At 44.6% G+C, this 144,179-nt stretch overlaps 1 protein-coding gene across 1 annotated transcript; it reads right to left on the bottom strand.

Annotated features, from left to right (window-relative positions):
- Positions 1-50,152: 50,152 nt before the first annotated feature.
- IRF7 (interferon regulatory factor 7) lies at positions 50,153-112,196 on the bottom strand. Its single transcript, XM_088471055.1, has 12 exons — positions 112,152-112,196; positions 97,428-97,486; positions 93,450-93,612; positions 85,563-85,809; positions 83,916-84,016; positions 82,432-82,483; positions 80,611-80,802; positions 79,865-80,050; positions 78,438-78,635; positions 74,978-75,370; positions 71,414-71,523; positions 50,153-53,969 (listed from the first exon to the last, which is right to left on the bottom strand). The coding sequence occupies exons 2-12, from the start codon at positions 97,442-97,444 to the stop codon at positions 53,802-53,804; spliced, it is 1,827 nt and encodes a 608-aa protein (XP_088327181.1). The 5' UTR covers positions 97,445-97,486; positions 112,152-112,196; the 3' UTR covers positions 50,153-53,801.
- Between the last annotated feature and the right edge of the window lie 31,983 nt (positions 112,197-144,179).

The raw sequence follows: 144,179 nt of genomic DNA, 5'->3' as shown, positions 1-144,179 counted from the left end.
TGATGCTGCTGCTGTTGCTGCGTAAGGTGATACATCTACCCAGTGGGCTGTCACAGTCATATAGTCCTTAGTCTGCCCTGTTCCACTTGTCCACATGTCCGTGGTTAAGTGGACATTGTGTACAACGGCATTTTTCAGGACACTGAGGACACTTTTTCTGACGTTTCTGTACAGTCTCGGTATCGCCTGCCTAGTGAAGTGGAATCTAGACGGGATTTGGAACCGGGGACACACTACCTCCATCAATTGTCTAAATCCCACTGCACTAATGGCGGATACCGGACGCACGTCTAACACCAACATAGCAGTCAAGGCCTCAGTTATACGTTTTGCTTCAGGATGACTGCTGTCGTACTTCATCCTCCTCGCTAAGGACTGTTGGAGGGTCAATTGTTTAGTAAAAGTAGTGGTGTTCCTACTTCCTCTCTGGGATGATGAACGACTCCCAGCAGCAGCAACAGCAGCAGCGGCAGCAGTAGGCGTAGCAATGCAGGATCCTCCAGAGGAATCCCGGATAGGAGAGTCAGTCATGCCAGTGACATGGCCTGCAGGACTACTTCCGATCCTGACTAAGGAGGAAATTGACGAGGAGGGAGTTGACGGTGTGGTTTGCAGGCGCTTGGATACAACAGGACAACGGGATTTAGGTGTCCCTGGACTGCTTACGGTCTGAGCCAAAGTTTCTGAACTTGACAGTAACTTTTTATGAACGCGCTGCAGGTGCCGTATAAGGGAGGATGTTCCTAGGTGGTTGACGTCCCTACCCCTACTTATTTCACCTTTACATATGGTACATATGGCAAGACAGTTGTTGTCCGGATTTGGATAGAAATATTGCCAGACCAAAGAGGTGGAATGTTTGGTCTTCTGCCCAGGCATGACCGTGATGGGCTTTTTCATCCCACGGACAACAACTGTCTCCCCCGGAGCCTGATTTAAACAAACCACATCACCATCAGAATCCTCCTCGCCAACTTCCTCCTCAGCGCCAGCTACACCAGTATCCTCATCCTGTTGTACTTCAACAGTGACATCTTCAATTTGCATATCAGCAAGTGGACTGTGGGTGCTCCTTTCAGCACTTGCAGGGGGCGTGCAAATGGTGGAAAGAGCCACCTCTTCCCGTCCAGTGCTGGGAAGGTCAGGCATCGCAACCACCACCACACTTGGACTCTCCTTGGGGATTTGTGATATCTTCTTAGAAAGCACAGTTCTTCGCTGTGCTTTTGCCAGCTTAACTCTTTTGATTTTTTTAGTGGGAGGAGGGCTTCCATCGTCATGTGAAGCTGAACCACTAGTCATGAACATACTAGGGATCGACCTTAGCCGTTCCTTGCCACTCCGTGTCGTAAATGGCATATTGGCAAGTTTACGTTTCTCTTCAGCTGATTTAAATGTCTTTTTCAAGGTCATTTTCCTGAACTTTGCCATTTGGGATTGTATGTGCCCTCTACTATGACATTGGGCATCGGCCTTGGCAGACGACGTTGATGGCATGTTATCGTCTATGTCATGACTAGTGGCAGCAGCTTCAGCACTAGGAGGAAGTGGTTCTTGATCTTTCTCTATTTTATTTTTATCGGAGAAAGTTTGGTCCTCCATTTATGTTATATCGATTTGATATATACGTGCGGCTAAACACAGAAAATAATTTTTTTTTTGGTTTGAACTGGAGTGTACTTTGTGGGTTACAGCACCCTTTAACGGTCAAGCCAGCCGGCCCTTTACTTATGACACAGGCGCACGCTTGGCACTACTTTGTTGATGCACGTGCGGCTACTGCGCACACAATTCACAAACACAGAAAATAATTTTTTTTTTGGTTTGGACTGGAGTGTACTTTGGGGGTTACAGCACCCTTTAACGGTCAAGCCAGCCGGCCCTTTACTTATGACACAGGCGCACGCTTGGCACTACTTTGTTGATGCACGTGCGGCTACTGCGCACACAATTCACAAACACAGAAAATAATTTTTTTTTTGGTTTGGACTGGAGTGTACTTTCGGGGGTTACAGCACCCTTAACGGTCAAGCCAGCCGGCCCTTTACTTATGACACAGGTGCACGCTTGGCACTACTTTGTTGATGCACGTGCGGCTACTGCGCACACAATTCACAAACACAGAAAATAATTTTTTTTTTGGTTTGGACTGGAGTGTACTTTCGGGGGTTACAGCACCCTTAACGGTCAAGCCAGCCGGCCCTTTACTTATGACACAGGCGCACGCTTGGCACTACTTTGTTGATGCACGTGCGGCTACTGCGCACACAATTCACAAACACAGAAAATAATTTTTTTTTTGGTTTGGACTGGAGTGTACTTTCGGGGGTTACAGCACCCTTTAACGGTCAAGCCAGCCGGCCCTTTACTTATGACACGGGCGCACGCTTGGCACTACTTTGTTGATGCACGTGCGGCTACTGCGCACACAATTCACAAACACAGAAAATAATTTTTTTTTTGGTGTGGACTGGAGTGTACTTTCGGGGGTTACAGCACCCTTAACGGTCAAGCCAGCCGGCCCTTTACTTATGACACAGGTGCACGCTTGGCACTACTTTGTTGATGCACGTGCGGCTACTGCGCACACAATTCACAAACACAGAAAATAATTTTTTTTTGGTTTGGACTGGAGTGTACTTTCGGGGGTTACAGCACCATTTAACGGTCAAGCCAGCCGGCCCTTTACTTATGACACAGGCGCACGCTTGGCACTACTTTGTTGATGCACGTGCGGCTACTGCGCACACAATTCACAAACACAGAAAATAATTTTTTTTTTGGTTTGGACTGGAGTGTACTTTGGGGGTTACAGCACCCTTTAACGGTCAAGCCAGCCGGCCCTTTACTTATGACACAGGCGCACGCTTGGCACTACTTTGTTGATGCACGTGCGGCTACTGCGCACACAATTCACAAACACAGAAAATAATTTTTTTTTGGTTTGGACTGGAGTGTACTTTCGGGGGTTACAGCACCCTTTAACGGTCAAGCCAGCCGGCCCTTTACTTATGACACAGGCGCACGCTTGGCACTACTTTGTTGATGCACGTGCGGCTACTGCGCACACAATTCACAAACACAGAAAATAATTTTTTTTTTGGTTTGGACTGGAGTGTACTTTGGGGGTTACAGCACCCTTTAACGGTCAAGCCAGCCGGCCCTTTACTTATGACACAGGCGCACGCTTGGCACTACTTTGTTGATGCACGTGCGGCTACTGCGCACACAATTCACAAACACAGAAAATAATTTTTTTTTTGGTTTGGACTGGAGTGTACTTTCGGGGGTTACAGCACCCTTAACGGTCAAGCCAGCCGGCCCTTTACTTATGACACAGGTGCACGCTTGGCACTACTTTGTTGATGCACGTGCGGCTACTGCGCACACAATTCACAAACACAGAAAATAATTTTTTTTGGTTTGGACTGGAGTGTACTTTCGGGGGTTACAGCACCCTTTAACGGTCAAGCCAGCCGGCCCTTTACTTATGACACAGGCGCACGCTTGGCACTACTTTGTTGATGCACGTGCGGCTACTGCGCACACAATTCACAAACACAGAAAATAATTTTTTTTTTGGTTTGGACTGGAGTGTACTTTGGGGGTTACAGCACCCTTTAACGGTCAAGCCAGCCGGCCCTTTACTTATGACACAGGCGCACGCTTGGCACTACTTTGTTGATGCACGTGCGGCTACTGCGCATACAATTCACAAACACAGAAAATAATTTTTTTTTGGTTTGGACTGGAGTGTACTTTCGGGGGTTACAGCACCCTTAACGGTCAAGCCAGCCGGCCCTTTTCTTATGACACAGGCGCACGCTTGGCACTACTTTGTTGATGCACGTGCGGCTACTGCGCACACAATTCACAAACACAGAAAATAATTTTTTTTTTGGTTTGGACTGGAGTGTACTTTCGGGGGTTACAGCACCCTTAACGGTCAAGCCAGCCGGCCCTTTACTTATGACACAGGCGCACGCTTGGCACTACTTTGTTGATGCACGTGCGGCTACTGCGCACACAATTCACAAACACAGAAAATAATTTTTTTTTTGGTTTGGACTGGAGTGTACTTTCGGGGGTTACAGCACCCTTTAACGGTCAAGCCAGCCGGCCCTTTACTTATGACACAGGCGCACGCTTGGCACTACTTTGTTGATGCATGTGCGGCTACTGCGCACACAATTCACAAACACAGAAAATAATTTTTTTTTTGGTTTGGACTGGAGTGTACTTTGGGGGTTACAGCACCCTTTAACGGTCAAGCCAGCCGGCCCTTTACTTATGACACAGGCGCACGCTTGGCACTACTTTGTTGATGCACGTGCGGCTACTGCGCACACAATTCACAAACACAGAAAATAATTTTTTTTTTGGTTTGGACTGGAGTGTACTTTCGGGGGTTACAGCACCCTTAACGGTCAAGCCAGCCGGCCCTTTACTTATGACACAGGTGCACGCTTGGCACTACTTTGTTGATGCACGTGCGGCTACTGCGCACACAATTCACAAACACAGAAAATAATTTTTTTTTGGTTTGGACTGGAGTGTACTTTCGGGGGTTACAGCACCCTTTAACGGTCAAGCCAGCCAGCCCTTTACTTATGACACAGGCGCACGTTTGGCACTACTTTGTTGATGCACGTGCGGCTACTGCGCACACAATTCACAAACACAGAAAATAATTTTTTTTTTGGTTTGGACTGGAGTGTACTTTGGGGGTTACAGCACCCTTTAATGGTCAAGCCAGCCGGCCCTTTACTTATGACACAGGCGCACGCTTGGCACTACTTTGTTGATGCACGTGCGGCTACTGCGCACACAATTCACAAACACAGAAAATAATTTTTTTTTGGTTTGGACTGGAGTGTACTTTCGGGGGTTACAGCACCCTTTAACGGTCAAGCCAGCCGGCCCTTTACTTATGACACAGGCGCACGCTTGGCACTACTTTGTTGATGCACGTGCGGCTACTGCGCACACAATTCACAAACACAGAAAATAATTTTTTTTTGGTTTGGACTGGAGTGTACTTTCGGGGGTTACAGCACCCTTTAACGGTCAAGCCAGCCGGCCCTTTACTTATGACACAGGCGCACGTTTGGCACTACTTTGTTGATGCACGTGCGGCTACTGCGCACACAATTCACAAACACAGAAAATAAATTTTTTTTTGGTTTGGACTGGAGTGTACTTTGGGGGTTACAGCACCCTTTAACGGTCAAGCCAGCCGGCCCTTTACTTATGACACAGGCGCACGCTTGGCACTACTTTGTTGATGCACGTGCGGCTACTGCGCACACAATTCACAAACACAGAAAATAATTTTTTTTTGGTTTGGACTGGAGTGTACTTTCGGGGGTTACAGCACCCTTTAACGGTCAAGCCAGCCGGCCCTTTACTTATGACACAGGCGCACGCTTGGCACTACTTTGTTGATGCACGTGCGGCTACTGCGCACACAATTCACAAACACAGAAAATAATTTTTTTTTTGGTTTGGACTGGAGTGTACTTTGGGGGTTACAGCACCCTTTAACGGTCAAGCCAGCCGGCCCTTTACTTATGACACAGGCGCACGCTTGGCACTACTTTGTTGATGCACGTGCGGCTACTGCGCACACAATTCACAAACACAGAAAATAATTTTTTTTTTGGTTTGGACTGGAGTGTACTTTCGGGGGTTACAGCACCCTTAACGGTCAAGCCAGCCGGCCCTTTACTTATGACACAGGTGCACGCTTGGCACTACTTTGTTGATGCACGTGCGGCTACTGCGCACACAATTCACAAACACAGAAAATAATTTTTTTTTGGTTTGGACTGGAGTGTACTTTCGGGGGTTACAGCACCCTTTAACGGTCAAGCCAGCCGGCCCTTTACTTATGACACAGGCGCACGCTTGGCACTACTTTGTTGATGCACGTGCGGCTACTGCGCACACAATTCACAAACACAGAAAATAATTTTTTTTTTGGTTTGGACTGGAGTGTACTTTGGGGGTTACAGCACCCTTTAACGGTCAAGCCAGCCGGCCCTTTACTTATGACACAGGCACACGCTTGGCACTACTTTGTTGATGCACGTGCGGCTACTGCGCACACAATTCACAAACACAGAAAATATTTTTTTTTTTGGTTTGGACTGGAGTGTACTTTCGGGGGTTACAGCACCCTTAACGGTCAAGCCAGCCGGCCCTTTACTTATGACACAGGTGCACGCTTGGCACTACTTTGTTGATGCACGTGCGGCTACTGCGCACACAATTCACAAACACAGAAAATAATTTTTTTTTTGGTTTGGACTGGAGTGTACTTTCGGGGGTTACAGCACCCTTAATGGTCAAGCCAGCCGGCCCTTTACTTATGACACAGGCGCACGCTTGGCACTACTTTGTTGATGCACGTGCGGCTACTGCGCACACAATTCACAAACACAGAAAATAATTTTTTTTTTGGTTTGGACTGGAGTGTACTTTCGGGGGTTACAGCACCCTTTAACGGTCAAGCCAGCCGGCCCTTTACTTATGACACAGGCGCACGCTTGGCACTACTTTGTTGATGCACGTGCGGCTACTGCGCACACAATTCACAAACACAGAAAATAATTTTTTTTTTGGTTTGGACTGGAGTGTACTTTGGGGGTTACAGCACCCTTTAACGGTCAAGCCAGCCGGCCCTTTACTTATGACACAGGCGCACGCTTGGCACTACTTTGTTGATGCACGTGCGGCTACTGCGCACACAATTCACAAACACAGAAAATAATTTTTTTTTTGGTTTGGACTGGAGTGTACTTTCGGGGGTTACAGCACCCTTAACGGTCAAGCCAGCCGGCCCTTTACTTATGACACAGGTGCACGCTTGGCACTACTTTGTTGATGCACGTGCGGCTACTGCGCACACAATTCACAAACAGAAAATAATTTTTTTTTGGTTTGGACTGGAGTGTACTTTCGGGGGTTACAGCACCCTTAACGGTCAAGCCAGCCGGCCCTTTACTTATGACACAGGCGCACGCTTGGCACTACTTTGTTGATGCACGTGCGGCTACTGCGCACACAATTCACAAACACAGAAAATAATTTTTTTTTTGGTTTGGACTGGAGTGTACTTTCGGGGGTTACAGCACCCTTAACGGTCAAGCCAGCCGGCCCTTTACTTATGACACAGGCGCACGCTTGGCACTACTTTGTTGATGCACGTGCGGCTACTGCGCACACAATTCACAAACACAGAAAATAATTTTTTTTTGGTTTGGACTGGAGTGTACTTTCGAGGGTTACAGCACCCTTTAACGGTCAAGCCAGCCGGCCCTTTACTTATGACACAGGCGCACGCTTGGCACTACTTTGTTGATGCACGTGCGGCTACTGTGCACACAATTCACAAACACAGAAAATATATTATTTTTTTAGCACTTGGGGGGAGCACCCCTGATGGACAGAGCACCCCCTGGACAACACTACAGCACTCCTTTAGGACTGGGACACTGCACAGGACTTTGGAGTGGACACAGCCCCTATGGAGAACTGACTGCACAACACAGTCCAGCCAGCCCCTATGGACTTTGAAGTAGTGGACACAGCCCCTATTAACAACAGCAGCACAGCACAACACAGCCAGCCCCTATGGACTTTGAAGTAGTGGACAACAGCAGCACTACACTACACTACACTACACAGCCCTAACTCCCACCCTCCCTCTTCACTGTCCACAGCCGAGTGAGAAAATGGCGCCGACGTGGGTACCTTATATAGGATCCAAAACCCGCGAGACTCGGAAGGCGGGATGATGACGTTTTGCCTCGATTTCAGATCCGAGTCAGGCGGGAAAAGTCGAGCCTGATTCGGATCGGACTCGGATCGGGGGGGCTCGGGGGGGTTCGGATTTCAGAAATCCGAACCCGCTCACCCCTAATATATATATATATATATATACACACAGGGACACTTTTCATCTGGAACGCACCAGAACATCCCATTCCTGAAATTTTTTTTAAAAAATGACGTAATCAGGAACAGTGTTTCGGAGCCTCCTGTCAGCAGGGTCACCAGCAGAGGTTATATCTTTTAGCAACTAATGTATAGCCTCCACCGGCAGGGACTTCACACAAGCTGCAAGCTCCTATTGGTGGGCTTCTGATGCTCCCCCGACTCTTCCCTCAGTTCTCTGTCAGCAAGTAGTTGCTCTCCTCACTTCAATGTATTCATCCTTATGTTTGACTCTGCCTTCCCCACAGCTTCAGGAAGTTCCCCAGCCACCGCTGCCCCCGCTCTACCAAACACAGTAACCAGTTCCGACACTTGCGGTCACCCACACAGGCTTCACCTGCCCAGTCTCCTCAGCCAAGTTTAGCACTTTTGCTATGGTAGCACAAGCAGGCACAGAGGTGTTAATACTGTGAGGGGTAGAGAAAGACTGTTGCAGCTAATGCCACTCTGTTCTCTTCGAGGTGGTGACCATCTAAGGCATGTGATATTCAAACAGTGCTATGAACTCCTGTACCTTGGTTATGTATTACACATAGGGGTCTATTTACCAACAGGTGTTAAGGGTACAAAGAAGTCAGATGTATAGAAAATCCAAGTACATACCGCTTCTCGATATGTACTAATGGATTTTCTGTTATGTTGTGCTGCTGGCACTAGTTATGAGAGTACTTATCGTGCTGGCCTATGGCAGCGATAAGAGCCTCAGATGTTATAAAACTTTTTTTTCCTCTTACCGTATGCTGTGATTTCCAGCATCGCATTCCCCAGCTGCTGGTGACTCCTTTCTTCTGTATCACTACTAATGCTTTCCGGAAGTCCTTGGTGTCTGTTTTGTTGTCTGTGAATAAAGTTGGTTTTGAAAGTACGAAAAAAAACAGTGCTGCTGTGCTTTGTGACGTCTCCCTGCTCTCTCAGGATGTTCAGTGCCACAGAAAAGATGTCAGCTGCTGGAGGTCACGAGCCACCACACATTAAGCGCATGCGCAGACACGATGCAGCCGGCGGTAAGGAGGGGGGCAGAAATGGCTGGCTGGTGAACTTAACGTTCACTCTTACCGTTCACCTTTTTCGTCAGTAGGTTTCTTAGTACAAAAGTGCGGCAGCCGCCTTCTGCTTCGCAACGCTTGCAGGTGAAGCAGGAGTGGCATTGACTCCACGGTATGTGGAGTGTTAGTAAATAGAGCCCATAGTCCTTAATAAATGTGCTTGTTCCAGTCCTAGATACATGCGTTTCAAATGTATCCCATCATTATGGTACACCCTGTATATATATATTTATATTTAATCTTGCTCCCCTCCAGTCTGTTCTCAATGCAGCAGCTAGACTTATCTTCCTCTCCCGCCATTCCACTTCTGCTGCTCCCCTCTGCCAAAACTTGCACTGGCTCCCATTCCCCTACAGAATCCTCTTCAAACTCCTCACCTTCACATGCAAGGCACTCTCTAACTCTACTGCTCCCTACATCTCCAACCTCATCTCCTTACTTACTCCCTCCCGCTCACACTGGTCTGCCAATGACTGTTACCTCTCCTCCACCCTGGTTACTTCATCTCATGCACGTATCCAAAATTTTTCTCGTGCAGCCCCCATTCACTGGAATGAGCTCCCTCGCTCGATTAGGCGCTCCCCGACCTGGCAGAGCTTCAAACGTGCACTGAAAACCCACCTGTTCCTCAAAGCATACCCTTCCACCACATAACCGTCACCAAGTCTCTGTCCCTCCTGCCTCAGCCATCTCTACCTTGCCTACTTCTTGCACTCAGGTCCCCCTCTACACACTCTTGCCTCATGTCATCTGTCCGTCTCCCCTCTCCCCTAGATTGTAAGCTCCTAGGAGCATGGTCTTCCTCCCCACTGTCTCACAGCCTTCTTCTCTAGCACTTCTATGACAGTCTTCACCTTCCCAGCTGTATTGTGTATGGAGAATTGTGTTGCTAATTGATACTTGTGCTCTGTTTATAAGTTGGTTACTGTATTGTCATGTAATGTTCTGTGTATCCTGTGCTGTATGTATGGCGCTGCGGACCACTTGTGGCGCCCTATAAATAAAATGTAATAAGAATATTTAGAAAGAGAGAGAGATTCAAAGGATTTTTGAAATAGTGCTGCCACCAAAAGATTGTCTGTATTTGTACACATCGTTTTGCAGCAAAAGTTCTTTAAATACATTCCCTGAATTTCAGGTGACTGCTGTATGGTTCTTGGAGACAGTCGTAATATCCCAAAGGAAGTATACTAAAAAATAATGAGACACAAGCGCCCTCTAGTTAAGTAAATTAGTAACAAACAGAATAAATTGGTCAATATGCATACGAATATTGACCAATTTATACTGTTGGTTACTAAATTACTACACTGGAGGGTGCTTGTGTCTCATTCTTTTTTTAGTATGTATGTATATATATATATATATATATATATATAACACTGATGGCCCGGGACTCTGTTAACCCCAATCAGGGTAAATACCTTGCTCCAGGTGCCCTCAAAGGTGGAGCTCACTCCCCTTGATATATACAGCAATAGAATAGCGGCACTCAGGAGATTCCTTAATGCGGTGAAAAAGTGTCTTTAATTCGACGTTTCGGGGTTCGGTGACCCCGTCTTCAGGAACACACACAGAACAAAAGATACATAAACAGTGACTTAAATACCTTGGCAGGTGCTCAACATGGTGTCAACCCCCGATATCCGCCAGCATCAGACATCTCACTTCCGGGCGCGGCATCAGAAAACCGGAAGTGACGTCATCCGGAATTTGGCTGGCTGCCCGGGGGAGACTGTGGGCAAAACAGTGAAAAGTGCATATACATTAAAATTAGGGGTGAGCGGATTCGGTTCTACTTGGTTCCGTTCGGATTTAAAAAACTAATCTTATTGGGTGTCAGCTGTCACGAGTTTTGGATAGCCAATAAGATTCGGTTTTTAAATCCGAACGTTACTGAGTAGAACCGAATCCGCTCACCCCTAATTAAAATCAATTTCAAACAGTGCACAAGCACTGACAATTCATGTCTGTGCTGGCCTGTAACAAATACATATATATATATACACAGGGGCGAAGAGAGCCACGCCGGGCCCCGGTAAAGATTGGCATGGCCTAATCGCGTGAGGTGGAACCGCAGAAGTGGAGTGGCAGGAGAGGAAGATAAGTCTAGCTGTTGCATTGAGAACAGACTGGAGGGGAGCAAGATTAAATATAAATATATTAGGGGTGAGCGGGTTCGGATTTCTGAAATCCGAACCCCCCCGAGCCCCCCCGATTCGAGGACGATCCGAGTCAGGCTCGACTTTTCCCGCCTGACTCGGATCTGAAATCGAGGCAAAACATCATCATCCCGCCTTCCGGTCTCGCAGGTTTTGGATCCTATATAAGGTACCCGCGTCGGCGCCATTTTCTCACTCGGCTGTGGACAGTGAAGAGGAGGGTGGGAGTTAGGGCTGGCTGGGCTGTGTAGTGTAGTGTAGTGTAGTGCAGTGTAGTGTTGTGCTGCGCTGTGCTGCTGTTGTCCATAGGGGCTGTGTCCACTACTTCAAAGTCCATAGGGGCTGGCTGGACTGTGTTGTGCAGTCAGTTGTTCATAGGGGCTGTGTTCACTCCAAAGTCCTGTGCAGTGTCCCAGTCCTAAAGGGGTGCTGTAGTGTTGTCCAGGGGGTGCTCTGTCCGTCAGGGGTGCTCCCCCCAAGTGTGAAAAAAAAAAAAAAAATTCTGTGTTTGTGAATTGTGTGCACTGTGGCTGCACGTGCATCAACAAAGGAGCAGCGCCAAGCATGCGCCTGTGTCCCATAAGTAAAAGGCCGGCTGGCTTGTCAGTTAAAGGGTGCTGTAACCCCCAAAGGGCACTCCAAACAAAATAAAAAAATATATTTTTTTGTGTTTGTGAATTGTGTGCGCAGTAGCTGTACGTGCATCAACAAAGTAGTGCCACGCGTGCGCCTGTGTCCCATAAATAAAGGGCCAGCTGGATTGACCGCTAAAGGGTGCTGTAACCCCCAAAGGGCACTCCAAACAAAATAAAAATATATTTTTTTGTGTTTGTGAATTGTGCGCGCAGTAGCCGCACATGCATCAACAAAGTAGTGCCAAGCGTGCGCCTGTGTCCCATAAATAAAGGGCCGGCGGGATTGACCGCTAAAGGGTGCTGTAACCCCCAAAGGGCACTCCAAACAAAATAAAAAAATATATTTCTTTGGGTTTGTGAATTGTGTGCGCAGTAGCCGCACGTGCATCAACAAAGTAGTGCCAAGCGTGCGCCTGTGTCCCATAAATAAAGGGCCGGCTGGATTGACCGCTAAAGGGTTCTGTAACCCCCAAAGGGCACTCCAAACAAGATAAAAAAATATATTTTTTTGTGTTTGTGAATTGTGTGCGCAGTAGCCACACGTGCATCAACAAAGTAGTGCCAAGCGTGCGCCTGTGTAACATAAATAAAAGGCCGGCTGGATTGACCACTAAAGGGTTCTGTAACCCCCAAAGGGCACTCCAAACAAGATAAAAAAATATATTTTTTTGTGTTTGTGAATTGTGTGCGCAGTAGCCGCACGTGCATCAACAAAGTAGTGCCAAGCGTGCGCCTGTGTCCCATAAATAAAGGGCCGGCTGGATTGACCGCTAAAGGGTGCTGTAACCCCCAAAGGGCACTCCAAACAAAACAAAAAAATATTTTTTTTGTGTTTGTGAATTGTGTGCGCAGTAGCTGCACATGCATCAACAAAGTAGTGCCAAGCGTGCGCCTGTGTAACATAAATAAAGGGCCGGCTGGATTGACCGCTAAAGGGTGCTGTAACCCACAAAGGGCACGCCAAACAAAATAAAAAAATATATTTTTTTGTGTTTGTGAATTGTGTGCGCAGTAGCCGCACGTGTATCAACAAAGTAGTGCCAAGCGTGCGCCTGTGTCCCATAAATAAAGGGCCGGCTGGATTGACCGCTAAAGGGTGCTGTAACCCCCAAAGGGCACTCCAAACAAAACAAAAAAATATTTTTTTTGTGTTTGTGAATTGTGTGCGCAGTAGCTGCACGTGCATCAACAAAGTAGTGCCAAGCGTGCACCTGTGTAACATAAATAAAGGGCCGGCTGGATTGACCGCTAAAGGGTGCTGTAACCCCCAAAGGGCACTCCAAACAAAATAAAAAAATATATTTTTTTGTGTTTGTGAATTGTGTGCGCAGTAGCCGCACGTGCATCAACAAAGTAGTGCCACGCGTGCGCCTGTGTCCCATAAATAAAGGGCCGGCTGGATTGACCGCTAAAGGGTGCTGTAACCCCCAAAGGGCACTCCAAACAAAATAAAAAAATATATTTTTTTGTGTTTGTGAATTGTGTGCGCAGTAGCCGCACGTGCATCAACAAAGTAGTGCCAAGCGTGCGCCTGTGTCCCATAAATAAAGGGCCGGCTGGATTGACCGCTAAAGGGTGCTGTAACCCCCAAAGGGCACTCCAAACAAAACCAAAAAATATTTTTTTGTGTGTTTGTGAATTGTGTGCGCAGTAGCCGCACGTGCATCAACAAAGTAGTGCCACGCGTGCGCCTGTGTCCCATAAATAAAGGGCCGGCTGGATTGACCGCTAAAGGGTGCTGTAACCCCCAAAGGGCACTCCAAACAAAATAAAAATATTTTTTTTTTGTGTTTGTGAATTGTGTGCGCAGTTGCTGCACGTGCATCAACAAAGTAGTGCCAAGCGTGCGCCTGTGTCCCATAAATAAAGGGCCGGCTGGATTGACCGCTAAAGGGTGCTGTAACCCCCAAAGGGCACTCCAAACAAAACAAAAATATATTTTTTTTGTGTTTGTGAATTGTGTGCGCAGTAGCTGCACATGCATCAACAAAGTAGTGCCAAGCGTGCGCCTGTGTAACATAAATAAAGGGCTGGCTGGATTGACCGCTAAAGGGTGCTGTAACCCCCAAAGGGCACGCCAAACAAAATAAAAAAATATATTTTTTTGTGTTTGTGAATTGTGTGCGCAGTAGCCGCATGTGTATCAACAAAGTAGTGCCAAGCGTGCGCCTGTGTCCCATAAATAAAGGGCCGGCTGGATTGACCGCTAAAGGGTGCTGTAACCCCCAAAGGGCACTCCAAACAAAACAAAAAAATATTTTTTTTGTGTTTGTGAATTGTGTGCGCAGTAGCTGCACGTGCATCAACAAAGTAGTGCCAAGCGTGCGCCTGTGTAACATAAATAAAGGGCCGGCTGGATTGACCGCTAAAGGGTGCTGTAACCCCCAAAGGGCACTCCAAACAAAATAAAAAAATATATTTTTTTGTGTTTGTGAATTGTGTGCGCAGTAGCCGCACGTGCATCAACAAAGTAGTGCCACGCGTGCGCCTGTGTCCCATAAATAAAGGGCAGGCTGGATTGACCGCTAAAGGGTGCTGTAACCCCCAAAGGGCACTCCAAACAAAATAAAAAAATATATTTTTTTGTGTTTGTGAATTGTGTGCGCAGTAGCCGCACGTGCATCAACAAAGTAGTGCCACGCGTGCGCCTGTGTCCCATAAATAAAGGGCAGGCTGGATTGACCGCTAAAGGGTGCTGTAACCCCCAAAGGGCACTCCAAACAAAATAAAAAAATATTTTCTGTGTTTGTGAATTGTGTGGGCTGTAGCTGCACCTGCATCAACAAAGGAGCAGCGCCAAGTGTGCGCCTGTGTCCCATAAGTAAAGAGCTGACTGGCTCATTTCTTAAAGGGTGGTGTAACCCACAAAGTGCACTAGTCTCCAACAAAAATAAAAAATTATTTTCTGTGTTTGTGTGCGCCTTAGCCGCACGTATATATCAATATAACATAAATGGAGGACCAAACTTTCTCTGATAAAAATAAAATAGGGAAAGATCAAGAACCACTTCCTCCTAGTGCTGAAGCTGCTGCCACTAGTCATGACATAGACGATAACATGCCATCAACGTCGTCTGCCAATGCCGATGCTCAATGTCATAGTAGAGGGCACATACAATCCCAAATGACAAAGTTCAGGAAAATGACCTTGAAAAAAAAAATTTAAATCATCGGAAGAGAAACGTAAACTTGCCAATATGCCATTTACGACATGGAGTGGCAAGGAATGGCTAAGGTCTTTCCCTATGTTCATGACTAGTGGTTCAGCTTCACATGACGATGGAAGCCCTCCTCCCACTAAAAAAATCAAACGAGTTAAGCTGGCAAAAGCACAGCGAAGAACTGTGCGTTATAAGAAGATATCACAAATCCCCAAGGAGAGTCCAATTGTGGTGGTGGTTGTGATGCCTGACCTTCCCAGCACTGGACATGAAGAGGTGGCTCTTTCCACCATTTGCACGCCCCCTGCAAGTGCTGAAAGGAGCTGATATGCAAATTGAAGATGTCACTGTTGAAGTAAACAGGATGAGGATACTGGTGTAGCTGGCGCTGAGGAGGAAGTTGGCGAGGATAATAGGTCAATAGGACAATAGGTCTACCAGGGGGCCTCTGTGCGTCCTTGAGAATCTTAGGTATTATGTAGAAGACAGGGACAACAGGAAATTCTACCAGCAATTTATCAACCATTTCTATGGATAAAATGCCCACCAACAAAGCTGTTTCCAAAATAGAATCCAAAGATTTTTTATACCCAAATGTAGGATCTACATCTAATGGGTGGTATGTGGCTATATCAGACAAAAGGAGGAGACATTCTGCTTTGTAATCAACAGTGTCCCAAACCACAATAGAACCGCCCTTATCCGCGGCGCGCATAACAATGTCTTCCCGTTTGCTCAATGCTACTAGGGCTGCTTTTTCTTCACTAGTAAGATTGTGGTGAAACTGACCCTGCTTTTCATCCATAGAAGAGTCTAGCATTCTGCAATATGTCTTAATTGAGGAGTTGTATGAAGTAGGGTCAAATTTTGATTTTTGTCCTAATATTTGTACTTGCATAGGCATTGATGGCCTAGCCATCACTGATGGATTTTTTCCAAAAAATTCTTTAAGTTTTAGGGACCAATGCAATTTAAAGTTATCTACCTTCCATTGGAATTTATCTGGGGGACATGTAGGTATAAACGTGAGTCCCTTACTTAACACAGATAATTCTGCCATAGTCAATTCCTTGGTAGATAGATTCAAAATTAGTCCTGATTGTTCTTTCTGGGTCTGCCTCCTCGCCTGCCTCGCAGATTGGCCGCCCCTCCTCATTGGCCTTGAGCCCGGGCAATATTTCCTACCCAGGTGCTGACCCCCAAAGGGGTTTCCCTGGTTGTAGAGATAGGAATATGGCTAACATATTCCTCAGCCTCACTAGCTGATGTGCTGGATTGGCCACCCTGTTCCTTTCGCCTCCTATATACAGGATTTTGTCCCTGGTTTCTATTTATACCAGCAGTACTATTAAGCCAGGGATATACACGATGGAAGGTGTAATCCTGCTATAGTTTTTTAAGCTTCTCCTTTTTGTATTTCAATAAGTCACTTTTATATGATTCAACCTGGGTACCCAGCTTCTCAAGCCAATTAACTGTAGTATCTTCTCTTAATTTACTTAAATAATCCTCCCCAAATTTATCCAATTTGATCTTAGTCTCACTTAATTCACGCATAGACTCCTCTATTATGAGGAGGATTAGATCCATCAAACATTTGTTAAGAACACCAATCCACTTTTTACAGAAGGGAATGCTGTAATGACCTATGGTGGGGACATTATGGACCCTAAATCCATGGGGAATTTGCTTATTTCTAAAATAATCTGAAAGGGTCCTTCCATGAAAAAGAAAATACACTTGTCTTTTAAACAATTCCCTGAACAACTCATCATTAGATGTCCTCAAACTAGTGTCAAACATAGGCTCCTTATACAGTATGTTGTCAGCCTCAATATCGGAAAAACTGAATGTCTCATAATGATCACACTGCAGCATGCCAGCAACATCTTCTAGATCCTCCAGTACCTTGGCAGCCATATTGATATATAAAGTGCAATGGTGCTTGTGCAAAAAATCCAAGTGATATTGCTGCTTGTGCAAAAAGCAATCAAAAAAGTGCAAAGTGCCAAAAAGAAACAAAATATTTTAAAAAATGTATATGAGCTCCAGTTGATAAGCAGCAAAATGTAGTTAAGGTATAACAGTCACAGGTGCCTTGACACGGAACCACAGTCAAATAAACAACTCCAGTCACCAACACAGAACACTGATGGCCCGGCACTCTGTTAACTCCAATCAGGGTAAATACCTTGCTCCAGGTGCCCTCAAAAGTGGAGCTCACTCCCCTTGATATATACAGCAATAGAAAAGCGGCACTCAGGGGACTCCGTAATGCGGTGAAAAAGTGTCTTTAATTTGACGTTTCGGGGTTCGGTGCCCCCATCTTCAGGAACACACAGAACAAAAGATACATAAACAGTGACTTAAGTACCTTAGCAGGTGCTCAACGTGGTGTCAAGCCCCGCCATCCGCCGGCATCAGACTATTCACTTCCGAGTGCGGCATCAGAAAACCGTATATACTGTATTATAACACATTTAGCACATCTATGCACTATTTATATTTTGTATTGTGCATTGAATTCACAAACAGTCAGGTCTATAAATATTGGGACATTGACAGAATTTTCAGATTTTGGCCTCTATTCACCACCACAATGGTTTTGAAATGAAACAAACAAGATGTGCTTTAACTGCAGACTTTCAGATTTAATTTGAGGGCAATTACATCCAAATTGGGTGAACGGTGTAGGAATTACAACAGTTTCAATATGTGCCTCCCACTTTTTAAGGGACCAAAAGTAATGGGACTATCAACTCAAAAGCTATTTCATGGACAGGTGTGAGCTATTCCCTCATTATTTCATTATCAATTAAGCAGGTAAAAGGTCTGGAGTTGATTCTAGGTGTGACATTTGCATTTGGAATCAGTTGCTATCAACTCTCAATATGAGATCCAAAGAGCTGTCACTATCAGTGAAGCAAGCCATCATTAGGCTGAAAAATCAAAACAAACCCATCAGAGAGATAGCAAAAACATTAGGTGTGGCCAAATCAACTGTTTGGAACATTCTTAAAAAGAAAGAACGCACCGGAGAGCTCAGCAAAACCAAAAGACCCGGAAGACCACGGAAAACAACTGTGGTGGATGACAATAGAATTATTTCCCTGGTGAAGAAAAACCCTTCACAACAGCTGGCCAAATCAAGAACATTCTCCAGGAGGTAGATGTATATGTGTCAAAGTCAACAATCAAGAAACGACTTCACAAGAGAGAATATAGAGGGTTCACCACAAGATGCAAACCATTGGTGAGCCACAAAAACAGGAAGACCAGTTTAGAATTTGCCAAACAACATCTAAAAAAGCCATTACAGTTCTGGAACAACATCCTATGGACAGAAGAGACAAAGATCAACTTGTACCAGAGTGATGGGAAGAGAAGAGAAGGAAAGGAACTGCTCATGATCCAAAACATACCACCTCATCAGTGAAGCATGGTGGTGGTAGTGTCATGGCGTGGGCATGTATGGCTGCCAATGGAACTGGTATCCTTGTATTTATTGATGATGTGACTGTTGACAAAAGCAGCAGAATGAATTCTGAAGTGTTTCGGGCAATATTATATGCTCATATTCAGTCAAATGCTTCAGAACTCACAGTGCAGATGGACAATGACCCGAAGCATACTGCATAAGCAACCAAGGAGTTTTTTAAGGCTAAAAAGTGGAATGTTATGCAAAGGCCAAGACAATCCCCTGACCTGAATCCGATTGAGCATGCATTTCACTTGATGAAGACAAAACTGAAGGGAAAATGCCCCAAGAACAAGCAGGAACTGAAGACATTTGCAGTAGAGGCCTGGCAGAGCATCACCAGGGATGAAACCCAGCGTCTGGTGATGTCTATGCGTTCCAGACTTCAGGCTGTAATTGCCTGCAAAGGATTTGCAACAAAGTATTAAAAAGTAAAAGTTAGATTTAGGATTGTGTAGTTTGTCCCATTACTTTTGACCCCTTAAAAAGTGGTAGGCAAATATAGAAACCGTTGAAATTTCTACACTGTTCACCTGATTTGGATGTAATTACCCTCAAATTAAATCTGAAAGTCTGCAGTTAAAGTACATCTTGTCTGTTTCATTTCAAAGTCATTGTGGTGGTGAATAGAGGCCAAAATATGAAAATTCTGTCAATGTCCCAATATTTATGGACCTGACTGTATATAGATGTCCATTATCCTGGGCTGTTCCCAGGTCTTAATGCATTCTTTTTTTCTTCCACCAGATGGCGATATTTGGTGTTTGTAATATATTGCACTTTGGGCCTGATTCAGAGCCGCTCGCTCTGAATCAGGGCGTGTGCTTTTTTTTGTTGCAGCCTCTTGGCCACCCACAGCTTATGCGAGCGGCCATGATGATGGTCGCGATGGTCAAGACCATCGCGACCATCGGGCTTGCGACGAGACCCTTGCAGTAGGGTCTCATTGCCGCAAGCCCCAGTGGACTTCCTGCACTATTAGAGCAGGAAGTCCACCTACTGACATCGCTAGTGATGTCAGTAGGGCCGCCCACAAACGGCAGGCGTTCGCATGGGAACGCCTCCATTTGTGAAGCCACCCCTCCGCCTCCCCTTTTGTAGTGAGTCCCGGAGCGAGTGCTTTTTGCGTTGTAAGAAATGCACTGCGCGTGCGCACTGGGCCACCATCGACCTGCTTGCGAGCGCATAGCGCTTGCGAGTGACTCTGAATCAGGTCCTTTGTCTGTATATATATGTATTTGTTAGAGGCCAGCACAGACATGAATTTTCAGTGCTTGTGCACTGTTTGAAATAGATTTTAATGTATATGCACTTTTCACTGTTTTGCCCACAGTCTCCCCCGGGCAGCCAGCCGAGTTCCGGATGATGTCACTTCCGGTTTTCTGATGCCGCAACCGGAATGAGTAGTCTGATGCCGGCGGATGGCGGGATTTGACACCACGTTGAGCACCTGCTAAGTATTTAAGTCGCTGTTTATGTATCTTTTGTTCTGTGTGTGTTCCTGAAGACGGAGTCACCGAACCCCGAAACGTCGAATTAAAGACACTTTTTCACTGCATTAAAGAGTCTCCTGAGTTCCGCTATTCTATTGCTGTGTATATATATATATATAAAACTGAACGTATGTTCAAAGAACGTATGGCAGCCCACAGATCATCTATCAGAGCATCTCTTCTTAGTGGCAATAGCGACCAGCCTGTTGCACGTCATTTTTGCCAGGCTCATCACCCCCATGCTACCTTGAAATATAGGATGATTGACCAGGTTCCATTATCTGTCCGCGGCGGCAATAGGTCACTTAAGTTACTTCAACTAGAAACTCGCTGGATCTTTTGCCTGGGAACCCTTGTTCCCAAGGGACTTAATGAGCAATTAGGACTCAGTAATTTTCTATAATATTTTGTACCTATTGCTTTTGTGTAAGTTATTACTATGCTAAATCCAATTGGTCTTTGCATTTTAGTCGCTCTTTATATTGTTGCTTATTCCATAATTATTGGCTATATATACTATTACTTTGCGGTTTTGTGTCCCTGACATGATCATTGATTCTATCTATATATATGCGCTTTGTTCTCAATGTTAGTATTCTTTGTTGTGGTTGTTTGTTTTTGTTATGTGCAACTATGGTGATGGTAGCACTTTGATGACGCATCTGTTGATGACGTCATCCTCTGTGCACTGATTGAACGGGCGCGTGGTCCCGCTTCCGGCGTTCACTTCACGGTGATGTATTTAAGGTAAGATGTAATTGTTTGTCTTTAGCCTGACGAAAATGCCACAATAAACGGCATTGAAACGTTGCCTTTTTCATACATGCTGCATAAGAGTCTTTTATTTTCAAGACGTCTGGAGTGCTGCACCACCCTCTCTATACTTTGTGTATCCTACCTTGTGCGGGCACCCGACGCTGTTGTATGCCATAAGGGAGAGCCGGACCTTCCGCTGTACATCTATGTGAGTTACATACATAGCATTTATATGTTAACTCTGTCAAGGCTCCATGCTATGTATCATTTGGATCCTCAATGAAGTGGACTTATATCGTCACTCTATTTATGCAGGAGGGTTTATATTGAATCCCCTGCTTACCAAGTATATGCATTGAATTTCATTCTAATTTACATATTTTTTGCATTTCATTTTTTGGGACTATGTGCAATAATAGAGATTTTGACTTATTTAAATCATATGTTGATCATGTGATTGGGACTTTATGAGTTTTTCTCTTTCTCGTTGGTATACACCTATTTGGCATTTTCTGGATATAATATCGATCAATTTTGATACCATCTATTGACATCATTCAATATATTTACTTTCTCTCTTGGTCTACCATGTACATTTATAAAACCAAGACATGACAGAGGAAACTGGTCTGAATGAGGCTAGTGGTTATTCATTTATGACGTATACCATAGGAGATATACACAGTTACTCCGAAGCTGAGGCAGATGATAGACTATATAAAGAGATTCTGGCTGAACAAAATGAATCAACATCGGTAGATGATCTATATAGGACATTGTTAAAATTTAAACGTAAGTAAATTGATTACTATTACCATTGTATATCCCTGAGCGATTACCATAGCGCTAAGAAGATCCCCCGAGGGCTCCGAGTAAGAAACTCACCCACGATTGGGCTCAATGATCCCACCTTTTGTAAAAAATGGGTGGGAATCCTTAACAAATGTTCCATGGATCTCATGTTGTTAATTATTGAACAATCTACCAAAGAAATGAACTGCCTTAAAACAAAAATTGCTGATTTTGAATCTATACATAAATCCATTATTGAGGCTGATACAACTCAAAATTGGTATGAAAAATTGAATGGGCAATTAAATATCTATAAGCGTGATCTGATCAAATTCAAATCTGATAAAAGAACAAAGGTAGATCTCGATTATGAGAATCACAATGTCTATCGGTGGACCGATAGACCAGGTAATTTTGGTGTTAAAAAACCATTTTTTCGTAGAAAACATCGTATAGAGAGATATCCTGATTCCTCAAACATCTACAGCGAGTGAACCAGACAGTATGCATATTAATCCTGTCGATAATCGCCCTTTAGGGGTTACTACCAGGACAGGTGGTGCAGGGGGAGGCGGAGGCGCCCGTATACCAGACGGGGGCGGCAATGGCAGAGGCAGAAATTGAGTGGGCAGACTGCCCAGGGGTCGGAGACCTTAATAGTCAATTTATCGGACTATAAATTAAACACTCATGAGGAACAGTTACTATCTAAAGGATTGTCATTTGTACCCACCTATCGGCAAGATCCTTTGCAGTGGGAAATTGAAAAATTACGATTACATCGACAGCTGAAATTAAAGGAATATTTTTTCAAAAATCCTTCTATGCCATCAGCTTTACATGAGGTGCCCGCACAAGTCTCTAAACTCCTCCCTAAATCTACCTTTGAGCCACAGTCACATAATGCCTCTATTCGTACCTTTATGAGATTGCTCGAAAACCAGACTAATATCTATGCCTCACAACAACCAACATTAAGGAGTAATTTATCTATTCACGAGAAAAAAGCTTTACAGTCTCTAGCGTCCAATAAAGACTTGTTTTCAGACCTGCGGATAAAGGGGGTGCCCTGGTTATCCTTAATTTCCAAGATTATAAGGATGAGATTGATCGTCAGCTGTTGGATCTTGACACTTATAGTCAATTACCGCGGGATCCGACTTTTTCCTTTAAAAAAGAACTGTTTGATCTCTTGGATGGTGCAGTACAAGGTGGTTTGATATCAAGTAAAATTAGAGATGCCCTGATTCCGATAGGTCCTGTTGTACCATTGTTGTACATAATTCCTAAAGTACACAAGTCACTTGTGAAACCTCCGGGCCGTCCGATTATATCGGCAAAAAATTCTCTATTTCAACCTGTGGCTCTCTTTTTGGATTCTATCTTACAACCTTGTATTCAGTCACATCCTAGATTTCTACTTGATACCACGAGCTTATTGACTAAACTTAATAATTTGCCTACATTTAATGATGATATTCTGATGTGTTGTATTGATGTTCAAAGTCTTTACACGGTGATCCCTCATGATATGGGCGTGGCGGCTGCCGGCAAATATCTTGCGGGTCATCCAGATTACCATGGTCCAGATCTGAAACTTGTTCTAGAATTACTGCGGATGGTGTTAACAAAATACTTTTTTATTATGATGGACGTTTTTTTCTCCAGGGCAGGGGATGTGCCAAGGGTTCCAGTGTGGCCCCTGCCTATTCTAATATATTCATGTTCGAAGTTGAACAGGATATTTTTTTCACAGATGCCCACATTGCCGCTAATATCGCCTTTTACTATCGGTATATTGACGATATTTTGTTATTCTGGAGAGGTTCTAAAGATAGCTTTATTGAGATCATTGATCAACATAACATCAAATCTCATCCTATCAAATTAACATATACCATGAGTAATATTTCAATTAACTTTCTGGATGTTGAGATTTCACTAACTGAGGGTAGAATTAATACAGCACTTTATTCTAAACCCACTGACAGGAACAACCTATTGCAATATAATAGCTTTCATCCTAAACCATTAAAACGTGGCCTTCCCTATTCCCAACTACTAAGGATTAAGAGAATTACATCTGACCCTATTGTAGCAGAAAGACAAATGGATATTATGATAGACAAATTTAAGCAAAGAGGATATCATTCTAATTTGTTGCATCCAGGATCCCCTGGGTATGTCAATTTAATCCTGCTAGTTCAGTAATTAATAGTATATCCAAGAACCTATGGCCGATTATAAAAACCGATCCTGAGTTGGGACTAAGTGATTCAACTTTGATGCCCTGTTATATTAGAGGTAGGAATCTTCGTGATATACTAGTTAAATCTGATATTACACGCATACCTAGTAATAAAACAACTTTTTTAACTTCAAAGAAAGGATGCATCAAATGCACTTGTACCACCTGTCAATACATGAATCCGGGTGACACTTTTCAACATCCCCATTCGGGACGTACATTATTCATACGTCAGCGATTGACTTGTTGTTGTAAATTTGTTATCTATCAATTGCTTTGTCCCTGTGGGCTGTCATTTATTGATAAAACTGAACGTATGTTCAAAGAACGTATGGCAGCCCACAGATCATCTATCAGAGCATCTCTCCTTAGTGGCAATAGCGACCAGCCTGTTGCACGTCATTTTTGCCAGGCTCATCACCCCCTTACTACCTTGAAATATAGGATGATTGACCAGGTTCCATTATCTGTCCGCGGCGGCAATAGGTCACTTAAGTTACTTCAACTAGAAACTCGCTGGATCTTTTGCCTGGGAACCCTTGTTCCCAAGGGACTTAATGAGCAATTAGGACTCAGTAATTTTCTATAATCTTTTGTACCTATTGCTTTTGTGTAAGTTATTACTATGCTAAATCCAATTGGTCTTTGCATTTTAGTCGCTCTTTATATTGTTGCTTATTCCATAATTATTGGCTATATATACTATTACTTTGTGGTTTTGTGTCCCTGACATGATCATTGATTCTATCTATATATATGCGCTTTGTTCTCAATGTTAGTATTCTTTGTTGTGGTTGTTTGTTTTTGTTATGTGTAACTATGGTGATGGTAGCACTTTGATGACGCATCTGTTGATGACGTCATCCTCTGTGCACCGATTGAACAGGCGCGTGGTCCCGCTTCCGGCGTTCACTTCACGGTGATGTATTTAAGGTAAGATGTAATTGTTTGTCTTTAGCCTGACGAAAATGCCACAATAAACGGCATTGAAACGTTGCCTTTTTCATACATGCTGCATAAGAGTCTTTTATTTCCAAGACGTCTGGAGTGCTGCACCACCCTCTCTATACTTTGTGTATCCTACCTTGTGCGGGCACCCGACACTGTTGTATGCCATAAGGGAGAGCCGGACCTTCCGCTATATATATATATATATATATATATATATATATATATATATATATAAATAGCAAAAAATTAGGTCACACTCAAAACCTGTGCAGGAGTGCACGGATCACAAAATTTGTAGCAATAAGCCCAATGTAGGACAAAAATCCAGCACACCTTTTGTAAATAGCAATATGAAAAAATATTTAATATTTAAAAAATCACCATCAGGGTATATTAGCAAGCCATAAAGCAATAGAATATATGGTAATACTCAGCACATTTTGGTCATGTAAAGCCTCCATAGGCCCGGGGAGACGCACTCTGAACCCGGATGGCTCCAACAGCTGTTTCGGGTTACCATCCTCAGGGAACCACAAAACAATCCTGAGCCCATGGCCAGTTAAATACCCACCACCTTAATTGTGAGACAACTCACTAGTGGAGCGTCATCACCAGCGTCACACCACCGTCGGAACCCCGCCGTCTCCATGCCACATGCTGTCAGCGAGCTCCGTCCGTCACACCGGAAGTGATGTCAGACGGAACTAACCTGCACTAGCCAGGCAACGGGGAAGGCATCGGGGTTCCTAGGTCGCCGGAAGTGACGACCTCTCTAAATCTGAGAACTTAGCTATTAAACAATTATGTGAGAATTCTTCAATTGTCATTCGCCCCGCCGATAAAGGTGGGGGAATTGTGGCTATGAATTATGAGGATTATGTTAAAGAGGTTATGCATCAAGTGGCAGACATTGATTGCTATAAACGCCTCATATATGATCCTACAGACAAATTTAAAAGAGAGATAGATTCTATTATCCAAATGGGCCATATTAATGGCTGGATTGATGATCATACTGTTCGCTTTCTGAAACAAGACTTTCCCAGAACACCATTACTCTACATCTTACCAAAAGTGCACAAGTCGCTTGTACAACCTCCTGGTAGACCCATAATTAGTTCCCGCAGATCACTATGCCAGAGTTTATCGCAGTATGTAGACTACTATTTACAGCCTATTGTGCAGAGTACACCATATTTCCTAAAGGATACCTCTGACTTTCTTTGTAAGGTGTCCTCCATTGGCCAGCTACCACGAGATTGTCTGTTGGTGACGTTAGACGTCACCAGTCTATACACAAACATAGGACATACCGAGGGAATGCAGGCTGTCAGGGAGGTTCTGACCTCCAGTCCACAGTATGTGGGTCCTTCTATTGAGTTTCTGCTGTTATTGATGGAAGTTATTTTACATAAGAATTACTTTTTGTTTAATAACGCTTTTTATTTACAGTTGAAAGGAACGGCAATGGGGTCTAATATGGCCCCGGCGTACGCCAATTTGTTCATGTATTGTTTTGAAAAATTACACATTTTGGCTAACCCACACTTTTCATGTTTTATTTTGTTTTACGTGAGATTTATTTATGATCTTTTCATGCTGTGGACTGGGGATGAGAAGGCTCTCAGGGATTTTATGGAGGGCTTGAACCAGTTACCTGGATCTATTAGATTCACTTACGCTTTTAGTACTGAACAAATTGACTATCTAGATGTTTGTATTATGGTCTCGAATGGGCAGATCTCAACAAAATTTTTTAGGAAGCCTACCGACAAGAATATGCTATTGGAGGCTTCCAGTTTCCATCCGGCACCGCTCAAGAAGGGTTTACCGTACTCTCAACTACTTAGAGTAGTACGTATAACTTCTGATGAATGTGACCTTCTGGACGCCCTGGAAAATATGGGCAATAAATTCATTGAAAGAGGTTATTCACCGAGAGAAGTTAAAAAAGCCATTGACAGATGCAAACTACTTAAAAGAGAGGATTTGCTAAAACCGTCCCTTAGGGAAGAGGACAAAGATTCGAGATTAATTTTTTCCAGCACATTTTCAATCACCTCAGGGGTAATCAAAAAAGCCATATTGCGCCACTGGCACATTATTTAAACGGATCCAGTCTTAAAGGACATTTGTAAAAATAAACCGTTGTTCTGCTACAAAAGGAGTAATAACCTGAAAGAAAGGGTCTCATGCTCCGATGTTGCGTCCACTGGAGATGCAGCCAATAAGTGGCTAAAATTGCAGAAAGGTTCCTTCAGATGCACTGGTTGTGTGAATTGCAGCAATATGAAAACTGGTAATACGTTTGTCCATCCCACTAAAGGAACAATATATCCTCTTAGACATTGCATGAGCTGTGATACTAAATATGTCACCTACATAATTATATGCCCTTGTCAGAAAATCTATGTGGGCAAAACAATTCGTATGTTGAAAGAAAGAACAGCAATGCACAGATCCTCGATTAGGAAAGCTTATGTCAAACTGGAATCAGCAAATCCACTGGTGGCGAGACACTTTGTTAAAGAGGGTCATTCACTAAAGGACTTTCTTGTTATGCCCATTGACCATGTGCCCCCATTACGTAGGGGTGGTAATAGAGATAAATTGCTCTTGAAACAAGAATGCAGATGGATCTACAAGCTTGGAACCATGGTTCCCCATGGACTAAATGAAGAATTTACATTTGCACCTTATCTAGGCCAATAATTAATACATGGTATTTGTTCATGAGTATAGAATACTGGTTCAGTCCGTCCATTATCTATTATATTATATGTACTTAATGCAGGTCCTGTTATATTGGTATGATTATATACTATACAGTATGCCAGTGCTGTCTGCTATATGTTAAATGTATTTTGTCTGTTTTTATGTATTTTCATGTATGTGCATTGTAGATGTCATTTGCTTGGTCTTCTAGGCCTAATAGATGTTTGTTTTGATAATTTTGATGTATTATTGGACATGTATCTGTGTTCAAAGCCACGTGTTTGTGTTTTGTTTACATTTTGTTTGGCTGTGTGAGGTCCGCGAGCGTCACTTCCGGGGATCTAGGAACCCCGATGCCTTCCCCGTTGCCTGGCTAGTGCAGGTTAGTTCCATCTGACGTCACTTCTGGTGTGACGGACGGAGCTCGCTGACAGCATGTGGCATGGAGACGGCGGGGTTCCAATGGTGGTGTGACGCTGGTGATGACGCTCCACAGGTGAGTTGTCTCACAAATAAGGTGGTGGGTATTTAACTGGCCATGTTTTGTTTTGTGGTTCCCTGAGGATGGTAACCCGAAACAGCTGTTGGAGCCATCCGGGTTCAGAGTGCATCTCCCCGGGCCCTATGGAGGCTTTACATGACCAAAATGTGCTGAGTATTACCATATATTCTATTGCTTTATGGCTTGCTAATATACCCTGATGGTGATTTTTTAAATATTAAATATTTTTTCATATTGCTATTTACAAAAGGTGTGCTGGATTTTTGTCCTACATTGGGCTCATTGCTATATATATATATATATATATATATATATATATATATTATATATATATATACATGCATATATAATTTAAATTAAAAAGTCCGCACTCACATCCTCATAAAAGTCAGCAATCGGGGTGCTTCCCAGCTCTATCCAGGCAGGTTCCAGAGAGATATAAAAATGTATTTAAAAGGGGCACTCACCAGTGCAACATGAGACAAATAATTTTTTATTGCTTACATATCTTCATAATGTTGTCGTTTTGGTCATTCTAGACCTTTATCAAGACAGACAGTCAGAGCATCTTATTCAAACTAGGAAATATCTGAAAAAGTAATGTACAATCTCCTTACCTGGTGCTTCCTTTAAGTAATCATTCTCCCCATGTGCCAAACACCCTCGGAGTGTCAGTACCGGAAGTGCCATGCGTTCCACAGCACTGGAACGAATACTCGCATAGTCCATGACCGGAAGTGCATTATAGAGCTATCTACATTCCTAGAACAAAGTGGATACACCAAAAGTTTCTCACAGAGGGGCCTATTCTTTATCACTTAATTTTTAAAAAAGTATGTGAAAATGAACACTTTCACATACTTTTGTAAAAATTAAGTGTCGGGGTTATTCATCAAGTTCCAAAAATGCATTTTTTTGGAACATGATTGTGTTTCTGAACGCCACCCTGACATGGCATTCAGCCCCCGATAATCTTCACAGGCTGCATGTGAAGATTTACAAGGCAGCTGCTGCAGCAGAGGGATCTTTTCAGATTCCTCCAGCTGCTTCTCCCCTGACTGAGCGGTTGGAGGGGGTGGGATGGGACATAGGACAGGAGGGGGTTATATAGGTTATACAGAATGGATGTGCCAGCCACAGAACAGATGGGGGCGCTTGGGACAGAAACTGAATGTTTAAATACATGGCGGCCGCAAGGGGGGGGCACCAGCTGTGGGGGATAACATACAGAGCAGCTGTGACTGCCACAGGGGGACAGATGTCGGCAGGGAAGAGCAGCAGCAGCTGTGGGTGACAGGGGACAGGCTCTGGTTGGAGAAAGTGAGGCAAGGGGGCGATTGGCCAGGGATAGACACTGGCATGCACGAGGGGGGGGGTCTGGAAGAGAAGAAAAATGGAGCAGGGGCTGCGGGCCGGAGAGAGGGGAGACATGGAGCAGGAGCTGCCGGCTGGGAGCATAGAGGCAATAGATAAAGGAGAAAAGTATCACAATTCCAAAAAGCTGACACCGCAAAAAGAGCAGTTTTTCAGAAGTGATACTTATATTAGTGAGGCATGATGAATCCAACCTAACGGTACTTTGAACTCACAGCGATTTCAAAACATAATTATCACTAGTGATAATTATGTCTCGATGAATAGGCCCCAAAGGCTATCAAGATTATGTAGTGCCACCAAAGAAGCCAAAACAGAGCATAGAGGAAACATCATCTCATAGGTACCCGAAGGTCCGTGATGTCATATCTAAGTGTTGTCAGTTCAGTCACCAAACTTTATTATACAAAACATAGAAAGCACTGCAAAACTGGGGGTAGTTTGGCCACTAGACGGAGCACCAAGCCAGGAAACAAATACACAAAGCCTATCTCAAGAAATAACATTTTTTAAAAGGAGCATAGTAAATAAAGTGATTTATATATAAAGAAAGGGGAACATACTTAAAGAAAAATTATTACAATAAAACAGAAAACTAAAATCAAAATAAGAATAAGGAACAATAAGACAAAAATCTCTCAGACCAAGGCCATATCAAGAAAATATTTAAAAAATATATTAAGGGGATTGTACTCATTAAGACCTCATGGGACCACTGTGTCCAGAAGGTAAATCCATATTGCTTCCTTTTTACGTAACATCAATGTCCTGTCACCCCCTTTCACAGGTGTAGGGACCAAATCAATGATTCGGCAATGGAGTGAACAGACTTGGTGTCCAGCCTGAATAAAATGGGTAGCCACCGGTTTGTCTGATCCTGTTTGAAGAGATGATGAATAGAGCTATGATGGTTTGCCAGTCTGTCACGGAAGGCGCATGTGGCGAGTCCAACGTACGCCAAACCACAAGGACATGTTAGAAGGTAGATCACATGGTCCATTGCCTGATATTCCAGGAGGCCGGGAGCGCCACACGATTTTCAGGAGACTCCTGGCCGTTTCAGGAGAGTAGGCAAGTATGATACAAGGAACTAAGACAGTTTAGCTCAGCGGTTCCCAAACTCAGGGCTCGATTCAAACTCGTTCGCTAGGCTGCGTTCGCTTGCAGACGGGCGATTGTTGCAAACTGCGCATGCGTATAAGCCGCAGTGCGCGAACCAGTCACTGCGATCGAGAGACGATCGCCCTCTGCATATTGCCACAGCGTTAGTTTGAATGACAGAACGGGGCATCTGTGGGTGGTGACTGGGTCGGGTCTGTGTAAACGGGGTGTGCTTGCACTAGCACAGGCGTGGCTGGGCGTTTTTACACCAACTTAAGGGTGTGAATAATTAATGCGTAGCGTCAGCATACACGTCATACAAGAGAAATAAAGGCAGCGAAGATTGCAGTGCTTGCAGTAGCCTAGAGTCTACCTTAAGCACTGCGTGGTGGTTTGATGTCACCCGATGGTACCAATGTTTTCATACACTTCCTGGAGATGACATCTGAAAGTGGGCGTCTTTACTCCAGGCTGCTGGGTATCTACCTTCACCTGGCGGTCACACGTTCAGACATAGGCGGTATCCTCATACCTTAGTGTGCAATCGCATCATTTGCATATTTTCTTTCCTTAAGGCAGCGAGCAAATGCAGCTTAGCAAGCAGATCTGAATGAGCTCCTCAGTCCTCAAGGCACACTTCAGCTGGCCACACATCTAAAGATTATCTGTCCAACCAGGCAACTGGTTGATTGGTTGGAATGAAAATCTGGTAAAGTATGAAAGCAAATGACAATCAGCAATTTGCTCCTAAATGCCAGAAAACAGATGAAAATGGTAGTCAGACAAGTTTGTTAAATGTTTGATGTAAACAATTTGTTCTAACAACAGTTTTTGTCCATTTTCTGGCAATTGGGAGCAAATTGCTGATTGTCATTTGCTTTCATACCTTAAGATTTTCATTCCAACCAATCAACTAGTTGGATGGCTGGATGTAAGTTGGTCTAGTGTGTGGCCAGCTTAACAGTCCAGGTCATGCTTGACCAAGCAAATCAATTGATGATGAAAGTGACACAGAAGTGGCAACATGCAGGACTGAATTAGCCTTGCAGTCATTAAATGAAAGTTTAAGCAGTGTGGGAGCATCACCTATCACATGGAAAAGAATGAAAAGAAAACTATTGCAAAAGGAAAGCTGTAAAAATTGCAAAAGTTATAAAAAGGGATAAATTCAATATTGCAGCTGAGGAACCTGTGCCTGATAATTGTTTTCTACGGCTGCTGTGTACTTTAATATCAAATGGGTTGCAGCACTGAGTCTTAATGTACAGCACTTCTTATCCATTTGTCACACTCTTGATCAAACTACCACTATTCACTGAGAAACTGTGGCCCTCATTCAGACCCACTCGCAAGTGGGCGTACGCACGTTCGCCGTACGTAAAAAAATATTTAAATTCAAGCACTCGCTCGTTTTTTCCTACGCAGCTAAAAATCCGCCCCAAACTCAGGCGACCCCTCCTCTGACTAACGAGCGTGCCAAATAGCGAGCGTACATCCCCGAAATGGCTTGAAGGGAACGCACGCACAAGTACAAACCGGAAGTGGGACTGTCAGATTCCGATTACCTGCTCGTTTTTTCGGCCTATCTCCCTCAATCGTATCATGCCAATCAATATATCAATTAGCTTAATTTTTTTTTTTTTTTCAACACAATGCAATAAACTTTAATCTTGTCCGTGTTTGTATTTGCTCGCAGAATACGTACGGCTGAAACCTTCGCTTTTATTGTTCCAAAGACATGTTAGCCCCAATTAAACAATTGTTCTATTTGTTTGTCTCCCCACAATTTTTCTGTGGTTCATTTCTTTATTTAAATTAGCTTACGCATGTCACTGCATCAAGCCTATCATAACTCTCAAGAGATTTCTGGCCCTGTCGAACACATGACTCATACACTAACCAATAGAATTGGTCCTGTTAATTTCACAAATACATTAGCCAATCAAATTTTTTTTTGGTGCTTTATTAAAAATATTTTGTCCAAAAAACACCATTGCCATCATGAGATCCGCCGCATTCACCAGGCGCGAAATGCTGGTGCTGACGGAGGTGATGGACAGAAGGATCACCAGTCAGCCTCCACCCATCTCCAATAGGCGCAAGCGTTCCGCATATGCGGAGGTACGTTGACGCCTGCGCTCCTTCGGCTCACGCCGACATATTGGCCAGCTGGAGCGCAGGTGCTCGGACCTGCACCGGCGGACGCCCCGCTTGCTGGCATGCTTTCGCATGCAGATTGCGGAAAGTAAGTGTTCTGGACTGTGGTTTTCAGGTTTTTCTTGTGGGCCCTAACTGCGTGTGCATGTTTTCATGTCTGTCCTATTGAGTCATTGTAGTCATATCTGCATGTGCATGTTTTCATGTCTGTCCTATTGAGTCATTGTAGTCATATCTGCATGTGCATGTTTTCATGTCTGTCCTATTGAGTCACTGTAGTCATATCTGCATGTGCATGTTTTCATGTCTGTCCTATTGAGTCATTGTAGTCATATCTGCATGTGCATGTTTTCATGTCTGTCCTATTTTTTTTTTTTTTTTTGGTTTCCTGTTGAAACTAACAACAATTTTTTGGTCATTTTTTAGGGGCACAGCAAACACTACGGCGGCATCGCCACACAAGACGCCGGTCCCGGCCCCTCTCTCCAACCCCCAATTCCTCTATTCCCCCCTCCTCCCCAGACCCTGTGGCCGATATTTCTGAACTACTTCCCCTCCAGCCCAATTCCCCCTCTCCTCCATCCGTCCCTCCTCCAAATACCCCCTCCCAGGATCAAGAAAACACCCTGCCCCTCGGGTTGGGGAATTTAGCCACCTCCGAGGTGGTCCAGGGAGTGGCTTCTGGCTCTCTCGTTTTGGAGAACGGTATGTTTTTAAAGTTTATTTTGGACACCACAAACTGTTTGTATGTAATCATGTGTCGTCCCCATTTTTTAAAACTTTTTTTCGCCTTAGGGTATTTTTGGGGGTTGTCTGTACCTGTTCCTGCTGATGTAACCATACACATATCACACCTGTGTGCCTTTTTTTAGGGCCCTTGTATTTTTGGCATACGACATTTTGTGGTTCGGGGTTTTATCCGTGTAATTTTTTTTTGGCCCACAAGCTTGTAAGTTTGTGTTTGCTTGTTTTTTGTTTTTTTACAATGTTGCTTCATTATCGATTTATTTATCCCCAAACTTTTGTCACCCACAGAGGAACAGAGGCGTCGAGAAGAGATTCTGAATTGTGTGGGCCGTATGCTGGAGCAGGTCACCGGGCTAATGCAGGGCCTTGAGCATCTGTTGGTCCTCCTTAGGAATTAGTTTTTTTTTTTTTTTTTTTTACAAATTGTTTCTTAATAAATCTGTTTAAAATCAAGCTCTGTCTCATGCGTTTGGAGTAAATCCAAGATTCCTTACACTGACATAAGTAGACTCTTAAAGAAAGGTTTGCCCCAGAAACTCACTGCAGATTGTGTGTTGTATTTCGAATGCAAACAGGCACAAGAAACACCTCCCAGTACCAATGTCATTTTCCTTTTTTGTGGTGGTCAACATGATAGTTTACACCATTTTTCAGGTTCCTATTTGGTGGCCAAACTGCTCAGGACAATCTTACGAAGGCAACTGATTGTACACGATTCCTTGTTGTGTTGGTTAGTACCCCGAAAACATATTACATTTTAGCTCCACTTGCTTCATTACTGGGTTACCCCTTAGGTAAAATTAACGTTTGGGAGTTTGTTTACACTTGCTTCTAACGTGCCCAAAAAGGAAACAAATTACACTCTCCAAATATTTATTCACAACAGAAATCAAAATACAAAGTGGTCACTCACAAACAAAACACACAGTGATAATCAGAAAAACTCCACATACCAAAAAAACGAAACAAACACACAACAAATCAAGAACTGGTTGACAAAGGTCCATGTCCACATGATTTCAAAAATATGGCGTTGCAATATTGGTGTCAGAATATATTCGAAAAGTTTCCACAGAAAGGTTTTGGAAGGGTAGCAGGAATTAGTCATCGTGGGAGTGCCAAAGATTATGCAAACAAACAGAAGACGGTGCAAGAATTAATATAAAAAAAGATGAACGTTAAAAAAACGGAACACATTGGGTATACACACTGTTGTTTGATCAATAATTACCTAAAATATCGGGCCACCACATCATCGCGTATGGCCCCCCCACATACTGACCTCCGACCAACCTCGGGGGGGCCATCCTCAGGTAAGGCATCCTCTGGCTGCATTGGAACACCACTCCTTATGGCGATGTTGTGAAATATCCCACACAGGACCACAATTTTCTAAACCATATCCGGCAAATACATGAGCTCGCCACCAGAGCGGTGGAGGCATCTGAATCGGCCTTTTAAAAGGCCGATACAGCACTCCACCACTTGCCTGGTGGCTGTAAGTGCGGTATTAAACTCACTTTGTGGACCTGGTGTGGGAGCCAAGTAAGGAGTGAGCAGCCAGGGCATGCAAGGGTATCCACTGTCTCCTGTGAAAAAGAATAGACAACATCAGGATCACTGTGTATCAAGCTTAACATTGTTATGTACTAAAGGTCTCCACTTACCCAGAAGCCACGCATCACCAGCTTGTAGGTTGTTTATTTTGTGCCATATCCCTGATTGCCGGATGACGAAGGAGTCATGTGCACTTCCTGGTAATTTTGCATTCAGGGACAGGATCTGGAGGGAGGCATCACATACCACCATTACATTCAGGGAGTGATAGTGTTTCCTGTTTCGAAATATGGCCTCCAGCCGTGCTGGAGGCTGAAGTGGTATGTGAGTACCATCCACAACCCCTATGATGTGTGGGAAGCCAGCTATTTGGTAAAAATTGGCCTTGGCCACACTAAGGGCACCCATATCCAAAGGCATTTGAATAAAATGATGGAGGTGCTTGAAAAGTGCCTCCATCACTGCCCTCAGGATCCGGGAAAAGGAGGATTGTAAGATGCCCGCCACTATTCCCACCGTTGTTTGAAACGATCCGGAGGCACAGAAATGTAACACCGCCATAAATTGCGTAAGTGGTGGTATTGCTGTAGGACTGTCAATTTGCCGCTCAAGATCACTCTCTATTAATGAGAGAGTGTCTATGATGATTTTGGGAGGAAGACGGTAGCGTCTTAAAACCTCATCATCGGGCATTCCAAAAAGGGTGACACGTGTTCGAAATATCTGGGGCCTTGCACGCCTACGATGCCTACGCCTGGGACGAGATTGAGGTTGGTCGGCTTCCGGGAGCATGGCCAGAACAATCCGCCCTAGATCAACCTGAAATGGCAAGATTGGAATGTAAGGCTTTGGACCCACCCCAAAAGAAAATTCAAAACAACTTAGCTTGATGATACCATCCATTTGCTGCTTACATGCCGGGGTATTGTCATGATACGTCCAAACTGAAATTAATCACAAAAATTATTTTACAAATTTCACTCTGTGCATTTTTGTTTCTAAATTTTGTGCTAGACCGAACTTAAAATATGCGAAACACACATTTGGCAAAAGTGCAAAACGACATTGCACACAGTACATCAAAATGGGTTGAAATGTTTGCACAAAAAGCGAAAGGGCAACCTCAAAAATATAAAAATGATTAATAAGCATTTTAAAATGCGCTAATTAGTTCGCAAATACAAGTCACAATAGTAAGTAGTAAAAATGCGCTAATTAGTTCGCAAATACAAGTCACAATAGTAAGTAGTAAAAATGCGCTAATTAGTTCGCAAATACAAGTCACAATAGTAAGTAGTAAAAATGCGCTAATTAGTTCGCAAATACAAGTCACAATAGTAAGTAGTAAAAATGCGCTAATTAGTTCGCAAATACAAGTCACAATAGTAAGTAGTAAAAATGCGCTAATTAGTTCGCAAATACAAGATAAAAAATGGACTTACCAAGAGCAAATATATAAGAGTCCAAATCAAAAGGTCTTTGGGTCCGAAATTAATCAAAAGCTAAAATAGATGAAAATAGGGATCCAAAATTTTAAAAAACGAAGAAACACAATGAAACAACAATTGATCAAAAGTTAGACTTCACAAAACTTACCAAATCAAGAAACGAGGTCCAAAAAATAAAAAGCAAAAAAGAGAACGCAAAATAAAATCGCAAATCTACCACAAAAAATAATCTCCAACCGCCAACTCCTTTATACGCAAACAATACACTCCAGCCTAGGTAACCTCCAACAATCCAAAAACGCCACCTCGACTCGAGACACACCAAGCCATAAATAGTGTTTAGTTTCCTGCACAAATTAAGGAGGGATCATAGGAACGCACAATCAATGATGCGGCCGCAAAATAAGGACGCATGCATAAATACGTCACGAAAACACTTTAAAATTCTGGTGTATTTCTTGTTTGGATCTCAGACATGGCGACAGACCAGGGAAACAATGCCCAAGAGTCAGGCGGTAAGTCTTTCATGCATTTTGTATCAATGATTAATTTGAAACATAAGATTGGGCAAGTTGTGATTTTGTGAAATCTGAATATTTACACAAATAGGTGAGGAGGATGACATGGAAGAGGCTGCTGGGCCCAGTATTCCGGCCAAAGCTGCCAAAAAAAAAAGGCAGCCACATTTCACAAGAAAGGAGATGGAGGTTTTGATACAGAAGTGTGTGGACATCCTGCCACAGGCAGACAGGAATATGAGTCTAAGCCAGAAGGGGAGAATGTGGGAAGAGGTAGCCGTTGCTGTCAATAGGGTGGGTGATTATGTCCGTCTAGCCCGGGATGTCAAACGGCGGTAAGTAAACACTTGCCCCCCCTAAAAACAAACACCATTTTAAACAAAAGGATAATGGCTTCCATTTTTTCTAGGGGTGTGCAGGCTCGGATAGGTTCGAGTTTGCACGTGGAGTTCGGATTTTTCCCTCCAAAAAAACGGAACTCAGAAAGAGGCAAAACGTCATCTTGCATGGACGAACATCATCATTCCTGGACTTTTGTCCAGGAATGATGATGTTCGTCCATGCAAGATGACGTTTTGCCTCTTTCTGAGTTCCGTTTTTTTGGAGGGAAAAATCCGAACTCCACGTGCAAACTCGAACCTATCCGAGCCTGCACATCCCTAATTTTTTCCCACAGATGGGGCGACTTCAAATATCGCCTAAAGCAAAAACTCGCGGACAGGGCTAGGCATGCAAGGGGGACAGGTGGGGGTCCCACCCCTGTGTCATTGGAGTTGACGGATTTAGAAGAGCTGGCACAGGGGTGTGTGCAGCCTGTGGAGGTGTTTGGCGTGTCCAACATGGATACGGACATGCCAGACTTTGCGGCTCCTCATGTTGTCCCAGGTAAATCTTTTGATGTCATCAACTCTGAAATGTTATTGTGCCAATATGTAGATTCTAATGTGAGGCTTTTCTCTTTTTTCCTAACAGAGACACAGGCGGATGAGTCTGCTCCAGAGGGGAGCCTTGGCCGCCGAATTTCTGCTGGCTCGGCAGGGGAGGAACCAGTACATCCGGCTGAGGACCCTGCAGAAGCCAGTCCAGGGCAATCCCCCTCGCAGGCAGTGTCCCTCCTCACAGAACTCAATTTCAAATCGGATTTCCATACGGAGATTCTGCAGAGGATGGACGCCAGTCTGGTACGGGTGGCTGAGGCCCTGGAGCAAAATGCTGTGGCCAACGTGACCATTGGTCAGGCCCTGGCGGAAAATACCAGGGCCAACATCCGCATCGCCAATGCCCTGGAGCAGCTCGTTCGCCAGCACATGGTGGAGCCAACCTCCCATCCTGCCGGAACATCAGGATCCTCCACCTCTGGCACAACATCAGCCAATCCTCCAAATGTGCCTAGCCCTGTGCCTAGTCCAGAGGCCACAACATCTGTCTCTGGACAGGCCAGCCCGATGACATCCCGGACCCGGTCTGGCGCCCTCCCTCCCCCATTCAAACGGGTGAAAAAACGGTGACAGCAATGGTGACTTTTCCCACAATCCTTCTGTGCTTGGCTCATATTCCTTTCTGGTCAAAACTTCCCTCTCCTTTCTTGTGAAATGTTTTTAAATTTTGGATGTATGTTTATGTCAACAGTTATGTTGGGCCAATTTGTTAGATTTTGGGACATATCTTTGGCAAAAAAAGATGTCCCCAATATTTTAATTTTTTCTTTTTTTGTTTGAGCAATAAATTGAAACAAAAAATCTGACATTGGATTGTGAAATTATTGTACAAATGGGTTACATTTAATCCTGGACCAAAAGGCAAAAACTGGCAAAAAACAAGAAAAATTTTAAAAAAAGAAATGGGCTCTTTAAGGAACGTTTAAAAAATCATATAACGAGGCAAATTCAAGAGGTAAAAATAAAATGGTGCGAAAATTAAAACATGATGACATTATTGTTACAATAGGCCCTAACCACCAAATTGAGGGCAAAATAAACCCCCACAAATGTACGCAAATTGATTGTGTCATCCTGACATTAGCAGCTCTGAGTTCCACCTGCGTACGGTTTTGTGCTATCCCAAAAAACTGATTTACAAACACATACCAAGCCGGTTTTCAATCCAACACTAATTGCTTTTCAGCCCTCCCGCGATTAATCGCAACAACATTGTGGAGTCCCGGGACGGAGGAGAAGGCCATCGCCAATGTGGTCGAGCAATCCAGACCCTAAGCTGTGCGAGCATTTTGAAGGGAAAGAGGATCATCCAGTGACGTATGAGTCGGTCCGAACACATTTTACGCTCGCATTTGCTAATGTATGTACGCCCCAAAAACACCTCGCCACGCCTGCGTTTTTCCATCTCCACCCCTGTCAACACCCAAAAACGCCCTGTTCTGTCAATCACATTTGACATGTCACTTCCTGTACGCTATTTGACGAACGAGACCCAAAAAACTCGCAATCTGCCGTACGCACATGCGCAGTGTTACACCGACGCATGCGCGGTTATTCAACATCGGAACGCAACGAGCGTACTGCTGTTTGCGAGTGGCTCTGAATGAGGGCCTGTATTAGGTAAACTGTCTTAGGGCCTGATTCACTACGTAACGCAACTGTGAATGCAATAGCTATTACGCATGTAGTTCAACTGTGATAGTATGCTAATTCAATGCAATAGCAATGCCCCTGATGCACTACATAAGGACGCCCACTTTACCTTACATACTTCTGTAATGTTAAGCAGGGACCCCCTTCCCAACAATCCCCGGCTTGGGCTGACTACTTTGGTCTTTTAATGTTTAGGTCGGGGTGACCCGGTGAAAGGGTCCCCTGGCTGTGGCATTACACTCCGGCTAGTTTGCGTCCGGTGCTGATTTATATAGAGGAAGCCCCATGCCATTTTTTCCTCGTATTTTTAAAACCAAGATTGGCTCAAAGAGCCCAGTGCTGGTTCATAAAATACGGGAGACCCCTACACATTTTTTCCAGGGCTGGTTATGCATTGGGGGGGAACCCCACATTGTTATTTTTTTTTTTTTAATTAACCCTGTGTTTTATTCCAGTGGTATTCAGAACCCTACACAGGTCACATTTTCCAGGTCTCCTGGCAGGTGAACAGGTGTATTCATTACTCATTCTAACACATATTAAAAGATCCACAGTTGGAGCTAATTATTTCACTTGTGGTTCTGTGAGGAGACCTGGAAAACATGCACTGTTTGGGGTCCTGAGGACCGAGTTTGGGAACCTATGTTTTATTCATAGCAGGCAGAAACATACATGGATCACACTGATCTGTGTATATTTCTGTAAGACATGCTGCTCAGAAGGGGATCTATTTCAAACTTCTATTTTTAACGGTGTTTGCTTAAATGACACCGGTGATTATAATCACAATTCTTGGTCACGAGGGTGTGTCAGAAAAACATACGCATTCCTGTACGTTTAAACACTGTAACATGAGCGTGCATAAATTCACCACTGCGAGTGCATACGCAGCATGAGAGCCCTCTCTGAGAGGAGAGCTCCCGATTCTGCAGCTGTCAGACCTGTCACAAGGGCAAGATGGCCACCAATGTGCGTCATACCGATATTCATGCGGGTATGCGTCGTCGCACAATGGTAAGAACGTAGCAGTGGGTGTATTTATACACAGATGATCTTTGCAGACATTGGCATATTTTTGCACTTGTGTTGTATATGAAAATGTAGCTGCGATCACATTAGCATCCATCTCTGAATCAGGCCCTAAATCCCTAATTACATATTACATTTGACCTTACACATATTACATAATATTGGCAGGAATATTGAAGAGGTGCCAAATATTGTAGTGAGTCTTACCTAGTTCTAGCATAGCACACTGCACCTGTCACAAGCCATGCAGTTCCTCTTTCCTGCCTGAGGTGTTGCTCTCTGCTCTGGTGCCTCTAGCACACTCAGCTGATGCAACAAACCTCTGATATACAGAGCAGAGTGTGCTAGAAGCACCAGAGCAGAAAGCGACACCCCAGGTAGGAAAGAGGAACTGCACCATTACATGATAATAAGATGAGTCTGAAAACAATAGGATTGAATCAATGAACATTGTTACTAGCTAGAGATGGTGACCCATAACCAGAGGCGTAACTAGGGTTTTTGGCTCCTAGGGCAAAATTAAACCACAAAAAAAAAAAACTAGCAACCTGTGCTGGAGCAGATCTGCATAAATCACTGCCCAGATTTTCAGTTTTATCATCATGAATGTAGCGAAAACGGATTTTGGCATCCGCATGGGCATAACTGCACAGGCTATTTTATTGGTATAAACATGTAACTTGCCCCTTTTTTTTACTTAATATTTAATGTTATTAGTGTGTGAATGGTGACAAGCCTTTGAAGATGAACAAGCAAAGGTTTAACCAGCGGTTATAGAAAGTTTGTTTCCCTGCCAGCCATAATTATGTCATCTTGTATATAGCCCATAAGAAGGATGTCCAGGGAAATTACCTGACAGCTGGCCATATCCTTGCTAAAACCAGTCATAAAAAGCCCTGTGTCCTGTTTAGGGACGGAGATCAAAAGAATTGTTGTTTATACCAACAGACAGTCAGTTTACAGAGGTGTATGTGTATCTACGTAATCCGTGTGCACATTTATTGACCTAAGCCCACTTCTCAAACTTCAGAAAGGCTGAAATGTACTTAAGAACCCCTGCTCACCTGATCGAGAAACCTGTAGCTTCAGCCAGCTGGATAATACCCTCTGAGCTGACAAGGGTTAAAATCACCCATGGGGAGGGGGGTTTGGGGAAATGCTGGAGAGCAGGATAAAAATGTAACACACTAGTAGTTCAGTGGTCGTTCTGGTAGAAGCTATCGACAAGGTACAGATGATCCGAAGCTCGTCAGTGGGACTGCCTCATCCCCGGACCACTTTAGTCAACAGTGTGGTTTGTTTCTCCAAATTTGTTATTTTCTTTTATTTCTTGGAAATTGTGAGTAATTTGTGTGAACCCTTTTATTTTAATATTATTATAATCTTGAAACTTTTTGTAACTAAGCTTTGAAGATATTCTTGAATTAAAACATTAATTCTAGTTCTGGAACTGTGTTTTTATGACCCAAGGCCTCAATTGGCCCATGTTACATATTTTTACTAAGTGTGCATAATCGTATAGAAAGTAAGTCCAAAGGCTTACCCTGTATTCATTATTAAAGTTCTCCTTTGCTGGTGGCAGCTATCAGGTTTATTTAACCACACGTGCTGAGTTAACTTGTAAAAGTCACGAGTGGCGATTCTCAGATTGGCGTATCTGGAGGGATCGGCCGGCAGACCATGACAATGAACACATCACCTGTATTATAATTATTTTCCAGCTATTTCAATTTTGCTTTATCTAACTGTACCAGCCTATGGGAGAATTCAATTAAGGGTGAATCCAATCCCCCAGCCAAATCTGCGCGACAGGTGCCATGCTTTACGGCAGCGGGATCTTGCACAAAAGTGTTTGCTACCCCCTATTTATACCCTTCAGTCAAATGACAGTCAGTTTCCAACTACCACATGCGCTGCTGAATCTGACAGTTGCCCTCTACCTCACAGTGCAGGAAGGACTCCCCCGCTTAGTCAGAGAAAGAAAGCCCCTTTATCCAGTCCCAACACAGCACCTTGTTGCCCAGCTAGCAGGGTCGCACCACTTTCCCTCTGTGAGGGGCTTTACATAAATACAGTATATTTATTATATATACAGCTCCACTTAAGGGGATAATATCCCAAATTTAAGGGTCACAACCATAATATATATATATGCCATTGACAGTATTTCCATACATTGGAAGATTGTTTAAAACATTTTGCATAGATACATGTGGGCACTTCTGGGTGTACCACACAGTCACTTTGTAGCCACACTAAAATGCCCCACTGACAAAGGAGGGCCATCAGCTTGGCCAGTACAATGAATGACAAGGTCAGTTTGGCTACCATGTACAGTATGGTGGCATATTGGACACAGAATCGGTATACCAACAGTGGCAGCCCGACGGGTCGGAATTCCGACTGCAGCAGATAAGTACTCTCCCCTCCCCCTATCCTCCCTTAGTGGTGCCTAACCCTAACCTCCCTCCATTAGTGCCTAAACATAACCCCCCTAACCGCTACCTATACCTAATTCTCCCGTGAGGTACCTAACCCCCCCTTTCCCTACCCTAACCCTCCCGGGTTCGGTAAGCCCGGTGTCGGGATTTAGTAGTTGGGCTCAGGCCCGAACTTGGACTAAAAATAGGCCCTGGCATTTGAAGCACACAGGCCCATCTCGCATCAGGATTGTCACGAGCAGGGATTCTCGGCATGGTGGTCAGCGGGTGATACCTGTGAGGACACTATGACAAGGGGCGTCTGGCAGTGGTGCTGGTGTCTGGTGGGGAGCACTGGCTGTGCATGGCCCTGTGCGGGCTTGTTGTCATTCTGGGCTGGTTAGGCCTGGCGGTGCTTCCATTCCGCTCTGGCATCTTGCCTCTGGCCATGTGACTTAGTCGCCCTATCCTGATGTGTCACGTGCTCTATCTCTGGCCTTTCACGGTAGAGCACTGGGTATTAAGGGAGTTCAGAGCTCCATTTCATTGCCAGTACAACGTGTTTCTCAGCTAAGCTGAGAGAGAGTTCATTTGGATGGAAAATAATAAACAGAATTAATCACGCTTTTTCTACTACACTTATGTATTATCTGATCAGTGGCATGTGGGAAGAAGCCGAACTCGCACTCCTTCTCCTCACCTGGGCAGCAATTGGAATCCCTGTCTAGCCTGCTCACCTTGCCTGTTCCAAACCCGCTAGATTCCCCTGCCTCCTCCATTTACCTCTCCCTTGCCTGAGTACCTGAGTCTCCTGAACCCTGCACCTTGCCTCCACTTGCATTCCACTGGATCTTGTTTTCTTCATCCTGCACTTCACTACAACTACACAAAACCTGGAATACTGGACTGTCTCCTGTCTGTCACTGCATGGACTTTTTCCCATTGTCTCACTGCAGTTCCAAGTGCACCTTAATATTACCTGGACTGTTTTGTTGCCATATTCATGTCTACCAAACCACTCATTAAAAGTTCCACATTCTCTTTTAACTCTGCTTCAGTGTCTGCTCCTAATACCACCCCGGATCCACAACAAAACCAGAACCTCACAAGGATCTGGTATGGACCCCTCCCGTTACAGTCCCTGACTCCTCCCACTTCTTAGTCTATGCTCTTACAGATATAATTAATATGACAACATACAAGTATACATCATTCTCTGTATTAAGCTCAACCTGAAGGGGTTTCAAACAGTCAGAAACCCGGCGTCAGCATCCCAACCGCCGGGATATGGAAGGTAAGTAACAGGGTCAGGGGGAGAGTTAGGGTTAGGCTCTAGGGGGAGGTTTAGGGTTAGGCACTAAGGGGGGAGGGTTAGGTTTAGGGTGCAGGGAGGAGGTTAGGTTTAGGCATTAGGGGGGAATTTAGGGTTAGGCACCAAAGAGGGAGGGTTAGGGAGAGGGGGATGATTAGGATACCAACCGACAAGTGTCTGTATGTTAACTAGGGATGTGCGCCGGACATTTTTGCCGGATTTGGATTTGGATTTGGTTCTAATTCGTCGTCCGGCTTTGGATTTGGATTTGGATTTGCCAAACTGCGGTGACTGGCTTTGGATTTGGATTTGGATTTGGATTTTTTTACAAAAATTGACAAAAAAAGCTAAAATCACATAAATTGGTCTTTTTTTTCTTCCTAGAGTATTATTAACCTCAATAACATTAATTTCCAGTCAATTTAGACCATATCACAGCTTATAATATTGTTTTCAACATTATTGGCCAAAGGTTGCAGTGAGCTGACTGGTTACTAAGCGACAAAGCAGCGGCACAACGACACAGACACCACAGTATAAAGCACATCTATGACACATTGCCACACAGCAGTGGCAGAAATTAAAAGTAGTGCACCCACCCAGTGGGGTACGGCCAGCAGAGTCACAGTACTTGTTTACAAAGTGGGCTACGGCCCTAGGAGTCACAGTGCACAATCTTATTAGCATTACACCGCACATAGGGCCTGATTCACATTACACCATAAAGTAGTGTCTCTTATTTATGTTACGACACACAGTAGTGCCCCTTTTACACAATGCCCACAGTAGTGACCCTTTTACACAATGCCCACAGTAGCGGTGTCCCTTACACAATGTCCCCCAGCAGTGGTGCCCCCTATGCAGTCCCCTTAGTAGTACGGTCCACTATGCAGTGCCCCCAGTTGAATGCTCCCCAGTAGTATGCCCCCCATTAGCAGGCCCCCCCCGTAGTATGTCCCCCATTAGCAGGCCCCCCCAGTAGTATGCCCCCCATTAGCATGCCACCCAGTAGTATGCCCCCCCAGTAGTATGGCTCCCCCAGTAGTATGGCTCCCCCAGTAGCAGGCCCCCCCAGTAGTAGGCTGCTCCAGTAGTAGCCCCCCCTGTAGTATGGGCCCCCCCTGTAGTATGGCCCCCCCTGTAGTAGGCCCCCCCAGTAGTATGGCCCCCCCCAGTAGCAGGCCCCTCAGTAGTATGGCCCCCCCAGTAGCAGACCCCCCCAGTAGTATAGCCCCCCCCAGTAGCAGGCCCCTCTGTAGTATGGCCCCCCAGTAGTATAGCCCTGCCCAGTAGCAGACCCCCCCAGTAGTGCAGACCCCCCCAGTAGTATAGCCCCCCCCAGTAGCAGGCCCCTCTGTAGTATGGCCCCCCAATAGTGCAGATCCCCCCCAGTAGTATGGCCCCCCCAGTAGCAGACCCCCCCCCAGTAGTATAGCCCCCCCAGTAGCAGGCCCCTCTGTAGTATGGCCCCCCCAGTAGTATTGCCTCCCCCAGTAGCAGACCCCCCCCAGTAGTGCAGACCCCCCCCCAGTAGTATAGCCCCCCCAGTAGCAGGCCCCTCTGTAGTATGGCCCCCCCAGTAGTATAGCCCCCCCCCAGTAGCAGACCCCCCCAGTAGTGCAGACCCCCCCCCCAGTAGCGCCCCCGGACCTTTGACAAGTAAAAAAATAAAAAAAATAAAAACTTACCTGTATCCCCGCTCCCGCGCCGTCCGCTCTGTCACACGCTGAGGAGGGAGCCGGAAGACGGAGCTCATGTGTGAGCTCCAGCCGGCTCCCTCCGTGCAGCAGCCAATGAGAGTCTGTGTGACTCTCATTGGCTGCTGTAACAAACACACAGCTGCCGCTGGCGGCTGTGTGTCTGTGTCTGTGTAGGGCAGAGCGCTGTCACTGCGCTCTGCCCTACACGCGAGGAGACCTGATGTCGGATTCTCTAGTGAGAATCCGACATCAGGCGGCCGCCGTTCGGCCCCGAACGGGGATCCGAGTCAGGCGGTGAACACCCGAACAGGGTTCGGGTGGACTCGGATCCCCAATGTTCGGAGCGGTTCGGATTCCACAGAATCCGAACCGCTCATCTCTAATGTTAACCCTGTCTGGATCCCGGCATCGGGTTTCTGGCCGCCAGGATCCCGAATGTCAGTATTTCATACCGAATACAATTCAAACATGTGCCATAGTCAGACATTAGTATTTGATTGGTTCTGTTAGGTAAAGCAGGCACTTCATTGGTGTAGGTCACCCACAAAGAAAAAGAAAGGCATTTTCCCAATAACCAAGCCCTAGCTTAGCAGTTGTAGAGGATTAAGATAGTGTTCACACATATTGGTTTCCTGTGTAGTGTTCACTCTAGAATTTTGTTAAAGCATTAGTGATCACCGAGGCTGGCACACCAGCACGTGCCTCTCTGTGAGAGGCATGGTCTCATGGCACCCCCCCCCTTTCCATCCTCCGCCATTCAAGAGAAACGGAAACGCATGATGATTGAATGAATAAAAACATGAGCCATAAACACCCAAACCACAGCATAATGTTGGCCCAGTGTGACATCACTAAAGATACACAAGGAGAACACATGTAACAAACATTTGGATGGAAAATAATAAACAGAATTAATCACGCTTTTTCTACTACACTTATGTATTATCTGATCAGTGGCATGTGGGAAGAAGCCGCACTCGCACTCCTTCTCCTCACCTGGGCAGCAGACATGACACAGTCACACCTGCACTTATGTGAGGGGGCTGCGGAGTGCGACACTGAGCCCGCATTCACATGACAGCAGGCATGCTGCCAGAGCCTGCAATGATATCACTGCCATCCCCCCCAAACATGTCTATACTGCATGCCAGGGCCCACGATTCAAAACATGGCACACAGAAGGGCCCCCAATTCATAGTATGATGCACAGTAGTAATACCCTTTATAAGACATTATGCCACACACAGTAATGCGCCTTATAACACATTATTAGACACAGTAGTAATGCGCCTTATGAGACATTATGCCACATGGTAATGCCACTTGTAAGACATTATGCCACACAGTACTGCCCTTTATAAAGTCACAAACTTAGTTCCGTCCCACCAGTGACTGTGCTGCGCAACGTGGAATACAAACGGAGATGGACAGGACTCAGCAAATAAAATTGCCCTTTCTGATATTCAAGCAGTGATACTTGTAAGTTCCTTTAAAAGCTCAAAGCCTTTTTAATCTTAAAGGAACAGCAAATTGTACTGATGTACAGCTGACATAACAAAGGTGAAAAAGGGTACAGTCTCAGCCTTGTGATAAAGGCTGTTAGCTAGTGTGCACAATTGAAAGGCATTCCAGGGGTTAACACCAGTCACTCAAGTATGTGAACTGCTGGTACCTCAGGTCCTGGGGTTACCACTTATGTGTAACACGTGGGTAGAAAACCACAGCTTCTCTATTATATAAAGTTAGGTACATGCTTTGTATTTGCGTTGGTGATACAGTTAATATATGTATTGGACTGTGCCCCTAGCCAGGAATCATTCCCCCTTGATTACTCTGCTCCTCCATTAAGGAGCATAATGGTTTCCCCTAGCAACCTGGACTGTCACTCTGGCCGGGGCTCTTTCCCTAGACTTAAAGTGGAAAAATTCTGCCTGTCTCGTGGGGACCAGGGAGCTGCCATTGGAGAACATTACTGTAGCACTTGTCATCAGTGGGAGGGAGTCGGCGCATGGAAGAGGACCCGGGAAAACACTTTATAAGGGACTGCAGAGCTCTGTTAGGAGCCCTGCGGTGGATACAATGAGGAGCGGACCTTTGCTGAGCGGCTTACTTACCTGGCATCCAACAGTGACCGGAGACTTGAACGGGGAGAGGACAGCGCTGTCTGGTGGCACGACGACCCGGAGGTGTTGTGCGGAGCAGTGGGGACCCTGTGACTGGCAGCCAATCAGGAGGTGGACTAAGGGGGCGAAGCCCATCGGCCCGAAGGCCGAAAAGTGTGCCAAAGCACTAGGCAGTGCCTGGTACAGACAGCTAGTGAAAAGGTCTGCTTACATCACAGAAGGGGCGTGACTTGCTTTCTCGGCTCCTACGTTGTATCTCAAAAGAAAACTGCTGCTGCTCAGCTTGACCGGCCCATCTGGCCATCGGCCCTTCTGGCATTTGTCCTGGTTGAGCTACTGATAGGCGTCGGGATTGCGACGCCTATCTTTAGCCCCATGTCAGGATACAGGTGTCGGCGGCCAGGATAGCGACCGCCGGTATCCTGACCGCAGATTCTTTCACTTAGGGTAACAAACAGAAACAAAAGTGAGAGCCATTATTGTTAATGACAAGTTTATAATTTCAATCAGTCAGTGGACTATCCTATTAGCTGCACTTATGGTTCCTCCGTACTCACTGATTTTTTTCTACAGCCCCGTAAGTCTGCGTACAAAAATCTGTAAGATCAGGCTGCAAGGGAGGTGAGTTGTGGAGCCGTAGTTTCTATGGTGTTGCAACGGCAAGTTGCCCCCTTCTCACCTCATAGGATCGAGCTCTGTGACTTTGCAAGCTACAGAGGGGTCTATTCATGTAGCAGCGAAGAGCACTTTATCACTGATAACAGGGATTTTCACTGCTTCTCCTTATTCATAGAAGGGGTCACCATGGAGAAATATCAGATGTCTCCAGCGGTTCCCCTGATTAGTTAAGATATCGCTTCCCCATACATTAGTATGGGGAGAGTCATTTATAGATGCACGAAAAGCTTAGCTCTTCATTTCGCCTCTAAAAAATGTTTCTCTATCTCAGGATGGCGTAATGAGCCTCCTGAGGGGAGAAGAGCAGGGAAGACAGCTATCTCCCTGCCTTCTCCCTGCTCTCCACACCTCCTTCAGCTGCAGCAGCCAAAGAGAGAAGCCCTGGTATATGCCGGGTCACCTCCTCCATGCTGCCCTGCTCTGCCCAGTGCCCTCTCTATAGTAAGGTGAACCGACATATGCATATGCCGGGCAACCTTCTCCGTGCTGCCTGCTGCCCAAGTGTGTGCTCTCACTCTGCCTCTACCCCCGCTATATAAGGTGACCCAACAAACGCATATGTCGGATCACCTCCTCCTAACTGCCCCAGTGTGCCCCTACCCCTGCCGTCATCAGTAAGGTGACCCGACATATGCATTTTCCGGGTCACCACCCATATGCTGAGTCACTTCACAATGCTGCCCCCTCTCCCCCACGGCCGGCCCCCACCCCCGCTGCTGCGCTGTGTATAGATTAAGTGACCCTGTATATGCTGGGTTACTTCACACTGCTACCCGCCCGGTGCCCTCCTGCCTGCACGGCCATCCACTTTGCCCCCGACATTATTATTATTAAGGTGACCTGGCAGGTCACTTCCCCGACTGCTGGGCGCCTGCTACCCCAGTGCCTCCTCCTACAGCACCAGTTGCCGCTAGGTGACCCAGTGCCCCCTCCTACAGCACCAGTAGCCACTAGGTGACCCCATCATATGCATATGCCGGGTCACCTCCTCCTGGTTGCCCCAGCCAGTGCTCCCCCTCCCTGCCCCTATCTACCCCCCCACACACACACCGCAAAGATGAACCTGCGCATGAGCAGGAGAAGGGAAAAGAAACGAACAGTCACTGAAAAAAAGGAGAACACCGGACCGCTGCTCTGGGATTTACCGCATCACTTCTCCAAGCAGGTAAGTATACATGAATTGCTACTTATCTAAGCTATAGATCGCAATAGAACTGATGCGATCTATAGTGGTAAGTAACAATTCACCACCCCACATCTACATGAATAGCCCCCAGAATGCTTTACAGTTCATCAATGCCTGATCAGCCACAGCTACCTATGACATACCTTCAACATAGCTTGTGCAACACTGGCCAATATTATGTATGGCACACTATATTTGAAGACTTAAGAAACCAGGATTTCAAAACAAAAAGCACTGTTTTCTATAATCATTATATTTTATTAAATGTGACTTCATTAATTGCATACAAACAAACTATACAGAAATCTGTCCTTCAAATGATTATTACAGATACAGAAATATACATATAAATATGTAACAGATTACCTTACGATTCTAAGCAACAAATTAAACATTTTCTATTTGTTCTATACGGAGGGTCATATTTGAGACAGACAATACATTTTTTTTTTTTTATTTAGTTAGTTTTAGCAATTTCAGTGTTTTATTTACAGTACATCAATTGGACATGGAAAAGAAATGTTATATTTTGAGCTCTGTAGTATTGCAAATTTAACTTTTCAACCATTCCATTTAATAATATGCAAATGGATATCTAAGTAAGGGGGCCTATCCATTAGCAGATCTTTCTCTACGATGAAAGATAAAAGATTTATCCCTTCAAAATTCCTGGGGCTGTGGTGACAGATATCTGTCAACGACGAACAATATTGCATGACATCATTCAGGGAGTGGATTTTTTTGTATGTTTCTATTAATTTTCATTAAAAATATTGTTTGTCGTTCACCGCTTATAAACTGACAGATATTTCTTTCAGATATTTCTAATATCTGTCAGCGATAAGCGATAATTGTCCAACATGTTGGAGAGACGAAAGACACAATTTGTCGGCCGCGAGAGTGCGCATCTGTCATCGTTCAGGGCCTAGCTATGACAGATAAATTAAACGACTGAACGATATATCGTTCATCGTTCAAATTTATCTGCTAATGGATAGGCCCCTTAACACTCTACCTATTAAGAAAAAATTAATTGGTAAATGATACATTAGTAAAAAGCACATGATATATAAATTGCTTAATAAGTGCTATGAAAAACAAAATTTGTTTAAGAAGAAAAGTTTTCATATAGGCATAATTTGGCCCACATACATTGTATCAGCCCACCCACTCAATGACATCACACAAGGAGATCATCATTCCCCAACCATGTGATGTCACACAAGTGAGTGTGCCTGTCCGATCTACCCACTAAATGGCTGCCTCCATTATCATTTCTCATGCAAGTGATATATGCCTGATCGATAGGTCCTTGAGACCATGCTATATGTAATATGTATAGTAAATTAATGCGAAGCCAAGGAGCAATGAAATCATCCATATGCTCTAAAAGGGTAATACCACAAACAAATTAACAGATTGAAAGTAAGTTTATAACTAATACAACTACATTTGGACAATTAAATAAAGCAATTTCATTGCCTAGCTGGTATTAAATTGTAATTTAAAAACTAGAATCAATGTTGTGTCTTGCTTTGCATCCTAATTATTAGTTTTATGATCTTATTTAAAAGTTGTTTGTGTTTAATTTGCCAAAAATATAAACTATTTTTACAAATTCTCTGTAGCTATCTGGATCTGCATGGTTCAGGTGCCACCTCTTCTGGAATAATACACTGGCTCTGTCTCTGCGCCCTAATAACTACATCAAAGTCCCATTTTCACCAGCCATGTGGTGTCCCTAGGACTGTGACATTACAACGTCATGTCAATTCAAATCTGTGGATATAGGGCCTGATTCAGCTTGGTCTGTGTTCGCATGCACACGGTCAATGTTTGTGTTCCGCGCATGCGTATTCACCGCAGTGCGCGGACCAGCCACTGTGAGCGTAAATGCGAATGCAGTGGATACGCAGAGACACAAGGAAATGATCAACAGCAAGTGCCGTTTGGGGGTGGAGAGGGGGGTGGTCAAATGAATGCAGGCGTGCCTGTCCGTTTGAAAGCCGTTACAGGGGCGTACATAATTAAGCCCCAGCGACGGCATACGCAGCCAGAGCTCTACATGGCGACAGGAAGCTTTGCAGCTTGCGAGGCATGTCAAGCTCAACCACAACTCTGCGTATGGGTCCAATCTTACTCGATGTTACAGATGTTTTCTCTGACTTGCAGATGTATGTAATGGGAAGTGGGCGGCTTTATAAGCTAGGGGCGTCTTGGTATAGAGCTGCAGTCGCATTCATTTGCATACTTTCGCAGCGAGCGGGTGCATGCGATTGTAGACCTACGATCTGTGCTGAATCAGACCCCTAATACAATAAATTATAGCTCAGGCTATAAGGGACATAGGGAGAAATGTATCAAGCTTCCTAAAGAGCGGAGAAGTGAGCAAGTGCTGAAATTTCCCAGAGCAAACAACCAGCTTCTAGATAGCCTAAGTGCAGTCTATAAAATGATAGGTAGAAGCTGACTGGACGAGTGGAGAAGTCGCCCATAGCAGCCATTCCTTAAAATGTTTGCCATTTTTCTCCCATAGTCTGTAAAAGCATTATTTTGTCATTAATGACATAAAGGTACTTGTCTGTGGTTTTGTACTGCTCCAGATGATGAATTCTGCATACGGAATTAGAAAGGACTTGACCTTTGTGTGATGGAATAAGAAAACCAAAATTCTCACATCGCAACATGACATCATCATACAAACTACATGTATAAATGCCATGTAAATGCTAATTATTTTTTAAGTTATTGCTTGTACTTAAGTACTACTTACTTTGGTCCAGTAGACAATAGCTAAAGACTACACGATTTTAGTGAAGAACAGATTGAACTAAAATGATAAATAGAACATGTGTGTATATTTTTCAAAGTGGGATTCCACATCTTCATCCATGTTTCATAGGCAACTCAGAGAATGCCAAAGGCTGTAATGGCAAGCTGGGACTTGCAGTTCCACTGTAGCTGGTGAGCCTTCTGTAGGTACTGACTGCCTGGCCCATTGTATTCTATAACTTACTCATCCACTTGTATGGGAGAGTCAGAAAATGAGCACTTACTATAAATACATCCTGGATTTATTCTGACCTAGAACAAAAGCCTGGATATACATTTTCTTTTCTAGTGTCCAGTGAAATAACAAACACTGGACATGTGCAAACTCAGCAAGTTGTCTATATTTACAATATGTAAACACTACTTTGCAAAAGACAGTTCCTTTGCTTAAAGGTACATGTATGATTTAAGTGAAAACCATTCATACACCATGAGTTCATTGAGCATTGTACAAAAGAGTAGTCTTGCATGTAACACAGATGGCAGCTGAATATAGCTGATGATTTCTGAATTATGGAAACAAATGGACATTAATATTTTCCATGGTTATTCAGTTTTAAAAGCAGCTGGGTTATCGGTATAATTATTTATCATGATCCAAAGTTTTCATTCAAATACCTGGTAAACCCTCAAGTGGTAAACTTTAACATGAACCAGTCCTGAGATACAATGGGCCATAGAATCCATAACATTCTGAGCCCACCATACCTAGGGTTATATATATATATATATATAGTATATATGTGAAGTAGTACGATCAAAGATGCAACAGAACTATACAGAATGAGTTTATCAGTAGTCCCTGCCATATATTTTACATAAACTGTATCTCCCAAAGTAATGAAATATAGGAATTTCACAAAATAAAAACCACAATTCTGTTTTCTAAATTGTGATTTATGATGTGAAAACCTACATGATCTATGTGTACAAGTTACTGATCATTACTAAGAAGCCAATAACATCTACTATGTACTTCATAGTTAGTAGTCAGAATATATGCATATGTTTTATATCCATTATCAGCTCTTTGCTATCTAGTTAAACCAGGATTTTCCAAATATGACCACATAAATCTACTTCTTTGTGACTTAATACAAGCAGCTAAAGTCAAGATCCATGAGGCATGGTCCATCGAGGTCATAACTGTTGAAGGAGCTCCCATTAGAGATCTGTAGGCTGACCAGCTCTGTGTGTAATGATGAAGCTCCCTCCCGCTGTGCAGTCTGGTGCCAGAATGTGCAGAAATTAGGAACAAGCTAGAAAAAAAAGGAAAAGAAAATTGTTACTAAGGATAAAATACAAAGGAAGCTATTACGTGCTATAGTATGTAAAATAAAAATGGTCGTGCTGTAATTTAACAGTACTTATATACAGTAGTGACAGTAAGTCACAACAAGAGCAGTTTTGAAATTACAATGAATAAGAAGGTCTGAGCCTCCTGTAGCTCCTTTATCAGGTCACAGTTGTTTGGTGATAACATTGACCATCTGACGACAGTGACCATATGACGACAGTGACCACATGACGACAGTGACCATATGACGACAGTGACCATATGACGACAGTGACCATATGACAACTGAATCAACATATCTTATCGATTTCCAGCAGTTTTTAGGGGGATTTTGTTTATGACAATACATTAGTGGCTGCACAAACAGGAATTCTGAGCCAACGGCCAGATAGCAATGCTCGTGTGCCCAATGTCATCATTTCAGTCCAAAAACACAGTGGCTACAATTAGTCTCACCAGTGGCTTCACTAAGGGGGTGCGGGCCGCACCGAGTGTTAACCTTCGAGGGGGTGACACCAAAATAGCAGAGCTGCTCTGCTATTTTGGTGTCACCCCTATGAATAGTGTCAACGAGTGGAGGAGAGGTGGCAAGCCCCCAGTGTGACGACAACGGGGGTGTGACATGCAGACACTCCCCAAAAACAGGACTAATCAGGGAGCGTGGCCTTCCTGTGCCCACCCTATTCCTGTGCGAAGAAATATGCAATTGAAATATGTTTCTTGAGGTCCTTATAAAAAGAAGCCATTCATGCTGGTTGGTTCTACTTGCTATAGTTACTACCCTGCACACACCTAATGGTTCTGAGTGGAAATATTGGACCTGTATTGGATAGAATCGTGTTAATTGATTGATTTAAGCATGATTTATTTAATTAATTATGTAAAGCAGTTTATCCAACAATCTGTTAGTACAAAACACACATTCTGGCTTGTGCTGCATTGATGATCTAACCGTACTGTATGAACCTATTCTCAAATCACGCCAAATGGATCCCCTTTGGCGTGCCACAGATTAAGCATTGAAACCGCGTCTGCTGCACAGTTTTGATCCAAATATATGTCTTAGTTGCATCACTAACGCCACAAAAGTACAATGTACAAGTATCCTGGACAGTGCTGTTGGCACCGCATGCAGCAGAGATGTGCGACCTGGACGTTAGCCTGGGATAAAAGCCAAAAGAGCTAGGATTGATACGAGTGATCAGTGTCATGCCTCTTTGTGCTCAATCTGCGACTTTATACCAACTCCATTACAACAGAAATACTAATCCTAAGCATCCAATATACTATAAAACACTTTGGATGCTGCTACGATGTGACACAGACACTAACATAAGACATATCGGCGAAGGATGAAGAATTACTACCCACGAGCAACTAAATTGTGCCAGGTGTCTCACGCCATATAGAGCAAAAAGGATGGGAGGACACAGCTGTATTAATAAAGGTGGATTATATAAATGGCAGGATTGTATTGAGCGCTGAATATACTGTAAGGGTGTTTACCAGCCAATCAGTAAAATATTTGTGGTCACTAAGATATTCTGTCATACACAAAAGGTGAAAAGGATAATAAAAAACATATGTGTAACAGAATTAAAAACATAACCTAATGCATGAGTCAGAAAAATAGACATTAGAGACTGTCCCTACAGGATTGGTGCAATGTTGGTATATATAAAAAACAATCATACACGCAATATATTTCAATACGTCCCTTATTAAGTGAGCAAAGTCCTTAGGTTGTACTTTGCTTGTATTATTGATGATTCACTCCGTTCCAGTGGGGATAATATGAAAAAGATAACAGAAAGTCCAACGTGTTGTAATTTCTTAATGAAATAAAGTAAAATTCCATATGCAGTGATTTGGAATATGGCATTTTACTTTATTTCATTAATGGCGGTGGCCATTTTCCCAGTGATCTGCGCATGCGCAGAAAAGATGTCCCTGGGAAAATAGGCACGGGCACCATTTTCCCGAAGACCCACACATCCGAAGTAGATTCTGGCATGAAGCCACAATCTACAGTGCTCAATGCACTGACAGAGAGAAGAGGGCTCAAACTGAGGCTGCACTCGGGCCCCCTCCTCTCTTAAAAACACCCCTGGTTGTGCGTACTGCCATCATTTGGCAATGGCTATCCCTGGAGCAGTGTTAAGGTCGGGAACCATGCCATATTACACATACCTTGTGAGGCAATATTATTATTATTATTATCCTTTATTTATATGGCGCCACAAGTGTTCTGCAGCACCTTACATAGTACATAGAACTAACAAGTGAACAAGAAACAAGTAACTTGCAGTACATTACAGTGCAGGACAAGGACACAATTTATATACTTTGCTGCAATAGCAGTTAGACACTCACAATAAGCAGCAGGGAGTTGCCAGTCATGTGTTAGGTGCCCTAATTGTGAGAAAAGAGTCAAAGAAAATTTAAAGAGAAGCACATGAGGGAAGAGGTCCCTGCTCAGGAGAGCTTATATTCTAAAGGGGAGGGCAGACAGACAGGCGTGACACACAAGGGGAAGATATTGAGGAAAGAGCATGAGGTGGGTTAGGATGAGAGCTGGAAGGTCTTGATGAAGTAGTGGGTCTTGAGAGCCCGTTTGAAGATTTGTAGAGAGGTAGAGAGTCTGATAGAGAGAGGGAGAACATTCCAAAGGTAGGGAGCAGCACGGGCAAAATCTTGGATGAGGGAGTGGGAGGAAGTAATCAGTTGGCAAGAGAGGCGTTAGATGAGCATTAGATGAGTGAAGTTGATGGGCGGGAGTGTGAGGGGAGAGAAGGTCAGAAATGTATGTGGGAAAGGATTTGGTGAGGGCTTTGTAGGTGAGTGTAAGAACCTTGAATTGGCATCTGAAGGGGAAGGGGAGCCAGTGTAGGGCTTGAAGGAGAGGGGAAGCAGATGTAGAAAGTCTGGAGATTAATATGAGCCGAGCAGCAGCATTGAGAACTGATTGTAGTGGAGAGAGGTGAGAGACTGGGAGGCCAGCTAGGAGAAGGTTGCAGTAGTCCAATCTGGAGATGACCAGTGAGTGGATGAGGGTTTTAGTGGCTTCCTGGGTGAGGAAGAGTCTAATCCTGGAGATATTATTTAGGTGGAGACGGCAGGATTGCGAGAGGTGCTGAATGTGTGGTTTAAATGGAGGGAGGAGTCTAGGATAACTACAAGGCAGCGCACTTTGGGGCTAGAGGAGATAGTTGTGCCTTCAATAGATAATGAAATTGTGGGAAGTGAGGTAGTGGAAGAGGGTGGGAAGATGATCAGCTTAGTCTTAGACATGTAATGTTTAAGAAAGCGCTGGGACATCCATGAAGAGACATCAGAGAGACAATTGGAGATACGGGTAAGGAGCGAGGGGGAGAGCTCAGGGGTGGAAAGGTAAATTTGAGTATCATCAGCATAGAGATGATATTGAAGGTCAAAGGAGTTAATGAGTTCACCTAAAGAGGATGTGTATAGGGAGAAAAGGAGAGGTCCAAGAACAGAACCTTGGGGAACTCCTACTGTTAGTGGAAGTGGGGGGGGAAGAGGAGTCATGAGAGGAAACAGAAAAGGAACGATCAAGGAACTAGAAGGAAAGCCAGGAGAGGGCAGTGCCACGTAAACCAAAAGAGTGAAGGATTTGCAGGAAGAGAGGGTGGTCTACAGTGTCAAATGCAGCAGAGAGGTCAAGGTGAATGAGCAGAGAGTAGTGGCCCTTGGATTTGGCAGCAAGGAGGTCATTGCTGACTTTCGTGAGGGAAGTTTCAGTGGAGTGGAAAGAACGGAAGCCAGATTGAAATGAGTCAAGGAGGGAGTGGGAGGAAAGGAAGGTGGTAAGGCGGTTGTAAACAATACGCTCATGTAGTTTGGAAGCAAAAGGGAGAAGAGAGATGGGTCGGTAGTTGGAAAGTATGTTAGGATCAAGGGTAGGTTTTTTAAGAATGTGGGAGACAAGGGCATGTTTGAATGCAGAAGGGACAGTGACAGATGATAGGGAGAGATTAAGTAGGTGAGCAAGATGGGAACAGACAGAAGGAGACAGGTAACAGAGGAGACGGGAAGGGATAGGTTCAAGAGGGGAGGTGGAAGGAGGGGAGGACCTGTTTAGGGCCATGACTTCCTCTCCAGAAACAGGGGAGAAGGATGTCAGGGTTGGTGAGGCAGAATTGGAGGGGTGGTTAGGGAAAGGAGGGGGAGGAGTGCTGAGGGTCTGATGGGATATGATGTCCTTACGTATGGAGTCAATTTTAGATGTAAAGTAGGTGGCAAAGGCAAGAGCTGAGAGTGAGGAGGGAAGGCGAGGAGGGGAAGGGCAGAGGAGGGAGTTGAAAGTGGCAAAGAGATGCCAGGGGTTTGAGGACTGGGGAGAAGATGCGGTTCTTGAAATATGTTTGTTTAGAGAGGGACAGGGCAGCACTGTAGGATGAGAGAATAAATTTGAAATGGAGGAAGTCAGCCTTAGAGCGTGATTTTCTCCACTGACGCTCGGCAATTCTTGAACACTTTTGCATGTACCTGGTGCATTTGGAATGCCAGGGTTGTGGTGTGGAACTGCGAGGGTGAGTAGTTGTTGCCGGAGCAACAGAGTCAAGAGCAGAAGTAAGGGAGGAATTGTACAGGGAAGTAGCTTGTTCAGGACAGGAGAGAGAAAGGATAGGGGAGAGAAGAAAGTCTAGCAGGGAGAAAAAAGCAACAGTGTCAATAGCCTCAATGTTCCGCTTAGTAATGGTGGCCAGAACAGGTGGTAGAACAGGAAGAAAGTGGAGTAGTGGGAGAGGAGGGAAGAGTAGGCAGACAGAGGAGGGGGGAGAAGGGGAGGAGGAGGTGGAAGAGATAAGGGGGAAAGGATAAAGGTGGAAGCAGGGGGCAGAACAGAGGATAATGTAGAAACTGATTGAAGGAGAGAGTTAAAGAAAACTTTGCCATGGTGTTTTAGAATTAAACAAGAGGAATGATTTTTAGAAATGTAAATGAAATATGAGTCCAAGAGATTTGTAGAAATGCAAGTGAAAGAACAGTGATGGTAAATATGTATGTTGATAAACAAGTTTGTTATTGAGAGGATTATAAGTGTGAATGTAATGTGTGCAGTATTTGAATAATAACGCAGATTTTAAGCAGATAGAGGATGTGAGGCTAGGCAAGAGAGTTAAGATAAAGGACAGTGTTTCAAAGAGGAAAGATGTAAACTGACATGGGGACAAGGACAATAAGCCTTGAGATGTATGAGAGTATCAGAAAGCCAGCATTATTAATAGCAATAGAGCTGTAGTTTTTAGAGCTGTAGTTTTTGTCTTGATTGAACAGGGAATCCTGGTTTAACAGTCCTAATTTTTTAGACTATTGAGGTTTGTTGTTTGTTGGGTCTTAGATTTTCTTCCTTCTGTTTTCCTTCGGTTTAACGCTGGTCTAACGCTACAGTTAATGCACTTAAAAAATTCTGCACTTTGAAAATCTGCACCATCCAGCTAGCTATCCAGCTAGAAACGCACACTTATATTGAGAAGCATGGACACTAATTAATGAAAACCACCCATTGGCCCTCCACAAAAAAGTTACAAATAAAAATGGCTAAAGTCAACAAGGAACACATACCAAACTTCTAGGACTAGTAATAAATCAGACCTTCACTACAGTCAATACACTGAGAGAATCCTTATAACAATTTAACTAGTACAAATCATAAGGCATTAGAAACAATAGCATAAGGATTCAGTAAAGAATAAGCTAGTTACATATAAGTATAATTAATAAAGCAGGCACAGGAGATGGAATACTCTGCAGTCAGATTCAAATTACCTAGTACAGCTGAGGCTGGGACATACAAATACAATATATAAAACTAATAACATATCTCTTGATTAGGAAGCCCCAGAGAGAAGCCATGGAGAGTTGAATCAGTTCTCCCTTGCCAGGCAGCACTCGACCTAGCTAGAATGACCCAAGAGATGCTAACTTCAACAAAGCAGAACTGTTTGGCCAGTCATTAAACTATGTTGAAGCCTGTTGACCTTAAACTCAATACACTTTTGCTCTCCATTAAAACCTACTAGATTCAAACACTGTGTTCACTCTTTGAACTGAAAAAGGTGTCTTTATATTATTTGAAAAGTAGTTAAAAATAAATCTTTAGAAATACTTCAGCACAAAACATTAAATGTGAGATTTCTAACCACACATAAGAATCAAGGTCTATTGATGATTATACCACAGACTTGTGGCCTTCAAGCCAGTGTAATGTCATAAAATTATAGACCAGTTAGTAACTTCAAGCATCACATCATGTTCTATTAAATCAATGACAGGCAACCCAATACACTTCTGGGGAAGCATTGGAAGGCCATCTAACTCTTAAGCTCAGTAGCATGTTTAATTAATACATTTAGTCAATGAAAGAGATGTCTCTCTGAAATAACATATCATTAAAGAAGGGACAAGGTCGACATAGGTCAAGACTGTGAGAGCCACATATAGCCCATGGGCCACCTGTTGTCCATCACTTTATTAGCTCTAACTTACAAAAATTAATATAATTAATTATGAAATTATTAGTAATGGTAGGAAGTGTGGGAATTCCTTTGCATGTGTACGATTGTGGTATCCGGTCAGAAAGTCGACAGTAACCTTGTTAATGTTAATATTAATAATAATGATAATAATAATGGCAACACTACATTGTCAACATGGTTCAAACTGTTGACAGGCAACATGTCAATATCCCCAGAATGTTGATATGTCCACAGTTTTGACATATGAAGAACTGTCGCCATGTGAAATGTTGACATGATGAGGATGCTGATGGTTAGGCACCGTAGGGTTTTTGAGTTAGGGTGCGGTGGAAGGTTACGGTTAGGCTGCGTTGAGGGTGGGGGTTAGGCACTAGGGGGAGGGTTAGGGATAACTTTCCAGAACTCTGGAGTATCACAGGTCCGTGCTGTAAGGGACTGTCACATGGACACCAGGCCCGAAAGATGACACTGGAGCCGCTGCTGCCGCTGGGAGAAGGTAAATGGCAACTGTGCCACCAGGGACAGTTTGTCGACAGTTCTTTGTGCCGACATATCATCTGTGTAGATATGAATGTCGACATGGTCACTGTCAACAGTTTGACCATGTCAAAATGTCGACAGTTTCACGATGTCGACATCCTCGTGTCAATCTGATAACTGTTGGCAAATCATACCACACCCATATACACCAGGGGACAAGGTGTAAAAGTCATCAACCATAATGTATATTTATAATGATATTGAGGCAGTTTAATAAATACATTGAGGGAGCTTTCTAAACAATTATATCATGCATATAGAAGCAGTTGAAGTATTATTCAGCAATTGTAGTACTATTTTTGGCAAGCACCCAGCACCCACCCACCCGGCCTCCAACTCAGGCAGCATTCAGTAAGTGGAATATTATTCAGAAATTGGAGTATTGCAACTTAACGACTGTCCACTTCTATGTGCTCTGTGCTGTGAGATCCTGGCAGCTCTTTCCAGTTGCTCTACTGTGACAACCTCGCAGCATCTTTATCAGTTGATGACCGTGACCCTGAAGTGCAGGAAGCGGGGCACATGATCTGGCTTAATTATTGTGCCCCAATGGCTGGCGTCCTCCAAGTTATTTTGATATGTGTGGGGGCAGCCATGTGCGGGTGCTTTGGGACACACAGCCCGGCCACCCTGCCTTTAATCCTGCACTGAGCTCTGCATCTTGTACCTCATTATAGGTGAATAAAAAAGGCAACACAACGCAAAATGCGTAAAACAACTCCCCTTATTAAGTGATAAGGAACTTGTGCGTTTCACTTCCCCTTTGCCTGCGCTGTTAGCCAGAGGGAACTTTTAGTGAGTCAGGAAACAAGAATACAATATATATGGCTGCTAAAAGTTAAGGTTCAGCAGTCATTTTGTAAAGTGCATTGGCTACCTAACTATGGGGATTTGTCCAGACATGATATGCATTGTACGTGGAAAATATAGGGAATATAAATATTTCATAATATATTTTGATAAAAGGCAAAAGAAGTGGAAACTTGGCATTTGCCTATCACATATTCCGTTTTACAGATGTAAAAGAGATCATTTGAGAAGAAAGTCAGTATGTATATATTCTTAGTAATTAGCAAATAGTTCCAGTTTAATGCAACTGAGAAATATATCCTTTCCTGTAAATAAACAGCCAATTAGCACACGCTTTCTGAATTCAGTCCACTTACCATATTACACAGCTACTTTTTCTAAACTACTGACACATAATGCAAATATACTAGAAGTGAGCATAAATAGCAATATAATGTGACAGAATGTTATATATAAACTACAAATAGCTGTTTAATCATTTGCAAAGATAGACTCGAAACAAAACATTAGCTGGGACATTTGGGGGATGGACCATGGAGGTAAATTCTAACTGATCTGGGGAATAGGAAAGTGAAACTTAAGCAGCCTGAGATAGTATAAAAGGGCCTGACCGAACTGAGAAGAATACCTCACTGACACCACAAGACATGGACCGCACTCTCTGTAATACTCTCCTGTACTGTCGCCTGGACATTTACAAAAAGAACTAAATTGTTGTCCTTTCCTTGAACACAGGACATACAAAGTGCATGCATCTGGTAAGTAAACATTTATAACTCATATCATCACAGCTGGACGAATAACAGTTCAAATAATAGCAACCATGGTAGAACATAGCAAATGACATTCCATAAAGTCTGATCAAATATACAAGAGTCAATATCAATGTGGACTTTTTGGGGTGTCATAAGATTCAACAATTTGTTTCATATAGCAGACCACAAATGTTATACAATGGGAATTGCTTCTTCGGTTTTGTACTTCTGGGCAGAATGTGATTTTATTGTACATGATCTACAACTAAGTAGTTAAATGTTAAAATGGGAATAAAGAACAGAAAAGGATAAAAATTCAACAGACAGGTAACGAGCTATAATTAGTTCATTGTAAACCTACTCCTAATAATAACAATCATTGTTTTCTCTATTTATATGCACATATTATCTATCTATCTGTCTAATTACTGCACATGGTATAATTGCATTACATTTTCAAAAGCAAACAAAAAGGGTACACTCCTAAAAATAAAATAAAAAAATTAAAATTGAGGTTCAAGAATCATATTCATAGATTTGGCGTATGAAGTTCCCTTACCAGACAAATTTAAAAATAATTTAATTCAATAACCAAAACAGTCTGAAGAACAATTCCCACTGTTATGCAGACATGACAATTTTTTGCAGATATACTGTAATACTAGTAGTGTAGACCAGTCATTCACCGGGTCGGTCGTCCATTGTCTCTCTGTCTTCTGCCCTTTGGGCTGCCGCAAGCCCTGGAGTGATTTTGGCTCTATCAGAGCCAAAATCACTCCCACTGACATCACTAGTGATGTCAGTGGGGCCGGCTTCAGACGGTAGGCGTTCCCATGGGAACGCCTCCGTCTGGCAGTCACGCCCCCGGCACACCCACCAAAGGGGGCGTGCTGTCAATCAACATCGACAGCACGCCCCCTTTGGTGCGAGACCCGGAGCGACCGAGAGCCCGTCGCTATCCGGGTCTCGCGCATGCATACGACGGAGCTCCCTCCGTCGTGCGCATGTGCAGTGGGGCAACATCGACCCGCTTGCGAGCGTCCTGCGCTCGCGAGCGGGTCTGAATGACCCCCTTTGTTATCTCTATTCTAGCCCCAGTTCTAAAAAAAGAAAAATAGAAATATAGGAAGCGCTGCCAAATTGAAACTGTTCACAACAATCGTTTTCAATACAGTTTAATACATAATATGGCCATATCATAAACACAGTAAAATACAATAAAATACACAAATGACCAAAAAATTATAAAAAGTACAAAATAGATCAGGCTTAATCTGAGCGTTTTGTTTATAGCAGCAAAAACACAGTCAGAACCTTCACAAAGGTTTCAATATATATTGTAATACTCCATACTCCTTTAAACATGTATCTCAATATGCACACTTTCCTTAATTTCCTTTTCTTCTAGGTTGCAAAAATGAAGAAAAATAACCTCTCTATTAATTAGGTGGACAGTTCTCTGTATTGTATCCAATCCACACTTCGAGAATCTCAATCAGCTTTTATCCATAACCACTTTGTTTGGTTAGAAAAAATATATATAACAATGCTTTTGGTTCCTTAATATTTGGAGGGAACTGATCATGGGCATATGTAAAGGTGCCCACACACATAGCGACATTTTACACGATTTGGCCGATTTCGATGAATCGTGACGACGAATCGGGTAAAAAAAAAGTACAAATCGTGAGTTTATACTCACGAGCACGTTGCCGATGCGCGTCCCCGATCGTCGTACATCACATCTTCTGATCTGCCGTGCTGTAGGGCAGATTAGCCAATCTGGGATACAATGCATTGGCTGCAAGATAGATCTTTAGTCAGATTGGACATTTTTAACTCCAAAACGTGAACACGACGGCAAGGGAGCTCCCGTGAAAGTTCATGAGGAAATTGGCCATAAAATCGTATCGTGAGGACATCGGTATGTGTGTGGGCACCTTAAGTTTGCAAGATCTTATATATATTAGTCCACTTCAATAGGGGAATCTCTCATGTATAGGTACATATTCACCCACGCTGTTTAAATGGGATATAGATGCCCAGCCAGATGGCAATATCGCTGTTGCCCTCTGTAGTATATGGTACTTAGCAAAGGTATTGTCGCCAATCAAGTGATGATATTCACAAAAAGTTCTTAATGTGATTTCTCACAGTGAGGCAATTCAGCAGAGCGTCTTAATTGCATGGAAGTGTGGAGAAAAAGGAGCCAGTAACGCGTTTCCCCTCCTTGTGATATGGTTCAGCAGCTTCCTCAGACAGAATGACTCCATGTCCATTGGTGAGGTTATTTAAACCTCAATTGACTGTTTTATTAGCTCATATGGAGACATATCACAAGGCGGGGAAACGTGTTACAGGCTCCTTTTCCTCCACACTTCCAAGCAATTAAGACGCTCTGCTGAACTGCCTCACTGTGAGAAATCATATTAAGAACTTTTTGTGAGTATCATCACTTGATTGGCTACAAGACCTCTGCTAAGTACCATATACTACAGAGGCTGGTGTAAGGGCAACAGCGATATTACCATCTGGCTGGACATCTATATCCCATTTAAACAGCATGAGAGGATATGTACCTATACTGTACATGAGAGATTCCCCTATTGACTGATATAAATAAGATCTTGCAAACGTACATATACCCATGATCAGTTCCCTCCACCTATTAAGGAACCAAAAGCATTGTTATATATATTTCTTCTAACCAAACAAAGTAGTTATGGATAAAAGCTGATTGAGATTCTCCAAGTGTGGATTGGATACAATACAGAGAACTGTCCACCTAATTAATAGAGAGGTTATTTTTCTTCATTTTTGCATCCTAGAAGAAAAGGAAATTAAGGAAAGTGTGCATATTGAGATACATTTTTAAAGGAGTGTAGAGTATTACAATATATATTGAAACCTTTGTGAAGATTCTGACTGTGTTTTTGATGCTATAAACAAAACGCTCATATTAAGCCTGATCTATTTTGTATTTTTTATATTTTTTTTTCTCATTTGTGTATTTTATTGTATTTTACTGTGTTTATGATATGGCCATATTATTATGTATTAAACTGTATTGAAAATGATTGATGTGAACAGTTTCCATTTGGCAGTGCTTCCTATATTTCTATTTTTCTTTTTTTTTTAGCCTAAGAGGTGTGGCAATTACCTCTATTAGGAAGCTGCAGCAATAATTAATTACAGATAAATCCTTGTCTATACTTGATTAGGCGCCAGGTTGTGTATATTTGCTTCTTTCTTTCTTACTAGCCCCAGTTCTACCTGTCTAACCCCTTTCTCTCTGTAAACCCTTCCACCCCCACCCAGTTTTCCTATCCCCTATTACGTCCTGTTTAAGGCCATTATATAATAGATATGGTGTTTTGTTTAATGTGGTTACATGTTTCTATAAAAGCTATTAGTTCCAGTGCACTAAACCTGTAAAAAAAGAGTATATCAGGATATGTATTTCCCAGTTAGGATTAAACTTTTTTTTGTCTTTTAACAGTGCGACACAAATATGGTCGACACATTATATTTTTTGTTATTTAGCCCTCATCGTCACCCTAAATCCTAACCGTCCACTTGGTGCCTAACCCTAACCCTCCCTCCTGGTGCCTAACCCTAACCGTCGGGGTAGGTGCCTGACCCTAACCGGCCCTTCTAATGCCTAACCCTCCCTCCTGGTGCCTAACCCTAACCCTCTGGTAAATGCCTAACAATAAAAAAGAATAAATAATAATATGTCGCCCGTTTTTTTGTCGACTATTTTCATGTCCACCTTTTGGCCATGTCGACCTATTGACTGTCTAATATCTGGTGTCTATCTCTAGACATTGTCGACCTTTATACTTTCTATCTATAGTCCGGAATGCAGTCCAGACACCCTGCTAAGCCCCCCCCCCCCCAGTCCAGGCACCTCTGCCTGCTGCACCCCCCCAGTCCAGACACCTCTGTCTGCTGCTCCCCCCCAAGGGTCCAAACACCTCTACCTGCTGCATCCGCCCAGTCTAAACACTCTGAAGTCCCCCCTGGCAGCAGGCTCTCATATTGATGGTGCTGATACCTCCGGGGAAGTTCTTCAAGGTAAGCATGCGTTCGTGTTGCGCATTATATAAATAGATAATTTAGCCTTAAATATAATGGACACCACTACAGAACCAGATAAGATGCACAAAATAGAACTCTGACCAAATCCTCTGACAATTTCTAAACCCTTCATGACTGCTGTGCTCATAGTTAATGCAAGTACTGTGATCTCTAAATGTCAAGGTAAAAATGGAAACAAACAGGTAAGATAATGACTGTTACAGGTAAGAAAAGTTACTCTGTAGGTAGAAGCTAGTAAAGAATAGAGGGCCCGATTCAGACCTGCTCGCTAGATGCGTTCGCACGCAGCCGTCATGTGCCAAAGTATGCAAATCTGGCGACATTAGTACGCCCACTATGTCTTGGCGTACGATCGCAGTGTGTATATAGACGACCACCAGCCTGTTATTAGATGCTCAATTTCCCTTCGTAATACACGTCATTTCCAGGAAGTGTATGCAACAATCGGTAACATCGGACCCATACACAGCACTTGTGGCTGACCATACCCTAACGCAAGCACTGCGAGTGCTTCAGTGTGTATTTCAGCCATGCCAGGTGTATTATGACACTGCGTCTTAATTATGCACACCTCTGAAACGATGTTAAGACGCACACACGCACCTGCGTTTGCACCACCACACTCCCATTTCCATCAATCATCCCCTGCCACCACCCACAAACGGCTCGTCCTGCCACTCATTCTAGCGAGGCGACTATGTACAGCGTGCGAACGCTTCCCGATCGCATGAACTAGTTTGCGCACGCGCACTGCATCTTATACACATGCTCACTTTTCAAACATCGACAGGCTACGTGCGAACGCAGCCTAGCGAGCGGGTCTGAATTGGGCCCAGAGAACGTCACACTGTTCCCTTTCCCCAACTTAATACACTGTACTCCAGCTCCATACAAATAAATGACCAATAAGCATGGAAACGATCTTCTATAAAATAAACCGTTTCATGCTTCTGCAAGCAGTCAGCTGTTCAACTATTTCAAGTTGAAAAAATACCTCATGCTTTAATGATGTCACAAGATCCTGGTGCATTTATAAGCTGCAGTTTCATGAAGCCATAATGGTTGTCATCACTACAGTATGTTAGTTTAACACTAATAAATCTAAAGAATAAGGGGGATGTATGTGGCCTGCTTTTATATGCTTTTATACCACTCCCAGAACTGAAGTTATTTATGTAGTGCAATTTGTATGGGGTATTGGTTTTGTTTCGATTTGTGCAAGGGTACATATATTTCCAACAAATGCCATGTGATGTATCATCTAGGTGCTACACAGAGTTTATGGTGCGCAACAGAGTTTATGGTGCGCAACCTGTGCACTTTGTAATTGAAATCCTGTGCATTTTGCTGAATTAGTATCTTTCAAAAACACAAGCTAACTTTTGGGTTAAGCTCAGCAGAAGAACCTGCCTCATCCAAGATGGTGTCTGAAGAAATGTCTGGAAGCAGTGTCACCAGAAAAGTCATCCTGTGCTTCTCTCTCCCACCCAACAATGTCCAGAGGCCTTCAGGAAGGAGATTTGGATTGACTTGATAGAGATATTTACAAATAAAGGTGGACTTTGAGGCATCTTTTGCAATAAACACTTTAGCAAATTAAACAGACGTAGATGGTATATGGGGTAATACAAAACAAGCGAGAGAGTCTTTGAAGCGAAGCATACTGATGACGACATTGAAAGCCACTGAGGGATCTTTGTCTCAGTGCATGGTTTCTTGTAATCAGTGACAGTCTTGATTGCAAAATATAAGTCTCTCTCAGGTAATCCTAACTTTAGAGCATATATTAGCTTTAATTTTGAGCACTGATAAAGCAAATTAAATATGGCTTAAAAGACAATGACAAACACTTAGGCCCTGATTCAGAGATGGTCACTTTTTCACAAAATTATGCAATTTTTTATGTATTTAGGGAGACAGTGGGGCTGATAGTTTATGGGGTGTGTACACATGTCACTGGCCACTCCCACACAGCAATGATCACAGCTCCTATCCTTCTCAGTATAGTTCCTTCAACAATTTCAGCCCCAAGCCCATTTGGGCCTTAATCCGGCCCTGTGAACAACCATCACTGCCATCTGGCTGGGGGTCCCACTGTCCGGGGATCACGTCGCGGCGGCCTCTGCAGCAAGTGTACGAGCGGTCAGATAACTGCCCGTACACACAGCACGATGTGCAGATATACCTGCAGATATATCTGCCAGTGGCTGTGTTGTACAGCCGTCGTGATATGTCTGTGAACGACGTCGTTCACAGACATATCGTCTGTACACACTGGCCGACACACACACGAGCTTCAATTGAACAGTCAATATGTCGGCCAGTGTGTACCCAGATAAGCCTACTCAGAATGGCCATCGAGTACCCGCTTGTGAGGCCAGTATAACTGTGTCAGAAGACGCAGACACTGGCCTCGGCACTCCGAGAAAAACAGGGCTGGAAACGTAGGCAGCGACACACCCTGCCCCCAAACGGCCGCAGCATGTCAATCATGCTGCAGCTTGGGGGCACCGCGTGCGACCTCGCAGGACTCGTTCTGCACATGCACAGTGCGGGTCATGCGAAAGCACAGTCCAACGACCATCCGAGTTTAACAACTCTGAATTGGGCCCCTAGTTCCCTGTAGGGCACTAACTTGTTTTGTCAAACAGGAAAGCGACTAGAGATATGGAAATTTTTGTGGCACTCTACGTGGCCGCGTACCCGGCGTAATGGTCGGGCCGGCCATGAGTAAAGCATTCTGAGACCATTCATGTGTGGGATTGCTTCTCAGCCAAGGGAGTGGGCTCACTCACAATTTTGCCTAAGAACACAGCCATGAATAAAGAATGGTACCTCCAAGAGCAACTTCTCCCAACCATACAGTTTGGTGATGAACAATGCCTTTTCCAGCATGATAGAGCACCTTGCCATAAGGTAAAAGTGATAACTAAGTGGCTCGGGGAACAAAACATCAAAATTTTGAGTCCATAGCCAGGAAACTCCCCAGACCTTAATCCCATTGAGAACTTGTGGTCAATCCTCAAGAGGCGGGTGTACAAACAAAACCCCACAAATTCTGACAAACTCCTAGCATTGATTAGGCAAGAATGGGCGGCCATCAGTCAGTATGTGGCCCAGAATTTGATTGACAGTATGCCAGGATGAATTGCAGAGGTCTTGAAAAAGAAGGGTCATCACTGCAAATATTGACTCTTTGCATAAACTTAATGTAATCGTCAATAAAAGCTTTTGACAATTATGAAATACTTGTAATTTTACTTCAGTATACCATAGTAGTAACATCTGACAAAAAGGTCTAAAAACACTGAAGCAGCAAACTTTGTGAAAACCAATATTTGTGTCATTCTCAAAATTTTTGGTTATTGCTGTACAGTAAATGCGCCTTAGTCACAAACAGATACGACAAACCGCTTCACTAGACAACACTGATTATTTAGCTATGCGTCACTTGTTATATTTGTGTGTGACTGAGTCAAATTAATCAGTGCAGTCTCATGAAACGGTTTGTCACATCCGATTGCGACTAAGGGCCGTATTCAATTAGCAGCCATAATATCGCCGGCGATAATATCGACCGATTAAAGAAACACCTGATGCGGCCACGTGCAATGTTTAAAACATTTGTCGCATCTATATGGCCCCCAAAAACCAGACCCAATACTTGAAACCCATTTTCAACTTTTTTTTCTTTTTCATCAAAAATTTGCGCGGTCGTTTTTCAACAAAGTACGCAACTTACAAAATAGTTTTGTGGTAATTTATCATTAGGGGGGTGTCCAAAGGGTTATGAAAGAAATTCCCACATTTTTAGGCAAAAATAGGGATTTTGCATTTTTTTTTCTCCAGGGCGATATGCACTAACTGAAAAATGCAATAAAACCCTTTACATATGCACCATAGTGTGGCCGCCAGAGTTCTGGTGCAGAGGGTGACGCCGGCTTTTGCTGGCGTTACCCTATAGAAGCCTATGGGCTTCTACCGCATTGTGCTGGTATGAGGGATACCTCCCAGCATGCCCCGTGTCCGCCGCGTCACTCTGCGCATGCGCAGATGGACTCCTGGGTCATAAACCTGGAAGTCCACGGGGCGGCACAGATCGCAAAGGACAGTTTTTATCGGAAGAACTGTCCTTTACTGTACTGATCACATATGTTAGTGCATATGCAATCAGTACGAATGCGGTGTCTGGCGGTAAGTACTGCACTATGTTAGTGCATCCCGCCCCAGGTTTGAGATGGAGAAAACTTTTCTCCTGTTTCTCACTATAAAAGTGCTATAAATTATCGCGGGTGTGATAATATCGGCCGCGGCCCATAGACGCATTTTTAGGCGAAAAAGACAATCGAAGCAAGCCGAGACGCACGGAACCTGGCGGCTCACCCGCGCCGCATGGCTTACTGAGGCTACACTGTATGCTCTACTTGTAGATACGTGACTAAAAAACGGTACAGTATATTCATAAAATGATTAAATTAATTTATTAATTAACTATTATGTTACCATTAATATTTGCAAAATATAAAAGTAACTAGCAAATGGTGATTAAACATATAATTCAGTTGCACTTTAAATCGGTGTTACATACTGCTAATAGCAGTTATTTAATTCAATCTGGCGAGCAGGAAAATCAGGAGTACAATATTATCTCCCTGCGAATAGCTTAAACTGGAAAATAGTGTAAATAGCAGACTCACCTTCACCAATACAAGTTCCTTTGCCACAGGCTTGAACAGAATCTGGCCAAATGACACATATATTGTGTAGTCTGGAGACAACCTCTTGTGATGCTTGTAGCCTTTCAAATCTAAAAAATAAAAATAACCTCAAGTTCACTAAGGTCACATAACCACATTGGCAAGAAGGACACAACTTTACAATTAAATTAAATCTAACATTATATTTAAAAATAACAGACAAACGCTCTGCTTTTGCGGGTTTCTCAGATGCACCCAGCAGACAACCAGCAGTATGACACCCGCAGGCTGTAACCATAGAAGCCAAGCAGATCATTGCTCCTGACTTGGAATAGGCTGATCTAAATAACTGCATAGCTCTCAGCTATGTGGCTCACTAGATTTGTGGCATTAAAAAAGCATTGTTAAAATGCTATGTGTCCTGGTTTTTCTGGGAATGTACCGGAATTGGGCTTGGTGTCCCGACGACAATCGTTGGGACGCCCAAATGTCCACGTTTCGTGGAGGAGGGTGGCTGCTGTCACAGTGAGGATGGAAGAAGGGAAGAGGATGCATTGGAACGTAGGATGCCATACCTCCCAACATGACCCTCTCCAGGAGTGACACAATGCTCTGGTCCTGGACTTCCCTGGTAAGAGGTGGGGCTGCAGCACAGTTCAATATTTAAATAGGGGAGCCAGACCAACTGCCATTTCACACGCTGCCAAACATCACTGGCTGGGATTCACTGGCAGTTGGTGTGACTCCCCTATTTGAATTTTGGACTGTACTGCAGCCCCACCCCTAGAGCCTCCACCAATCATAAATTACCAGGGAAGTCCAGGACCAGAGCATTGTGTCCCTCCTGGAGAGGGTCATATTGGGAGCTTTGGGATGCTCATGGTCCCCGACAGCTGGCCCCATGTTATGACATCAATGGCGGCCAACCATCTTTTACTTCCTGCTAGCCACGGCGTGCGGACATTCTGTGGCTAGCTGTTGCTCTTGAAGGATTGCTTCTTCCCAGATCCAGGCACTGTGACTGCAGCAAGGCAGTGACCCCACAGTTTGAGAAACCTAAGTGCCCTATTAGGCTTTTGTATTAAATCAGTGCACTTGTCTTCATCCTTATTAATTATCACTGTCTACTCTTGTCTTCAATGAGTAGTCTGAGAGAAAGAAGAGAGTCACTGAGGTGCTGTGTGTGAACCAGGATGCCCGTGGCAGTGACACAGTCACTAAACAGACAGAATCTGAGGGGTATATTTACTCATGTGAGAGTTTTCAGAAGTGGAGATGTTGCCCATAGCAGCCAATCAGATTCTAATTAACATGTAACTAGCACCTTCTAGAAGATAATAGCTAGAATCTGATTGATTGCTATCGGCAACATCTCCACTTCTAAAACTGTCACTTTAGTAAATGTACCCCTTACCCTGCAATAAGAGATTAAAAAAAATATATATCTTGTATTTGAACTTGGTCTTTGGTTTTTTTACTCAAAAGACTGTCTCCCATCATTTATATTAAATCCTATTTTGTATTTAAGCTGATAGTTCTAATTTATAACTATTTAGGAATACCACCACCTCAGGGCCGGGCTTTTTTTTTTGGGGATCGGCCTCTTGGCCGCTCGCATAGCTGTGGGTGACCACCCACAGCTATAGCGAACGGCCATGATGATGGTCGCGATGGTCAAGACCATCGCGACCATCAGGCTTGCGACGAGACCCTTGTGGTAGGGTCTCGTGGCCACAAGCCCCAGAGAAATTTCGGCTCTAACAGAGCCGGAATCTCTCCACTGACATCACGAGTGATGTCAGGGGGGCCGCCCCCAAACGGCAGGCGTTCTCATGGGAACACCTCCATTTGGGCAGCCATCCCCCCCGGCCCGCCCACCAAAGGGGGCAAGCTGTCACTCAACATCGACAGCTCGCCCCCTTTGGTGCGAGACCCGGAGCGACGGATTGCCCGTCGCTAACCGGGTCTCGAGCATGCGCACGACGGAGCCGGCTCCGTTGTGCGCATGTGCTGTGGGCCACCACTGACCCGGTTGCGAGTGCTCAGCGCTTGCAACCGGGTCTGAATCAGCCCCACTGTTTCCTTTTATTAAGAAATTTAAAGAGAACGACAATGAAACTGCAATATGATCAATGTACAGTGCTGTGTTTTGGATTGGCCGTGGTGGGAGGTCTGACATTACGGTCCATATTAAATCAAAGAACCACAAACTTGCATTGATGGTCTTTTTAACTTCTGGGAAAGTGACCAGTTTTATTACATCTGTCAAAGCGGAAAATTAGTCTCCTACTCTCAAGGCCAAAATGAAAGCGAGGGAACATCATCATTTCATACATCATAATGTGAGTTTTTAAAAATATTTCATTTGTTCAGTAGACACATTTTCTATGAAAATGTATATAGTCAGGATAAATTGTGAACTTTAAATATCCAAACACGACCAAATTCAACATATAGTTTGTATTTTGCCTTCACGGCAATATAATTTCCATATTATGGGGTTTACGTAATACAGTGCAATGCGCGAATGTGCCCCATTTTAATATTTTTATTTTTGAAATACAGCAAGCCTAGGGAGGGGTGAACACACAATTGGATTCGAGTAGTGTGGAGGTTATCAATGAGGTGTGTGGAGGGGGTGGTTTTTTGGCCAAAAGTGCACAGCCCCCTATAAAGAGCATTTCAACTTTTGTATAAAAACAGCTAAACTAATTAGTAATATTCTAATCATTAGGGCCCAGATTGAGTGACATTTTTGTCATCACTTGTTATGAATCTTAAAAGGTGCTCCAATCAATCAACTCTTAACTGTCATTTTTCAAACACATGACAGTTAGGAGCTGATTGGCTGGAGCACCATGTAAGATTTGTGACAAGTGATAACAAGAATATCACTTGTTGATAAATCTGGGCCTAAGCAAGCAGCTAATACGAAACGCATTGGTGAGTAGGAGTCAGAGTTCCTCACTACGTGCTTGATTTTACCTAGCAACAAAAGAAATCCTTGATCAGTAAGATCAGTAAGGTGCCATTAGATGCATCAAATGAAAACCAGATTGTGTTAAATAATTATAAATGCATAAAAAGTACAGACTGTTCATTTACTTTTATGCAAACCAAGGATGTATGAAATACTTCTTAATAGAGTCTGAAATATACTGTATGAGTGCAAGTTATTATTCTCAGATATCGTCTGTTTTCTTCTAAAAGAGGACGTTTGCAATGTATAGTAAAAAAATAAATAAATACTGTCACATTGCGATCAAATATTACATGAAAGTTTTGCATATAATTTCATATATATTTGTGAATTTTATTAATAGACCTTTATCTGATTATTGAAAAAAAAAAAATCTGGTTAATATATAAAGTGCTTCTATTTTCTTAACGGTCAGTAGAAACAGCAATACTAGACCCATTTTGAGATATTAACTTTCTGTCAAACCCATAATCACAAGTCAGTTTAAAATATCAATTTATCATTTTCACATTTATGAATAGATTCTTCTCTCAATTAGCATAGCGGTCACACAAAGTAATAGACTGATCTTACTTTCACCCTACCTTCCCAAAACTGTTTAAAGTCAAATATCTCTGTCTGAACATCTCTGGTCAGCATCTTTGCCTGTGAAGCAGTTTCTTTGGTCTCCACTCTTTCTGACATGCTCCAGTAGACCCGTGAAAGGCCCATTCTTTTTGCATAGAGCTTGTGGTCCACAGGGTTGACCTCAAGAGAAAGACCATTTCCAACACTTCTTAGAATTTTATTGGTGTAGTCAATCTGCAGCTGATTTACAAGCACATCAGTGGCAGGTAATCTGACAATGTCTGTGGATTCCAACTGGTGATCACCGACATCTTGGGTTATGACAAATTTATTGGACACGCTTTGTTTGAGGACTTCTGTTCCCCGGTAGAATATAGTAACTTCCCAAGATGTTAACCGCGGTATTGTCCCTGTGAGAAAACATGAGATATCCAATTTAAGTATCCAAGTAATAATATGTAACAGGGAATAAAAACAATTTTGATGTGTAAAATACATTAAAAAAATTGGCCTATTTCTATTTTAACTCATAGGGAGGAATTGAATGTGATTTTGAGTGCCCGATGCTATTAAATTGTCTGTATCACCCCTGGCAATTAAGTCAGGAGATGCAGTTTACCACGACTAATGCCCGGGGCTAGTCGCGGTATACTGCATTTACGCTTAAGTGCCAGACACGATGCTGTTAGCACACGCGGTAAACCTGTAACTAGCATTGTGACACTAATTAAGTTGAATTTCTGCTCGCATCTCAGGAGGGTGCTCCTCTAGTCGCAGGTTTACAGCGCGGCCAACTGAATAGTTCCAGCCACTCATTCTCTGAGCTAAACAAACTTGCGTTCAATCACTGAAATTCCAAATTATTTGAAAGAGAACAAATTTGTATCCCCAAGTATGTTAAAAGAAGACATTAAAATAGAAAAATAGCACATACAATATTAAATATCTTGGCACCTGTGACTATCCAGTCTTTAGACCCAGAACTAGGACCAGAGGACACCTCGTTTGAGAGGTACTAGTGAATTCTAAAGTAAGCTAAGAAGCTTCTTATGAAGTTTAATTTACATTATTTTTGCAATGTTTTTTTATATTGTCTGAACTATTACATTACAATGGATTTTGCATCTGAAAGGAGATGTGTGACTGACATCCTGCATATTTATACCCTTTTACACCAGAGCTAAAACCCGGGTTATTGTAGGGTTAACCCGGGTAGCTCCTTGGTGTAAAAGGCGAAAGGGTTGGATTCCCGGGTGGAGCGACCCGGCAATCCAATCCAGGTAACTTGCAGGGTTTTACACGGACATAACCCAAGAAACCCTGCTGTGTAAACTATGCAATCTGGGTCACGATGACCTGGATCGTGCCGCATGCCTGCCGACATCATCTCCAAGCATCCACTTCAACGCCGGAAAAGCCGGGTCACTGCAGACCCGACTCCAGTGTGAATGGCGCCGACTCGGGAATATCCTGGGTCGGTGTCGGCTAAATTCCGGGTCTGATCCGGTTTGGAACCTTGTTCCAACCTCGTCGTCAGACCCGGACTTTAGGTATAAAAGCAGTAGTATTCACATCTCATTTATTCAATAAAAAAGACAAAGGAGTCAGAAATAAAACACACTTAAGATTGTCATTAATCTTATTCCAGTACACTAACATCTTGTGACATCTCCCCCATGGACCATGTTTTCCATTATATACATCACAACTTCCAATTTCCCAACTCAGCTGAACTACATAATTGAAGCAGGGGAGAAAATTACATTATTAGAATAATTATAAAGATAGATGGATACAAGCTTTATGGTTATTATATTGGGTTTGCAAAAATTGGACAGACACCCATGATACAAACGTATTAACCTTGTGGTGGTTCACACTTTTATGAGCGGAACAATTATCAGAGGTTTGCTATTTTTATTTCCTTTTTCACTATTTTTCTTTAGCTCAGGAGAAAATTTAGGAGTAGGCAAAGCCAACAGCCCACCCTATTTGTCACTTAACACTGTTAGACTAACAGCAACTGCTGATACATACTTGCCAACAATCAGCTCCCTCCTTCCGGGAGGGAGCTGATTGTCGGCTAACAGCGGGGGGGCGTGTCCGAATATCTGTGACATGTTGGGGACGGAGTTGGGGCGGGGCCGCACGATCACGTCATCGTGACCCCGCCCCCTCTTCACAATGCCATTATTTTCGGCACTGTGAAGCAGGGGGCGGGGCCACGATTACACGATTCAGCGCGAATCGCGTCACGGGCCCCCCGGCTGTGGGGATTTTCAGTGTATTCTGGTGGGAGGTCGGGAGGGTTTGGGGAATGTCGGGAGGCTTGCCTTCCTTTCCGGGGGGCCCGAGCGCGGCACCTGAAAATCGGGAGGCTCCCGGCCAACTCGGGAGAGTAGGCAAGCCTGTGCTAAATAGTTCCAGGTTGCATAGGACCTAGAAATTATGGCATTAGCAGGTACCATTAGATGCGTGTCAGCATAGATCTAAGGAGTAAATTTACTAAATTGAGAGTTTTTAGAAGTGGAGATGTTGCCTATAGCAACCAATCAGATTCTAGCTATTATCTTCTAGAAGGTGGTAAGTAGAAACTGATTGGTTGCTATGGGCAACATCTCCACTTCTAAAAACTCTCACTTTAGTAAATATACCCCTAAGAGTAATGCCTTACATAAGATAGCTGGGGACAGTTATATGGTTCCTGACTCTGCCATAATAATAGTTGCGGTTGGGAGATGGTGGGAAAAAGCACCATATGTGGCACCAATCATTAATTAGCCTTATCAAGTTAAGGACCAATGCAATCTTATTTCACTGTATCAATGGCCTTTTCAACTGCGACTGGGTTCAGCAATTCCCCGATCCCCTGACGCCTAGGTTGGGGCAAAATGATCGGGATCGGCGAGTCGGGGAATTTTTACATGCATAATTTCCCACAATTCCTTGACGGATCGCCGAGCATCACTGCCCGCTGATCGGCGGATCGGATCGCCTTCGGGTGATCGGGGAATTGTGGCGCTCATGTATGGGCCCCTTAAGGCGCCTTTAGATGTGAGTGTGCAACCTGAATAATGTGGCGAACAAAACTTGTATAATCTGAGTGTTATCTGAGGAGGATAAAGCCAGTCTGTTCAAACTAGATCCGACTCGGTAACAGGGAAAATGTTATAATCACTTATCAAAACGGATATTGGTCCGTAATTTTTACACAAGTTTCATATCAAGCTTTGGTATACAAATGTGCACAGTATAGTTTTTAATCAATTGTATTTAGAACATCTATTGAAGACAGCATGGGCCAGGTGTGTTATGTCACGGGAGACTGATTCCTCCATAGGCTGTAAGCAGATGCAGCCTCCCATAACTGCCTGATAAACGTGCAAAGCGAACTGCCGACGGCAGTTTATATGTAATTTAATCTGACCCTCTTAAAATTAAAAAAAGGGAAAGAAGTAGTTGAATATGTATACTCACTTTGTTGATGAAGCAAGTTAGCATGGGCTTCTTGTGCAGGGGTAAGACCATGCCCATTAATAACAGGTGGGATGTGACAAACTTGCGATGATATCGCACATTCCTGAGTAGGTGTGCGATAGGAATGTGCAAGGTCCATACCTGCAACATCCTGTGGACACCCATTCTGAAGGTTATTATACATGGCATCCTGTGAACCTGTTTTGCGGTGGAATAAAAAAAAGATATCCTATTTATTAAATTATATACAGCACCATTTTGAGATGTGAATAAAAAAATACTATTGTTAATCTCTTACTGACAGAGGATATCCGTATGACAATCACAACCTCCACAATCTGCTGTCTGTTGCTTAAACTGACAGTACATGAATATGAAAATTCTTTGTGTAGCCTAGTGAGTGTCACATGAATATTAGAGGGCTGATGCAGAGGTGAAGGTTTGCAGAGCGTATCTTGTGTGTTTTCAGACCACATTAATGAGCGTATACAAGCACGGGCAGTGCAGAGTGGCACAGTAGATATTTAATTTTAAATCATATCTCACAAATGAAGAGGCGTAAGTGAGCAAAGTAGCAATTGCGAGAGGTAGCAAAGTTCAGTGAGGGCATTTTGACAGAACTACCGGCTCTGCAGGGTTGGACTACATTTGCCTATTTTCAGGTGTATCATTAGCACAAAGTACAGGAATGGTGCAAGTACACACTGATGTTGACTAGTAGAGCAGCACGGATGGGGTAATGGTTAGCATTACTGACTCACAGCACTGAGGTTTCGATTCCCACATTGGCCCTGTGTGGAGATTGTATATTCTGGTTTCCTCCCACACTCCAGAAATATATTGGTAGGAAATTGGCTCCTCACAAAAATTAACCCTAGTGTGTATGCGTGTGAGCATGTGGAAGGGAATATAGATTGTAAGCTCCACCGGTGCAGAGACTGATGAATGATGAAATATTCTTTATAAAACTCTGTGGAGTATGTGAATATAAATAACTGGTAATAAATAATAAATAGTATTTTTTATTGATTTTCCTTCAGAAATGTGTTGTCAGTACACTCAAGAGTCGCACAATCATCAACTGACTAAACAAAGGCTACAACACACACACATAATATAGACATATTTTTAAATATTTCAGTTGTTGCTTTTCCCAAGTTACATATGGAGTCTGTAAAGTGTAAAGCACTAACTACTTACACACACCACCAACCTGACTCCTTTCCAGGTGTGATAAGTCTGCATTATTTCCCACTAAACTAAATGCATTTTTTTACATCAATTAACTACATCATCCACATTCACATTCATTGCAGGAGTAAAAACAGTGCGATAAACCGAAAAAATGGGCTACTATCATGCAGTCAAAAAGATTCAGGGCAGCAGGTATAATTTTAATAACCATTAACATTTTTGCTGTTACTCACTTTGTTGATAGAATCCATTAAGTTGGCAGGCTTGGATCTCCTGCACTGGTGTCCCAAAGCCATTATGAACTGGTAGCGCTGACTGCACTTGTGAGAGTGCACTCAATTGTTGAGAGACCTGTTCAACAGCTGACGCATTCTGCTGGTATGCATTGGCATATGTGTTACACCCTTGATATTGTGAATCTGTAAAAAGATTGCATTATTGGTGTCAGTTGTTAGTGTACCATATTCTTTCTAATTGCAGATAGGCACATATACATTTGTCGGTAGCAGCAGCAATCGCGGGTGCCTGTGGGCAGTGGCAAATACATGTTCATGTATGATGACGATGGGTGCAGGCACCAGCCAACCACTTCTGATTGGCTGAGTTTGGATTCATCGCTGAAGCTGACAGGTGCTTTGCTTGCAAGGCTCTGCATATACTTTATGTTTCTGTGAGTGTATTTTAGCTATTTTATTTTTAATGCTTTACATGAGGAGCATTCTACCTGTAGTAACTGAGTGATTTTTATTTAAAAAATGTTTTATCCAAACCAACTAGTAGATGTATATTTAGCAAATGCATTTTACGTGTGTGAATTTGAACGCAAATACATTCATACTAAGCATCAGCCCCTTTTGTCTCTTTTTGAAATTACATAAAATTGTACTACTCATTGGCACCAACCAAGATCAAGGACCAGGGAAGCTAATTCAATATCACCCCACCCTCACTGTCATTGACCCTCTCTGTATTTGCTCACGTTGCTCATGTAACACTGGAATATGGAAGGCTCCTTCCTCAGGGACGCCTTGTTCATAGCCATTAATGACACATGGTTTCTCCAATCCTGAGTTTGGGCATTGTTCATTTGTGGGCCTTGTAAAGACGTGATCCACAAAAGGGGCATCCTGTGTATACTCATCCTGAGAGAGTTGTAAGACCTGCTGTATACCTGTGAAGATATGAAGCTTCTTAAGTAAAATAGCGCAGATGGATTTTTCCAGTATAGAAAGAATGTGATCAAGGCTTGTGTGAAGTATAAGAACAGACACACAGAGAAAGAAAGCATACTCATTTGTGGGGGCACTCTAAACCATTTCACTGACAATTTGTTTTCTTCAAAATTGTTTAGATAATAATAATAATAATAATATTGTAAAGTATTTTTTTAAATATTCCTAGGGAGTGTTTTGCACCCGCTATCTCCATAGGCCCCCCATTATAAAATAACTTCCCCCCCCCATTGGCAATGCACAATGTGGTGGTCATAAATCCTAATAACATTACCCCCACTCCCTTAATAGTAAAAAAAAAACAATTTCATAAAATACTCCATAAAATACTCCCCCTGTAAAAATACACATTTTTTGCATTCTCCCTCCTCCTCCTACACTGTGACCAGTTTAAGTTTTTTATTATTATTATTTTACCCCCCCCCCCCACCCCCTCTAGGGTCATATGGTTTATTTTATCCCTCCCCCACTTTATCCATCTCCAAGGCTTAATACGACACCCCATATAGTATGCTACTTAATTTAAAATCAAAGACTGTTACGAGCCACAATACAGGACACACATAAATATATAGGGGTTAAGGATAGTGTCAATAGTTTTGCCAATGCCTCTGGCAACCTATCACATTAACTCAATTCTGTCTGGAGGGGTAATCCTCCTGACCTGCACATACATTAGTAATATTCAATATGTTCAATATGGCGAAGTATTATATAGGTCATTTCAAAAACCATAAAATATAAATTGGGAAACAGATAAAATTATATCACAAATAACATTATACCATCAAAAATGTATATTATCACAATGCAGGTTGAGTCTCCCATATCCAAATATTCTGAAATACGGAATATTCCGAAATACGGAATATTTTTAGCATGACTGAGATAGTGAAACTTTTGATTTTTGATGGTTCAATGTACACAAACTTTATGAAGGCACAAAATTATTAAAAATAAAGTATAAAATGACCTATAGGCTTTGTGCATACGGAGCATATGAAACATAAATGAATTTCATGTATGTACACAAACTTTTTTTGAGCCATAAAATTATTGAAAATATTGTATAAAATTACCTGCAGGCTGTGTGTATATGGTGTATATGAATCATAAATGCATTCTGTGTTTAGATTTGGGCCCTATTCCTAAGACATTTCAATATGGTATACAATTATTCCAAAATACGGAATATTCCGATATCCAAAATACCCTTGGTCCCAAGCATTTTGGATATGGGAGACTCAACCTGTATAACCTTACATTAGAAATATGATCTTGGGACATAAGCTGGTGGTGTGGTATCAGGAGGGTCCCTGGATACCTTCTCTGCGTGTGTGTGTAAGTGAATATTTACACTTATTTTCTGAACTATTCATTATACAGAACACAGCATGCCATAAGACTGCAGAATGCTGCTAGAATAAGCAGGAATGTGCAACATTATTATTTGAATGTAAAGCAATCCTGCTCACATGACTGTGCCATAGCCATAGCCGTTCATCTTTGCTCCCTTCCAATTATACTACTCCAAACTAAAGTGTTACAAAAGGTGATGTCTAACGTACCACTCTCAGACGGATCCAGTAAAATGTTCTTCAATAGCTCTGCAACTGCCTCCTAAAACCGAAGAGTTTTGGTTTAGTAAAGAATATCCATAAGATTATATCTAACTTACAGTGTTACCATCAGTTAAAAAGAAAAATTTAAGTTTTCTTGCGGAATACACAAAAACACAACATATTTGCTTGCGGAATACACAAAAACACAACATATTTACTAACTTGGGAGGCTTTCAATCATCGGCAGCTTTGACCGATAGATTTAAAAGAGCAAGAGAAATGAATGCTAAATAAGGCTTGCTTAGCCTTTATTTCTGTTACCGTTTTAAATCTATCTGTTATAAACGCTGATGATTGGCAGCTTTGAAAACATGCTGGTCAGTAGTTCTATCCCTAAGAGGTGCAGGTGTAATTGATACTACAGAAATGTGTTAGATACAGGTCATGTAATTTGTCTAGGACTATAAATCCAAAAAATAATGCAATTAAAAATCAATAGTGTCGCTCTAATCAAAATGGAAGACAGATAATATATTTCCGCACAGAGGCGGTTTAGATAGAAAGGTAATTATACCTCCTCACAAACTTCACCTATACATTAGATTATACAGACTTAAGTCCATTAATAATGTACTTGTGTCACATGGATTTTTAATACTACAAAATGTCCTGACACTTTAACACCTGATGGCAGAAATCTGTACTGTTCAAGTCATTTTATAGATTTTATTGGCTCCATGTGAACAGAAGTTGGACACATTAAAAGCCCAATACACACATAGCCCAATGTAGTTACAAAGGATATGTCATATATTTGTCAATGGAAACATAACAGACTCCTTATTTGCTGTCAGGAGTTCTATAGTGAGCAATACTTTGGGACAGAAAGCATGTGACAGATAAAACTGTGATCAGATGGGTGTGGACCCAGCTTTAGACAAAACCTAAACAATACACTAATCACTTAATGATACATTCGGAAAAGAGATAAACCTGGAAACTGATCCTGATATAATAATATAATATAATAATAATTATAATATTATAATATAATAAACAATACTGCTCATATTATATGTATAATGCTGTATTTCCATACCTGTAACCGCTTATGCAAATGCAAACAAAAAAAAAAATAATAATAAAAAAATGTCTAAAAAAAGAAAATTAGAGATAGGAGATCATCTTAATTCCATCTGCTGCACAGTGACAAAATGCAGGCTTATAGAGTGTACATATATTTTAGCTTGGGTCTACAGGCAGTGCATTGAAAGTGCCGACAAAATACATTTCTAATGCATCAATATAAAGACTTCCACTGAGTATAAGAGAATTTTTTTTAATTTTTTTTGTGCTTATGGATGCTGAAATAAAGCTAAATGATTTTTAGATTTTTTTTAATTTAAGAACAAACTTTAGTAATAACCATTACTAAAAACCCTCTTTAGAAAAAGAGTAGACCCTAAATTATCAAGTTGGGTAGAACTCACCGATTCTTGATTGTGAACAAATGGGCCAACACCTACACAAGCGGGGCTGATGCGCAGTGTGTAGTCTTCATCCTCTTCTATCTCATACCGAAGATTTTGCTCTGTTAGGTAACAAGAAAATTAATTGTAAGTGTAGTTTGCTGACTCATTAGTAAGTGGTAATGCTTAGACCAGCAGTTCCCAAACTCCGCCATTACAGTCCAAGTTGTTAGGATATTAATGCTTGAGTCCAGATGTTTGAATCAAATTTTAGACTGTAAGCTCTTTCGAGCAGGGCCCTCTACCCTCTTGTGCTTCTCCCTACTGTATTTTCATTTATCTCTTACTCCCCACTAGGGCAACTAACACTTGGCTGCTTATGTGGGTGTAAAGGTCGTTAATATATAAACTGCTAAATGCTATTCTTCACCACTTGTGCAAAGACGATAAATAGCACCAATTGAGAGCATTTAAGCACCCCTAATACCTTCTGCAGGGCTATTCGGGGGTATCCATAGTGATCCCCCATGTCAGTGCATCTTTTGGGGGGGTGTCAGGTTTATTTTCCCAAATCTGACAGGACTTTTCGCCGATTTGAGTTTTGCAGGGACGCGTTCTTGCTTCCTTTGCAACTGAATAGGGCAAATCGCGGTGACGAGCGCGATACTTTTCTGGAGGCAAAACTAGCGATGACGCCAAAATCTCCGGCATGTGAAAAGTCCGGCAATTTTTGCCGGCAATTAAATACGGGCCTTAGAGATGAAACAAATCAGGAATATATACAAGGAATTCATAAGCAGATTTGAGGCAGAAGCTCCTTAGACGTTGGATGTATAGGATTCATTACATTCATGTGGTTTGGAGAAATGTGACTACGATCTGCAATTTGATGTGCAACACTAGTGGACATGTCTATGTAGTAAGGAACCTGATCTTTATCCTATGAGTGCTTTCCGGACCCATCAGCTTTGCCGCTGTATTTACTATTGAAGCAGAGTTACAAAAGGAAAGGTTCCCTTTCAATGAGGATCTGGTTAGTGCTTGGAACCTGTAGTCAGGTTGGACTTTTTGGGACTTTTGATCCTAATTTAGTGGTTATTATCTTAATTCGTATTATCTTAGTGACCATTTTACTAACCAGAATTGATCGCTCCTGAGAAAGAAATATATATTTATGAAAACTAATGCACAGGAAATAGGTGATGTCACTGACAGCAACCAGATATTTGGCTACATTACTGTCATCCTCTACACATCCAGAATAAGTTAGGTGAATGGGTAATGCCATTTACATAAAAGCCTTTGGAATAGGTATCGCACTCATGTTGTTTTAGAGAACATGCCACATCCACAGGCTTGTGCTGCTAGAGAACATCCACACACAGTATATAACAGCCTGTTTCAGCCTTGCATAGACTCCTCAGTGCAGAATGGGTTGTCCTAATCAGCAAGTGATATGAGATATAGAGACAGCCTCACTGAGACAATACACTCTTTAGGCTCAATATATAGAAATCTTTTCTGTTTTAGAAGCAATTTATTTGCATATTGTTCTTAAGGGATTTGCAGAAGATGATTGTAGGTGAAAGTTCCCTTATCAAAAACATAAATTAAAAGACACATTTTGATAAAAATCCTCTTTAACAGGTTTATCGAGTAGACCCATACCTGCAGGATTAGTGAGATATACAGAGTTAGCAGCAGCTGTCGGACTTGATGCTTGGAAATCATTGTGGACACCATTGAACCTGTACTTCTTGTGCGGATCATGTTGGTCACTTGAATGGTCTTCAACTTCTGAGAACATTTTAATGTCCCTGTATACAACACCATTTAAGGCACATCGGAAGTTGGTCTTCCAAGTAGGGGGGTCCACGCATTGTGGATTATACTTTCCACTATGAATAGCCCAAGCCTAGGAGAAGATAAATAAATGGTTCAATATATAATGAATACAGCAGGAGATATACTGTACAGTAGAACATATTGCTGAAACCCATAGCAACCAGATGCTGTGTTTTCCATGGCATTTTAAAAACTGATTGCTAAAGTTTATAACTGCCCCTTCATTATGTTGTGTACAGTAGGTTGTAGTTTTTTGACGTTGCTACTTATCAGCGTCTGTGCCAAAATATGCAAAAGCAGCAGTAGGCGTAAAGGTGTGTACACACGTAGCGATCAGCCAGCTATACGATATCGCTGGCTGATCATCATGCACCCTCCCAGGTGTGCTGGGTGATTGATATTGATCACCCAGCACACCACATGCTTACCGGCTACTATAGCGACCCACGATTAACGATCGCGGGTCCCTATAGTAACTTGCTCGATATCGAGCAAGTTGACCGGCATGCACAGCCGATGGAAGATATCGCTATCGTCCATACGTGGCTGCGCATCGCTGGTCGATCATAAGTTGGTAGGGTCCTTTTAAATGAACGATTTGAACGATAGCGGTAACGATATAGTTCAAATCGTTCTTTAAAATCGCTACGTGTGTACGCACCTTAAGACGCCCATTGCTCTCTTCTCTGATCCACTCCTGTGTCTGAAGACGCAGTATTGGATCAACAGTCTGAACATCGCCGGGCCATCGGACATCTGAGTAACCATGTTACTTAGGATGTCCTACAAATCTATGCTGCTGGGTCCAGTGAAACTGTGTCCGATGCAGCCATTGGCTTCGACACGCCCATATTTTATGGAACCCTCCCCATCGCTGTCACCGAATGCCAGCAGCATGTCAATCATGCTGCAGTTAACGGGGAGCTGCGACCGTGGTTGCAGGACCAGATTTGCAGGGGCGTATCTTCCTATTGGCCAGGATGGCACTCGCCAGGGGCACCGGCCGAGAGGGGGTCGCCACTCCCGGCAGTGCCATGCCAGTTCTATCTGTCAAGCTGCACTGGGCCACCGGGAACTCAGGAGAGTTCCCACTGGGCTGGACCCTTGCGGCTGCCCCTGGGCTGTCTCACACTGATGCAGGGCCAGCTGCCACGAGCAGTTGCTGTTTGATCTCCATAGAGCCCTGTACCACTGGCCGGTGTACCATGGCACAGCGCGCGTGATGTCACGACATCACACGTGCTGCACTGCCAAGCAGTAATGAGGACAGGAGCCCGGATCGCTGCCATGGCCAGGAGGGCAGCATCCGAAAGATGCTGAGTAATGTAAGTAACTGGCCTGGAACCGGAGAGAGGTTAGGACCCGGAAATGGAGAGACACAGTATATTTCATTTGATGTCACTCCTGTCAAACCCTATTTTCTGGCACAGAAACAGACAACTCTCAGATGCACAACTCCAAATTATTAATAATATATATAAATGCAATAAAATTTTGCAATCAATAGAGGTTTTTAGCATAATCATGGCCAAGGTTATGGGCCTACCCACCATATCCAGGTAACCTCTTTCGGGTAGGTCCCTAACATACTGTCACGGCTTGGCGTGCGCTTGGACCCAGAGTGGAGTCGGATGAGGAATGAGGACTTGTTTGCTGGTACTTGAAGGCAGCCGGCCTTAGGGGAGTATGACTCATGAAGCAGTGGCACGCGACGGGATCAGAACCAGGCTGCGAGACACTGGCGGAACTTAGAGACCCGGGGTAGGCTGGGTATAGCAGGTAGATGGGATCAGGAGACAGGTAGTAACAGGAGCAAACTGCACCAAGGCTGAGAGGGGAGTCTGCAGAAACACACTGGTACTGACACTTTAAATGAGCAAAGGAGCACAGAGAACTAGCTCACAGCATACGCAGTGATAGACGTTGCACTGGCAACTAAAGAGCCTCTGGACAGCCCTTTAGTACCCTCAGGTAGTGCAGGATTGGTTGCTAGCCTCCCCAGCCCAGACTGAACCTGATTGGCCAGAAAAGACATGTGACCCAAATCCAAGATGGCCGCGCCCAGTGGTCACAGCATGGAAGCTCTGCTAGTCTCAGCCCCTCTCACCTGCCTCCAGATGGAAGCCCTTGGTCTGCGGAGACTCACAGCACCCAGTGCTATTCTCCAGGAACCTGCACCTCTGCTGGAAACACCATGCCACAGCGCCCGGAGCGGTAAAGCACCGCGATCTCAGCAGCCTGTCACCCCTGGTCGTGACAGTACCCCCTCCTTTAGGAGTGGCCTCTGGACACCTCTTGGGTTTACCAGGATTCTCAGAGTGAAATTTAAGCACTAGGCGAGGAGCGTAGACATCCTCAGCTTTCACCCAGCAACGTTCTACGGGACCGTAACCTTTCCAATCCAGTAGATATTGGAGTTGCCCATAACAAAAACAAGAGTCCAGGACCTGTTTGATCTCGAACTCTACACCCCGCTCAGTCAAGACTTTGGGGGAGCGTGGCAGAGTCTTGCGAAAGCGATTCAGGATGAGAGGTTTCAGCAGGGAAATATGAAAGGAATTTGGTATTTTGAGGTAGGACGGAAGTTTTAATTTATAGGCTACTGGATTGATCACTTGAACGATGGGAAAAGGACCGATGAAACGAGGAGCAAATTTCATAGACGGCACTTTAAGGCGAAGATTCCGAGTGGATAGCCATACTAAGTCACCTGTTTTTAGGTTGGGCACCGCTCTCCTTTTTTTGTCCGCTGTTAATTTATATCGAAGAGAGGCTTTTTGTAAGGAGGAATGGACCTGAGTCCAAATCTGAGACAATTTCTGTAGGGTGGAGGTCACTGCTGGTACATCGAAGACTGGCAATTCTTGAAACTCTGGTACTCTGGGATACAGTCCAAAAACTACAAAGAATGGGGTTTGCCCCGTAGATGAGTGACAGGAGCTGTTATGGGCAAATTCGGCCCAGGGTAAGGTGTCTGCCCAGTTGTCTTGTGATGAAGACATGTGAATTCTTAAGAAAGTCTCAAGGTCTTGATTGACCCTCTCTGTAGACCCGTTAGACTGAGGATGGTAAGCTGTTGAAAAATTCAGTTTGATTTGAAAGATAGAACATATAGCTCTCCAAAATCTGGCTATGAACTGTACCCCTCTATCAGAAACAATCTCAGTTGGAAGTCCATGGAGACGGAAGATGTTGTCGACGAATAACTGAGCCAACTCTGGAGCAGACGGCAACTTCTTGAGGGGAACGAAATGAACCATTTTGGAGAAACGATCCACTACTACCCAGATGGTGGTAAACCCATTAGAAACAGGTAGATCCGTTACAAAGTCCATGGAAAGGTGTGTCCAAGGATGGGTTGGTACTGACAGAGGTAGGAGTGTGCCGGCAGGAACCTGTCTGGATGTTTTATGTTGAGCACACTGTGGACAGGAGGCGATAAAAGCTTCAATTTCCGACTTCATAGCAGGCCACCAGTATGATCGTTGCAGGAATTCCAAGGTCTTGCGTATGCCCGGGTATCCGGCAAAACGAGAGGTATGGGCCCACTTCAAAAGCTGCTTGCGCATATCTGAGGCCACAAATGTCTTCCCGGGAGGAGGTTGAATGCAAGTGGTAGTGAATACTCTGGAGTCTAGAACTGGAGTTTCCTTATGACTTTCGGAAGATGCGTCGGAGGAGAGTGATCGAGAGAGGGCATCTGATTTTGATTTAGTGAGCCTGGGCGAAAAGTTAAAGTAAAATTGAAACGAGAAAAAAATATTGGACCATCGAGCCAGGCGGGAACTCTGGCACTGAATATTTTTTAGGTATAGGAGATTCCGATGATCTGTATAAACGGTGATGGGATACATCGCGCCCTCAAGAAGACAACGCCACTCTTCAAAAGCTAGTTTCACAGCCAATAATTCCTGCTCTCCAATGGGATAATTCTTTTCTGCTTGGGAAAATTTCTTTGAGAAGAAGCCACAGGGATGAAACTTGCTATCCTCGAGTTTCTGGGATAGTACTGCCCCTACCGCTTCAGAAGAGGCGTCTACCTCAAGAAAGAATGGGTAGTTAATGTTGGGTTGTCTCAGCACGGGGGCGGAAATGAAGGCTTGCTTTAAGAGTTGAAAGGCAGTTTCAGCCTCTGGAGGCCATCGGGATGGATTTGCCCCCTTGCAAGTTAGAGCGGAAATGGGTGCCATGAGAGTGGAAAATCCTTTAATAAACCTTCGATAATAATTTGCGAAGCCCAAAAATCTTTGTACTGCCTTCAAAGAATTCGGACGAGACCAATCCAATATTGCCTGAACTTTCTGGGGATCCATTTCAAGGCCGGCACCTGAAACGATGTAACCTAAAAAGGGAACTGAGGGAACTTCAAATACGCATTTTTCAGCTTTGCAGTACATGTGGTTCCTTCGTAGGCGAGTTAACACCTCCTTGACTTGGGATCGATGTCTGACAATGTTGGAGGAGAATATCAGAATATCGTCGAGGTATACTACCACAGAGATATATAATAAGTCCCGAAAGATCTCATTCACAAAGTTTTGGAACACAGCAGGAGCGTTACAGAGACCAAAAGGCATTACCAGGTATTCAAAATGCCCGTCTCGAGTATTGAATGCTGTTTTCCATTCGTCCCCGGCTCGTATCCTAATGAGATTGTAGGCCCCTCTTAAATCCAGCTTGGTAAAAATAGTAGCACCTTTTACTCGATCGAAAAGTTCAGTAATGAGGGGTATCGGGTAGCGATTTTTGATGGTTATATCGTTTAAGCCCCTGTAATCGATGCAAGGACGCAGGCCTCCATCCTTCTTAGACACAAAAAGAATCCTGCCCCTGCCGGTGAGGAGGATGGTCGAATGAACCCCTTTTGCAGGTTCTCCTGGATGTATGCTGACATGGCTTCAGTCTCGGGTAGGGAGAGTGGGTAAGTACGACCTCGCGGAGGAGTTTTGCCAGGAATCAACTCAATAGGACAGTCCCACTCCCGATGAGGAGGCAGAATATTGGCTCTGGTCTTACAGAAGACATCGGAGAAGGAGCGATACTGGTAGGGAATTGGAGTAGTGGTTGCAATGTAACTACCTTTGATGGGTTTGATTTGAGGAAGGCAGGATACTTGACAAGTCTCTCCCCAGGACAAGATCTGCATGGTGCCCCAGTCAATATTGGGGGAGTGCTTGCGTAACCAGGGGTATCCAAGGATGACCTCATGGGAGGCTTTGGGAATTACTAGGAATCGGATAGTTTCAGTGTGGAGAGCTCCGATACGAACTGGCATAGGAAGGGTACGTTGAGAGACGATTCCGTTGGTAATCTGAGTGCCATCTACAGCAGATAGAGTGATGGTGTGGTCGAGAGAGGAGACAGGAAGCCGGAGCCTCTGGACAAGTTCAGCGGTGATAAAATTTTCAGCGGCCCCTGAATCGAGGAGAGAAAGAACAGTTTTAGAACCAGTGGAGATCTCAAAGGTAATGGAGAGGGTAGATTCATTTTTTGACGGAGACGGAGACATCACTCCTAATCTGGTGTCTCCGGCACAGATTAGGATCGGGAGTTTCCCGGACGACGTGGGCAGGCTGCAACCATATGACCGGTCTCCCCACAGTACATGCATAGATTTTCTCGTCGGCGTCTTTGCCGTTCTTCTACCGTGAGGCGGGCCCGGTTAATCTGCATGGGTTCGTCACTCGCAGGTTCAGACGGAGGAAGGGTTGGAGTAGTGGTCGGCCGGAACCTAAAGCGATCTCCCCTAGTTTTTTCACTCTGGCGTTCTCTGTACCGCAAATCCACTTTATTGCAAAGGGAGATAAGCTCATTGAGGGTAGCCGGCGGATCACGAGTGGCGAGGTCATCTTTTATGCGATCTGTCAATCCATTTCAAAAGGTGGAAGTCAGGGCTTCTTCATTCCATTTTAGTTCCGAAGCCAGCATTTGAAATTGAATGATATACTGACTGACTGGTCGGTTCCCTTGGCGAAGTCGCAGGATTTCCGTCGCCGCGGAGGTTGTTCTGCCGGGCTCGTCGAAAATCCTCCGGAAGGACGTGAGGAATCCAGAGTAGTTGTCTAGTAATGGGTCGGACCTCTCCCAGAGAGGCGAAACCCAGTCCAGGGCAGAACCGGTCAGTAGAGACACTATATATGCCACTTTGGATTTTGGAGATGGAAAGTTCGCAGGCTGTAGTGTGAAGTGGACGTCACACTGGTTGAGAAACCCTCGGCACAACTTGGGGTTCCCGTCAAACTTATTGGGAGTCGGAAGGTGCAAATGAGATGGTGCAGGTGGAACAGGGACACCTGGAGCTGCTGGCTGGTTGGTGGCGGCAGGCAAATTAACAGTAACCAGGGAAGCTTGCAGCGTATCCTGATGAAGAGACATTTCCTGCAGGAACTGAGCCATTTGGCGCTGAGACGCCTCTAGTCCCTCTAGGCGACTGGCGATACCCTGGAGCAAGTCGGCCCTCAGATCCTGTCCACTGGCCGAATCCATCTGGCCAGTGCAAACTGTCACGGCTTGGCGTGCGCTTGGACCCGGAGTGGAGTCGGATGAGGAATGAGGACTTGTTTGCTGGTACTTGAAGGCAGCCGGCCTTAGGGGAGTATGACTCATGAAGCAGTGGCACGCGACGGGATCAGAACCAGGCTGCGAGACACTGGCGGAACTTAGAGACCCGGGGTAGGCTGGGTATAGCAGGTAGATGGGATCAGGAGACAGGTAGTAACAGGAGCAAACTGCACCAAGGCTGAGAGGGGAGTCTGCAGAAACACACTGGTACTGACACTTTAAATGAGCAAAGGAGCACAGAGAACTAGCTCACAGCATACGCTGTGATAGACGTTGCACTGGCAAGTAAAGAGCCTCTGGACAGCCCTTTAGTACCCTCAGGTAGTGCAGGATTGGTTGCTAGCCTCCCCAGCCCAGACTGAACCTGATTGGCCAGAAAAGACATGTGACCCAAATCCAAGATGGCCGCACCCAGTGGTCACAGCATGGAAGCTCTGCTAGTCTCAGCCCCTCTCACCTGCCTCCAGATGGAAGCCCTTGGTCTGCGGAGACTCACAGCACCCAGCGCTATTCTCCAGGAACCTGCACCTCTGCTGGAAACACCATGCCACAGCGCCCGGAGCGGTAAGCACCGCGATCTCAGCAGCCTGTCACCCCTGGTCGTGACACATACTAGGGAAACATTTATATATATTATTAATAATTTGGAGTTGTGCACCTGAGATTTGTCTGTTTCTGTGCCTGCAATTAGTCTCATCAGGTAGCACCTCCCATCATATATATAGTCAGGTTGTGCAGTCCAGAAATCTTTCCCATATAAACCCTATTTTCTGTAATCAGTCCCTGCCAGAGTCAGTCCTTTTCAGTAGCAGTAGCAAGGAAGGGGGGCGCCAGTGCGCCAGTCCCTTACTTTGCCAAGGGCGCACGGACCCCTAGATACACCCCTGCAGATTTGCACATGCAAAGTGTTGTCCTGCACAGATCTAAAATTTTTTACAAAATCTGAGATTTGCGTGAATATCAATTCAATGTAAATCTCTGAATCAGTCCCTAAGGCAACAATGTCATTCTAAAAAAAAGCATATTGACCAGATTACTATGGAGCACATTGGTAAAACTCTGCATCGACTCCAATGTACTATACCTTTGTTACGGAACTATGCATTATTAAGGGGCTGAAGCTAGAACCACCCTAAATTTGCCACCTGCCTTGAAAATTCCGTAATCCTTTTCATTCACATTCTTCATGTTAAAGTGCTTCCAGGGCAAGCGGAATATTGTACGACCTTCACCTAACCAGCAAACGCCATCAAAACTCTTATTGTTGATCTGTCGGAGGAGCCAGCATGCAAACCGCTCCTTGCTTTGGGTTCTGACGTGAAAAAAAAGCAACTTTAAATTGATATGGTCAAAGTGTGCAGTGTGAGATAGATACAGAGGGCTATTTACTAACAGTGCTTAAAGGTGCTGATCTGCACTCAACCATGACAACCAGACATTTGCATTGCAAATTACCACAACAGGTTTATTCAAATGATCAGAATATGGAAGAATGCAAGCATATTCATTTATATGGGAATAGTTCACTAGGTGGCATACTTGCTAACTTTTTAGGGTCCCTCGTGCGGTGGAAAGTGTGCCATAGATCAGCAGGGGCAGGGCCGTGATCACCCAATTCACTATAAAACGTATCACCAAGCTGATGAACCACCAGGGCTGGATCCAGGGGTCTGAGCACCCTGTGCCGGCCAGGTATGCTGCGCCCTGCATTCGCGGCCGGAATTGGGGGCGTGGCCTAATTTTCATAGGCCACGCCTTCTAAGTGATGTGATTTTGAGGCGTGCCCGCATGGTACGCCTCTAAATAACGTCAGGCTGGGGGTAAAGCCCAGCCCTCCGCCACTGGCTGGGCTTCCCCCAGCCCTCTCCCGTCAGTGAATGGATGCCGCTCGCATGCGCTCAGCATCCATTCACACTCCAGGGGTCCGGCACCGCCGCACAGCTGTGGCGGTCCCCAACCTCCCGATTTGACCACCTGTGGGGCGCTTCGGCCCACGGGTGGAACAATGGGAGATTACTGTCCTGCTGAAATTGGAATGTTGCGGAGGAATGCGCCCTCTATGGGTGGCGCCCCTGTTTGACTGCACTGGTCGAACAACCCTAGGGCCGGCCCTGTGAACCACCCACTGCACTTGGAAGGCTGATCTACTTTCCCAAGAGTGTGGCAGCCGAACCGCACTCCCGATGTGACCTACAATGTACAACTGTGCAATATCACTGTTATTACCTGGAAGACATATCAGCTTCTGTCATATTTCAAACACAGCCTATAAAATGGCAGTTAGAAGCTGATTGGTTGGTAATTTATCTCTCTCTATACTTTATCTCTCTCCAAGGATTGATACTTCCCCCCACAATCTTATTATTTTCAGGCTAAACTTTTGAAGGTTTGATTTATTTATGTATTTTGAAAGTACACCACACATTTATATGATTCTCCTTGTTGCGCAAAACAAGGGTACTAAGTGGTCTAAATACTAAGCCTTGGAGAGAGATAAAGTGGATGGAGAAGTACCAACCAATCAATTCCTAACTGTCACTTTTAGTACATAGACCTCCAAGTCATTTATTTAAAATGAGTGGCATATTTTTTCATGAAAATGTAACAACTGTTCTATTGGAGTGTTTGGACAACGATGTGATTTTACCATACCTAGAGGTAAATTTACTAAAGTGAGAGTTTTTAGAAGTGAGTTTCAAAAGTGATGTTGCCCATAGCAACCAATCAGATTCTAGATATTATCTTCTAGAAGGTGCTAGTTAAATGTTAAGTAGAATCTGATTGGTTGCTATAGGAAACATCACTTTTAAAACTCACTTCTAAAAACTCTCACTTTAGTAAATTTATTCCCTACTCTTGCTAAGAAATACAGACATGGTGATAACTTTTGATTAAATAAACAGAAACATTATAAAATTTGCCAGATTTAACTTTTTGTTTAACATTTCAGCTACCATTTAGCTTAGCGACTATGCCCAAAGTGGTAACTCTTTTTAACAGATGATGGATTTACAACTGTCCATATTCCAGTGGATTTATTATCTTGGATAGAAATTGTACAGCAGGACATGTACAATGAGGTGATTGCAATTGACTGGTCGAACGCAGGACAGAATCCTCCAGACAGTCCATGGTCCAGAAGTTACCTGATCCCAGACCAGTAGTGTCTATGAATCACGGAGTGGGTAGCAGCGCTCGTGACATCACAGTAGGTGTGGCAATGGCAGGACCTCTCTATTGCTCCAGCCCGCCCACGGCAGCTTCCTCTGAGTAATTCTTCCAGCTATGGAAGTGACTGGGGCCTGGGCCTTGTGCCCTCCCTGCAGAGTCAAACGGAGCCTTTGGGTGGAACATGGTGGTGACCATTGATGGTAAGTAAGCCTGAAGGGGGGCTCTGAGGCTGGCATATAAGGGCATGAGTGACCCTGTGGCTGACATATATAAGGGTGCATGACATATAATGGCATGAGAAACTCTGAATCTGGCATATATAGGGCATGACAGAGGTCTCTGTAGCTGGCATATAAAAGAGGCATGACAGGGAGTTCTGAAGCAGGCATATTATGAGGGGCTCTGAGGCTGCCATCAGCGCCGTAAGTTATGGCGTCGTGTGCCAGTCACATGAAATCGTGCTGAGGGGAGTGGGGTCATCACCACCCAAAAGAACATCAGTGCCCTTAGCATCCTCCGGATGCTTCAGGAGGCTGTATAGGCTGTGGTGCCCAAGTCTGGAGCGTCCACGGGTGGCACCACAGCAGCGATTCTGGATGCAGGGTGTCGTTCCAGGTACCTAGCTAGCCAGATGCAAGGACAGTGGGGTAGTGACAGCGCTGCCCACAGAACCCTATGCTTTGTGCGGCGGCACTACTCGCACACTCCTAGTTATGGCCATGGCTGACATATATAAAGGGGCATGACCTGGGACTCTGAGGCTGGCATAGAGGGGCATGACTGAGAGGGATCTGCGTCATATAAAGGGATGAGGGGTATATTATGGCATATAAAAGTAAAGTCATATAAGAGTATATAAAGATGTGTACGTGCATGAGGGCCTCTAAGTCATATAAAGCTCGTGGAAGAGTCTGATGGCATACAAGGGGCACATGGAGATGTAAATTATAATGGGACCTAGTTGAGGTTGGACCCCACCTAGGGGTGCAGTGAAAAAAACTGATGAAAAACTGAAAGGGTTCCCTGAACAGCTGAATACACTTTTGTTTATAAAAAGGAATAGTGTTGTGAAGCTGTGGCAGAACATGGTTAGTACAGTATAAGTATTACAGTATTGACACATAAAAGTAGATCACAAGCTATTGGAATTTGGACATGTATGTACTATAGAATAAGGTGCACTTTTACAACTTGAATTTATCAATGATATTATAAACAAAGGGCCTGATTCAGACCCACTCGCGAGCGGCTGTCCGCTCGCAAGTGGGTCGATGTTATGGACTGAGCATGCGCACGACGGAGGGAGCTCCGTCGTGCGCATGCGCCAGACGCGACGAGCGAAGGAAAGTCCTTCGCTCGTTGTGTCTGATCAAAGGGGGCGTGCTGTCGATGTTGATTGACAGCACGCCCCCTTTGGTAGGCGTGCCTCCCTGACGGGGGCGTTCCCACGGGAACGCCTCCCGTCAGAAGCCGGCCCACTGACATCACTAGTGATGTCAGTGGGAGTGATTTTGGCTCTGATAGAGCCAAAATCACTCCGGAGCTTGCGGTTGAAAACCTCAACCGCAGGCTCCGGCTCGCAATTTCGATGGTCGCGATGGTCTCGACCATCGTGGCCATCAAAATGCACGCTCGTATAGCCTTCATGGAGGCCGGCCCTCATTCAGAGCGTGCGCTCTGCTCAGAGCGTGCGCTCTGCTCAGAGCGTACGGCTCTGAATGAGGGCCAAAGTCAATGACAAACACCATTATAACCCCGAAAACAGCAGCACAACTCCGTATTGGAAATACCCTAGTGTGAAATGTAACTACTGCTTAAAAGCAGCGGAGGCATACATATTTTATTAGTTTTAATTAATCAGAAATAAAGTTATATATTGATTTGTACAAGTTGTATGCATGCTTCTATAATCAATGACCACATACAATGCATATCTCAAGTTACAATATGACTCACCTCTCGCTTACGGGCATTATGCTACCAAGTTTAATATGCTTTTAGCAGATAAACTGGATCTAAGAATGGGGGAAACAAATAAGGTTAAATAACAACTTATGAAACATTGGATTAAAAAATAGCTACAGCAAAGTGTAAGGCTGGGAATATGGTCAATTTGTATTGTGTTCATTTATAACTTGGTGGAGCTGTATCCATACCTCCCAACATTTCATCACCTCAAGGAGGGACTGGTCGCGTGTGCGCCCAAAAAGGGGGCGTGGCTTAGGGGAAAGGGGCTGGAGTAAACAGGAAATGGGGCGGAGCCTTACGGCTTCCCCCGTTTTCGTCACTTTGGGGGAGTGCACAGCAGTCTCCGAGATGCTGGGCAGCCCGTACACATGAGAGCAGATGTGCACTCCCCAACTCCCCCCCCCCCCCCCACCGCGGGACACTGTGGCCTGCGGGGGGACAGCAGGACAGTCCCAGAAAAACAGGATGCTGGGACAGTTGGGAGGTATGTGTATCACACCGTATAAAAAAAAAGTGGAGATGTTACCAATCAGCTTCTACCTTATATTTTATAGAATGTACTTGAAAAATGCTAGCTGGCTACTGATTGGTTGCTATAGCAAGCTTCTCCACTTGTCTAATTCTCCACTCTTCAGAAGGTTTAATACATTATATCATAAAGACATAAGACGATCATATAGTGTGTACCCGACTTAAAAGGAATTGCATATAGTTGACATAGTAGAGCAACACACAGTTTGCACGCTAGGTGGTGCTATAGAACAATGCTTTTCTTCAAATGTGATCGCATAACTCACTGTGAAAATGTCATTATATGTAAATAACACTCGCTTTTTAAAATAAATTTCATATAATGCACACTATGGGGTATATTTACTAAAGTGCAGGTTTTTAGAAGTGGAGATGTTGCCCATAGCAACCAATCAGATTCTAGCTATTATCTAAGGTGCTAGACACATGTTAAGTAGAATCTGATTAGTTGTTGTGAGCAACATCTCCACTTCTAAAGGTGCCCATCCACTAGAAGATTAAATTGAGCGATTTAACGATAACGATATCGTTATCGTTCAAACGTTTGCAAATGTCCCGCTGGTCGTTTAGACATCTATCATCAGGCAAACAGGCTGGACAACCTGACGGTAACGTCAGGTTCAGCATGATTGCAGATGATTGATTGTGCCTACACTGAACGACTGTTCGTTCAGTGCAGGCTCATCACAGACTGACAAACGACTGCACGATTACAATGTCGTGATCATGCAGTCTTTTGTCTGTCTTCTAGTGGATGGGCCGCATAAGAACCTGCACTTTAGTAAATATTCCCCTATATATCTAAAATTCCTCACTATTTTTATTTCCTTTTTTATTACTCAACTTCACCCTTTTGATCAGAACCGAGCAGTCTCAAACAACAATAAACTACAGAAAAAACATTTCAGGGTAAAAAGGAAAAATAAAAAAACACACCTGACACCAGTGCTGGCTACAGTTGCACCATGTATTACCATATAGTAAAGAAGGATGAAAGCCAGGGTATTAGAGACCTGTACAGCACTAAGGGCCTGATTCAGAGCCGCTCGCTGTTTGCGAGTGCTCGCTCTGAATCAGGGCGGGGATTTACTTTATTTTTTTCGGCCTCCAGGCTGCTCGCTAAGCTGTGGGTGACAACCCACAGCTTTTGCGAGCGGCCTGGCGATGGTCGCAATTATCGCGACCATCGGGCTTGCGAGGAGACCCTGTGGTAGGGGTCTCAGCTCTCGCAAGCCCGAGTGGACTTCCTGCTCTTGTAGCGAGACCCATTGCGACGGAGCTGCCTTCACAGTACGGGTCTCACGCATGTGCACGCAGGAGGTGGCACATGCGCAGTCGGGGACCATCGACCCACTTGCGAGCGCTGTGCGCTCGCGAGCGGGTCTGAATCAGCCCCTAAATTCTGCTGCTCCCCTTCTTACCTAGTGTCTAGGGTGGGGAGTGAGAGACCAGTGTACCACAGTAACCCTTCGAAATAACAGTCAATAATCATTTCACTGTTACAGACATTGATTTCTACTTTTTATTGTCATGCCCACTAAAGCATAGGACAATAAATGAGAGGACTACTGGACTGTGGATGGGAAATGATTGGAGTGTAATGGTAAGTTGAACCACAAAATAAAGTACCGCATAAATTAACATAAAAGAGTGCTGTTCTATATTGGTACATGTTGTTCCATGATCAGAAATGCCGTTATTGATACCCATATGACATCCTATTCTTTTATAGTTTGTACTGAGGTAAACATTATTAGTTGATAATAAATTATAGCAGCAAATAATAATATAAAGTGCAAGCAGCAACAATTATAAGGTGCATCCACATTGGAAAGTCAATTCCAGGAAGACATATCCATCATGGCAGTGATAAACATTAAAATTGGACAACATTCATAATGTGAAAATAAGTCCACACATATGTAGTTATTAAATCCAACAAGGAAATTTACTCATAGCTATTGATAATCAGAATTTACTTGTCAGTGATAGAAGTGAAAAAGCTCAATTTGCATATTTAATGGTTTGCTATAGCGGCAGGCATGAACACAGGCTCTAAATACATTTTATCTGCAATGAAACATATGGAGTAACATATAAACAGCAGCTGATTGTCCGTGATTAAGAGTAGAAAAGTGTCTGTGTTAACAAAAATTATCTCATGCTGCCCAGCCCTTCAATAAGTGGCTAGTCTATACCAAATATAAACAGCAGATCAAAGCAGCATGTCTGTAATTGCTGACATGCCTATTCCTCTTCAAAGTCAGAGGGGCAATCCTTTACTCAGGCACAAGGAAAGGAAATAAATGTGTCCAAATACAACTTGGGTGTAGGGGGTGTCCCACACTGTGCAGTTGTGGGGCACCCTGGGGACCGACGCATGTTTCACCTGCGTGGCTTAATCACGGACAATCAGCTGCTGTTTATATGTTACTCCATATGTTTCATTGCAGATAAAATATATTTAGAGCCAGAGTTCATGCCTGCCACTATAGCAAACTATTAAATATGCAAATTGAGCTTTTTCACTTTCTATTACTGACAGGTAAATACTGATTATCGATAGCTATGAGTAAATCTCCTTGTTGGATTTAGGGGGAGATTTAATAAAGCTTGGTGGGAGATAAAATTGGAGATAAATAGCACCAGCCAATCAGCTCCTAACTGTCACTTTACAGGTTGTGTTTGAAAAATGACAGTTAGGCGCCGATTGGTTGGTGCTATTTATCTCCAATGTTATCTCCCTCCAAGCTTTATTAAAACTCCCCCTTAATAACTACTTACGTGTGGACTTATGTAGACCTACAATCCACATTATGAATGTCGTCCAATTTCAATAATTAATGTTTATCGCTGCCATGATGGCTACGTCTTCCTTGAAATTACTTTCCAATGTGGGTGCACCTTAAACTTTTTGCTGCTAACTCCAAATCTTGCACTTTATACTCTTATTTGCTGCTATAATTTATTTATACTTGTCTGCACTTTATCAGCTAATAATGTTTACCTCATTACAACCTATAAAACAATAGGATGTCAGCAGGGTATCAATAATGGCATTTTGTGATCGTGGAACAACATGTACCACAGTACCAATATAGAACAGTACTCTTTTATATTAATTTAAGCTGTACTTTTGATCTGTGATTCAACTTACCATTACACTCCTATCATTTCCCGTCCGCAGCCCAGTAGTACTCTCATTTATTGTGCTTTGCTTTAGTGGGCAAGACAATAAAAAGTAGAAACGAACGTCTTTAACAGTGAAACGATATTGACTGTTGTTTCCAAGGGTTACTGTGGAACATTGGTCTCTCACTCCCCACCCTATGCCCTAGGTAAGATGGTGAGCAGCACCAGTGTAGCGCCGACCGCAGTGAGTGCGGTTAGCGCTACACATTTACACAGGACCGGCACTAGGCTTCCAGCGCTGGTCCTGTGCTGCACAGCTGAGCCCGTTCCCTCCCCCTTAGCGCTTGCCCAATAGCGCTAGGAGGCAGGCTCAGGCTGTGCATAACACACGCATCACCGCCAGCGCTGGCGGCGATGCGTGTGTTAAACAGCAGCCAATGAGAGTCAGATAGACTCTCATTGACTGCTACAGCACCCACTGCAAGAGCCGGGCTTCCGTCCGACTCCTGCAGTGGGTAATGGGACAGACGTCATGACATCATGACGTCTCTCCCATAATGCTGAGCGTGCCAGCCCGGGAGGACTGGTGAACGGTGGGGGTGGGAGCGGTGCCGCGGTCCGGAGCATGAGCGTGGATTCAGGTAAGTATATTTTTATATATATATAATTTTTAAACCTGTCTGCACTACTGGGGGTACAACGGGGGAGGGGGGTGGCTACTACTGGGGGGACCTCTACTGGGGGTGGGGGCACAACAGGGGAGGGGTGGTTGCTCCTGGGGGCACCATTATTGGGAGGACCTCTACTGGGGAGGGGCTACTACTGGGGGCACTTAATCGGGAGGGGGAACCTCTACTGGGGACTACTACTTGGGGGGGGGGGAACTACCACTGGGGGAATTATAAAAGGGGCCTACTACTAGAGGCACTGCACTGGGGGAACCACTACTGGGGGCAATAATAGGAAGGGCCACTACAGGGGGCACTGGATAGGGGGGATCACTACTGGGTGCCTGCATAAGGGGAACCACTACTGGGAAAACTGCATGGGGGGACTACTGCTGGGGGCACTATATAGAGGGCACTGCATGGGGGGGGACTACTACTGGGGGCACTATATAAAGGGCACTGCATAAGGGGATACCGCTACTGGGCGCACTGCATTGTGGGGACTGCTACTGGGGGCACTGCATAAGGGGGAACACTACATGGGGCACTGCATTTGGGCGGGCCACTACAGGGGGTACTGAGTAAGGGGAACTAATTAGGGGCTGTATAAGAGGGACCACTACTGGGGATACTGTATAGGGGGCACTACTATGGGCCTGCATAAGAGGGACCACAACCTCATACTGGGGGTACTGTATAAGGGGTACTACTGGGGTTAAGGGGCATATGGATAGGAATGTTCAGCGTGAAAATAAAGGGGTGTGTCATGTTGACACGCCCCATTTTTAAGTGACCACGCACATTTTTTTTGCCGCGCGCGCACATCGGGGGGGAGGGGGCCTCCTTTTTCAAATTTGCCCTGGTCTCCAAAGACCCTAGTTACGCCACTGATGGTAATACATGGTGCAACTGATGTGTTTAAGTACATGGAGTTCTATTAGCACAGAGGAACACATTTTCATGATAAAGTAATAACAAATACTGTGATATCTTGATCCTGGGTGTATTTTAATAACTGTCTTTTTGCTACATGTACTTTTTGTTTGTAATTTTATATATATATATATATATATATATATATTTTAAGAAATAATTGTTTTGTCATATTTGACAATGTTTTGAAGTAATAAAGGACATATTTTATGTAACACTATATTCTTCCTGGCTAAAAGCATGCTCCACAATAGAGTCTTTGGAGGTCACACAGACCTTCTTCTTCCGGAAACTACAAACTAATGTTATCAGACATGACTGACCTCTACTCCAACTCTTGTGACCATCTTATGTGACTCTTGACTCCCATCCACCATTTTTCCTTCTCTCTCAATGTCCTTCCTCTCCTTACTTCTATATTACTATTCTTGAGCATAACCCTCTTATCCACAATATGGGAACACTCTGTGGTGAACTAATTACAGATACCTGTCTCCCGTATTGTTAGCTATTTGGATCATTAAGGAGTCCATTAATAAATAAATCATAGTAAGACTGTCTGTAAATAACTTTAATGAAACCACTCCCTTGTTTCTGGGAAGCCCATACTCATTATTCACTGACTTGATCCACATAACAGCAATTAATGTAAGTGTAGTTCTATGGACCAATCATCTGTATGGCAGTATCCTATTATAGGAAGAAAAGATATATATTGTAGTACATGGTCACAGTAATACCAAATCATTTAATAACAGATAAACAAATGACAAAAATGTAGAGAACGAAAGCAGTGGCGTTACAAGGGGGTGCAGGGGGTGTCACCCGCCAAGGGTTGACATCAAGGTGCAGACTCCCCCTCAGTGACAGGAGCTGGGTGCTGCACTGTAGTATTAAGTGCAGCACTCGGCACCTGACACTGTGAGGTAGCCGGCACTGCACACAGGGCAGTCCGCACCTCCCTAGCCTTCCCAGTAAAAAGAACGGGAGTCGGGACTACGGGGTTCGGACTGTGAGGCCACGCCCCCTTCCAGTGTCACCTCGCATCTGTCCGTGGGGCCATGCCCCCTTTTTGACAGCGTGCATTTATGCTGTGAGCACAGGATCCCTCCCTGCACCATGTGACATCGCGGGGAGGGACGCCACTGAATGAAAGTACTGGAACCTATCTGCAATTACTGTATTTAGGGCCTGATTCAGAGAAGCTATAGCACAGCCGATAGTCTCTGTCTTTGTACACAATGGCTGTGCTAAAATTTGCAAAAACTGCAGGAGGATTCTTAAGTAAAAAGACGCCCACTTCCGACTTCTCTGATCTTCTGCTGCTTCCAAAGACGCAGCTATCAGATTAAATGTGTGACCATCGGACATCTGACTAACCCTGAATTTACTCAGGATGTCTGGCAAATTCAAGCTGTCGGGGCAGATGAAGCTGCGTACCTTGCTTGGACACGACCAGAAAAAGGTGCCGACGCGCTCCTGTTTTCTGGTAAGCTGCCCGTTGCAGTCTAAAAATGCCAGCAGCCAACCATGCTGCAGCTTTCGGGGCACTGCAAGCATCATTGCAGTACCAGATCTGGACATGTGCAGTGCGGCTCCTGCACACGTGCAGATCTTCAATCATCAGAGATTTACGTGAACATCGGAGCTCCATCTATCTCTGAATCAGGCCCTCACTGTCTGAACAATGGAAAGTATTGCAAGATAAAGATTGTACTGTAGGTAAAATAAAAGTGGCGGGCCTGGGAAAATTGAAATACACGGGAGCACAACCCACTAAATTAAGTAAACAAGGATTTCAAAATAAGGGGTCTATTCATCATCACTTAATTTATACAAAAGCAGTTGAAATCTAAAAAAAAAATTTCGGAACTAGATTGAGAAACTGTACGCCACCCTGAGATGGCGTACAGCACCCGATAATCTTCACAGGCTGCCCTGTAAACGGCAGCCTGTGAAGATTTACATGCCAGCCCAGTCACTTCAACCAGCAGAGGGATCTATTCAGATCCCTCCCTGCTGTGTCGCACTGCAGAGCCCCGCAGACATGTGGCCACACTGCTTCTACTCGACTCACTGGCAGAAGACAGAAGGTGACAGGTGAGGGGAGCGGGGAGAGAATTCTATGGCAAGGGTGGAGGATGCTGCATGTATGGGGAAACTATGCACTGCTACTGGGAGACAGCAGCAGAGGGAGGAGAGTGGACGAAGGGGGGGGGAGAGACAGAGCGGACACGGGAAAGGATGGCAGGGGCTTACACACAGCAGCGCGGGGGAGGGGGGGCACCTGTGGTGGGGAAATCCATAGTTACACTGCAGGTGTAAAGGAAAAGCAACACTTTTCCAAAAAACTGACTCCGCGGAAAGAGCAGATTTTTGTAAGTGATACTTTTGTTAGTGAATGAATGCCTCCAAACAGTTTTATAAACCTGATGCAAGTTTAAAAGATAATTCTCACAAGTGATTAGCGTTCCCGCTAGGCTGTTTTAGCGGGGCGCGGCGCCCTGCCCTCCTTCTGGAAGGCAAAAAGTGCCCTGCCCTCCAGAAGGAGGGCAAAAAGCGCCCTGCCCTAGCAGCCTGTGGGAGCCGTCTTCACCCGCGGGTCGCAGTGTCCCGCGGGTGAAGAAATGTGCGGTGACCCGGTCACCGCCGGAGAATAGACGCCGGGCGCATGCGGCCGGCATCTATTCTCACTGTCTGCAGGGCTTGGGAGCTGCCCGGCGTGTCCGTAATTGCCGGGCACGCCCCCAATAGTGGAGAAAAGGTGACGCGTCTTATAGACACGCCCCCTTTTCAATGACCACGCCCCCTTCTCGGTCGCGCTCGTGCCTTCGGCGCGCACGGACATGCACTCTCTAGCTCCGGCGCCCTGCCTCGCGCCGGAGCTAGAATGAACACTAAGTGATAATTATGTAATGATGAATAGATCCATCATCAGGAGGTGATGTGTCAAAGCTTGGAGATAAAGTGGAGAGAGATCAAACCAGTTGGCTTCTAACCACCATGTTTAAAATGGGTGGCATTTGAAAGATCGACAGTAAAACGATTGACAATTAATATGTCAACACTAAATGGTTGACAGTCAATAGGTCGACAGGGACAAAAGATCAACAGTACAAAAGGTCGACATGGATGTAGGTCAACAGGTTCAAAAGGCCGACAGGTACAAAAGGTTAAAATTGGAATGGTCGACACAAAATTTGTCAACATTGTTTAGTTTTTTTATGGTTAGGCACTAGGTTAGGTTTAGACACAAGCATTTACTCTGACAGTTAGGTTTAGGCATAAGAAGGGATGGTTAGGTTTAGGCACCAAGGGGAGGGATAGGTTTAGGGTGAAGATTAGGGTTAGAAAACTAAAAAAAATTGTCGACCATATTTGTGTCAACCTTTTCCCTGTCGTCCTTTTGACCCTGTCGACCTTTTGTACCTGTTGGCCTACATCCATGTTGACCTTAGTGTGTCGACAGTTTGTCCCTGTCGGCAATTTGGTGTTGTCATATTCAACGTCAACCTTTTTATTGTCAATCCACACCCTTTCAAACCCAGCCTGTAAGATGACAGGAGCTGAATGGTTGGTACTTTATCTCTCTCCAAGGTTTGATACATATTACCCTTCATTGTGAAAGGCCTGTATTAAGTCCATGAATACACAGCTGAATTCAGTTGAAGAGGTTTTTTTATGCTGATTCAATGTGAACTACAATGGGTGTGAACTAAGGTGACAAATGGATTGCTCACAGGCAGTGCTTGCCCCCTCCTTACATCATAAGTACTATCATAGCCGTCACAAAAACCAAGTGTCAGCAGAGAAAAAATGTATTGAGGAAATGCAGAACTAGAAAAACAGCATGCATGTGTGAGTGACCTTCTACAGTCACTATTAGCTGTAATTGCATTTAGCCATAACAGCATTTTTACGTTTACTGCCTGAGGGACAACTTGAATCATGCAGACTTTACTCCTTTGCTGTCTATACTAATATAATAAGAACATTGGACCTCATTCAGAGTCGGTCGTAAGCGGCCACTCGGTTGTAAGCCTAACGACCGAGAAACTGAAAAAGGAAGTAATCGCACGGCCGGTCGGTCGCAATCAAAGTGACGCCCATACATGAACAATACACCTCCTCTAGCTAACGAGTGATAGCATCAAGCGATCGAGTCAATCGTTATCAGTCGTTGTCAGTCGCTGTATGTTAATTTTCTTCTGATGGTTGCGGCCGCTTGTGTTGTGTGCAAATTACTCCAAAAATAACAAAAAAAACGCATAGAATAAGCCATCCCCCTGAAATGTATGTATTCTTATTATTCACTAATGCAAACGCAGCTGAATCAATTACAAGCCAGTTAGCAGTGTTATTAGCTTCATCAATCTATTATTATCTGCTTGCATTGTGTGGCTCAAAATAGAAACATCAATCCTAACATCAATAACATTCGAGAGTATCAATTGTACTGTGTGGCTTACGGGAGCTCCTACCCTACCTTAAGCTGTACGATCTGCCAGAGTGACGTTTTACTACTTCCGGCCTTCTATGTCGGTCGTAGCAGGTAATTTATGTACGCCCCTAATACGCCCTCAAAACGCTGAGGCACGCCTGCGTTTTCAGACCACCACCCCCGTCAACACCCACAAACGGCCTTTCCTGTCAATCAACTCTCGGAAGCCACTTCCTGCTCGTAAGCCGTACGATCTACAGCATTTTGGATTGCAAAGTCTCGTACGCACATGCGCACAACTAACCGTGCGCATGCGTGGTTTGGAAACATCGGATGCGTACGGCGAGCGGCCGCTTGAGACCGACTCTGATTGAGGTCCATTGTGTCTGTCTGTTTGTTACAAGATGGAGCAAAAACTACTGAACCGATTTTCATGAAAACTGCATCATTTTGTAGTTAAAGCTGGGCAATGACACAAAAAAATTTTTATTGCATGCGACCAGTATGGGGTGGGGGGAGAGGTGCATTGGGCCCACGATCACTTGGATAGGATAGGCTACATAGCAGTCTGTGCACAGGGCACACATTGACATTGGTGTGAGTGGTAGGTGAATAGGATAGGCTACATAGCAGTCTGTGCACAGGGTACATAGTGACATTGGTGTGAGTGATGGGTGAATAGGATAGGCTACATAGCAGTCTGTGCTCAGGACACACATTGACATTGGTGTGAGTGGTAGGTGAATAGGATAGGCTACATAGCAGTCTGTGCACAGGGCACACAGTGACATTGGTGTGAGTGGTAGGTGAATAGGATAGGCTACATAGCAGTCTGTGCACAGGGCACACAGTGACATTGCTGTGAGTGGTAGGTGAATAGGATAGGCTACACAGCAATCTGTGCACAGGGCACACAGTGACATTGGTGTGAGTGGTGGGTGAATAGGGTAGGCTACACAGCAATCTGTGCACAGGGTACACAGTGACATTGGTGTGAGTGGTAGGTGAATAGGATAGGATACACAGCAATCTGCGCACAGGGCACACAGTGACATTGGTGTGAGTGGTTGGTGAATAGCATAGGCTACACAGCAATCTGTGCACAGGGCACACATTGACATTGGTGTGAGTGGTAGGTGAATAGGATAGGCTACACAGCAATCTGTGCACAGGGCACACAGTGACATTGGTGTGAGTGGTGGGTGAAGGTGCTGCTGCCACCAGTCTGTATAGTGCTGCTGGTCACGCGGGAAACTCCCGCGACAGGGCCCTATGCAAGCAATACAACTATAACAACAGCAAATTCATTGTGGGTGAAGCCATGGGCAACAGCTAATTGTATCATAAGTGTATCAATAAGTAGAGGAGAAGAGTATGATCTGTGGAATATAGAATAAAATATTGCATAGTAAATTATGCAGACATGATGTGGTGATATTGGCCGGATTTGGGCAATATAGGCACAATGGCACCGTGTGTGTGGCAATGCTGCATCTATAGACCCCGATGCAGCCCCTAAACCTACTGGCTTATGCAAGCATTTAGGGGACGTACAAATATAGGTTTAGGGGCATAGGAATTGTAGGTTATTTAGAAATAGGTACTTGTAATTTACATTATAATTACCATCACCAGGTGAGAGTTGCAGGGGGAATGGTGCAGGGGGAATGGTACAGCAGTCATTCCCACACCCACCCCTGCTGCTCAATGCCACAACTGTGTGTGTGTGGTGGTGGGGGGGGGCAGGTTAAAATGTATCCGTCAAGTCACCAGAAGGAGGTGGGTGTCAGGAGTCCCCCACACATTCTGTGAGTGCAGGTAAAATAATAATAATAATAATAATAATAATAATAATAATAATAATAAATCTATATTAATATAATAAGAACGTTGTGTCTGTCTATTTGTTCCAAGTTGGCACAAAAACTACAGAACCGATTTTCATGAAAACTGCATCATTTTGTAGTGGAAACTATGGCCCTCATTCAGAGCCGGACACTCTAAGCAGAGCGCTCGCTCTGAATGAGGGCCGTCCTCCATAAAAATAGAGCGTCCTCCACCCACAGCACATACGAGCGTGCAGGATGATGGTCGCGATGGTCTTGACCATCGCGACCATCGCCAGTGCGACCAGAAGCCTGTGGTCGGGGTTTTCGACCACAAGCCCTGGAGTGAGTACTCTGTACTGGGTATCACATAATCCTAAAGTAAGAGCAAGCATCCAATATCTATCCGTGAGTTGTGACAGGTTCCTCACCAATAGCACATATCAACAGGCATGTCACATCCAGCCAGCTTTGCAATGCTGATAAAGGCCAGTTTCAGCCACCCTCCAGCTCTCTTCATGTGCCTGTATCCCCTGCACTATGCTCACCTGGAATTGTGCTCTGAACGTAAGAACTGGAATAGCGCAGGAAGCAGCCAATCTTATCCTCTGCCCCACTGTGTGATGGAGCTTCTTGGGTGACCTAAGAGCAGGAACGATGATAAGATGCTGTTGCATGGGGAAGAGGTGGAGGAAAGCGAGTAGTGGGGAGGGGGGGGATTAGGTTCCCACCAACCACAAGAAATCACACCGTTGGGTAGAGTTCTGGAGATGGCTGTATTGTCACATTCTCAGGGCCTGATTCAGAGCCGGACGCTCTGACCAGAGCGCTCGCTCTGAATCAGGGCCCTCCCACCTTATTGGAGCGGCCTCCTGGCCGCTCGTATAGCTGTGGGTGACCACCCACAGCTATAGCGTGTGGCCATGATGATGGTCGCGATGGTCAAGACTATCGCGACCATCGGGCTTGCGACGAGACCCTGCGGTAGGGTCTCGCTGCCGCAAGCCCTGGAGTGATTTTGGCTCTATCAGAGCCAAAATCACTCCCACTGACATCACTAGTGATATCAGTGGGGCCGGCTTCTGACGGTAGGCGTTCCCTTGGGAACGCCTCTGTCTGGCCGGCACGCCCACCAAAGGGGGCGTGCTGTCAATCAACATCGACAGCACGCCCCCTTTGATCAGACACAACGAGCGAAGGAAAGTCCTTCGCTCGTCGCGTCTGGCGCATGCGCACGACGGAGCTCCCTCCGTCGTGCGCATGCGCAGTGCACACCATAAACCCACTTGCGAGCGGACAGCCGCTTGCGAGTGGGTCTGAATGAGGCCCTATATTTCATCTCAATCCATCAAGTTAAAGCTGAGCAATAACATAAACAAAATTTATTGACATCATCAATGCAAGAGATAGTTGTAGCACCATGCGCGCGGCTGGTAAGAGGTGGGGGGAGAGGTGCTTTGGGCCTCAATCACTTAAATAGGAGAGGCTACATAGAGATCTGTGCACAGGGCACACAGTAACATTGGTGTGAGTGGTGGGTGAAGGCGTTGCTGCCACCAGTCTGTATATCGCTGCTGGTCATGTGAGCCACTCCTGCGACAGGGCCCCTATGCAAAGTAATACAGCTATAACACCTCAAATAACTGAAATTGGAGACACTTTGGGGTCAATTTAATTAGGAGCGATGTCGGCATTGTCCTAGCTCCCCATAGATTTGCGCAGGGAATTCAGCAATGTCGATGGTAAGCATTGTAATGGGCAAATATGTGCGAAGCCATAGATCAAGGTAATGTACTGCGGTACATTGGCCCTAATTAAATTGAGCCCATTCCATGCTGAATTTGCACACCAGTTTAATGATGTCACAGCCTAATGCTCCCAATTGAAAAGTATCCTTGTGCCCTTGGTGAATGCCACCATCTAACAGCCCTAGGTCTGGCAATGATGGCTGAGCCTGTAGAGCCCCAGTGCTTCTGTATTTATACCTCTATTGCTATGCCACTGGAGACTGGCCAGTGTAATCAGAGGTGTCAAACTGATTGGTAGCTATAGACTGAAAAAGCTCTGGGCTTTGCCAAGTACAGTACAACCAACCTCCCTCCGCATTTAAATACAATAGAGCAGCATTTACAATTAGTATAGTCACGTGCACACATGCTTGCGTTCCATATATACACACACACACGTGTGCACACTACATCAATTTCTACACACAAATTATCAAAAAAACACATTCTTATATACACCCACAAATACCTATTTTAAAACACACACAAAAAATACATTTAGAACCAGAGAGTGTTTTCCAAAATGTATATTTTATAAAATATCTCTAATATAACAAAAACAAAAAGGAGAACATTTGAGGCCAAGCACGGGACTGTCCCTCAACACAGAGGAATGTAGGAGAGTTTATTCTGTATTCTGTAAACTCAGACTTTGTATTCAATAAAAACATTTCAGCACTTCCTCCAGCCAGACGTCCCATCTACATAACAATGAGCTATAAGTGTATGCTGAGTGACTCATAACCACATTTTGGTTAAAAATAAATAAACAAACCCCTCTATACTACTACAAACTATAGGACAGCAACAACTTGCAAACCAATAGCTCACTACTTGGCCACTAAACATATCCTCAGAAAGAAAAGGTAGGCTGTGTGAATGGGTTACTTATTAATCCTATGTGTACGTTGTCTCTCCAAACAATGTTAAAGTGAAGCTTCCATAATACAGTGCAACCTTGTAGCAGACACAATTTTGGAGCAAAAGTATACACAATGGACAGGATAAGTTGTGTAGTTGTCAGAATGGCATTTCTATTACCATATCGTACAGTGGTGTGCTTCCAGGCAGCGGATGGGATGCATTACTTCAGCTTTTAATGCATGAATGCAATAAGACTGTCATTTATCTATAAATAATATAACGTCATCTCAATATTTATTATGACGTCGGAAAACAGCATAGAAGTGTGCTCAATCAATACTGATCTACGAGTGTGACTCCTTGCTAAAGCCTCGTTAAAGGATTTCAATAACATACTGTAAAACCATTGAAATGAAATGTAGTTCTGTCATAGCAATACAGCTTCCATGGAAATCCTGAACTGTCTCCTACAAGTCTGTGCATTCCCTGTATAGTGCCTATGAATTCCCTAAGCATTGTCTGTGCATTACCTTTTTGCTTGGATCTGGAAAATATTGCTTCTGCAAACACTCTGGTTTACTCACAGTGGCAGCATGTCATGTCACTATTAATGTACCCAGCCAGTCCAGCCCTGTAATGGGACAGCTTTTACTGTGTAGCCAATTGGCTTTCATCACGTTAGTAAGGGAGGTTTCTCTGCCTTATGAGGCGGGGATCAGTGATGCCCAGAACTGCAGGCTTTCCTGGAAGTCATGTGACTGATTGCTGGCATTGACGGAAACTACCTGGCCGCAGCCCTTAAGCGTGCTACGGGGGATAAACCTAAAGAGCAGTGCGGATGGATGTACAAACTTGATAGAAATGTGACTGTGTTTCCACAGTGCTTGGATAACAGAGCTAACGGCAAATTTTACATTGGACCTGATTCGAAGATGGACGCAAATGCGATTAGGTCTAGACTCTAGACTATAGAGGGCTGATGGACCTGTGACGTCACACCCACGTGACCCGGCCTAAAAGGGGGAGGGGCGGGGATGCTAACGGGGGACCAAAAGTGTCCCCTTGCGGGCTCGCTACGCTCGCCATGCTTCGGGCAGATATTTATTCCCCCTCTATGCCCTAGTGGATGGTAACGCAGGAGCGGTCCAGTCTCCTGCAGCGGTCACGTGTTGGATACGTTACAGAGGTCCTTTAGCCACATAGGATATAGCAGCAACCACGCAAATGCCGTTGCAGCAGCGATCCTGTACACAGCGCATGTGCGAAAATATGCAAATGTCGCCTTTGCCGGGATTTTTGCAGACGCCTACAGTCGGCTTCTCAGATCGGCTGCTTGCGCAGGAAGACGCAACCATCGGACGCAGATCAGTTGATTATCGAAATTCTGAATAACCTTATAGTCGCGCAGAATGGGCGTCAGAAGTAAATCAAGGAGCCATTTTTACTGCGTACAGTATTGCAGTTGCAAGCTGTGACATACCCTGAAACAGTCACAACACGCTGGCTTTTGAGTCTCCACCACCCTGTTGCTACCCACAAACAGTCCCTTCTTGTCAAACACTTTGCAAATAAATCCTCACTGTGACAGCCATTGTAAGACCATCGTGGCACATGCACAGTAGAAAAAAAATTGTCCAATTTCCTAATCATCTGCATTGTGCCTGTTTCTGAAGCAGGCCGATTATTCATACCACCCCGACCTCTCCATGTGCCGAAATTCATTAGAAAAGGGACTTTGGGGGGCATGCATTATTTTACTTTGCTGTTAAAGCAAATCACCCAATTTTTCAGCTAGGGAAGCTGGAAACTTGCTCATGCCCGAATATAGGATGCGTGACCTATTGACAAAGGGGCGGGGCATTTCAGGAAATGCCGTACCGCAAGCCACAACCCTGTATTCATCATGCTGGGGGCTTGCCTAGCGCTCCAGGAGCTGCTGGACAGCCCCCAGCCTCTTCCAGAGTGGGCAATGTGTATATGGATGACGCGCATTCACCCCTGCTCAGTTATGCAGAGCAGTGGTGTGAAAGTGTCCTCCCCAAACTTACCACTGGACACTGCGGCCCGCGGGTGGGATAGTGCCTGTAAAAGGGGACTGTCCCGCTGAAATCCGGACAGTTGGGTGATATGATTAAAGGGACTACCTTTTATTGCTATTTATTTTGGTATGATTTTTATTTTTTTATCATGATTTTAACTATGTTTCAATAAGTCCCTGCAGGTCAGTCTCTTACACACTGAGGGCCTAATTCAGACCCGCTCGCAGGACGCTCGCAAGCGGGTCGATGGTACCCTAATGCGCATGCGCGAGACCCGCATAGCGACAGCCAAGCTGTCGTTATGGGTCTCGCACCAAAGGGGGCGTGCTGTCGATGGTGACTGACAGCACGCCCCCCTTTGGTGGGCGTGGCTGCCAGACGGAGGCGTTCCCATGGGAACGCCTACTGTCTGGGTCCGGCCACACTGACATCACTAGTGATGTCAGTGGGAGTGATTTTGGCTCTGATAGAGCCAAAATCACTCCAGGGCTTGCGGCAGCGAGACCCTACCGCAGTGTCTCGTCGCAAGCCCGATGGTCGCGATAGTCTTGACCATCGCGACCATCATCATGGCCGCACGCTATAGCTGTGGGTGGTCACCCACAGCTATACGAGCGGCCAGGAGGCCGCTCCAATAAGGTGGGAGGGCCCTGATTCAGAGCGAGCGCTCTGGTCAGAGCGTCCGGCTCTGAATCAGGCCCTGAGAATGTGACAATACAGCCATCTCCAGAACTCTACTCAACGGTGTGATTTCTTGTGGTTGGTGGGAACCTAATCCCCCCCCTCCCCACTACTCGCTTTCCTCCACCTCTTCCCCATGCAACAGCATCTTATCATCGTTCCTGCTCTTAGATCACCCAAGAAGCTCCATCACACAGTGGGGCAGAGGATAAGATTGGCTGCTTCCTGCGCTATTCCAGTTCTTACGTTCAGAGCACAATTCCAGGTGAGCATAGTGCAGGGGATACAGGCACATGAAGAGAGCTGGAGGGTGGCTGAAACTGGCCTTTATCAGCATTGCAAAGCTGGCTGGATGTGACATGCCTGTTGATATGTGCTATTGGTGAGGAACCTGTCACAACTCACGGATAGATATTGGATGCTTGCTCTTACTTTAGGATTATGTGATACCCAGTACAGAGGAGTGGAGTCTAACGTGCCAGTGGTATTCATCAGGGACGGCAGGCTGCAGTCCTTCGACTAGGTTCCTTAGTACGGGTGCTGGTGTACACTGGAATGTAACTGGAAGCACACCGTGAGATGTACAAGCATAGTTGACAAGCCAGGTTGGAACCAGATGGACGGAACAGTACCAAAAATTAGTCTGAATCAGATCCCTGAGAATAGCCAAGGTCAAACCGGATCGCCAAATGCAGTACCAAAGGATCAGGCAGAATCAGGTCAGGAACAGATATCAGGTTACACTAATATCAAACGCTAGAGATAGGTGAGCCTATACTTTGGCACTGAATAGTACTCAGATCCCATCTATTAGGAGAGGTTTAAAAATTGGCGCAGAGCCATAGGAGGTCAACCATAGGCACCAGTGGAATGTGAATATGGAATTTAGGGCCCGATTCAGACTTGCTGGCTTTGACGCAGTCAGCTGTCAAAGTATGCAAATCCTGAGATCGCACGCAAAGGCATTAGCACGCCATGTCTTGGCATGGGATCATGGTGTGTATTTAGATGCCCACCAGCCAGTCTTAAGACGCCCACTTTCCCACGTCATCTCCAGGAAGTGTATGCAACAAACGGTACCATCGAGTACCATTGGGCCCAACTTGCGGCTGACCATACCATACCGCAAGCACTGCGAGTGCTTCAGTGTGTAAATCAACCATGTGACGTAATTCAACCATGTGACGCTCGGTCTTAATTATGCACGTCTCTGCAACGGCGATAAGACGCTCAGACATGCCTGCGTTCGCACCACCACACCCCCGTTTCCATCGACCATCCCTTGTCACCACCCACAAACGGCTTGTCCTGTGACTCAAGCGAGTGAGGTGGCTATGTGCTGCGAGCGACCGCTTCCCAATCGCATTGACTAGTTCGCGCACACGCACTGAATCTTATACGCATGTGCAGATTGCAAACATCGTCAGGCTACGTGCGAACGCAGCCTAGCGAGCGGGTCTGAATCGGGCCCTTAGGCCACAAATTACAGTGGTGGACACAGTAATGACGGTAACAGCAGAGATAGGTGGCAGACCATCCGGTCATGTAATACAGATATTTGTAGGTACTCACACTCAGAGCTAAGTGCAACAGGTCGGTGTAGTACCGAGATGCTCAGCACTGGAAAGATGGTGGCTGTCATGTGCTGTAACACCCTTGGCACCCATCTTGGCAAAGGACGTTAGACTGTTTCAGTGAAGGAGCAGAAAGGACATATTGTTGGATCGCACTACTCCCCAACATCTCCCCCCCCCCCCCCCCCCCCTGCCAACTACAGGCTGACAGTGAAACATTTCACCAAGTCAAGTAGTGACGAGTGGTGAGGTCAATGGCTGGGGAGGCACACATGTATAAAAACTAGGGATGTGCGCCGGACCATTTTTGCCGGATTTGGATTTGGTTCTAATTCGTCGTTTGGTTTTGGATTTGCCAAACTGCGGTGACTGGCTTTGGATTTGGATTTTTTACAAAAATTGACAAAAAAAGCTAAAATCACATAAATTGGGCTTTTTTTTTTTCTTCCTATAGTATTATTAACACCAATAACATTAATTTAGAGTCAATTTAGACCACCTCACAGCTTATAATATTATTTCACCATTATTGGCCAAAGGTTGCAGTGAGCTGACTGGTTACTAAGCGACAGAGCAGCGGCACAGACACCACAGTATAAAGCACATCTATGAAACATTGCCACACAGCAGTGGCAGAAATGAAAGGTAGTGCAAGATGGAATGGTCCTTGGACCCTCCCACCCACCCAGTGGGGTACGGCCAGTGTCACAGTACTTGTGTACACAGTGGGCTACGGCCCAGGGAGTCACAGTGCACAATCTTATTCATATTACACCACACATAGGACCTGATTCAGACCTGCTCGCTAGGTTGTGATCGCTCGTAGATGGCCAATATTTGCATTCTGCATATACATTACAATGCGCGTGCACGAACCACTGTGACAGATCGGGAAGCGGTCGCTCACCCAGCATAGACAGCACAGTTGAATGAGTGACAGAAGAGGCAGTTTGTGGGTGGTAACGGGCAGGCCACAAGAAACGGAGAGTAGAGGTGCGGACGCAGGCGTGCCTGAGCATCTTAACGCCGTTTCAGAGGCGTGCATAATTAACAGGCAGCGTCAGTACCATAACTACCAACATGACCCTCTCCAGGAGGGACACAATGCTCCTGTCCTGGACTTCCCTGGTAAGAGGTGGGGCTGCAGCGCAGTTCAAAATTCAAATAGGGGAGCCAGACCAACTGTCATTTCACACGCTGCCAAACATCACTGGCTGGGACTCACTGGCAGATGGTGTAACTCCCCTATTTGAATTTTGGACTGTATAGCAGCCCCACCTCTGGAGCCGCCACCAATCATAAATTACAAGGGAAGTCCAGGACCAGAGCATTGTGTCCATCCTGGAGAGGGTCATGTTGGGAGGTATGTAGTACACGTCACATGGTTGTATTTTACACTGAAGTGCTTGCGGAAGGGTATAGTCAACCTCAAGCGCTGCGAGCACATCCGATGGTGCTCGATGTACCAATGTTTTCATGCTCTTCCAGGAGATGACATGCGCAAGAGGGCGTCGTATGAATGGCTGGTGAGCGTCTGCATACTCAAAGTGATCGCTCGCCAAGACATAGTGGGCGTGCTAATGCCTTGCCATGCGATCGCCTGCCTTGCTGGGCATGCGCTGGATTTGCATAGGCTGGGAGCAAACGACCGTATATAGCGAACGGCTCTGAATCAGGCCTATAATGCCCCTGATTCACATTACACCATAAAGTAGTGTCTCTTATTTATGTTACGACACACAGTAGTGCCCCTTTTACACAATGTCCACATTAGTGACCCTTCTACACAAAGTCCACAGTAGTAATGCCCCTTATACAATGTCCACAGTAGTAGTGCCTCTTATACAATGCCCACAGCAATAGTGTCCCTTATCAGCAGTGGTGTCCCTTACACAATGCCTTCAGTAGTAGTGCCCTCAGTAGTATGCCCCCATTAGTAGTGCTCCTAGTAGTATACCCCCAGTAGTAGTGCCCCTATTAGTATGCCTCCAGTAGTAGTGTCCCTAGTAGTATGCCCCCAGTAGTTGTGTCCCTAGTAGTATGACCCCATTAGAAGTGCCCCTAGTAGTTGTGCCACTAGTAGTATGCCCCCATTAGTAGTGCCCCTAGTATGCCACCAGTAGTATGCCCCCATTAAAAGTGCCCCTATTAGTATTCCCTCAGTAGTTGTGCCCCCATTAGTACCACTTGACACATACAGAAAAAAAAACTTACCTGAATCCCCGCTCCTGCTGTGACCGCAGCCGTCTGCTCCTCTCAGCACTATGGGAGAGACGTCATGACATCTCTCCCATCACCCGCAGCTGGGGGAGCCGGAAGGAGGCCGCCGTTCGGCCTCGAAGTGGGATCCGAGTCAGACGGGGAACACCCGAACAGCGTTCGGGTGGACTCGGATCCCTGATGTTCAGTGCAGTTCGGATTACACAGAATCCGAACCGCTCATCTCTAATAAAAATATATCAAAACTCTGGAGATTATGGCCCTGATTCAGACGCGACGAGCGAAGGACTTTCCTTCGCTCGTAGTGTCTGATCAAAGGGGGCGTGCTGTCGATGTTGATTGTGGGGGCGTGGTGGGCGTGCCCAAGGGAACGCCTACCGTCAGAAGCCGGCCCAACTGACATCACTAGTGATGTCAGTGGGAGTGATTTTGGCTCTGATAGAGCCAAAATCACTCCTGGCCTTGCGGTTGAGAAACTCAACCGCAGGCTTCTGCTCGCAGTGGCGATGGTCAAGACCATCACGACCATCATCCTGCACGCTCGTATATGCTGTGGGTGGTGGCCCACAGCTATACGAGCGTCCAGGAGGACGCTCCATATTTATGGAGGTGGGCCCTGATTCAGAGCGAGCGCTCTGGTCAGAGCGTCCGGCTCTGAATCAGGGCCTATGACGGGAGGGATGCTCTGCCTACCCTGACCACGTCCATGATATCAAGTATATTCCAGTCCACATTTCCCTAGAAACAAAACCAGCAATTGTGACGTTAGTCCCTTTGTGAGCATATCAGAAGGATTATCTTCACTTGCTACAAAGGTTACACTAATAGATCCACTTTTAACTAGCTCATGGATTAAGTGATGTCTAATAGCACTGTGCTTGGACTGTCCGTAGTGCTGTAGGACAAGTTAATTGCAACTTTGTAGTCACACTCCATGTTGATAGTCTAATCAGATTATCAATCCTAACAGATACTGTGTCTCATTCAGAGCCGCTCGTAAGCGGCCGTTCGCTCGTTCCAGAGCGATGTTCGCACATCTGCGCATGCGTACGGTTTGTAATACGCATGCGCGAACCAGTCAGTGCGGCCGAAAATCGTTTGTTCGCTAAATAGCGAATGCCTGCTATTTTGAGTGACAGGAGGAGGCGTATGTGGGTGGTAACAGGGGAAGGTGCTTGAAAACGGGGAGTGGAATTCAGAACGCAGGTGTGCTTAAAGGTCAAAACGGGCGTTTTAAGGGTGTACATAATTAAAACAGCAGCGTCATTGACCACGTCACTTGGTTGATTTATAGTCAGAACTCGCAAGATAGCGGTAGGAAAAACCAACCACAAGAATAGCGAGCAGTTCATACACTGTTTGATGTACTCGATTAATCTAATAAATAGCGGACATGACGTATGGTGCGAGCGGCCAGGGGGCGTATTTTTCAAAATTACGGCCGCAAGTTTTGTTCGCTCGTTCAGACATAGAGGCGTCAACAGACCGCAAAGAGCGAATGGTTCATCTCCTCCTGCCCCGAATCCCTAATCGAGGCAAAACTTTGCAATCCGCTGTCGGATCTCGAGGTTTTGCCTCGAGCGGCCATTTTTAAAAATCCTTTGCCTTCAATGGGCAAAGCGCTGATTGGCTGACAGAGCCGTCTGTCACGGCTCTCAGCCAATCAGTGTTAAACCCATTGAATGCAGGGAAAAAAACAAGATGGCGCTGGTTCCCGCTGCCGACACACCTGCTGCCGGCACCCCCCGCTAGTGACACACCAGCTGTCGGCACCCCCACTGCTGACACCACTGGCTCCCCCATGCTGCCGACACCGCCAGCACCCTGCATTGAGAACACCCCTGTACTGCCGACACAGTCAGCAAACCTGCACTGAGGACACCGCTGGCACCCCCGTGCTGCCAACACCGCCGGTACCCTGCACTGAGAACACTGCCATCACTCCCACACTGCCATTCCAAGTACTGAGGACACCGTCAGCAACCCCTGCACTGCCGACACATGCCAGCAATCCTGCACTAAAGACACCGCTGGCACCCCCGCACTGCCAACACCGCTGGGAGCCCTTCACTGAGGATACTGCCAGCACCGCAGCACTGCCATCCCATGTACTGAGGACACTGTCAGCAACCCCCGCACTGCCGACACAGCCAGCAAACTTGCACAGAAGAAACCACTGGCACTGCCGACAGCTCCGGTACCCTACACTGAGGACACTGCCAGCACTGCCATCCCATGTACTGAGGACACCATCAGCAACCCCCGAACTGCCGACACAACCAGCAAACATGCACTGAAGACACCGCTGGCACTGCCGACATCGCTGGTACCCTTCTCTGAGGTCACTGCCAGCACCGCAGCACTGCCATTCCATGTACTGAGGACACCGTCAGCAACCCCTGCACTGCTGACACCAGGGTCGGCAACAGAAATCTCGAGGCCGGGTAGACTGATGTCTCTGGGGGCCCTAGCTTCTCATCATCACCCCGATTCTGCACATCCCTCCCCTGCATGTGTGATATGTGAAGCATGAGAATGTTAACTGAAAGATATGCCAGCCTTTACATAAAGTAAAAAAACATACACTATGACTTACCACACGGTCTCTCTGTCACTGATGATGATGATGACTGTAGTTCTTGTCTGCCGTCTCTTGCAAAGTCTTCCTTATGACAGTGCTGTGGATGCCTCAGGGGTAGGAGGAATGGTGTCTGCAGCCAGCCATCCTCAGTCCTCAGCCCCTCATTACAATCCTCAGTCCAGAAACCCTCCACCTTCTTCCATCCCCAGCCCCATCACCTTCCTCTACCCCAGCCTGTGTGACCTTCTGCCCTTAACTTCCATCACCTTCCTCTGCCCCCAGCCTGTCACCTCATGCCTCTAGCACCTTCTTCTGCTCCATCACCTTCCTCTGCCCCCAGCCTGTGTCACCCTCTGTCCCCAGCGCTTTCTTCTGCCCCAGCACCTTCTGCCCCCAGCCCCTTCCTCTGTCCCCAGCCCATGTGACCTTCTGCCCCCAACTCCCATCACCTTTCTCTACCCCCATCCTGTCACCTCATGCCTCCAGCACCTTCCTCTGCCCCCAGCCTGTGTCACCCTCTTCCCCCAGCACTTTCTTCTGCCCCAGCACCTTCTCTGCCTCCAGCCCCTTCCTCTGTCCACAGCCCCATCACCTTCATCTGCCCCCAGCCCCTTCCTCTGTCCCCAGCTACCTTCACCTTCTTCCCCAGCACCCATCCTGTTCTCCTGCCCACCGCCCCTGTTCCTCTAACATCCCCTATCCCCTCCAAAACGCAGCCTGCCTGACAGGCAGAGATGTGCGGCGACGTGACCTATGCTGTCACGCCGACACGTTGCTCATAAGGTCAGACACACGGCGGTCAGCAGGTCCCGGGCTGCGGCTGAGCCACGGGGAGGAGCCCAGCGCTGCCCGGGCCAGGCTTCAAGGAACAGATTTGAGGAGGTTGTGATCAGCGCTCAACAAGGGGTATCCCAAGAGGGGGGAGCGGCTTAGTGCTGGAGATGTCCTGTCTCCAAAAAACATGAGTAAACAAAGAATATGCACTTAGCGCTCACCTGGAGTGGTGGCTGATGGGTGCATAGATGTTTGTCAGTAATGTTGATGTGTTGCTAACCAACGTTAGATAGTTGCGCTGCACACTAGGATAATGGCCTGGTAGGTTAGCTATCAGTGAACTACAAGAATGCTCCCAAACCCTATGTTAGTGTAGATTATAGGGAATGGATAAGAAATAATGCGGAATAAATTATAGTAGGTATGTCACTAGGTCTGTTGTGACCGTTATAACGATCTTGTGTCACAATATGTTGTATGGTAGGTGTGTACCAGTATGCAATACATAAACACAAAAGTGATACAGAGAAATAATGATGGCAGGAAATGGATAAATGGTAATGGCAATGAAGTGTTTTACTTCAAGAGCAGGCAGAAGTAAATTACATGCACAAAGGATAAAATACTAATATACAGTACATCAATATAGAAAGTAATAGGTCGTAACGATCGTTGCCCAACTGGTATATTGGATGCACGTCCCCGGTAGGTGAATATAAAGTCTAGGTGTGGGGAATGGTAATAGTCTTGGGAGATAACAAAGTTTGGCGTCCCGCTACTTTGCCTGTGTATTGGAAGTCAATAAGGGGTTGGTGCACATACAGTATAGGTGTATCTTCAGTGTGATGTTGTATGGATAGTGGTGGGTATGGGCTGCTCTGGATCGTGCCGCACTGTCTGCAGTTCAGGGTTCCGATGGCGCACCCGTATGGGGTAACCCTCAGAGTGGCTACTCTGGGGACAGCGGACCGTGATCTAGGGGGTGGCGGACTCGGCTGGGACTCTAGGGAGTCTGTCGCTGAGTGCCCCGTCCCTTACAGAGGGTCGAATCCAATCCACTTACCATGAACTCTGTTGCGCTCCACGCCTGTCCCCGATGTCTTCTGGCGCTGCTGCTCTGACTTAGCCGTACTTCCGGGTTGGACGTGTCACATGGTAGCTAGGGTTCTGCTGCTCGGGAATGTCATCCAATAACTGTCTTGGGTTCTGATGATGTATGCCATGGATGGCAGTTGTGCAGGGTCACAACGCCTTTCGGGCCATTGATGGCCTTCTTCAAGGTGGGTGTGTGCTACTGCAAACCTGGTATATGTGCTGAGGTCAGCCAATCGCTTGCGGGGTGGGTGTCTCCAGATAACCTTAGTTAATTGGTAGACTGTCATGTTTAAAGATCAGTTTGAAGGTTACAGGTTTTGAATCCAGGGTCGTTGTGGATAAGCGCAGAGTTCCTGCTCTGCTGATCTTGGTGGGCACAGAAGAGTACCCTCTGTACTTACCCTGCAAGGGTCAGCGCCGCTCCTCAGCTTGCCAAGTGCCGGATTCTCTCTTGCCTCTCGTGCTGACTTGACTCCATCGGCTACATGATTCACAAAGGACCTAACCTTCTGTCTTTTTTACAAGTTCAGCTGGCTCCTCTGAGTCTGGCTCTGACGACTGTGCCGCGGTGCTGCTGCCTGTGTCACTCTTCTTCACTGTAGTCAGTGGAACAGAGCAAAGGCTGGGTGGTGGCGGCTCTGGGTCCCAGCGGCCGAGGCCCGCCAGCTTGAACAGTGAGTCCGTGGCCCTGTTATGTGCCCATCCGGTCCTTGGGGCCCCTCTGGACCCCAGGGCCTGGTACAGGTGTACCCCTAGTCCCACCCTGTCGCCGGGCCTGGCTGACACAGCCAGAAAACCTGTACTAAAGACGCTGGCACCCCCTCTCTGCTGACACCACCGGTACCCTGCACTGAGGACACTGCCAGCAGCACAGCACTGCCATTCCATGTACTGAGGACACCATCAGCAACCCCGCTCTGCTGACACTGCTGTCACAGTAAGTGCACTATTGGTGTATCCAACCCACACTGTATCCGTTTTGGAAATTGGAAGCTGAACTGCCACATGTTAGTGCCACCAACTGTGTCGCTTAGCTTAGTCAGCCATCTAGCTGGATGCAACCTTTTGGCCTTAACTAGATGAAAAAAATAATATTGTAAGGTGGTCAAAATTGATTGGAAATTACTGGAAATAAATGTTATTGAGGTTAATAATACTGTAGGAACAAAAACAGGCCCATTTTATGTGATTTTAGCAGTTTTTATGATATTTTAAGAAAAAATCCTGATCAAACACCGAAAAACAAAACACCAAGGAAAAAAATCCAAAACCAGATTCAGATCCAAAACCAGGGGAGATCCAGTTCCAAAACCAGAACACGAGGGTCGGCGCACAGTTATATCTGGACAAGTTCCAACACTTGCATACATACTCCCAATAGCACTTTTAGGAACCTTCTTGATGTCCTCTATCTGTACTTCACTACTTGGTAACATGGCTTTGGTAAGTTTCAAGCCTTTGTCAATTGGACTATTCATTGGTTTTGTATCTGACATTGTACTTTGAAGTATTGCTTCAATATACTGTATGTTTACTGAACCATAGTGACAATTTAAGTCTCCAAGTTCTGTAAGAGTCTAATGCCTAACAGGTGATGTGCAGGACCTAGCTCTTTAAACTTGAATTTCTGGGCATGATTCAGACCCGGTTGCAAGCGCTGAGCGCTCGCAACTGGGTTGATGGTGGCCCAGAGCGCATGCGCACGACGGAGCCGGCTCCATCGTGCGCACGTGCGAGACCCGAATAGCGATGGGCAAACCGTCGCTCCGGGTCTCGTACCTAAGGGGGCGTGCTGTCGATGTTGAGTGACAGCATGCCCCCTTTGGTGGGCGGGCCGGGGGGGTGGCTGCCCAAATGGAGGCGTTCCCATGTGAACGCCTACCGTTTGGGGCCGGCCCCACTGACATCACAAGTGATGTCAGTGGAGAGATTCCGGCTCTGTTAGAGCCGAAATCTCTCTGGGGCTTGCGGCAACGAGACCCTACCACAAGGGTCTCGTCGCAAGCCCAATGGTCGCGAAGGTCTTGACCATCGCGACCATCTTCCTGGCCACTCGCTATAGCTGTGGGTGGTCACCCACAGCTATACGAGCGGTCAGGAGGCCGTTCTAAAAAAAAAAAGACCGGCCCTGATTCAGAGCGAGCGCTCTGTCAGAGCGTCCGGCTCTGAAGCAGGGCCTCTGTCCCAAAAGCTCCTTGTCACTAGTAATGTGCTGCTCTTGGCCAGCAAGTAACAGATCATCAACATACACAACAATGATAAACAGTCTATTCTATGCAGGGCAGGAGCGTATTAACAGAGGAGGTCGGCCCGTGTGTATTCCCCGTCCAGTGCCCCCTCCTCTCCCCGGTGGGCGGCAGCGGACTGACCGCTGCAGTAGACTTTGGACACTATTCTGTGCATGCACAAGTCACCGGAAAAATGGTGGCTGCGTCCATTTTCCAGGCGTTTTGTACAGGGCTGCGACACCCAGTGCAGGACTTTGGAACTGAAAGTATTAGAAAATATGTGTGCAGTGTGGGCCCCCCTGGACCCAGAGGCCCGTGAGTACCGTACACCTTGCACCTATTATAGATACGAAAGTGGATTGCACATATCAGCCCTCTTCATGCTGCTGACCTGCTCCTTGCCTGAGTCACTGCCTGTGCCACCCCCCTCACAACACTGCCCAGGCTCCCTGCTCAGTTTTTACAGGAGAAAAAGAGGTACCATGGGGGCACTATGTGTATTGGGGGGAATACATTGGGGCACTGTGTGTACTGGGGGGTAATATGAGGGCACTGTGTGTACTGGGGGGTAATATGAGGGCACTGTGTGTACTGGGGGGTAATATGGGCCACTGTGTACTGGGAGCAATATGAGGGTACTGGGGGGTAATATGGAGGTGGTCCGTGTACTGGGCATAATATGGGACACTGTGTGTACAGGGGATTACTATGGAGGCACTGGGGGGTAATATGGGGGCATTGCAACCAAATATAAAAGGAATAACTCAAGATACATGATTGCAGTCTTTGTACAACCTCTGTTAGTAGGCTACTGATAGAAAAACTAGCTCTGGTATGCTACTCTTAGAACTATATTTTTCAACTGCCACTGCAGGACACACCCCCTGAGTGACAGACACGCCCATAGGTGAAGCTAGATACGCCCTTTGGGCGGAACATGACACGCCCCCTCAGCGGCACATTCTGCTAACACCTAAAATCTAATTGAAACTAGTTTTCAAAAGTAGGCAAGTATGTCTAAGGGAAATGTTAGAACACTGAAATATTTGTTCTACTTCAAATACTGCCTCACAGCACTGAGGTCATGGGTTCAATTCCCACCACGGCCCTAACTGTGTGGAGTTTGTATATTCTCCCTGTGCTTGCGTGGGTTTCCTCCGGGTACTCCGGTTTCCTCCCACATTCCAAAAATATACTGGTAGGTTAATTGGCTCCCAACAAAAATTAACCCTAGTGTGTGTGTGCGCGCGCACGCGCATGTGATAGGGAACATAGAGTGTAAGCTCCACTGGGGCAGGGACTGATGTGAATGGCCAACTATTCTCTGTAAAGCGCTACGGAATATGTGTGCGCTATATAAATAACTGGTAATAATAATAATAATAAGCATCTATCTGATTGCTGTAACGTTGATATGCCTATATTTTCCTGATCCCTCCCACGAATGTGTGTTTATGTGTTATACAGTAAATGTAAAGCACTTTGAGTTATACAAGGATAAAAGCCCTATTGAAATAAAAATAATCTTAATTATTGTTCTCTTATCCCTCTGTACACAGTATGGGGCTGATTCTGAGTTGGACGCAAGTCACAATGTGGACAGTTTTTGCAGATTTCAGCATACTGCGTATGCGCAAAAGAAAGAAAGCAGCAATGGATATGCTGATTTAGACTTAGACACACTCTCGGAGGTCACTAGTGCGTACAAATTGAACCATCCGTAGACAGACCAGACTATCTGTGAAATGGGCATTTCGGGGCGGGAATTGGAAAGTGACCATGCAATCACATGGACTGATCCGTCTCAGGGGAGTGTCGTGGGCGTGTCAGTCGACTTCAGTGCTCATTCGCAGTGTGCAATGGAGGTGAGACGTCTGTATCAGATGGATCTTTTGCGCCCAGCAGGGGGATGGTGCAAGTCCCGATACTACATTTGAGGGGAATACAGGAATTTGGAGGTACTGAGAGGTATCACTGCAATGTGGAAGGACTGAGGGGTATTACTGGAATGTAAAGGAGCTGAAGGATATTACTGGTACTTGGAGGTACAGAAGGGTATTACTGTAATGGTGAGGGGTTTTACTGGAATTTGGAGGTAACGCAAACATAGCCACATGCAGGCGTCTGGGTTACCATAACCCAGGTGTAAGTGCACACTGATGATGATGATGATGACTGTACTGTGGGCCTGATTCAGCAGCGATCGCTACTGCAATCATAGCTGCGAATTTCCATGGAACGCAGCTGTGAAAATATGCTAATGCTTGCCAAAGCACCGCCGACATAAAGACGCCCACTGGTGCTTTCTCACATTCGTCCACTGTCGCTCTTCTGTGTAAACATCGGTACCATCGAAGCACAGCGACCGCTCCCGCAGCATTTACATCAGGTCTGATCTTCCGCAGACACTGCAAGTCTCTTCACACACAGTAGGCTCTACAGTGTGCGTACACAATCTCAGTGGCTAATTTATGCACGCCCCAGCAACGGCATTCAAACAGACAGGCACGCCTGTGTTTTTTCCGAACGTACATAGTTGCATTTGCAATCGCTGCTGAATCAGGCCCTGTGTTTATGTATTGCAAATTTTACATTTTCAGTCCTCACAGTGAAGCCACATCTCCAGCTGTACTCCAGCCGCATCAGACCCAGGTACATGAAAGGGAGGGAGCCTCAGCCTTCACCGTTTGCAACCAACTCTACATGGCTTGCACAAATGTGTGGTTTGGAGGGGTTTTGGACACATTTTGGTACTCTGGGCCTGATTCAGAGATGTACACTAATTGTACGCAATATGCAATGTCGCAGCTGCTGGGAACCAGGGGCTTCGCAAATCCAAACGAATGTGTACAAAGATGCAGCTTGATCACAGATCAGTTGATTATTGGCCTTCTGAGTAACCCTACTATCAGGCAGACACTGGTGCCATTTTGACTGCGTACAGCAGGGATGGGGAACCTCAGGCTTGGGGGCCATATAAGGCCTGCAGAATCATTTGGTCAGGCCCTCTGAGCATTTTTCTGCTAGCCTCATCTGGCTAGCAGGGTGCCTAGAATGGCACTTGCAGCCAGAATCCATCCTTCGGATGCTTCAGGCGGTCACACCGCTGCCCTTACAGCTCCCCAGAGCATCCTCAGGATGCTCCAGGCATTGCTGTAATCACCGGTGATTGTGTCCCCGCCCCCGTTTGACGTCACATGTAGAGGGCATGGCCTGCACCAGGCCCGCGAATAATGTTATATATATATATATCAAAACGGCCCTTGGTAGAATCACAGGCGCAGGCAGAGACATGCACTGAAAACAGTTGCGACGCGCCTGCGTTTGAGTCACCACCTCCCACAAATTGTCTCTGCATATCAATGACTTTGCAAATAAATCCCCACTGCTAGTGACATCGGTAATGAAACTTAATGCATGCGCACTGCGACTCAGATGCATGCACAGACTACAGATAGTCGCTCACCTGCATAAATATTGGCTTTGCTACCATCTCTGAATCAGGCCCTCAATAGCAGAACTCAATATGTATTGAGAAATAATTTACAGACATATGCATCCTACAGAAAAAAGATCATGTACATACAAGGCTGAAGGAGGAAAAGAAGAGGGTAGAGAGGGTCCTATTCCTGAAAACTTACTGTGTAATATGAGAAGGCAAATCAGAGAAATTAGGAGCTACTGGGACTCAGTGTTGAGAAGGGACGGTAGCTGGAAGTACACTCAGAGGGAATAGTATATGGTTGGGCTGGGGATGGATTATAGTGAAGAGAATTGAAGGATGGATGAGTCTGGTCAGGCTCGGTAGGGCTCCATAGCCAGAATATAGCATAGGAGTCTTGGTGGTGGGATTGGGAAGTGATTATTATGAGATGATGCACTGGTAATATAAGAGTACAAGGCTGGTGCAGAGGAAATAAAGCAATAAAATAGAAATCTCAAGAAAGTAGTGGTAGATTTGGGTGTCATCGGTAAAGAGGTGTAAGCAGGGCCGCCATCAGGGGGGACTGCCGGGACTGTAGTCCCAGGCCCGGACAGTGGCAGAACGGTGCACAGTCCTCAATACGTCCCACTCCCCACCCTTCCGATGGGCCATTTCCCCTCTTCAAATGCCATTACCGCAATGGTGATATTATAATGTTCCAAATATGCGCAATCAGTGACTGCAGCCTGGGGGAGTCTTTAAGAGGTTCCTCACTTACCCTCTAAAAAACATACAACTGAACAAAGTTAAGTTTCACCCTTTGGTGCTGCCAAACAATGTCTCTTTATACTTCCAAAAAGGAACCACAATTAGTTCTTTTGACCTGTTTATTGATCTACAAAAGTTTACTCGCAAACTACCTGTTAAAAAATTCTTTTTGAATAAAGATAAAGATGAGTTGACGGATGAGGGGACCAGAGATCCCTCTAGACCTTCATTTAAACCTAAGTCCTCTTTCTACCCAATACACCAAAAGGGTAGTTTTATAGATTGTTTCAGTAAACTTGGGATATCTGATACTGAGAAAATAGTCAATAAAACAGGAAGTGTAATTTGACTAAAAAAGAATACATGGCGTTACAGTCCTTAAAAAAGGATAATGAGCTTATTATTAAACCCGCTGATAAGGGGGGATGAGTAGTTCTCCTTAATAAAGAGGACTATATAGCAGAAATTAACAGTCAATTAAATGAGGGAAACACATATAAGAAATTAAGAAGTGACCCCATGACAAGAATTATAAAAGAACTTTTAATATTAACTACTGAAGCCTTAGAAAAAAGTGTTTTAAACAAATATGAACATGAGTTCATTAATTTGAAACATCCCTCCGTTCCAACTATATACATCCTTCCTAAAATTCATAAGGATCCTCTACACTCGCCTGGAATACCAATTATATGTGGGACCAATAGTATTACCTCCAATCTTTCAGCAGTTGTCGATTCTTATCTTCAACCCTTAGTTAAAAACACCAGAGCATACCTTAAAGATACTGGTGATGTTCTGAATAAAATTTAAACTATTGAGTGGAAGGAACATTATATTATGAATAGTGCAGATGTATCTTCTCTTTATACCATAATAGATACTGAAAAAGGATTGTTAGCAGTCTCCTACTTTTTAGGTAAGACTGATTTTGGTGATAATTTAAAAGAATTTCTTTTAAAAAGTATTAAATTTATGTTCATTAATAACTATTTTTATTTTAATAGGACATTTTATCTCCAACAAATTTTGACTGCTATGGGCACCAGGTTTGCCCCCAGCTATGCTAATTTGTTTATGGTGTATTGGGAGGAACAGAAGAGCTGGCAGGATGGCACGCTGGGGGTAGGCCTGGTGTCCTGGCAATGTTTTAATGACAGTTTATTTATTTGGAGTGGAAGTAAAGAAGATCTTGTTTCATTTTGTCAAACACTGAATTTTAATGATTTTAATATTAAATTAACATTTTCTACAAGCACTCAGGAAATAACTTTTTTAGATTTGCTTTTATACATTAAAGAGGGATGTCTTAAAACAAAGATATATAGAAAAGAAACTGGTTCTAATAGTTATATTACACGGGATAGCCAACATCATGAGAACTGGCTAGAGGGTTTTTAAGTTTTTAACTGGCTAGAGGCTACAGTCAGTTTTTTAAGAGTTAAAAGAAACTGTTCAGAACAACAAGTTTGCGATTCACAAATAAAAGAAATGACGGTGCGCTTTCTGGACAAAGGCTACAGTGAAAAAACCCTTAAGAAGGCTCAAGAGAAGGTTGACAATGTAGATCGAAAAAATCTCTTAGTACCTTTGGATAATCAAAAAAAGAAAGAAAAAAACAGTTCTTTTGAGTGGGCTTTTATTAGTTGTTTTAATTCACAATTCAAAGAGATTGAAACTGTTTTTAAAAAACACTGGAAGATCCTTAGACAGGATCCAATAATAGGAGATAAGATAACTATCAAACCTTCTTTCATATACAAGAAAGCACCTTCACTCAAAGATGAGCTCGTTAGAAGCTCAATTGAAATTAATAAGAGATCAAGTATTAGGAGTAAGGGCTTCTATCGATGTGGGACTTGTTTAATGTGTAAAACTGTAAAAGGTTCCTTAAAACAAAAAGACTTTGAAGAGAATGGTAAAGTTTATCCTATTTATGATTTTATCACCTGTAGTACTATTAATGTTATATATGCACTAACATGCTCATGTGGATTGATATACATTGGTAAAACCAGTAGGAATCTTAAGGTCAGACTTGCTGAGCATATATATAACATTAGAAAGGGCTTGGAGACGCACACAGTCTCTTCACACTTCAAAAATATACATAGTTCTAATACTTGTCATCTAAAAACTTTTTTTGGTATCCAACACATTAGTCCCAATTGGAGATCCAACAATGTGGATGTCAGATTAACTAAATCGGAAATGTGTTGGATCCATAAGTTAAAAACATTAGTACCCCATGGATTAAATGGGGACTTTGAACTCAAGTGGTTTTTATGAATTCTTAATTGTTGTAATTTTTTTTTATTTATATTTATGTATGCCTGTATATGTATCCATGTAAATTATTGACACTATTTATATTTTCTCCTTTTTTCTTTTTTATGTATGGACTTTGGGCATTTGCACTTTATATGATCCAATGAGATGAGTTCCGTGTTTTTCGTATGGATCAATGGGCAAAATGTAATAAGAAGTTAGGGTTTTGTTATTATCCGGCTAGGAGTTTCCTCCGTTTGGAATGCAAAGAAATGAGTGTACAACAACCACTTCCTGTAATGTGGAACGCATACAAAGCGGAAGCGGCATGACGTCACTTCCGGCGACCGCGAGGAGGATGCGTGGCGGGAAAACGGAGTTGTTTTCCGGAAATTGGAAGGTGTATTTAAAGCCCTGGAAACGCATATTCACCATGCTCCTGAGGAAGGATCAAGTTATTCGAAACGCGTTGAGCTGGTGACCGCACATGGAACGCTGAGACTGGGGAACCGTGAACTACATGAGGGATCCCGTTGGTATCCGGAACCATTGGTTTCTCCCTATATAACATCCAATATCGGTACCCTTATCCTGCTTTTCCGGTGTGATGCATATAAATGACATTATAAGCGGTTTTTATTTTTTACAAATGTGAGTGTTCTGTCGTCTGAATAAAATTTTCTGTTAATATATACAGTATTGCACTATTTGTGGTATATTCTTCTCTTTGAGCTGATCTACATTTGAAGTTGGAGTTTCCTATGGTGTAACAGACTGGAGATACTACACGTTTTTTATTAATTTGAAACATGTGAGTGTTCCTTTGTTATCACCAGTACAAGTGTAATTTTACTATCAGTATTGCACTATGTTTGGTTTCTATTTTTTGAGATATTGATACAAAGGAAGTGGAATTGGAATTTTACACATGTTGAAATTGGAGGAATAAACATAAGAAGATTTATATACAGAGGACTTCATTGTGGTTCCTTTTGGAAGTATAAAAAGTAATTGGCAGCGCCAAAGGGTGAAACTTAACTTTGTCCATTACCGCAATGGGTCAGAGTCAATGCTGTCAGCCCCGCCCCAATACATCCGTAAATTATTTATTTTCCGCAAGAATATACAAATAAATTGTTTAAAAGTCATACAATGTGATTTCCGGAATTTTTTGTTCTGATTCTGTCTCTCACAGTTAAAGTTTACCTATGATGGAAATTACAGACATCTCTCATCTTTTAAAGTGCAACAACTTGCACAATCGGTGGCTGTCCAAATACTTTTTTGCCCCACTGTATGTGTTAGTGTGTATATGTGTATGTATGTGTTAATGTGTATATATGTGTATGTATGTTAGTGTGTTAGTGTGTATATATGTGTATGTATGTGTTAATGTGTGTACAGTATATGTGTATATATGTTAGTGTGTATATATGTGTTTGTATGTATGTATGTTAGTGTGTATATATGTGTTAGTGTGTGTATACTGTATATTTGTTAATGTGTATATGTGTGTCATAACATATACATATTTGCTATATACTGAATACTGAACATACATCTCTTCACTTATCTCAAAATATCTTCCAACCAAAAAATCTCCGCTCTACACAAGTTCTGCGTCTCTCATCCCCACGCATTACTTGTTCCCATGCACGGTTACAGGACTTTTTTCGGGCTGCACCCACCCTGTGGAATGCCCTCCCACGCACAATAAGACTTTCCACTAGTTTCCAAACATTCAAGCGTTCTCTGAAAACTCACCTCTTCAGACAAGCTTATCAGATTCCAGGACAGCCCACCTTTTATATCTTCCCTATCTAACTCTCTTCTTATAGTAAACACCCATCACATCTTCTGTCTTCAATTTAACATCCTCCTAACCCTAGGCCAACTTTCCAGTGTGATTGGATTATACAGCCCACCAAGAACATCTGCAATCGGGCTGGACCAATTTGCTATATGTAGCACCTATCCTTGTATATCAACACCTATTTCCCTACAGATTGTAAGCTTGCAAGCAGGGCCCTCTTACCCTTATGTATGTATTTTATGTATGTATGTATGTCTTTTACAACCCAGTATAATGTTAATTCAAATTGTAAAGCACGACGGAATTTGTTGCGCTATATAAGAAACTGTTCATAAATAAATAATAATACATTATATATACATATATATGAGTATTTATGTTTAATAAACACACATATATATGTGTGTGTATATATATATATTTATATATAAATGACAGGCTCAATCCACGGCACTCGACCATCTGGGGTGCCCTTGGTATGTGACCACACCATTTTTTTTTTATTTTTTTTTCCAGGTGCTTATTAACTGATAGCCCTGTCTCTTTAAGGCAGGACCCAGTTTTATGTTTAAAATGTATGCAAGCTTGAGGCCAAGATGGCAGATCAAGTTCATTTATCTGAGAATCAGTGTAGGGACTGGCTAGATGGGAATGACCGTGAAGCGGTGGCCAGCTTAACAAATTATTGCAATATTTTGGAACCAACATTCCCTATGTTCAAAGGAGTTGCAGTTTGAAAAGCATGTGAGTGCCGAGTTTGTATGATATTTTTTATATTTATATATATATATGTATATATTAGAACACCCCCCCTCAAAAAATCTTGCGTTTGCCTCTGCCCTTGTTCATTCATTTTTTTTCCTTTTGGAGGCGGCGCACAAGACGTCATGACATCATGCCACGTTGCTGGAGGTCAGAGGAGCTGCGGCGTGTGAGGAGCTGCGCCAGCCAGACCTGGAGGAAAAGCTAGATGGAATGAGCATTTTTCAAGACGATAAGGTAAGTCTTGACTCATGAGACTTAGCGCTAGTGGGGGAAGGGGGAGGGGGGCCCTGCTTATATTGTAAGTCACGGGTCCCACAATTTCTAATGGCAGCCCTGGGTGTAAGTGGAGGCCAGAGGAACATATTCATTCATCAATAGAAGACTTCTAAAGAAAAGCAGAAGATAGAGAACAGTTTTGGGGAGCCAAACCCACAGAGGGAGAAGTGGAGAGTATGTGCCAGCAGCAGAAACTCTGAAGGAGCTTTAAGAAAGATACTGTAGGTGAAGCAGAAGAGTATAGTTCTTCAAAAGCCAAAGAGCCCAGGAGAAGAGGGTGTCAACTGTATAGACAGTGACTGAGAGGTGAAGGAGTATAACTTGTAGGGAAAACGGTCCATCAATTTCGTTGTGAGTTGATCATTGGTTTAACAAGATCAATATCGGTGAAGTGTAGAGTGTGGATCCCCATTGGTGGGCAAGTGAGTTAGGTGGCTGAGCACAAGCCACTAAATTTGTTTAAAAATAAAGTGAATGAGAGAAATGGGGTGATCACAGGTGAGAGAGGAAGTGTCAAGAAATGGTTTATAGAGGAAATGAGAGATGAGAGAGTGATTGAAGATGGAAGGGAGCTAGGTGTATTGGGGAGAAGAAACAGAGGAATTGGGGGGATTGAAGTCGAAGGAGCAGGTTGAGGTGGTGGAGTGGAGGAGAAGGTTTGTTGGGGGTTGATGAATTTGGCAAAAGTTTTATTGGTGGATGTTATAAAATTTGCCTTTAAATTAGGTGGAGAAATTGTGAGCCATGAGTTAAAGGGAGGGATGTACTAAAGGGGAAAATGGGGTAAAACCTCTGAAAATGCAGTTTTCGGGGGTTTTACAGCATTCCCAATATGTACTAAATACTGGAAGAGAAACATATTAAGGGGTCTATTTACTAAGCTTTGTTAGGAGATAAAGTGAACGGTAATAAGGTACCAGCCAATCAGCTCTTAACTGCCAATTTTCAAACACAGCCTGTGACATGGCAGTTAGGAACTGATTGGCTGGTACGCTCACTTTATCTCCTAACAAAGCTTAGTAAATAGACCCCTAAAGACGATATCATGACCTGGGTGATTACAGGTCGGTGTGGCGTGTTGGGGGGTTGCATTCCGGTGCTTCTTCCCAATGGGTAACGCCATGTTCAGGTGGCATTAACCACCTGAGAGTGATCCAATCGGATTCCTCCCATCACCCCCCGCAGCTCGCAGCCTTCTGCACATGTTTGTGACACTGACAGGCTACAGACACGATTAAACATTAAAGGTGCATAAACACACAATGATTTTTTTAACGATTATCGATAACGATAAAAATCGTTCCCTTTCTGAGTTAAAACGATGAACTACATGCGCGTTCACGTTTGTAGTGTGTAGTTCAGTCAGACTGAACAACTCAACGATTTTGAGTAAGGGAATATGCAAAAATCGTTTGTAGTTCAAAAAAATCGTTCATTACATTTAGTAAATTAACAATTTTAGTAAACGATTTTTGTTCATTTTTCCCTTATATACGAAAATCGTTTACTAAAATCGTTCATTTACTAAATCGTTGTGTGTGTATGCACCTTTACAATTTTCTGAACACAGGGCAGTTAAACACAGGTGGGAGGCATGGGAGTAATTGGTTTCTTGTTGTTTTAGTTAATTAGTACTTGGGAAAGAGGATAAATAGGGGATTGTGTGTTGTGTGCAGGCTAACTGGTGAACTAGTTAGCCTGTCACCTATCTAGTGACTCACTAGATAGGTAAACTTTGTATAGTTAATGACATGGTCACTAGGTTTTCTTTGATACTGCTGGATGTGAACTTGCTGTTGCAATCCTAGATAACCAAGTGTGGAACTGCGCTAGTGAAATAAAGTATATTCATATGGCAGAACAAATTCAATGTCAAAATGATTTAAATATAAATAATACCTTTCTATAAAAAAAAAATATATAAATATATTACAATTAAGCACATAGAAAAAGAAACAAAAAAATAATGAATAAACCAGGGATTCCCAAACTCAGGGCCTGATTCAGAGCCGGACGCTCTGAACGAGCGCCCGCTCTGAATCAGGGCATTTTTTTTTTTTAATGGTGCGGCCTCTTGGCCTCTCGCATAGCTGTGGGTTACCACCCACAGCTTATGCGAGCGTCCATGAAGACCATCGCGACCATCGGGCTTGTGACGAGACCCTTGCTGTAGGGTCTCGTTGCCACAAGCCCAAGAGTGCTTTTGGCTCTATCAGAGCCAAAAGCACTCCCACTGACATCAGTTGTGATGTCAGTGGGGCCGGCCCCAGACGGTAGGCGTTCCCATGGGAACGCCTCCGTCTGGGCAGACACGCCCCCGGCCGGCCCACCAAAGGGGGCGTACTGTCAATCAACATCGACAGCACGCCCCCTTTGTAGCGAGATCCGGAGTGATGGCTTCCCCGTCACTCTCCGGGTCTCGCGCATGCGCACGATGGAGCCGGTTCCGTCGTGTGCATGCGCACTGGGCCACCATCGACCCGCTTGCGAGCGAATAGCGCTCGCGAGCGGGTCTGAATCAGGCCCTCAGTCCTCAAGGCACCCTAAGAGCTATTTCACACATGCCGGTTTTGACCAGGCGGCAAAAAGCCGCCCGGTATTTAACCGGCTGTGAAATATAGTACTGCAGGGAAAGGACAGGCTCCTTTCACACGACACGCTCACGGCACGGTCGCCGTGATATAGCCAGAAAAAACTACTATGCAGGATGGTGCCGTGCTGTGGCCGTGCCGTCCCTGCACACCAGTAGTGTGAAGGAAACAATGTTTCCTTTCACACACGCTGGCTTCTGCCGGCCGGGCTTGTGCAGCAGCAGCTGCTGCTGCGCATGCCCAATAGGGAAAAAAAAAACTGACATAAAAAACGGCTCAAAGCCACTTTTTATGAAAGGCACTGAGTGCCAGAAAAAAGCCGGCTGGCTACCGGCCGGTTCTTGCCTGACCGGTCAAAACCGGCATGTGTGAAATAGCTCTAACAGTCCAGGTGTCAAGGATATCCATGCTTGTCCATAGACGGTATAATCAAACTGACTGAGGTATTAATTAAGTCACCTGTGCTTAAGTATGGATATCCTGAAAGCCTGGACTGTAATGGAGCATACACACGGTCAGATTTGTCAGATCTATCAGATGAATGATTGAACGATTTGGACGATTTTACCAAAGATTTGAACGATTTGAACGATTGAACGATTTTTGACTGCATTAAAATGAATGGAATCGTCCAAGTCTGACAGCAAACTCATCAGATGTCAGATATCGTTATCTGACCATCGGGAACGCGCATCGTTCAAATCATTCATCTGACAGATATGTCAGACTTTTCTTCAGATTTGAACGATTGAACGATTTTTTAAATCGTTATCGTTCAGATCTGAAGAAAAATCTGACTGTGTGTTTACACCATTAGAGTGCCTTGGGGACCGAGTTTGGGAACCACTGGAATAAACTAACTGATACCCCTTTTCCACCTAAATTCCGGGTCTGACCTGGAGTTGGAACAAAGTTCCTATCCGGATCAGACCCGGAATTTTGCCGGCGCCGACTCGGGATATTCCCGAGTCGGCGCCGCTCACACCAGAGACGGGTCTGCATAGACCCGGCTTTTCCGGAGTGAAAGTGGTCGCTTTGGATGACATCATCTCCAAGCGCCACTGAAGCCAGACCAGTCGGCCAGCTAGCAGCGCACTCCAGGTCATCGTGACACGGAGTGCGCTGTTCTCACAGCAGGGTTTCACGGGCTACGCCCGTGTTAAACCCTGCTAGTTACCTGGGTTGAATTGCCGGGTCACTCGACCCGGCAATCCAACCCTCTCCCCTTTTACACCAGGGAGCTGCCCGGGTTAACCCTTCAAAAACCCGGGTTTTAGCTCCAGTGTAAAAGGGGTATAAGTTAAATCTATCAGCTCAAACCTGCATGTTGACCGGATATTACTGTTTCAAATGTATAAGGTAAAAACTGCAATGCAAATTTTAAAATATTTGGGTGTACTACAGGTCCCAGGATTGGACTTAAACCTGCATAAAGCTCTTAATGCACTTGAACATATACATTTAGAAATGGCAATTGCAGCATTAAAAGTTGTTAATTATTATAAACTGAAAGTCCTGGTATTTGAATGATAAAAGCAGTGTACATGGGAGAGATTCACTTTACCAGTATAATCTGGCTATGTTCTTTGGAGTCCCATAGTATAGTACATCCCTAGACTGTGGCTGTTGTGCTAATTTAATGTAGCTGCCGACCGCTGCCGGTCTCAGTGCTGTGTACAACTGTATGCAGGTATGTGCCAAAACAGGAAATCTTGATTTCAGAGCCACAACAATAGCAGCTGCTGGAACTTCACTGTGTAAAGGGGCTCATACACCAGCGACGGATCGCCGCGATGCAGAGATGCCAGGTTGCAGGATCACTGATTTTTTTTTTTGCATCAAAAGATGATCGTGATTAGCAAATCAGTGAAATTTAATATGGAGAATTTCACAGATTCTCCGACGGATTGCGAAACATCGATGCCCACCGGTCGGCATTTCCGACCAGTGGATCTGAGTTTCCGATCCCATCGCAGGATCCGGCAATCTGTCAGTAGGTGTATGGGGGCCTTAACGCTGGAGAGCTCAACCATTTCCCAGTTGGCTGTAAAATATTAAGGAGATTATCCAATTAGAAAATCCAATGTATGTGTCACATTCCGGCCCTTAAACACCACTTTCTGACCTCTCCGGTGTCTGTCCAGGCTAGCGCTGAAGTCCGCTTGCGCTGTGCATCACTCCCGGATAGCACAGAGGTCCGCTCACACTGCACATCGATCCCGGCTGGTGCTGAGGTCTATCTGTTCTGCTTCTTCCCCGTCGGCCCACTGTCCTGTCACTGAGCATGGAGATGGCTCTCTGCAGCCCCTTGCTCACAGCATGTCTTCCCAGAATGATGGCACACAGGCTACCTGCCAGAGTTCCCTAAATCTGGGCTGCTATTATCTTATTTTTAGATATTTTGCAACAATCCTGAATATTTTTATATTGCAGAATTCACCTGTTTTAATAATTGTTTGTCTAGGCGTGAACTATATATAGAGTCATAATTTAGATACTAATATTGGGAAAGAAGAACCCAATATAGAATTAATTAAAGGTTTTGACAAATTAGAACAGCTACTGTACTTAAGGATGAGATGTTCCACTGGTGGGGTGCTGTCTCACTTAGGAAATGTAAAAAACAAATCCCTAGAAGAATAAGACTCTTTAAAACCCTTTCTATCCAAGAAGATCTGTCCCTACTGAACAAATGGAACTCTACATTAGATGAGTGCTCTGTCTAATGGAACTTCTTATTGAATACCGTCATAATAAAGTGACTGAGACCATCAATGAAATAGACCAAAAAACAGCTGTCTGTCTTTAAAGGGGATGCAGGCAGGAATCCGACGGTTGAAATGCAGACCACCGAGTTCCCGACTGTCAGATCCCGAAATCCCGATGCCTGTCATTAGATCTACGCTGGGAGCCTGACGCCCGGCATACCGAACAAAGGTAAGCCGGCCGCGGACAGCCGCTGGGGGGGAGGGAGAGGTTTTAGGGCTCCCGGGGGGACTTAGCGTTAGGCCCCCCCCGGGAGGGTTAGGTTTAGACTAGGGGAAGGGGGGGTTAGGGTTAGCACCCCCGGGGGGAGGTTAGGGTTAGGCACCCCCCCAGGAGACTTAGGTTTAGGCTGCAGGGAAGGGGGTTTAGGTTTAGGCACTTAGAGTAGGGTTAGGCACTAGGGGGGAGGTTAGGGTTAAGCACCCCTAAAGAAGGGTTAGGGGGAAGAATAGGGTTAGTTATACTTACCTTTTTAGCGATCGGGATCTTCACCCCTGCCGCGCTTCCGCTGTCGGGATTAGAACCGCCGGCCACATTACATACTGATTCCCTTTAAAGACAGAAAGGGATAGCATTACTAATAGAAGAGACAAACAATATAAAAAAGAATTATTTGAAATTAAAATTAAGAAATCAGAGAGAGAAAATCAAGACTATAAAGAAAGGGCCATTAGGAATTTTAGAACTAGAGGTCAAACCCCAAATATACAAAGAATTCCCCTATAACCAATAATAGGAATACCAACTCTTTTCAAAATTTTATAATTCTGCCAACACTAGAGATAGATCTAGCAGTTCTCATTACCATGGGACTAGTGACAAATTTCAGTCCCCACAAATTAATTCACATAAACCAAGGAATCATTATGCCCCCAGCTGCCAACGATTCAATTTCACACAGTTAGGATAGGAACAATTGTGGAACAATTGTGGCAACTAAATCAACACTCATCACTGGTTGAATTACTTTTTAGAAGAGAGACCTCAGTTAGGGAATTTGATGCATATGAGCACCTTTGCACCCCTGGCTCCTGGATTACCCAAACAGGGTTGAAAGCAAAAGCCACAAGAGGTGGTCGGAAATAACAAAAGAAGACAAAGGGCCCATTAAATCCAAAGATATATTTAACTTTTCTGGTAAATCCCTCTATGAGAATCAAATTAGACTTCTTATGAAGGTCCTCAATCATGCGCCAAGTAAAGATCCTAATATCTTTTACTTTTTTTTTTCAATTTAACTAATTTGTACACAGACTCACAAAAGATATTTTTCTTCTTAAAAAACTGTAAAAAAAAAGTTGACTGCTCCCCTATCACTTTAGATTTCAATTATACCAACACACATCAATATTGGAGGATCTCTGGGATGAGGGCCATTTAAATCTTGAGATCAATCATACACCTAGTCACGTTTTTTATATTAATAATACCAACATGCACCAGTTTTAAGAAAAAAATCATAATGTTTCCATACAAACATACTGTACATCTAGTACCATCTTACATTTTTGCAGGAAAACCGTGGATGAGTTTAAATACATTTACTCTACCAAAACACCATGGTCTAATCTTTCCAAATGGGACAAAATAAAAATAATTCCTTAGTTATTTACTGTGACAAGGGGGGGGGGGGGGGGTATTAGTCCTATTTACTACAGAATATTATCTTCAAGAACCTTTTAGATAGCTTCATAATTAATCATTTTATCAGATACTAGGACATGTTCAGCTGTTATTATCTTCAATATCCTCACTGTTCTTCCTACATATTGCTGTCCACGGGGGCATTCTGCCAAATAAATTACTTCTGTACTATTGCATGTAATGTACTTTCTAATAGTATATTCTCTTTTGGTTTGGTTGGAGATGAATATGTGTGTTCCTTTCATGGTGTTTGAGAGTGAGTTGCTGTTAATGCTGCTGCCACAGTAGTAGAAGCCCCCTTTAGGTTGACTGTTGGTGTGTGGTCTGAATCAGTCCTATTGTTTGAAGGTGATTTTGTATTAATTTCTTCTTCAGATCTGGTGTTTTTCTATATGTTATTATAGGTTTTGATGGAAGGACATCTGCTAAATAACAGGAAAATCTCTGTGCCATTTGTGAATTTGTCTATTGTGAGATAATGGTTCACTGATTTGCAGGTACAGTACTGCCTTGATTGTGTACACCATAGAACCCAATACTGTCATGAAGACACAGTCCGGTGTCATTCTGTGTCACGACCAGGGTTTCTCGGTACGAGTATTACCTGTGAGGTCACTGTGGCTGGGGACGTCTGTCGGTGGTGCTGGTGTGTGGCGAAGGGCATTGGCTGTGCGTGGTTCTGCGCGGGCATGCTGTCACGTTGGGCTGGTGAGACCTGGCAGTGCTTCCGTTCCTTTTGGCATGGGCGCCGCCATCTTGCCTCCGGCCATGTGATTTGCTCACCCAATCCTGGTTTGTCACATGCTCTCTCTGGCCAGTCACGGCACACCACTTGGTATTTAGGGATGTTCAGAGCCTCACTTCATTGCCAGTGCAACGTGTTTCTTATTGCCTGCTTGTCTGCTCCAACCCCGCTGGACTACCCTGCATCCTTCATTACCTTCCCCTTGCCTGAGTACCTGAGTCCTGCTGTTCACCCTGCACCTTGCCTCCACTGACACTCTGCTGGATATTTCTTCCTCAGTCTGCATTCTTCATTAATCAGTCAGCACCTGGACAGTTCCCCTTGTCTGCCACTACCTGGACATTTTCTATTAACCAGTGACTACCTGGACATTTTCCATTGCCTGTCATTAACTGGACTTTTTCCTATTTGCCACACTACAGCTCCCAAGTGCACTTTAGTGCTATACCCGGACTTTCTGTTTTACCACATTCATGTCTGTTAAGCCACTCATTAAAAACTCCACATTTACTTTTAAACCTGCTTAAGTGTCTGCTCCTATTACCACCCCGGGTCCACAACAAAACCAGAACCTCACACTCTGGCCCTCATTCAGAGGTGCTCGCAAGAAGCGAGCGCTCGCTCTGAATGAGGGCGGCCGCTTGGCTTTTCAAGTGCTGCCTCCTGGTCGTTAGCTAAGCTGTGGGTTACCACCCACAGCTTTAGCAACCGACCAGGTTGATGGTCGCAATGGTCAAAAAACGGGGCGAGCTGTCGATCACCATCGACAGCCGCCCCTTTTGTAGTGAGCGCCGGAGCGAGTGAATTTCTCTCTCGCTCCAGGGCTTGCGCACGCGCAGTGCGGCCGCTGCATGTGCGCAGACCCTAAACATTGACCCGCTTGCGATCGCTCAGCGCTTGCTAGTGGGTCTGAATGAGGGCCTCTGTGTTTATGGAGGAATGATATTTATTCTAGTAGGACTGTTAACTTGTCCATGGATAGGGAAACCTTTGCCATTTCTTGAGCTGATTTTTAATGTGGTTGATAATCCATTTGAAATATAACCCAGTTTCTTTGGATGCTTCCTTAACAAGTAGGTTGCCTAGGGAGGATAGTATAGTTTGGGTATCACTATGATTCCCTAACCTGAGTGTACCACCATGACAATACGCCATGACCTTCATGAATATCATTGGGATTGTCAAGCCAAACTGAAGGGGCATTCCTAACGGGGAAATACAGGAAGCATTGATAGAAATCAATTATGGCTCGCGTACCGTCAGCCAATCCCCTAATTGGCGGCCAGTCTGCACGGCCGGCTCCAAATTCAAAATGCTACTGGGGAAGGAGCGCTTTGTGAGGTGATTGCTGTGGGGATTGGAGGCGGGGTGTGAGGTGAGGGGAGGTGTGAAGACTGCAGTGAAGGCTCACTGCCCTATATGATATGTCAATTACTTGTTATGATGGTCTAACTTTTCTAGTTGGGAAGTATACTGTAGACTGTCGCCCGCTGCTGCGCATTTAACTTTTTACTCTCCCAGCATGACTGATACAGCTGTAATTTGGCTTCCTTCTCTTCCTACTCCTTACAGCATTGTATACAGGAGCAGAGGCGCACAGGGTTGGTGAGATGTTGGGAGGAGCCAGATATCAGCTGTTCGTACATACACATGGCTGGTGTTACAATTCTGCCTTTAAACTGCATTTCAACACAAGTTACTGTAAGTGCATGTCAACATCTTTAATAATAAAAATGATTGTACCAAATGAGACAGTACATATTTGTATTGTTATGTGCCCTTAATTTGCATTAATTGTGTGATGGGGTGTTCTGCAGGTGCATGGAAGTACACACAGGGCCTGATTCAGCAAGGATCGCAATTGCAAAGCTGCACGCAGGCTATAGATATATGATGTATGCAAGCAGGCAGCTTTGTAATTGCGATCTTTGCAATTAAATAAATGCAGTAGGAGGTGTATGACACCCCCTGCTGCATTTGGGATCCCAGCACTGAGATGGAGGTCGCAGGCTCGCGATCATTGATGGTCTCGATCTTGGATTGCGCCAGGGTGGCCGGCCAGCTGAGTAAGCCTCAGCTTACTGAAGCTGGCCGGCTTGCGACCCCAGCAGACTGCGTATGTCCACGCAGTCTCTGGGCTGGCCACTCTCGGAAAACGGGACGGGCACACCCCGTTTCCGGGAACACCAGCCAACCACGCCCTCGCACCGCCCCTTAAATGCTTTTGCCTGTCAATCAGGCAAAAGCATTCAAGGGCTTACGTGCATCTTAGCAGGACCCATTCTGCACTCTCGCAGAATGGGTCC

Source organism: Taudactylus pleione, unplaced genomic scaffold, assembly GCF_031769625.1.
Source record: "Taudactylus pleione unplaced genomic scaffold, aTauple2 ptg000109l, whole genome shotgun sequence".
Classification (NCBI taxonomy): Eukaryota; Metazoa; Chordata; class Amphibia; order Anura; family Myobatrachidae; genus Taudactylus; species Taudactylus pleione.
The sequence above is the reverse complement of the archived record's forward strand: the minus strand, read 5'-3'. Positions and strand labels throughout refer to the sequence as shown.

Bases quoted from the DNA above. Each gene is read 5' to 3' on its own strand.
- IRF7 (XM_088471055.1), bottom strand. The intron at 82,484-83,915 runs GTGAGTTCTACC...CTTCGGTTTTAG, and splicing joins TTGTTCACAATCAAGAATCG to GAGGCAGTTGCAGAGCTATT. The intron at 80,803-82,431 runs GTACGTTAGACA...ATATCTTCACAG, and splicing joins ACTGGATCCGTCTGAGAGTG to GTATACAGCAGGTCTTACAA.